Below are 121,593 nucleotides of genomic sequence, written 5' to 3'. Positions count from 1 at the left end.
GCTCAGTAAGGTCGGTGAGGTCAGCTCAAGTCCCCTTTCCTGAAAGATGTTTTTACTCTATTTTGAAAACCTCGTTTAATTTTTACTTTATTGTGATTTTTCCCATTTATTTTCACATATGAGAAAATACAGAGAGATTTGTAACAAACAGGTGGGTATCCCAGACGAAGAGGAAAATCTTTGTTGGCAGACTATATTCACTGAATGCTGAGAGAATATATTTTTGTTGTTTTATACACCAAACGTGGCAAATTTGATCTGGAATTAATTCTCAACTTCAAACGGCACTGACGCGTTGTTAAGAGTATTATTTAAATTGTTAAGTTTCTCTGCGAATTAAGTGATGTTAAGCCACAGGAAAGCCACACATAGTAGTAAGCACTAGATAACACTAAGTGAGTTTTGAAGAAAAAAAAAGATTTCCGATGCCAATGCAGCTGGTTCTTGACGTTTTTGCTTTTCTAGATTGCGACTGGTGGACTGGAAGCCATAATGTGGGAGTCTCTTGTAAATTTATGCAATTAAACCATGATGACTGGCAAAAAGAACGGAGTGTTTCTCTAGGAGGTTCTGCGGAGCCTAGAAGTTCTAGGAAAGGAACTCTCAACGCATTTGTCTTTTTGCTTCTCTATTAGTTGTTTCTATAAATCTCTTATTCTCCAATGCAACTTAGAAGGGAATGCAGGAGGCAGCGGGCTCTGAGGAGAAAAACACTCTCAATGTCTATTTGAGCCCAGAAGCCGTCAGAGCTGGTGCCAAAGCTTCGTCTTCAGAAAACTACGACTCCCAGAAGCCTTTGGGTGGCAGGATTGGAAGAAGCCTCAGAAAAGGGGTGGAGTCCAGGGGGAAGAAGTCGTTGGCCGATTCCATGGTCCTGAGTGGAGGGACCACCTGGGCGGCCGTGGACGGATCGGCGTTCTGATTGGTTGTAACTAGAAAGGGCGTCCGCCGTGGGGTTGGTACGGTCCTCGGGGGCGGGGACCCAGCGGCGGCCGCTCGAATTTCCCGGGTTGGGCGCGCGGGGACTGCCGGGAGGCTCTCGGGACGGTTACCCACCGGGCCAGCCGTGGTCGGGAGTCGGGTTTCGACATGCAGAGCACTGACCTGGGCAACAAGGAGAGCGGCAAGATATGGCACCGCAAGCCGTCGCCGGCCACTCACGACGGGTGAGGCCGCGGGGCTGCGGAGACCGGCGAGGGGGCGGGGCTGCGGGAGGCTGAGACCGGGCAGCGTGGTGGTGGGGCGCCGGCCCCGGAGTCCTGACTCCGGCCATGCGCTGCATTCCCTGGGTTGGGACCTCAGGAGGAGCAAGTAGCTCCGGAAGTCGTCGGCTGCAGATGCGTCCCAGGTTCTGGTCCCGGGTCCCAGGGAGCGGGGAGGCAAGAGGAAGGCTCTACGACCTATGCAAAAGAATTTGCAGTTCTGCCGAGTGCCAGAACTCCGCCTGCTTTGATTTATTAATGACAGCTCCGTCCGGGAAAAGACTCCATCCAGGAGGTGGAAGGAGCAAAGAGAGCAATTGCATATCCATCTCTCCAAAAGCCGCCGCCGCTCGCCATCCTTAAGTCATTGCACACATCTATGATGTTGAGAGCTAAGTTCTGCAGTTTGCACCGAGGAGTGTATATTGCTGGGGCTGTCAACGAGGCGGAGCCTTCTAGCGCTTCTTTCCATTCTGTTGAGTCTGCCGGGTTTGAGACCCGGCCTCCTGTGTGACGTCAGCTGCCGGTAGTACATTTGTTTTGGTTCACATGGTGCATGTCTAAGTGATCTTGGTGTTTCTGATTCCCTGGGCTTGCACGGACTTCATCACTTTGGGTACATGTCTCGAGGTTTGTTACTCTAAAGACTTCTGTTTATCTTTTAGTTGCTTCCCCAGAAATCAAAATAAGTGTCTTTGTAGGCTGAAAGCACAATTAAAAGTGTTGGGTCAGCCACTTACTTAACCAGCCAGCCACTTTGGTTTTTGGTGGCCACCCTTTATCAATGCTGTTGACCTACCAACCTATTAAATAAAAAAGTTTGTCAGTAGTGGAGATTCTAAAGTGTTTTCATTTCCAAATATGGAGTTTGTGTAAGTAGCACTCTCTACCTCTGGTTTCTCTAAAAGGTCTGAGAATTATAGCTAACCTACTATTTCTTGCTGTTGCAGAGTATCTAGATAGGTATGTAAGATTCAAAAAGAACAAGTTCTTTATTATGTGCTTCCACAAAAACATAGCTTTCTTTTTTGTTCATTTAAACCAGTGGTTCTCAACCTGTGAGTCAAACGACCCATTCACAGGAGTCACCTAAGACTGTTGGAAAATACGGCAGATATTTATGTTCCGATTCATAACAGTAGCAAATTTACAGTTGTGAAGTAGCAATGAAAATAATTTTATGGTTGGGGGTCACCATAACCTGAGGAACTGTGTTAAAAGGTTGCAACATTTGGAAGGCTGAGAACCACTGATTTAAACCCATGCTGGGCCAGGGAGAAGGTTAGGTAGATAAAGATGTATTCCAGTTTCCTGTCTGTTGCTGTGATAAAACACTCTGACCAAAAGCAACTAAATTAGGACAGGAAAGGATTTATTTGGCTTACATTTCCAGGTCACAATACATCATTGAATAAAGTCCGGGCAGGAACTTGAAACAGAAACTACGGAGGAACACTGCTTGCTGGCTGGCTGGCTGGCTGGGTCATGCTCAGCTAGCTTATAAAACATGCAGTTGAGGACTACCTGCCCAGGGAATGGTGCCACCCAATCAAGTCAATCCCCTGCAGTCATGCCACAGGCCAGTCTAATCTAAACCCTTCCTCAGCCGAGGCTTTGCCCACAGATGACTCTAGGCTTGTGTCACATTGACAATTAAAACTAACTAGGGTACCCACACTCCACAAAGTTGTCCTCATCCTCCACATGTGCTGCATGGCATACACATACACTACACACTGATAATTACCTTTTGGGGAGGGGGGTTCAAGATAGGGTTTCTCTATGTAGCCTTTGCTGTCCTGGAACTCACTCTGTAGACCAGCCTGGCTTTGAATTCATAGAGATCTGCCTGCCTATGCCTCCAGAGTGTTGGGATTAAAGGTGTGCTCTAAAACCACCCGGCAATAATTACATTTTTTTTTTAAATAAAAAAAAAATATTGCTGTGGGTTGAGAGAGACAAAGATGATCCAGAAGATTTGTTGAAGTAAGTGCAAGTTTACCAGGTGGATCCGTGGAGCAGATAACCGGTCACTAAGCAGGGATAGTCACATTTAGCAACACAGTTTGTTAACCTGAATACTGCCCTTTGGTGACCTAGCCAAATTCTAATCTGCCATAATCTTATTTTTGTTGTTTGGTTGAATTTGTTTGTTTTATCACATTTTTTTTATTGATTGATTGACTGGTTGGTTGATTGACTGTGCATGCCATAGTATACACGTGGAAGTCAGAGGACAACTTTGGGGAGATTCTCGCCTCCCACCTTGAATGAGGATCCTGGGGATTGAACTCGGGTCCTTAGGCTTGGCCGCAAGCACCTTTACTGGCTGAGCCATCACGACAGCCTGGCTTTGGTGTTTTGCAACAAGGTCTCACTTTTCTATCCCAGCCTGGGTAGGAACTTGTGATCCTTCTGGCTTGGGCCTCCAAAGTGCTAATATTAAAGGTCCACCTTGCCTGGCTATTTTTAATATTGTGAACAATCATCATTTGATTTTTGTCATCAAACTGTAATGTTACAGAAAAAAAGGCTGAGAGGGAAGAGTTATTTGTTGGCTCTGAGTTTAGTTGGTCGTGTGTATGTGTTTATGTGTTATTTGTGTCTGTGTTCATGTGTGTGTGTGCAGGTGTGCCTGTGAAGGCCAGAGATCAGCATCAGTTGTCCTTAATTGCTCCCCACTTTAGATTTTGAGTCATAGCCCCTCACTGAACTTGGTGCTCATCGGTTTAGCTAGACTGGCTGGCCAGTGAACTCAAGGGAGCTGTCTGTCCGCAGTTGCCCATCGCTGGGGTGATGGATGTGAGCCTCCTCACAGGCTCTTCCATGAGTGCTGAGGATCCAAACACAGGTCCCCATGCCTCTGCAGGGGGCATTTTACTGACTGAATCGTCAGCCCCAAAGATACGCTGATGTTGTTTCAGGATAATTTTTGTTTTATTATGCCCTTATTTGTTTGGGCATAGGGTCCACTGTAGCCTCTTCTGGCCTCAAACTCACCATTTTAGCTGACAGTGACCTCGATCTTGTGATCCTCTGCCTCCACAAGTGCTGGGATTGCAGATGTACAGATGCATGTGTACTACCATGATTGGCTTAATTCTTTGTTATTGTTGTTGTTTTGGTTTTTTGTTTGTTTGGTTTTTCGAGACAGGGCTTCTCTGTGTAGCCCTGGCTGTCCTGGATCTCGCTCTGTAGACCAGGCTGGCATCAAACTCAGAGATCTACCCGTCTCTGCCTCCTGAGTGCTGGGATTAAAGGCGTGTCCCACCACCGCTAATTTTTGTATGTTTAACACCATGGAACTACATAAAAATGAGGGGTTTTTTCTATCCCTAATCAATCTAAAAAGCTGTATATTTAGGTAAACATGAGGAAAAAACTGCTGAGTATTCAGCCTAGGGCCTTGTACATATTAGGCAAGTGCTGTACCAATGAGCTACATACATCTTCAGTCCTTGGAGAAAATGTTTAATCCACGTATCAATTTAGCACACTTCCGTAAGGTTTTTTTTTTTTTAAATGAGATCTTAATTGGGAATATGAAAACTCTTATACAAGGGGTTGGAGAGATGGCTCAGGGCTTAAGTGCGTCGGCTGCTCTCGCAGAGGATCCAGGTTCAATTCCCAGCACCCACTTGGTACCTCACAGCCATCTGTAACTCCAGTCCCCGGAGGATCTAGCCCCCTCTTCTGGCATCTGCCGGCAGCAGGCGTGGGCTGGGTGCACAGACATACAGTCAGCCAAAAGACCCATGCGCAGAAAACAAATAATTTTTAAAAGATTCATACACAAAAGATAACACTTTCACGATTCAATGCTGTTGTTGAAATAAAGAAGGGGTGCAGGCCAGAAGGCTCAGGAGGTAAGGGAGACTGCGGCCAAGCTGGGCCTCTTGAGCTTAATCCCCGGGGCCCATACGGTAGGAGGAGAGCACTGATTCCTGTAAGTTGTCCCGTGACCTCCGCATGCGAGGCATGTGCACACTCACGCATGTAAGCGCAGACACACACACACACACACACACACACACACACACAAATAATTTGAAACAGAATGGGATTGTACCGTTCTTTAAGACCAGAATGACTATGCCTGTTATCTTCTCTTTTTTGTTTGTTCTTGAGATATGATCTCACTGTGTGTCCCAAGTCAGGTTCATGGCCTCCTGCTTCCGCCTCCTGAGTCCTGGGGTTATAGGCGTGCATCAGTCTGCACCTCTATATTGAAGAGTCATTTTGGGCTGCAAGCTTTTTTCTGATAGTGTGTGTGTGTGTGTGTGTGTGTGTGTGTGTGTGTGTGTAGCATATATGTGGCGGTCGGGGGACAACTGTGGATGTCACTTCTCTCCTTTCGTCATGTGGGCCTAGGGGATCAAACTCAGGCCACCAAGCTTGGTGGCAAGCATCTCTGCCTGCTGAGCCATCCCACAGGCCCAGTGCTATAAGTTTTATAAACAGTTTCTCAGCAGATGCATGGCACAAGAGTCCTCAAAAAATAGTAAATTTAAACAAATATTGCTGTACATTCTTTACAAAGTTTGCCCATGAAAGTAGTATATGATTATTAACAACTACGTGTCAAATGTAGAAAAGTGGAATGGGAGAAAGTCACCCATGTTCCTGTTCTCTTCACACAGCTAACAGTATTTATATGTGTTTATAGTTTTTCCCATGTGTACACCTTTTCTTTTGCATTTTTATTTTAATTGCATGCTTGTGTTTGTATTTCTGGATGAGCGATTTAAAGACTAAGGTTAAGATGCTTGAACTTTCATGTAGCTTTATTCATGCTGCATGTTTCTATAGGGTAATATTGAAGAGTAAACTCCATTTCTTATCGTTTGAGAAGTATGATTCATGGGGGTTTGAAAGAGCAACTTAAAGCACTCCACAGACGTGGTGAGAGTGTGTCCTGTGTTGTAGGTCAGGTGCAGAAATGCAGTGATGAACAAGTAGTCCTCTCAGCACACCCCTGCTGGGGTACTGTGCAGGTCTGTTAGAGGAGGAGATACATTTAACTCATCTGGGAGCATTCTATATTACAGAAACAGACTCTTATACCCTGTTGCCTGTTTGTCATAACATGTGCTGTTCCTGGGTATCTATCTGTAAGTGACAGCAGGGTAGGAATCTTTTCTATCAGTTTGTCCTCGTGTCTGGCTTCCTCAGTTCTGACAGTAAGCGTTAGAATAATTAATGAATAAATGAATGCTAGCTTCTCTCATAATGAATGGCTTTCCGAACTATTTAGAAGTTTTCATAAGATGGTGTCTAGAGAAGAGAAGGAAGAGCACCAGAAAGAATAAGCAGGCAAAACACTGTCAGTAAAACCCTATATGTAAAAACCGCTATGTGATTTAGAATGTAACGTTTAAATCATTGTGTTTTGGCAGAATTATAGTGAACATTGTTCACAGCACTTCCGAATATCACCCGAAAGCTTTGCGGTTTTTGAATGTGGCTTTTGATGGCTCAGGCGACTCCTTCATTGCTGGGGACCACCAGGGAAACATCTATACTTTTGACTTGCATGGAAACAGGTAAGCAGATGCTTTGGGTATGGCCCTTACCATTCAGGAAGTTACTGACTGTTGACTAGTTCGTTACCTCCCGCTGATTTACAAAGTGCTGCTGAGTGCTGCTTTCAGTGCTGATGGAGATGAGGGAAGGAAGGATAAAGGACTGGTTTTACCAGGTCTCTTTACAGCCTGGGTTGGCGTCCCTGTCTCCCTGTCCCTGTCCCCAGTTGCTGGTAGCCACCATCCCGACTGCTTGTTTTTTTTTTCCTTTCATTAAAAAGAAATTACATTGCATTTTATTTATCTTATGTGTGTCTGTATGTGTGTGCATGCACATCATTTCACAGCTTGCATGTACAGGTCAAAGGATCACATTCACAAGTTGATTCTCCTTCCACCATGTGGGTCCCAGGGATTGAAATTGGGTCCTTAGGCTTTATGGCAAGCACTTTTACCACTGAGGTGTCTTGCTGGCTCTGCTTGCTTTTTCTTTTATTTAAATTTTCCATGACTGCAAATTTATTGTTAAATTCTGGCACTTCATTAGGCAATTTAGAAACTTGATTTCCAAGAACCACCAAGGATTATCACCGTCCTCCTTCCTCTTCCGTTAGTCCGGAAGCGGTTAGGTAGGCTTGATCTCTAAGTCTCCATGCCATGAGACAAGGTGGGAAGGTGGGAGGATGTCTGCACAGGGCAAGTGTCGGTGATGGGGAGTTAGCTCAGACAGTCTTGATAAATAAGACAGCACTGGGAAGATAAGAACCTGGCTTCCTACCGGAAGAGAACTCAGTGGAAAGACAAGAAAAAAGTAAAATGAACCCTTCGGCTTTAGATCAGAGTCGGATTTGTCACATGTCTGTGGGTTTGAATATCTGAGCAGAGGTAGAAATAAACACAGACGTCGGTGGGAGTATGAGCACAGTACACATGTATAGTATCGTCTTCTCAGAGCCAGAACAACATGTCAGGAGCAGTGAGTGTACCTCATGGTCAGTTCTTAGATTCCAAGAGCTATCCCTCAATAGAAGAAACCAGAGATCCTTGCAGAAATGGCCAGTTTCAGAATAGTGATGGGTGTAGTACAGGATGAGCCTGTTAACATTTCATAGATAGAAAAATTATCCAGAGAGCAGTAAGGATGTGTCAGGACACAGAAGCCAGCTTGAAGGAGTGCCCATGTGGAGATGATTCGAGCATTAAAGTAATTCCACTGTGCTCAGTTAACAGAAACGTAGCAATGGCGTCCTGTCTGCAAAAGTAGAATCCCGTCATCTCCTTAGTACAGTCCTTGAGAGGTAACTAACCATGGCATTTACACGTGACAGGAATTTACACATGATAGGAATGCCTTCCTTATCCACAGGGCGTCTCTTAGACCTTCCTGTCTATTGTTGGCCCACCATCTTCTAGGCCTCGTTTTCTCCTCTCAGGACTACACCATTGTAAAGTTTGTCATCACTGGTCAAATTTCTGATACTAATGCAGCTATTTATTTCTTACTAGGTTTACTCTTGTTCAACGAACAGCGCAAGCTTGCACAGCCCTGGCCTTTAATCTTCGTAGGAAGTCAGAGTTCCTTGTGGCATTAGCTGACTATTCCATTAAATGTTTTGATACAGGTAAGAAGTCCTCTGTCCTTGGAAGCAGAGTGAAATATAGACTAGCATACTGCAGGGCCCTTACCGTCTGTGTAGTCTCAGGAGCAGTCCGTTTAAGACTGCTCTTGCTTCAGGTTGCCACGAGCCTGGGGTCCAAGGACCATTCCTGCTTCAGGTTAGCTGCTTCTGGAGTCGGCGTTTCCAACACCTTCAATTTCAATAACCTTCTAGAAAACTCAGCAGAACTTAAGAAAGCATTGTCTTAATATAGGCTACACATTAGAGCCAGCCAGTGGGAGAGATGCATGGGATAGGATCTGGAAGGCTTCTAAAGAACACTTCCGTTGTCTGCTGTGATGAGCCCCTCCCAGCATCTCCATGCCCTGACTCTGCCGGAAGTTCACTCGAACTTTAGTGTCAAAAGTTTTAATTGAGGCTCCATCACACAGACATAATTAATTGAATTGTTGCCTGTGTGTAGATGTGAGGGCAATCTGACGGTAACATCTCTCACACCATTATCACCAGGCCTCTGTGGATGAATTCCGTTTCTAGTCCTCCTGCCTTCCTGATACTCAGTCTGTTAATGTTGCTGGTCCTTCAGTAAAGACCAGACCCAACTCTGAGTCCTTAACAGAAGCCATTTATCTGTAGCTAAGGGGCAACTGAATATTATTATAAAGATATTCCTGTCATGTGGGAAACTCCAGGAGTTCCAAGATGACTTCCTGTGAGTTTGGACAAAAACAAGACCTATCTTTCGAGGCCACATTCCCTACTGTCCAGTTATCCCCCACAAAGAATACAAACAAACCAAGTCCCATATATTTCATACCACAGTACATATGTTTTTTAAGTTGGCATTCTGGAGTATTATAGATTAAACCCCTTATTCTTCAAACCAATCGGGAGTGAAAAGAAAAAAATTTAATTGTATTTTTTGTTACTAAATAATTGATGGTATATAATATTTAAAAAGATACAAATATGATTAGTGTTAATAATAGTGACAATGAACAGTTATATTGTATTTAGTCTTCTTTAAGGACTGTTTTCTGAATTTATATGTTCTGATTTATTTTCATCCTAATATTGGATATTGTTATCATCACCATTTTGCAGAATGGGAAACTGAGGCAGTGATAACTGACCAGTGTCCTAGGTTTATATAAAGCAAAGCAACCAGAATTCAAGCTTGGAATGTCTGTGCCGCACTCCACATGCAAATAAGCAGAAATAACTATCTTTTTAGTAGTGTCTAGAAATCCAGTCAGCACTGCTGGGACAAAAATTCTTTCAGAAATTGAGTCTTTGTGTATGCCTACAGTTAGCTTCTTTGCAGGCCACCATTTTCTCCTGTCTTCACTCCATCTTTTTATAGCCTAGTCTCTCTCATTGAACCCCACACCCCAGTATGTTCCTTAGACGCTATCTCCAGTTCCCAGCTTCCTAGTGACCTTTTTCTGTCTGTCTGTGGCAAATCCTGCTTCCTCACAGCATCCATTAATAAATGATGACTCCTGTGCCTCCTACCCCATGATAACAAGACCTGAGTCGCCAAGGCCATAAAGCCCCCTGATTGTTTTGGTCTTCAACCTGCTGTCCAGCTTCTCAGTAGCACTTAAAATTTGGGATTGAGCCGGGCAGCAGTGGTACACACCTTTAATCCCAGAACTTGGGAGGCAGAGCCAGGAGGATCTCTGTGAGTTCGAGGCCAGCCTGCTCTACAGAGCAAGATCCAGGACAGGCACCAAAACTACACAGAGAAAACCCTGCCTCGAAAACCAAAACCAAACCAAAACAAAACAAAAAAAAAAAACCCTCCAAAACTTGGGATTGAAGCTGGAGAGATAGCTCAGGTACTATAGTGCCGGTTTTGTAAGTATGAGGACCTGAGTTCAATTCCCATAATCCATATTTTAAAAAATCCCAGCCCTCGGGTGGCAGAGGCAGGCAGATCTATTCAAGGCCAGCCTGGTCTACAGTGTGAGTTCCAGCACAGCCAGGGCTGTTACACAGAGAAACCTGGTCTCTAAAAACCAGCCAGTCAAACAAACAAACCTTGGGATTGACCAGGAAGTCTGAGAGGAGACCAAGTCTCCTAGAAATGACAGGGAAGCGGCTGCTCTTATGATACCTCAACAACATGGCTGCCTAAAGAAGCCTGAGCAGGGACACCAATGGCCATGCTGTCCTGGAAGGGACAGATCTCACCAGCTCCACCTCTAGACCAAGAACTACAGCGTCCTTGGCCAGCTTTTAATTTTCTACTCAATAGCAGAAAGAAAGTTGCACTTCATAAAAAAGGGGAAGTTTTCCAGCCTAGGCTGAGAGGGACGGTACTGAAAAGTGGTGGGTTAAATGTAGCTTATGAAAAGCTCACAGTGTTTCCCCCCTTCTCACATTTCACTGCAGAACAAGAGGAAGGGACGAGAGCAGTCGCGGGCATTAGGCTGGGGTTGGGAAACTGCTGTTTCCCCAAGGAACTCGTTGCTCTGTCTTCAGTTCTGACCTACTTTGTATCTTAACGTTTCCAAGATTTCTGTCTTGCTCTCTTTCTCTCCTCACTTCCACTCTTTCTGGGAGGAAGAATCTGGATCACAAAAGTGATATAATATTGACAATTTAGAAACATTCACACAAGTGTGAGGATAAAATAAAACTCAGATTTAGTTCCTCAGTGGCAATGCTATTTGCTTTACCAGACTGTTTTCTCTGCGCGCGCGTGCGCGTGCGCACACACACACACACACACACACACACACACACACACACACACGAGACAGGACTACCTCAAAGTCAAACCTTTAATTAGTATTTATTGATTTATGTATTGAAACAGTTCTGCTGTGTAGTCCCAGCTGATGTGGAATTCGCCGTGGAGCCCAGGCTTCAGACTCAGCTTCTCAGCTTTAGCCTGACGTGTGCTGAGCCAGCACGCCTGGCCCAAATTCATTTCAGTTTTGATTATCTGTGTGGCTTGATTTCTTTCTTTCTTTTGAAATAGGATCTCTCTGTGGGGTCAGAAATGGCCTCATATTCACTATGCTGTCCAAGCTGACTTGAAACTTAGAGTCAACCCCTGCCTCAACCTCCCAAGTGCTCCCAGGTGACAGGTGTATGTCACTGTGCCTGGCACACTTAGTTATTTAAATCAAGTTTGTCCTTTTCCCCACCGTGCTAAGTCTGTTCTTCTCTGTGCGTTATCACACGATGTAACAGCATCAGCAGCTGCTGATGGCTGAGCTGGAACCACCGGAGCCCGTAGCTCAGTGCGTCGATGGTATTTCTCCAGCATTGGTAGCTTTTGAATGTGATCCTTTTTCCTTTGCCAATTTCTTAGTGTAAGCTCCTGTTTCTTGTCTGGATTGTTACCCTGTCTAGTCACTTCCCCTCTTCCCATCTACAGATTATAGCCTCAAACTATTAGTAAATCGGAGACACAGATATGCTATACTGCAACATAAAGCTGTTACCATGGGACGGTACCCAGGCTCTAGTCCTCACTGCGACTACTCTTAGCCCTCAGTGCTCTCCTAGGGAGGATCCGTGATTGTGTGTTACTAACCCACCTGTGGTAAACCTTGCCCACAGGCTCCCATCGTTGGCACTGTTAAAGGAGGTGCCTTTGTGTCCCTGTCCATTAGTTAGATTAGCCACAAATAGTGTTTATGTATAGTGTTTGTTTATCAGTGAGTGATGCTTTACACGTAACAATCTCACTCTTACCACAGTCACCAAGGAGCTGGTTAGCTGGATGAGAGGACATGAATCGTCAGTGTGTTCCATCTCTGTACACGCATCCGGAAGATACGCCATCACTACTTCCTCGGACACAGCTCAGCTCTGGGACTTGGATACTTTCCAGAGGAAGAGAAAGCTGAACATCCGCCAGTCTGTGGGGATACAGAAGGTCAGCCACGGTGTCCTGCTTTGTGCTTCTCCCAATGTTTGCTTGGTCATGGGATTCAGGGGGACGGAATTGGATGATATTTTGTGTCTTCAGTAGCTGTGATCTCACAGTACAACACCGGCAGAATAGATAGTCGGGATTAACTCAGAATACTGAAATTCTTCTTTTAAATTATTGTAGCCGTGAAACTGCCACTGTCGGAAGTGACAGGTTTTAAGATGTTTTAGTTGTGAACCCTTTTCCAATTTTGCTATCAACAACCTTAAACATACAGCAGATTTATAAGAATTTCACATTGAACACGGATACCTGTCATCTAGAGTCCTTCATTAACATGTTAGTGTACTGTGCAGTTTGTTACATGTTAGGATATGATTGATCATCTCTCCCTCTGGTCGTTGATTGTTATTTGTGTATTTTAAAGTCAATTTAAATGTAAATGCAAACATCATTGTACTTAAGTACTTAAGCCTGCACTTAGTCGATCATGGTTGAATTGTTTGTTGATAGAATATTCACACATGAAATGCCTACACGTCATTTGGTGAGTGTGACAGATGTGTACGTTTGTGACCTGTGTGGGTGAGCTTCACTGTCGCCTGATAAATCTTCATCATATCCTTTCTCCCCCCACCCCCCAAAGGAGGTGTTCTTTTTATTGAGGAGTCTTTTTTGTTTGCATGGAAAACTTGGTAAAATTAGTGTGTATTGAGTTGACTCTTCCTGATGGCAGCTCACACAGCGGGAACAGCCAGAGCTGTGCAGACAGCATTGTGTCCATTTAATTAATCCAGGTTTTTCCCACTAACATTTGGGTTCACAACTGTCTCACCTTAACCAAACAGTAAGTCTTAGCTGTCTTGTGACTTTCGCTGGTAGCAGTGGCCACTGCTCCTTAAATTTAGAGGAAAAAAATTTAACATGAGAGTAAAATCCCTGCAGAGTGAAGCCAAATTATTTTAGGAGTAAGCTGACCAAAACTCACAACATACATCCTCTTAGGTGTCCAGAGGGAAAGCTAAAATAAAGCAAGGCAGTCGGCCAGTCAAGGTCCGTGAAGTCACTGTCACTAACGTTCAATCACCAGAGTGACTGCCGACCCGTGAACTGAAGGGTGGGTAGAGGAGGGTGGCGTGCTCCACACAAACCCGGATGCAGTATTGCATGCACACATACTAACTTGAAAGTCCATTTGGATATAGCCAACAATCACATGCATTGAATTCTTTTTATTTTATTACGTTCCTTCCTGTTCGTTTCTCAGTTCACAATTGCGTAGTATGTGGGAAGCCACTTGGCACTGGGCACTGGATCTTTCCCTTCACTGCTTATGCTCATAGCCTTTCACGGGTATTTCTGATAGTTTTACTACGGTTTGGTTTTTCTATTATGAAACTCATATAAATTGAACTATTTGGTAATAATTTATATAAGGCCTGTTTTATGTATTTTGTTCCTTTTAATCACTAATTAGTATCCTATATGTAAATATACTACCTTTTAAAAGAGTCATTTATTTTGCTTTCCATGTTTAGTATTTTTTTTCTCTGATTAGCTAAATACTATTTTTAGTAGTATCTGTGTCTCCTGTGAGATTAATTGCTTTACTTAGGCTGTGTTGTAATGTGGTGTTGCCTTTATTCTCTTCGTTACTAACATGAGCAGCTAACAGTGCATGTCAACCAAAAATTGATCACACGGTCTCCATGGAAGTCCCAGAGTTCTTTAGCATGCCTTTAATAATTAAAAAGGAGATGGAAGTTGTAGGCTGCATATTCACTGGGGACATGAACCAGATGTCTTAGTAGGTCTTTTCTTCTTTAATTGCTCTAGCACTGAAATTGAATTGTAATCCTACGGCGGAGAGGGGAGTGGGATTTGAGCCCTCTGGAGATGGCTGTGGAACAGTGACAGCAGCCTTCTGCTCTTAGCATGCATGCCAGTGTGAACGGTGTTTTTAACTAAACGTCTCCAGATTTTAGTGGTATGAGAATCCAGTTAGAGAGAGAGACAGTGTGTGTATGTGTGTACCGTGATGCATGCATGTAAATATATCGCAAAATAATAGAACCCCGTAGTCTATAAGTTACCAGCAAACTCTTTCTTTACAAAAGAGATAGTTGGGCAAGCAAGATGGCTGGGCAAGAAAGGGCACTTATCACTAGGCTTGACGACCTGGATTGGATCCCTGGGACCCACGGGATGGACACAGAGAACTGACTCCTGCAAACTGTCCTCTTACCACCATGTGTGTGTGGTAAACACTCACGCACAAAGATAAATATAATACGAAACCAAGATTACATAGCCCTTTAAAATGAAACTGTTTAAACATGTAAAATAGCCTGCTGTGCAGCCTGGGCCTGTAATCTGAGCACTCAGGAGGCCCCAGGATTGCCTCAAGTTAAGGCCAACCTGATCTGTGTAGCCAGTTAGAGGCCAGGCATTAAAATAAAAAAATAAAAAGAATGAATAAGTAATAAAAATAGTCTTTGCTCCTGGGCTATGCAAAATTTGGAGATGGCCAAATAGTTTCTGTTTCTGGTGTACAGTGTTGGAAATGGAAGCTAAACGTAACCCAGTCTTCAAAATAAAACTTTAATTCTGGTCGAATTTTAACTGACAGGATATTTTTATTCCAGGTTTTGATTTTGTAATTTAAATGGGACCTTTATTTATATTGATGATCCTTTCACTGTGATGTTAATTCATAATGGCACTTTTCATCTAAACAGTGTCCCGTTCTGCTTGTCTGTGTGTGATACCAGTTTTTTTTTAAGATCTGTCGCCTCGGGACAGGCTTCACAGGCTGCACTGGTCCTACCATTCCATCACTTTTTATTTCCTGTCCTCTGATATTTCTTTTTTTTTTTTTTTTTTTTTTTTTTTTTTTTTATATTTTATTTTTATGTGCATTTGTGTTTTTGCCATGGGTGTCAGGGTCCCCTGAAAATGGAGTTACAGACAGGTGTGAGCTGCCACGTGGGTGCTGGGAATTGAACTCGGGTCCTCTGGAAGAAGAGTCAGCGCTCTTAACCCCTGAGCCATCTCTCCAGCCCCCTGATATTTCTTAAAAGCAGGAACTTAGTCTCAAGGCTTGGGTAGATTCCTGGTAATCTTTTCCACGTGGTATTTTAGCCAGTGTAAGTTCAGAATAGTAGCTGTGCCTACCTCAGACTTGACTTCAGTGTTTAAGGTGATAATATATGCAGTACTTTACACTGTGCTTAGTAAAACTGGTATGTATGTATGTATGTATGTATGTATGTATGTATGTATGTATGTATGTATGTATGTGTTTGGGGCAAGTTAACCTAGCCCAGGCTGGCCTTGAACTCACTATAGCTAATGATGGCCTTGAACTTGATTTTCCTGCCTCTGCCTCCAGTGTGCAAGGATCACAGGGATGCCACCATGTACACTTTATTCAGTGTTAGAGCTCGAATCCAGGGCTTCATGCATGGTAGGTAAGCTCTCTGCCAACTGGGCTGCACCCCGAGCTTCTCTCTAGATGTTTTTTTTTTGGGGGGGGGTGGTTTCGAGACAGGGTTTCTCTGTAGTTTTTGTGCCTGTCTTAGATCTCTCTCTGTAGACCAAGCTGGCCTTGAACTCACAGAGATCCTCCTGGCTCTGCCTCCCAAGTGCTGGGATTAAAGGTGTACACCACCACCGCCCAGCTCTAGATGTATTCTTTAAAATCTAGATAGTAATGTATTTTTCTTTTGAGTTGTAAGTGCACAATTCTTTACTAATAATTTTGAAAATTAGAGGTGTTCAATTCAGTTTATATCAAAAGATGATCTGACCTTAGCTAATTGGCAGCCTGAACTGAACTGGCACAGCCCAGAGCACAAATGTATCTGAGGATGCGCTGCTGGCCAGACCACATCCTGTTGTGGTAGGTATCGTCTTACTCAAGGTGGTAGTAACTCTAAGTCTGAAACATCTGTGCTCCTAAGACGTCCAGAAAAGTGACCGTGGATCTTTGAGTCCAGCGTTCTTTGTTGTTCTTGGTGTTGTGGGCTCTTTCCTGGGGTGGGGTGGGGTGGGGTGGGGGTGAACCTAGGGCCATGTGTTAGGCCAGTGCCCTGCTGAGGGAGGAGCTGTGCCTCCGGCCAGCCTCTTGAGGTGCTTTTGAAGGACTGCCACCCCAAACTTCTTTCCACTGCATTTTGTATGTAGTATAGCAGCAATTAAAAGCCACCCTCATCTCAAATGCTCCAGAGGCTGAGGCAGGATGACTTTTTAAATATAACGCAGTATTTTTAAAATAGATTTTTGTATCCATGTATTTATTGCATGTGCATGCACATGCACAAGCCTTCATGACGTACATGTGGAGGTCAGAGAAAAATTTTCAGGAGTCAGTTTTTTCTTCCACCACATGAGTCCTGGGAATCGAACTCAGGTCATCAGGCTTGGTGGCAAGTGCCTTTTCCCATAGAACCAGTCCTCTGGGGAATTTTGAATTCAGAGCCAGCCCAGGCAGCTTAGTGAGGACCTCATCTTAAACCAAAGACAGAAACGGGTAGTAAGCGATGCCAGTTGCTGAATGCCTAGCATGCAGCTAACTCTCCCTTCCCTCCTTCCTTCCTTTCTACAACAGAATCTGGCTGTGCAGCTGAGGCTGGTCTAGAGCTGGAAGTGGGGTCCAGCTGGCCTCCAGCTCTTGACCTTCTTGCCCTAGGCTCCCGAGTGCTGAGGTTATGCAAGCAAGCTCCGCCAGGACCGGCTTATTAGCTATTTTTCATCTTAAATAATCCTAAACAGCATGCTGCTCTCCAAAAGGAAGAACTGAAATTCAGGGTCATTAAGTAACTCGTCCAGTGCCACGTAGCTTATAAAATGGTTGTGCTCGGACTACCCGACTACCGCAAAGCAGTCCATGGTACTGTACTATGATTTAGTTGGAACCTGTCACGGAAACACATAGTGGGACACGCTTTTAGATTAAAGGGGCCATTACGACACTTACGGCATAGTGAAAGGTCCAAAGTTTCTTTGAGAGTCTGTATCATCAATGTCAATGAAGGTTCTGCTTAAATTACAGATGCAAACTAGTTACACCTCTTCAGATTAGTAACTCAGGGTTCTTGTGATGCTGAGTTTCATTCAGTTCTTCAGTTAGGAGCTGGAAATATATCCTTGTATCCACGATTACTTTTGTTCAGCATATATGGGAAAACCCTTTATGACATCTGTCAGAAAATGGTTCATAACGAAGGTTCTTGTACGTCAGTCTCTACACAGGGAACACTCCTTAATATTTTTGTAAAATATTAGCCTGGCTTCCATTTTGTTACTATTACTGTCCTGAATTGTTGTGTTGTTCTGGTTTGGGTTTTGGTTTTGAAATAAGGTCTCACTATTTAGCCTAGGCTGTTCTCAACTGCTATCCTGCCTCAGCCTTGGCATGCTGGGATTACGGGAATGTACTGCCATCTTTGGCTTTGGGTCTGTCTTTTAGTTTCTCGGTGCTAGGGATCAAACACAGAGTGTTGCACATGGTAGGCAAGACTTATACCACAGAGAAGGCCGGAATTTCTTAATTTTTGATAAGCCATCATACACCTCCTCAAACTGACCAGCAAATGCTGGATTGGGTGTGCTTGTCTCCCAAAGATGTGTGCTAGAAATGTGTCCAGATGTGGTCGTGTGGGTGCCCAGCAGAACTTTTAAGATAGTCTACCCTTAGAGTGGTGGATCTTGGCCTGTGGGCCACGACCACTTCGGGAGTTGAATGACCCTTTCACATATCAGATACACTGCATACCAGATATTTACATTATGATTCATAACAGTAGCAAAATTATGATTATGAAGTAGCAATGAAAATAATTTTATGGTTGGGGGTCACCACAACATGAGGAACTGTATTAAAGGACCGCAGCATCAGGAAGGTTGGGAACCATCACCTGAGAGGATTCAGTGTTCTTAGGAACCCCGGGAGAAAGAAGGGAAGGCAGAAAGGAAGATGACAGAATTTGAGAGAAAGCCTCTGGCTTCCTGTGTGTCTCCACGATGGCTCCGTCTGCAGACACTGCCCCTGTGATGCTGTGTGGATGCAGCCAGAGACTCGCCAGAGCCCAGCAGGAGCAGCGTGCGCTCTCAGCCTCCAGAACTGTGAGCTAACTGCATTTGTTTCCTTACAAATTACCTAGCCAACAGTCTTTTGTCATGGCAACAGAAGATGGCGAACACAGAAGGCTGGAGTTTTCATATTCCACGAGGAAGCCAGTCCAGCCCCTGGAGCTCAGCTGTCCCCTCCTGTGCATTTCGTTAAGTTTTTGAAGTTTTTTCTAAGCACTTAATGTTGTCAGGAGATGACATTATCTAAATAATAATGACATGTTTCATTAGGAACAATTTTATAATCATTAAAATCTAGCAATTAAAATCACAAATCTGGTAATGAATAATCATGCTGGCAATAATCTTATCACAGCTATTCACCTAAAATAGCAGTTGATGCTCATTAGCTTTTAAGTCTTTGCTTCTCCCAGTAGGAATAAACTTTATTACTTTTCTACAAAAAAAAAAAAAAAAAAAAAAAAAGACTGCTAATTAAAATACGAATTTTCTGAAGTCACTTTTTGACACCGGTTTTGAAAGTGTCTTAATGTGTTCATTATGGATTGTAATGTATTCACTGCAGATTCTCTAAGACTGTGTTATAAATCTTCTCACATAGTGAGTCTGTATCAGAAGGTCCAGGGATGGCCTGTGGCAGTGTGAGCTGAGCACAAGTGAGGATCTGGCCCTTCCCATCGGGCTCTGTCGGCATCTGATGTACTTTAGTTAGGCTTTTGTGTGTCTTATTGACAGTGACCTTGACTGTTACGTTTCATAGTGCTTTACTCCATATGCATGTATATGTGTGGTGCACACACGCATATATGCGTTTTATGCAGATAAATTCAGAGAGTTATATTGAGGCTGTTAGTGATCAGTTTCAGTGTTTGGCTTTTTGTTTCGGGGTGCTAGGGATGGAATCAGGGGCCTCCGGCCTGTTAGACAATCACTCTGCTGTTGAGCCACACCCACACCCCTAGCCCTAGCAAAACTTTTGTATTCAAAAAGAGACTGGTTAAAGCTTATGTAACAGAACAGTGGGAAATAGATAAAAGACGCCATTTTCAGCTCTGCTATCAGTGGAATCCACCCTCAGTTGCCCAGTAAGTAAATTCCATCTCTAATAAAATGTGGTTGTATATATACTTTCATTGTACTTGTATACACAATATTTACATTTATCTTCACTTTTTCAGTTATTCCCAGAGGACTTATAAATTAGTTGGCTGGTCCAGGAGGATGCTTCTGAGGCTTTCGAGGCGTGTTGCATTATCTTGTCTAGCAGCAGACTGTGACAGAGCCTCGCCCTAGGCTTCCACTAATGTGCAGTGTTCTTTAGCGTGGTTAATGTTTTTAATAGTATTCGTCTGAATATAGGATCATAATCCCTGAACGATGTGGTTGTTTTGAGAGATGCATGTTGAACAGTTTTGTTGTGTGAACATGGGACCATACTTACACAGTCTAGGTGGTGCAGGTCGGTCACTCTGTGAGGACTCTTGATGTAGTCATGACACATGTGAGCATGAGATATCTAAAGCTGTTGCCAGCGTGAAACAGCACACTTAAAAACGTGGGAGGATTATGATCTGAAGGAGTGAGTAAGGCAGTGTGGATGTGGGAACTGGAAGCATCACTTATTATTATCATGTTAGGTCCTGACATCATGCTTCCCATTGAATACAACCGGCACTGCAGGTCTGTGACCCCGCCATCGTCACAGACATTTGAGTAGAGAATTATGCTACAGCTTTATAACATGCTGCTAGGTAACGTAAACTTCATCTTCGGCACATCTGTGGGACAATAGGCAGGCGACCGTATCGTCCTAAATACATGTGTAATTTGTGTATGTATATAAATAGGTTTACTGGTTGTAAAACATTTGATTCAGAGGCATCTAATTTTCATCAGAATTTTTAAATATAAGCTGACAAATTTTAAATTGTTATTTAGAATTTTGTGTATTTCATCATTGTAGTCAATGTTTTAGCTGAAAGGGTATGTCATTTATTTTTGTTAATTATAGCTTATGATTACTGGTATTATGCTATGATATATTAAAATGTATTTTCTCCAGTATAAGGAGAGAGAAAATGACTGTGTATAGTTTTAAATTTCAGAGGACTGTGTAGACCCAAGGTGAAAGGTGTTCTTCTCTGTCTCTAGGTTTTCTTTCTCCCATTCAGTAACACGATCCTCAGCTGTTTTAAAGACAACTCCATCTTTGCCTGGGAGTGTGATACTCTGTTTTGCAAGTACCAGTTGCCAGCTCCACCTGAAGGCTCTAGCATCCTATACAAAGTGTTTGCTGTGACCAGGTAACGGGCATTTTTAAGATTTTAGCTTCTATTAAAAAATTCTAAATTTTCATTCAGAATCTTGAGGAAAAATTCCTCCAGAATTAAATGTGATCTGCAGACTTTTTGCTTTGCTTTATTATGCAAACTTTGGTTTTCAAGACAGGTTTCTCTGTAGCTCTAGTTGTCCTAGAACTAGCTCTATAGACCACACTGGCTTACCCCTGCCTCTCGAGTGCTGGGATTAAATGTGTGCACCACTACTGCCTGGCTGCTCTGCATACTTTGAAGTATATATGAAAATGAAGGAACGTATGAACTGCTTAGGACTCACCAGCTGTGATTCTGGTCCTGTTTCTGTCTCTGTCCTTTTCTCTGTTGTATTATTCAGGAGCAAAGCTTACTGTATCATTTCATTGGCAAATATTTCCATGTGCATTTCTACCTTTGGGCAACATACCGTAATATTATTATCAAATTTTTACAACTTAACAAGCGTTCCTTGAGATTGTCATGTAGGCTTTGCCAATGTCTGTGCTTTGCCCAATAGCTGGTGCTGATGACAGCTGGGCTCCAACTAGGGGCACGGCAAGCTTCACACATCTCATTTGGTTGGTGCAGCTCAAGTGTTTTCCTTGTAGTTTTCTTGTAGAGGGGCTGGGTAAATTGCTCAATCAGTAAATATTTACAGTGACTTGGAGATTTGAATTCAATCCTTAAAACCCATGGGTTTTCGCTGTTGTTGTTTTTTAAAGCGAGATGTGATAACGTATTCTTGTAATCACACCACTGGGAAGTTGCTGACAAGCAGGTCTGTAGGGTTCATTGACCAGCCAGCCTACCTGTTGTGGTGAGTTCTAGGCTATGGAGAGCCTGTTTCAGAGAGAGAGTGTCTTTCAGCCTCCACATGTACCTATATCTACACACACACACACACACACACACACACACACACACACACACACACACACTCTGATCTTGCTCTGTGTCCATGTGCTGCTGCTCAGTGTGATCTTTGTTGTCTGTGTCCCCGGCATACTGCTTGCCCCTGTATTTCCTGAAAACGAGGCCTGACCTAGGTAAAGGGAGGAAGACGTGGCGGCGTGTGCGCTTTCATCGGGAGCAGCTTGGGCCACTGTCTCTGGGGACTCGGTGGAACCCATGTGGCTGAGGCACTAGAACAGTAATGCTGTGCGCTTCTGTTGCCCTTCCTTGGTTTAGTAGATGACCTAGCTCTTTCACTCTCGGCTTATTAATAGCTCTAGTTCTGAAACGCCCCCTCACTAACCAGTTCCTTTCCTATTGTTCCTTCACGTCTGCTTCTGGTGCTGTTCACTTACAAATTAGAAACTGTAAAAGCAAACGGCCTCGTGTTGCTGCCATTTGTACTTTGACATAGCTTACGGAAAATGGTGGAAGGGCAAATTGGTCCCCACCCCTGTTTCCCTCTGGGTTTTTTTTTTGTTGTTGTTGTTGTTGTTATTTTGGGTTTTGCTTGTTTGTAATTGTTTTTGAGACAGGATCTTACTCTGTAGTATAGGCATAACCTTAAACTCATGGCATACCGCAATCCTCCTGTCTCAGCCTCCCTAGTGTCTCTCTCTCTCTTTTTCTTTAAACCAGTTTTCAAAGTAATGCATTAGTTTATTGGCATCTTCCAAATGGCCATTGAACTCTTTTTTTCGATCATTAATCTTTTCAAACTCATGGATTTACTGTAGTTGGGAAGTCTCAAGCCGTGGTAGTTAAGAGTTTTAGTGATGCCCGGTTCTCTCAGTTCTGACCAGCGGGACCCTCTTCAGATTTGTATTAAATTCTTTTGATACTGCCTCCTCGGTCATCTGTGGTACTGCCAGAGCTCCTGGGCTCTCTGATGTGTCTAAGTGTTCCAGATTGTTCCAAGCCTACAATCAGCTATTTCTCTAAAGAGTGAGTTTAATGTGGTCAGAAATGATGGTTATAAAGAATGGCTGGTCACTCTTTATAAACCTTTCCAGGCCCAGTGGATGACTAGGAGATGGTTTATCGAATTTCCCCACTTCTTAGGCCTTAGGAAATCTCACCAACTCTACCAAACTGTGTATGGAATTAGTCATGGTTTTTGTTCACTGGCATAGAATTCTTACCCTAATCCAAGCCACCCTAGTCTCTTTTGGAGACTGTAATATACTACTGGTTGGTCTCTGTCTTTATCCTTGCTTCCTAAATGTGTCTCTGTGAAACTCCTAGGAGTGGAGTTGGCTCACCATTATGCTGGGTCACATCACTTTTCTTATTCATTCCCTTTTGGACTTTCCGCTGCCCTCAGTAAAATACACCCTCCTGCCTTGTTATCCAGAATGTCACCTGCCACACGCCTCCCTCTCTTCTTCCTTCCCTCTGCTCTCCTCATACTTGAATGGTTTCTTAGTCTCCTATCTAAGAATTGCATTCCTTCCTCTGCACTTTACTAGAGAATTTCTCCAGATCTTCCTGCATTGGTTGATCTCTTCATGTCATTCAGTGAGCAAGTCTTCTTCCCAGCTTCTGTGGTCTCTACTGAAGCTGTACAGAGTTTGTCTCTAGCTGGTGTCAAGTTCATTTCTTTGTTTGCCTTCTTCCTGGAGAGAACACAGGTTCCCAGCACCTACATGGTGATTCAGATCCATCCATAACTCCAGTTCCAGGGGAACCAGAGCCCTCTTCTGGCCTCCAAGGGCACCAGGCAGATACATGGTGCACATACAAACATTCAGGCAAAACATTCATACAAATGGTTTCTTGAGACACAGTTTCTCTTTGTAGCTTTAAAGGGCTGTCCTAGAACTCGCTTTGTAGACCAGGCTGGCCTCGAACTCACAGAGATCTGCTTGCCTCTGCCTCCCAGGTGATGGGTTTAAGGCGTGTGCTATCACCACCTAGCTAACAAATAAATCTTTTTAAAAATGTATTTAAAATGTAAATGTTCCTCAGCCCCTAATAACTCATTCAACAAATCAACAACAAACTAAGCGGATACTTCAAGGCAACAGCTAAAAGTTCTGACTCTTCAGTAAGCCTGAGCCACCCTGAATGGTCCACTGGGCACATGTAGCCTTCTGATCCTCAGTAGCATAGCCAGGTCCCCAGCGTTTGGGAGTTGTATGTGGCCAGAGGCGCCGGTGGTCAGCATGATGGTAGTTTGCTCACAGGAAGCTCTGCGGGGTACTGCTTCCTGAGCAACTCACTGCCCGTGGCCCCTCACTGTTTCGGTTCTGCTTTTTAAATGTAGAGACGGCCGGATCTTGGCTGCTGGAGGCAAATCCAACCACCTGCATTTGTGGTGCTTGGAGGCCACGCAGCTCTTCAGAATCATCCAGATGCCTACTAAGGTCCGAGCTGTTCGCCATCTGGAATTCCTTCCTGATAGCTTTGATGCTGGTTCCAATCAGGTTAGTAACGGAAATGCCAGCACCCGCTTTCAGACCCACGTTGGCTCTGTTGTTCAAGCATTTCTCTTTTTCAATAGTCCTTGTTCTTTGAAAGGTTCCACATCTATATAGTGTCTATTAGCCATGTCTACCCACACTACCTTCTTCTACCTCCCCATAATGCCCCCACCCCAACCGCATCCCAGCTCCATCTCCGTCAGCTCTTACATAACTTACAGCAGGACTGACACGATCCTAAAATGTTAAGTATTTTTTTGTGTATGTGAAGAATCTAGAGTTGAAAAAAGAACTCAGAATCTTGTGTTCTTTATTTAATATTACTGATAAATAATTGCTTTAACTTTATTTTAAATTGACAGTCACAGTCATGAATTTCAAAGTAAAATTCATATGTGTTTCATGTAGCTATACACACATGCAGTATGTTCATGGGTATCTTATCTGTTTTACTTAAGAGTTCTAAATTGTTGATTCATTCATATGGTTGGAATTGTAAAACTTCCAGAAAAGGATCGGGGGTAAGCCCATCCTGTCTCCTGTTTGTCTGGTCACTCTCTCCTGCCCTGTAACTACTATTGTTATACATGTGTATATCTAGAACATGTTTTCTCTGTCCACACAGCCGTATACCTTTTTCTGAATTTGGGAATTATTCTATATTAGTACAAAATATCTTTCTTTCATGGCTTCATAATATTTCTTGTATTTCCTTTAAACTATTCCTCCGTTATTGGGCACTTATTCTTAGTCCTTTTCATTAGAAATGATGCCTCACTGGATAACTAAGTTTTTGCAAATGTCATTTTCCATATCCTATTTGTAGGATAAAAATCTCAGAGTTGAAGTAATTTCCAAAGGCATCTGTAATTAGGACAGGGTCTTTCCAAGTTGTCGTCAAGACAGCCTGCACCTGCTGCTGCGCATGTGGAGGGCTGTGCCCTGCCCGCCAGCCAGTCAGGGAGCACGCTTTTCCTGTTGACGCCGTACAACAACATGACGCTGGAGTGTCAAAGAATTGTACGCGGTTGTAGCTTACAGCCATTGGCCATAGCCCACAGGTGTAACGTTTTCAAGCTGTATGACTTTAAATGATTTTCCCTGCGAAGACGAGCTTCCCACCTACTCCCCTTCCATAATCTAGTGTAGAACCCATAATCTCAGTCCATTCTCCAAAGAGCAGTTAGAGCAGCTGAAGACTGGTGGAGAGTGGGGAGCCTTCACCAAGAGCACATGCGCCCCTTTCCTCACTCTGACAGCCAGTGTGGGGGTGAGGGTCAGCAGCTGACCTCTGTGTCTCAGAGGAGGGGGCCTGCCTGGGGAAGCCAAAGCCTTCCGTAGTTTCTCAGGGTGTGTTCCATACCATGTGGCCGGAGTCACACACATCCACATGAGCTATCGTTAGTGGTTTCAAAATGTGTAACGACTCCCTGGAAGTTGAGCCGCCCTCTTAGAAATGATATAAAATGAACGCATTACTTTTAAAATGTACTGACATGACATGCGTGTAAGTGTACACACGTATGTAGTCCCTCTCTGTGTATACGAACTTTCAGGCGCTGGGCTTTCAAGTGTCACAGTCCCATCGTTTCTGTCTGCTCAGGTTCTTGGTGTGCTCAGTCAAGACGGGATCATGCGATTTGTCAACATACAGACTTGTAAACTTCTCTTTGAAATTGGGAGCGTCGAAGAAGGAATTAGCTCATCAGTAATTAGCCCACACGGTCGGTACATAGCATCTATTATGGAAAATGGAAGTCTGAACGTCTATTCAGTTCAGGCTTTAACACAAGAAATAAATAAGGTATGTCATCCAGGAACTGAATCTGTTCCCTGCACTGCAGTACTGCATCACCAAGAGGGAAATGTCCTTCTGAGCTGTTTTCTAACTTCTTTGGGACACATCTCTTTTTCTGGATGTATTCTCCAGCTCTGATTTCTCACTAGGCTCCTTCTCAGCTTGGTGCTAACCCCATCACTGCCGCCCTTGATCTCTTTTCCAGAAGAGGTCTTTAATCCGGAGTCTTGGTTACAAACCTTGGAGTGCTGTGGCCCTTTCTGTTCTCTTCTAATCCAGTCGCTGCTCCGTCATAGCATTTCTTAAATTTGAGATATATCTCTATCCACCTGTCATCTGTCATCTCTCTTATCTATTACCTACCTATCAATTACCTATCATGTATCTATCCGTCATCTCTGCTAGGTCTGTCTAGCATCTTATTATCTGTCTATCGTCTGTCCATTATCTTATCGTCCATCTGTTATTATCTGTCTGTCTATTGTCTGTCTTTGCTCCCTGTTCTCTATCTTGGTCTTTATTAACTAATTCCAAGTTACAATAATTTAAGCAAATTTCCTAAAATCAATCTTCAATGGCTACCCTTCCCATCAATCCATCTTCTTCTACATGACGTTTTTCTAAAATAATGTTTTCATCATCATTTTTTTTAAATGATTTAAAAAATTTTTTTGTGAGTGCACATTGGTGTTTTGCCTATGCATGTATGTCTGTGTGATGGTGTCCAATCACCTGCAACTGGAGTTACAGACAGTTGTGAGCTGCCATACATCCTGGGAATCGAACCCAGGTCCTCTGGAAGAACAGCCAGTGCTCTTAACCTCTGAGCCATCCCTCCATCCCTCCTTATCATCTCTTACTACTACTTAGTAGCTTCCTTCCTGTTGCATTCATTCCACTCATTACCACCCTAGTCCCAGCTAAGGTGGAATAGGACAAGGCTTGTATTGTTTTAGCTCTTCTCCTACAGCCAAATTATCTTTCAAAGTCTGGATAAAATCCTAGGTTTTACATTTTACAGTTTGGGTCTTTTTGTTGTGATTTTGCCATTTATACTGACCCCCAAGAATAATGCTGAAGCACAGCCTGGGTTTCTTAAGCACAAGAAAGCTGTGTCATACCTTGAGGAAAATGTATATCCTTAATTCACTTAGGCATGAGTTACAGTGCTATTAGCTTGGAAGTCAATAATGTATTTCAAGTAAGGTATCTTTAACCAGGAACACATACAAAGCAAGGTTATGCTTTACAAGTCAGTTTATGAAATATGGATGAGGCTCCCTAACTTTTTCCTGGAATCCGTGGTTCTGTTTCTACTAATTCAGTACTTGAGATATTCTATATAATTATATACTTGGAATGGCAAGACTCAGCTAACATATGTGTTCATGTATGTGTGTGTTTGTGAGTATGTATTTTCTATCATATGGGATTATAATCTTGTGTTCTTATATATAATGTATATTATATAAAATATTCCATTATAGCTGCCATAGCTCTGTGCTTTTTGTATGTTGGAACATTTAGTATATGTTATTTTTTAAATCACCAGTACATGACGTGCTCTTGCTGAGTGTCGTTAGTCTTTTCATTTTCTTCTGCTTACTCAAGAGGTGGGAGAAGACTGAGCAGAGCTGTTCTGAGTGCGTTACCCCCTTGGGCTGCTGTGTGCCTAGCACCCTGAGAGCGCAGCGAAAGAAAGCCAGCTCCAAGTCGAATCGTCTTTTACATTTAGGGCCCATTGTCTGGTGTCTCTGTGGCTGTTGTGTGAATGTGTAGCTGCCTTTCCTGTACAAACTTTGACTCACCTGTGCCCCGTTCTTCTGAGTTTTACCTCATTTCCTGTCATTAGAGAATCTCTGATATTGTTCTAATGAAGTCAGTGAATTCTTACGTATTCATGGCAGAGAGGAGCCAAGTAAGTCCAGTCACATCTCTGGCTCTGGCCTGGGGCAGATTGTGCTTGAAGCCAAGGATGAGGCCCCAGCAGGGGAAATAATTTCAGAATAGAGGCTTTAATAAGAACTTAGAATGGACTGAAATTAAAGAATGAACAGCTCAGCAATATTAAAGGATGACCATAATTTGGTCAAATTGCTTTGATCCATCCTGGGGTGAAAAATTAAATCACAGAAGTGGGTACTGTACCTTGTCTTTAGAACTCAGCCCAGGTGACCATATTTGCACATTTCCTTTGAATAAGGAAGATCATTTGATTTCAAAAGGAGTGCCATTTATGAAGAAAATGTTCTAGTGAGTCATTTCAGTTCAAGTAAGTTGATTGTTAGCTTTTCCCATTTGGTGGCCCCTAAAGATGAGCTCTTGGGTTCTGTCGCCTGAGCTGCCCTCTTGAGCAGTTGACATGGTAAGGGACTGACAGCCCTCGCTGTGCAGAACACGGTCCTCGACCTCACAGGGTTCAGGGGACCCGCCCGTTAGGCGCTGTCCTCAGCATTCTCCCAGGACATCTGTCTAGCCCTGCCTTCTCGGTGTCGCCGTCTTGTGCTGACTTCATCGTGCAAGTGGAGAGTGGTTTGCCATCATACCATTTTGAGGCACCTTTTGGGAATCAATTCTACTTTTTGCTGTTATTCATGTATATTTATTTGTTCTTTAAAGGAATTTGACAGACATATGCTGTATACAAATTAAAGCATGCTATTCAAGTAAAGTTGATGAATCCTGTGTTAAGAGGCTTACTTTCTAAGAATACTGTGGAAGATACGTATAGGTACATCAATACATGGAGCCATTTTTCTCCTCTTTTAGCCACCTCCTCCCTTGGTTAAAGTGATTGAAGATTTGCCTAACAATAAACTGCGATCCAGTAATCTTAAAATGAAAATAATGTCAGGGAGAGTACAGCGACCAGCAAGATCTAAAGAGAGCAAAATTCAAACTAGAATACTCAAGCAAGACCTGACGGGTAATTTAGAAAACAAAGAGGTAAGAATGCATTATAATTAAACTCCAGCTTGCTGTGACCCTGCTGTAGGCTCATCTCGTGATTTCTGGGCTGGTGTGTGGCTGATGATATTTGAGGTGTGGTAATCTGAATCAAGATATGCTGTAGTAGCCCATCATGGTGGCACACACCTATAATCCCAACATGCATGAGGTAGAGGCAGGATTGTGACTCTGGGATCAACCTGGATCACATAGTGAGACACTGTCTCAAAACAAAACACAACAAACCCTGACAGCAGAGTAAGAAAGCCAGCTCTGACAATTATTCTTTGATTTTCACCTGTGTTGTGGAATGTGCATGCACACTCGTACACACACACACACACACACACACACACACACTCACACTCACATGTGTACATACTAAATAAATACATATTTAAAAAAGATGCTTTAAGTGTAAAACATGTAGTAAGAAAGTAGGAAAGCCTAGACTATAAACTGTCTTATGAATTGATTTATTTTTATTTTTTTTTAATGAATTGATTTTATATTGATTGTGTTAAAGTGATATTTTGGTTATGTTGGGTTAAATAAATTATATTATGGAACTGATTTTTCCCTGTTTCTCTTGACCTTTGTTAAGGTTTTAGGTCCCATTTGTGGCTCATGTTGTATTTCTGTTAGGCCGCTGCTGTAGAGGGTTACCAGGGCAGACCGGAAGCGTGCTTTCCACTGCTCCCGCTGGAGTTTTCATTGTGCTCCTCGGAGGCAGCGATAGTAGGGTCGCCTGGAAAGAAAGAGTTCAAGAAGCTTTGTGTTTTAAAATTAAGTAATTGTGTGCATGCATGAGTACGAGCGTGCGTGCGTGCGTGCATGCGTGTGTGCGTGCGTGTGTGTGCGTGTGTACTTGTTGAGATCAGAGGACGACTTTTAAGTCAGGTCTCTCCTTCCACTGTGAGTTCCAAGGGTCAAACTCGGGGCGCCAAGCTCATGCAGCAAGCACTTTGACCAGGGCACCAGCCATCTCACTGCCCCGTGTGGTTTTCCTAATGGTTTTCCTTCTTTAAGTGTTTCTTTCTGCTTTGAAATAGAAAGAAAATGTAGATATTAATAGAAACGTCTAACATTATCTTCAAGGAACCTATTTATTGACAATAAAATACACGTGTGAAGTACACACTGAATTTTCACAAACCAAGTACACCCATGCTACCAGCACCCACATCAAAGAATGGAATGTTACCACTCCCTTTGAGACACTGCCCTTTGCCTCAGTGATAATGGGCTCTTTGCTGGGAAGAGTGAGTATTGGAGATTGAACTCCGCATTACACATATGTACTAAGTATGAACTCCACATTACACATATGTACTAAGTATGAACTCCACATTACACATATGTACTAAGTATGTGTTCTGCCTCACATCTTAGCCTCTTGATATACCGTAGGTTTGTTTAGTAAATGCTGTCGGTTTTTCCTAAACTGTTGAAGTAATTCATATTCCTAGCACAGTAAAGAGAGTTCTAGTTATTCCATAGCCTCAGCAATGGAATTTGGTATTTTTCGCATTAACTTTAATAATTTTTTTCTATAAGCATTTAAATGATAAAACTTGGGGTAGGAAAGAATGTATAAAGCCGATTCCGACTTAGTGACGGTCAGCTCCCATTGTGCTGTGTTGGAGTCTTCATGCTCGGTGCTGTTAGGAGGGTGATATGGGTGGATTCATAGCTGTGTTCATGGCTGCACTTGAGGGTAGGAGAGAGGAAGCGTGTGTGGCAGGGTCAGCGGCATGAATGTGTCTCACTGTATATTGTGTTCAGTTGTGTCCTGTTGTTGGAGACAGGATCTCCCCTGTAGTCCAGGCTGGCTTCAAACTAATGATCCTCCAGCCTGCTCTCTGAGTGCTGAGATTGCCAGCATGGGCCACTCTGTCTGTCTTGTGTGCTGTGTTCTAAAGTTTGGAAGTCACTGTGAACTAGATTACCATGTTTTCAGTTGCTTGATGGTCACTTATGATACAATCTTTTTATAGAATGAATTGTCCGAAGGAGTAAATAAAAAACGTTTGCAAATCTTATTAAAAGGCTATGGGGAATATCCGACAAAGTACAGGTAAACCTCAAATTCTCTCATTCTAAATTAGTTTCACTCAAAACAAGTTTTTTTTTCCTTTATTTCAAATCAGATTTTTATTTCAGAATGTTTATTTGGCGCTCCCTACTACAACTGCCTGAAAACCATACAGCATTTAGTAGTTTGATGGATAAGGGGACTCATGTGGCTTATCTGAACCTTCAGAAGAAATACCCCATCAAAAGTAGAAAACTACTGAGAATATTGCAGAGGTACGCTTAACACACCGCAGCAGTGTGTGGGGTGGGAACCAAGGGCTGAGTGTTTCCAAACCCCCTTCTCATGGAGGATTGCTTGGTCAGGGTTGACTCTCCTTGTCTGGTATGCAGGGCTGTTTTCTTTAATTATTTATTTATTTATTTATTTTTGAGATGGGGGTTCTCTATGTAGTTTTTGGTGCTTGTCCTGGATCTCTTTCTGTACATTAGGCTGGCCTTGAACTCACAGAGACCCACCTGCCTCTGCCTCCTGAGTGCTGGGATTAAAGGCGTGCACCACCACTGCCAGCTTGTAGGACTGTTTTAAAAAACAAAAAATACATGCATCATGTATGGATGTGAGATTGTGTTATGTTCCTGAAAATCATACTCCCTTGGATAATCCAAAGGAGCAAAGACAGTAGTGGGAAGAGCTTGGGCTTTAAGACAGAAGACCCAGTTTTGACTCTATTCCATCTGCTTTTTCTTTTGAGTTTTCAAGACAGGGTTTCTCTGTGTAGCCCTGGCTGCCCTGGAACTCACTCTGTAGACCAGGCTGGCCTCAAACTCAGAGATCGCTTGCCACTGCCTCCCAAGTGCTAGGATTAAAGGTGTGTGCCACCACCTGGCCTTGACTCTATTCCATCATTTAATAAAGGACATGTATTTCCTCCCCCATCTTTAATTTTTTGACAGGAAATGGGGTTGGAGCTGATCACCCCAACATTGTGAGATTATTGGGGTATTTGAAGACAGTGTCACTTAGAACAGTGTCTAGTTCATAGTAGACACTTGGTGAATGCTAGTCATAAGCTCGTATGTCCAACTGCAGGTATTGCAAGTGTGTCCAGCTGCAGCCCACATGCTCGCTGCATGGAGCTGAGCATGGCTATGAAGGTATCAACACAGAGCTGCAGACCTACTTAAAACATTGTGAGATTTTCTTTTTCAGTAACTGGATCGCACAGTTCTCAAGTGTGAACTTTGTAGGTGACAGCATGTCACATCACAAGGCTGAGCACAAATGTCTTCATTGTTAGGTAAATACATATTTACTTTAAGTTACAGGTAGAAAAACCAAGGCATAGAGAGGTTGGATAATGTGATCTGGTCACTTGTAAGAGCTGGAACTGCTCCTGGTCTCTAGAATCCAAGGCCTTTTTGCAGAGTTTTTATGATGAAAAACTGCAAGCTTATGTAAAAGTGGGACACGGGAAGAGCAGCCTTGTGCCCTCGCTGGCTTCAGCAGTTGGCCGGCTTGTGGACCAGCTTGTTCTGTTGCTCCACCCTCTCCACAGCAGCTTCTCTGCTGCCTCCCTAGACATGCATGCACATACCATTCTAAATGTTTACACGTGCGCCTTTAAAGCTGGAGACTCCTTTCCTCCAGCCTGTGTGTGTGTTCTGCCATTATCACACCGACAGGAAAGCTCACTCTTGTAGCCCACATACCCAGTCAGCATCCCCACTACTGATCGACTTGGGAAATTAATTTTATGGATTCCAGCAAGTTATACACACAGTATCTGATTGACACTGTCCCCCTCAAAGTCTCGTCTCTTTTTATAATTTTATTATTTGTTTTGGCTTTTATGGAACAGTGTCTGTGTAGCCCAGGCTGTCCTGGAACTTTCGCCCTCCTGCCTCTGCCGCATGAGAGCTGGGGTTCTGGGCCTGGGCCACGACCCCAGAGCCTCTTTTGGTTTCCAGCTTGTTTCCCTGCAGTGTATTTGTGGAGGAACCAGGACTCAGCCTGCAAACTCTACCACAGTCTGGGTGTGCTGGTTCACTCCCTTACTGTTGTTTGCTCCATTTCTCTTTATCCACGATGTACTCTAAACTGATCAGAGCCAGGGTATTCGTTCCTCCACCTGGTGGTGTGCTGGGTGGCATTATAGGTGGTTTTGTGTACTTCTTTAGGAGGTTTGTGGTCGCTGGTTGTTTCTCTCTTGAAGGCGTCACTGGTTATTACTGACCATCATCTAAATCCGTTCCAGTCCAGAGATTAGCAAAACACTGACAATCTACTTCTGTCATTCCTTCTCTTTATTACGTGGAAAGATTCCATAAAGAACATTTTCCAAGGGTGGGGAAATGACTCATAAAGCACTTGCCTTGCAGGCCAAAGGATCTGAGTTCAATCCCCAGAACCCACATAAAAGTCTGGGGCAGTGTGCATATTTGCAGTCTCAGGGGTGGGATGATGGAGGCGGAGACGGCAGATCCCTGGAAACTCGATGGCCAACTGGTTAGTTCAGCTCAGTCGGTGAAGTCCCAGGCCAAGAAGAGGCCCTGTCTCAAACCCAAAGGGAAGGATACCTGAGGACAACAGCCATGATTGTCTGCTGATCGGTCGCCTCACACAGACACATGGGCTCCCACACACCCATGAAAACACACACACACACACACACACACACACACACACACACACACACACACAGGAAGACAGGGTTCCCATCATCAACTTAAAATTTTACCAGTTTTCAAAGCAGTAAGTTAATTATCTTAGAATAATAAGTTTATACATTATAAACTTAAACATAGGCCTTTCTGGTGGACTGGGTGAGGAAAGAGTTTATAGTAATATTTTCTATCAAATTTAGGATTAAAACCTTTTTTTTTTTTTTTTTGCATAACTTCTTTGATTTTGTGTTTGAATCTTTTAGAGTAAAAAAAAAAATCCTGGTTCATAGTGACATTGATGTGCGTGTGTGTGTGTGTGTGTGTGTGTGTGTGTGTGTGTGTGTGTGTGTGTGTGTATCACTGGCATCAAACCTCAGGCCTTTTACATGGTCACTAAGCACTCTACTACTGGGGCACACCTATAGCCCACTTTTTCTGCATGTACACCGACTTCTGAACTCTGTACTGTATGTGTGTTAAAAACTGTATGTGTGGGAATGGGAAAGCTATATCTTACATTATTGTTTTAGGTAGGTGATTGGTGTTTTTGTTATTTTGTGTTTGAGGTGGGCTCTTACTATATAGATCTAGCTGGCCCCATACTTGGAATGTAAGCCAAGCTTGCCTTAACTCATGACAATCCTCCTGCCTCAGGTTCTCCAGGTATATATCACCATGCCTAGTTCATATTAGAATTACTGAAAATAGTTGAAGTGCTTTTTAGGTTTTTGTTTTGTTTTGTTTTGTTTGTTTGTTTTCATTCTTAAACTATAGCAGTGATGGGATCAACAGAAGGAATACGTGGTCTGTTCATCCTCGGAACACAGGCAAGTCAGTATTTCAGAGGAAGGTATGAAAATGCTCTTTTCTAAAGGAACACATTCCCATTGGTTTAAATTTCCTCCTGCATCTACAAAGACAAGGCTTCCTACCAAAGCACATGCTTTGTTTAACTCTGCATACTTGAACCAAAGAATCACAGGCAAGGCACAAGGGTATTCTGACAAATATAATGTCATTTATAACTGGAGAGATGGCTCGGCCTTTAAAGGCTAGGCTTACAACCAAAAATATAATGTCATTTTATGCAGACTTACCATGCACAGCAGGAAGCACATTAAATGTAGGGGCCAAATGAGTAAAATAAGTCTCAAAGTCAGCTGATATTTCATCGAATTCAAAGGTACATTAAAAACTTAGGTACATCGAATTTTTGTTTTGTTTTGTTTTGTTTTTGTTTTTTGAGACAGGGTTTCTTTGTGTAGCTTTGCGCCTTTCCTGGATCTCACTCTATAGCCCAGGCTAGCTTCGAACTCACAGAGATCTGCCTGGCTCTGCCTCCCGAGTGTTGGGATTAAAAGCGAATGCCACCACCCCCCCGGCGAATTTTTAAAAGTCTGTATAGGTGAAGCTAAATAACTAAACACCCCTCAAGAGCAAAGACTGGGAACAACCCAGAGGATCATTAGCAGGGACAGGTCAGTGAATCACCGTGCACGGGGCATGGGCAGCTACAGAAGCAGACGCAGAATGCCTGGTTTTGTCAATAGATACAAGCACCCGAGATGCTGACTTTTGTCTGATGATTCTGCTCAGAGAAGGAAACACACTTGTTGTATTTCTGCCTACATAATATGTGGACAGGCACTTCCCAAGGTCCAGTTTTCTAAACTCCACCTAAAGTGGCAAGAGTTTCCATAAAATGTGGTCAGTTAGATGCATAAAGCAATTCTGTGTCTACTAATCCATTTACAATTAAAATTACTATTTTAATTATAATTCTGTATACATACTTCAAATTATCCTCATTTTTTTTTTCCTTTCGTTTTTCAATTTCTGTTTTTCTAATGTCTTTTCTTTGAGACAGAATCTCACTAGCTCAGTGTAGCCTGGAACTTACTGTGTAGCTCAAGCCAGCCTTAGAGTCTCGGTCCTCCTGCATTAGACCCCACAGGCTGAGTTTATAAGTAGGAGCCATCACAGAGATGGCTCAGTGGTTAAGAGTACTGGCTGCTCTTCAGGGACCCCATCTGGCAGCTCACCGGTATGTTACTCCACTAGAACATTCTCTTCTAGTCTTTGAGGGGACCAGGCAGGCAAAGTACTTATATACATAACATCACATTTTATTTATTTATTTATTTATTTATTTATTTATTTATTTATTTATTTATTTATTTTTGGTTTTTCGAGACAGGGTTTCTCCGTGTAGTTTTGGTGCCTGTCCTGGATCTCGCTCTGTAGACCAGGCTGACCTTGAACTCATAAAGATCCGCCTGGCTCTGCCTCTCAAGTGCTGGGATTAAAGGTGTGCGCCACCGCCACTGGCTAAAAATTTTATTTTATTTTTATAGTTTATTTTATAACTTTAATTCAAAATTATAATTTAATGAAGGAGAATTGTTTTCAGCTTGATTAGTCAAGTGCAGAAAGATGAGACCTGTCTGGTTATGGATTGTACTGAAGAAACAAACCATGTTTATTTTTTAAGTACTATAACGATGTGACTATATAAGTGAAGGTTTGTTTTTTAACTAAACATTTTTAAAATTATATGTATTTCTATTTATTTATAGTGTGTGTGTGTGTGTGTGTGTGAGAGAGAGAGAGAGAGAGAGAGAGAGAGAGAGAGAGAGAGCGAGAGAGAGGGAGAGAGAGAGAGAGAGCATGTCATGTGCACACTTGTGGAGGTGAGGGGTCAGTTTGTGAGAATTCTCTCCTGTTCCTCTTGCAGGTCCCAGGAGCTGAGCTCAGCTTGCCAGGCTTACATTCAAGCTCACTTACCTGCTAAGCCATTTTACCAGCACTGCCCCCCCCCATTTTTTAAAGATGTATACCTAACTATTAACGAATAAAATGATGTGTTAAAGATTTGCTAAGCTACTGTGGTAAAGTGGTGGAGGTAGGGTAAATCCACGTACATGACAGATGACTGCTTCCTACCTCTGTATTTTGAACATTTCAAGTTCCTTCAAATGCTCTATTGTAATCTTTTAAAAAGAATGTAGTTCTTGGGTACGAGAGCTTCCTGCCCTTCCAGAGGACCAGAGTCTGATTCCTAACACCTGTGTCAGGCAGCCCACAACCTCTTCTGACTCTACCCCCGGCCGGGGATGTGTGGGACTGCTGCTTCTGCCTCCACAGACAGACAGACAGAGACACATAAAATAAAATCAACGTGTAACTGGATGAGTCCCTTGTAAGATAGATGCCGTGGTGCAGAAATCTAGGGAAGTCTGTGCTTTTCCGCCCGAAGTCGGCTTACACTGGAAGCAGCTGCTTGTTTGGGGCTGGCTTCCATAGGTATATAATGCAGACACAGGCATACTGGGTATTTTGATTTGATTGGATTTTTTCCCCTAAGTCTCCCTAAGTAGCCCAGGCTGGCCTAGAACTGGCGATCTTCCTGCCTTGGCCTCCCAAGTAGAGCATAATTGCAGGTGTACACACACACACTACGCACACAGTTAACAGAAATAGGATCTGTGCTATTTTGTCCTTTTGTTTTCCTTTAAGAGTCTCTCATTGGCCTCCTTTAGTATAGATTGCTGTGCCTGATTTTGTGTGTGCACTTGCCATGGCACATATGTGGGGTCAGAGGACAACTTGACGACCCTGGCGTGGTGGTGGCGCATGTGTTTAATCCCAGCACTAAGAGGGCAGAAGCAGGCAGATCTTTGAGTTCCAGGACAGCCAGGGCTATTCAGAGAAACCGTCTCAAAAAACCCACAAAAATAATAAAATTTTAAAAATAAAATAAGATTAAAAAAAAAAAGAAGTTTGACAGAAATGTGTATGAGTCAGGGTTCTCTGGAGGAACAGAACTGATAGAATGAATGAATACATACATACATGCATACATACATACACACACATATATATATTCAGAAAGGGGATTTGTAAGAATGGCTGACAGTCTGTGTCCATCTAGTCCAACGATGGCTGTCTACCAATTGAAGTCCAAGAATCCAACAGTTGTTCAGTCCACGAGGCTGGATGTCCTAGCTTGCCTTAGGTGTACTCCAGAATCTTGAAAAAGTAGGCTCTAATGCCTCTGAACGAATGGACTTGCCAGCAGGAGTCAGGGCAAGCAGACAGAGAGAGCAAGCTTCCTTCTTCCTTGCCCTTTCTATAGGCTGTTATCAGAAGGGGGGTCCCAGATTAAAGGTGGGTCTTCCCACCTCAGAAGATCCAGATTAAAAATGGGTCTTCCCCCTTCAAATTATTTAATTAAGAAAAAAATCCCTCCCAGGTGTACCCAGCCCAGTTTTAGTTATTTCCAGATATAGTGAAGTTGGCAACCAGGAATACCCATCACAAAATGTTGATAACACTTTGAAGAGCCTTGAGAAAACAGACATCCCTTCACAACGTCAGCGGCAACCTAAATAGATTCCGTTGAGGATTATGTGTCATACAGCTGTGCATATCTTAGTGTTTATCCAAGTCTGTTTTCCCCCTTGAGGAAAGATGCACATGTAATGATACTCAGTGCGGCATTGTTTATGAAAGCAGAAAGACCCCAAGGCCCAATGATAGGAATCTTATTTAAATAAATGAGATTCCTCAACACAAAGCTCTCATAGACACCAAGAAAACATCATGAGGGTATTTACACTCCAGATCCTGATATTAACGTTTCAAGTAATAACTGAAAACTTCAAGACACAGAACAGTATTTATGTAATACCACCATTTGTGAGGGGTTGAGTTCTTTTGTTGGTGGTGAGGGCAGATTGGGGTTGGGTTTTTTTGTTTTGTTTTGAGATGGGGTCTCACTGTGTATCCCTGGCTGGCTTGGACCTCACAATGTAGACCAGGCTGGCTTCTAATTCCCAGAGATCTGCCTGGCTCTGCCTCTCCATTGCTGAGATCAAAGGTGTGTGCTACTCCCGCCCAGTGCTTCTAAAGAGGGGAACTGTATGATAGGCATAAGACAGAAAGTCTCCACCAAATCTGAATCAGTTACTAAGACACACTGTGATAATGCTGTCCCTTTCTGGTCCTTGCTTCCAGAACCCTCTCTGCATTAGCTCACTGGTCTGCCATCTTCAGCGACACTCCATATCTTCCACTCTTGGCTTTTCCATTTGTGAAATTGTTCCAGAACAATCAGCTCATCTGTTTTGAAGTTGTTGCTACTCTCATAAGTAAGTACTGTAGAACCAAACCAAGAACGGAGTCTCATGTGTCTTCCTGGTGTCTTAGTACCTTTGCCACATATAGGGAATCTAGATCTCTTTATTTTTGAGTCAAGAAGTATGAAACAGTCAAGTTTAGAGCAAAAAGTAGACAGACACATCAATCACTTATATGTGGAGTGTAGGAATTTTTAGACAGTATTGTTGCGGGTGGTTTCGGTTAGAAAGAAGCCAGTCTTTGGACTTGCTGCTTTTCACAGAACTGCTCTAGGGTGGAGCCCTTGGCACACAGTGCCTGCTGGGTAGTGCCCAGGTACTGGCTGCTGCCCTCATCCCCACCATCTGAGGCTCATAAAATCGAGCAATTCATATGCCACATTGTTCTCGCTGTTTCACTTTGGTTTGCTCCGTTTACCTTCCTAGCCACCCTGTGCAATAGGTATGAATACCCTCTTTCTACAGGTGACCCCCAAGTTCTGAGGCTGGGTTAGGCCAGTCTGCTCCCAGTCATTTTAATAGCAGCAAGAAGTTGAGATCTTGTCGAGGTTTTACTTCTGGATTAATTATTAGCTCAGATTTGAATGGATGGTAATAAGTGAAATAACAGAGTTCTAGAATTAGAAAACCTTCTTAAACTATAGAATACTCTGCTGATGGAACTTCTGCTGCTGACCTGAGGTGAGAGGTTGTAACATCAAGGAATACAGCTTTTTTTGTTGCTGTGACAAAGGCCTGAGGAAAGTCACTTAAGGAACGTGGCTGCTGGTGCATGATGAGAGGAGAGCCATGGCAGCGCGTCACACTGCATCCACAGGCAGACAGCAGGCGCACGTGGTTGTACCGTTGCGTCACGGGCTTTCCCTGTCTGTGGAATGGAGCCACCGTATTGATGGTGGCCCTTCTCACCTCATTTAAACCTCTCTGGAAATGTCCTCACAGACGTGCCCAGAAGTCTGTCTCCTAGATGATTTTAGGTTTTATCAGGTTGACAATAAGGGTAAACCAAAACACATGGCCTTTTCTAAGAAAATCCCTTTGTTAATCAAAGACTGAAAATACAGGAGTCAGCAGGAACCAGAAGGTCCAACATGTTGGATTAGGAATGGTTTGGAAGAGTGTGTGTGTATGTGTGTGTGTACACGTATTTTTATTGACACATTTTCAAACAACTGCCTTGAAGAAACTGGCAAATTTTCTTTATGCCTGAATTACTATATTAACACCATGGAGTTTTGAATACTCATGATCTAGAAACTAAAAAGATACTATCTCTTCTTTATTCATGAGCCTATTGAAGAGCAAAAAAAAAAAAAAAAAAAAAAAATGGATTCACTGGGCCTGGTGTTAACAGGCCTGTGATCCCGGCTAATCCAGAGACTGAGGCAGGTGGACCACAAGTTCAGGGCTTGCCTTAGAACCTGTAACTAACTAACTAACTAACTAACTAACTAACAAACTAACTAACTAACTAACTAAGTGAGTAAATAGGCTGGGGGTACAGCCTAGTGATAGTGTTGCCTAGTATGTGTAAGGCTCCTGTGTCCCACCCACAGGACTAGAGATTAAGAAATCCCAGTGTGGTTGTCTATAATCCCTACATTAGATTGACTGAGACAGGAGGATTAGAAGTTTGAGACTAGCCTGGGAATATGAATATATACATACATACACTATATTGAGATATAGTGAGACTATCTCAAGAAAAAATCCTTTTATAATACATAAGAATATTTAAAGAAAAATTTTCCGATTTTTTTTTCCTTTGTAGTCAATTGGTGTCAACATTGGTTTGAGTACTTTCCTAACCCTCCCATCAATATTCTTAGCATGATAGAAAATGTTTTGGCATTTCATGACAAGGAGCTGCTACAGCACTTTATAGATCGAGATGTGACTTCCCAGGTAAGAAATAGAAGGGCTTTAGTATGCCATCATTTATTTTGAGAGCTAAGATTGACTCTGGTATGGATAAAACAGTATTTCTCCCAGTGAATAATAAAAGGTATATTCTACTTTATAATTTTTAAATTAAATTAATTCATTGTGTGTGTGTATGTATATACATTTGTGGGCGTGTGTGCAAGACTTACACTAGGTCACCCAGCACGATAGCAAACAGCTGTGCCCGCTGAGCTGTCCTGGCACACAGTCTGTATTTTTGTTTGTTTGTTTGTTTGTTTGTTTTTTGGAGATAGGGTTTCTCTGTGTAGCTTTGCGCCTTTCCTGGAACTCACTCTGTAGCCCAGGCTGGCCTTGAACTCACAGAGATCTGCCTGCCTCTGCCTCCCAAGTGCCGGGATTAAAGGCGCTGCCACCACCTCCTGGCAGAGTCTGAATTTTGCCATTCTTCTCGAAGTTACCTTCCTGAAAGTCTAGGAAGAGAGTCCAAACAGGAGCTGAGGGTTCAGTTGAGTGGTGGAGCACTTGCCGTGTGTACCCGAGGCCCTGGTTCGGTCTCTAGCCTGGGGGAAGCAGAGCATCGTCCGGATTACCACAGTTCTTTCGTAATTGTGCACTGAGTGTATTTACCGCACCGCTCCAGTTGCCAGTGGCGGTTGACGCTTAGGTTGTAGGTGTGGAACACATCCTCTCTGTTTGCTTCAGCTGTATGCCTGGCCTCTCCTGGAAACTGTGTTCTCAGAAGTGCTGACCAGAGAGGAGTGGCTCCGACTGTTCGACAACGTCTTCTCCAATCACCCTTCCTTCCTCCTGATGGCCGTGGTGGCCTACAACACCTGCTCTAGGGCCCCTTTGCTCAACTCGACTCTCAAAGATGATTTTGAGGTAAGGACCCACGCATGGAGGAGATCCTCAAGGCTGGAAGTGTAGTCAGAGGTGGAGTGCTTGCCTAGCACACGAGAGGCCTTGGGTTCCATCCCATCACCCGCCAAGTCGACAACAAACCCCAAACAAGAAGCTCTCGCATGTCAGTGTCTACACTGAGAAGTACATTTCTTGACTGAGAGCCTACTGGTCGGGCATTGGTGCCAGGTGGTAGAAACAGAATAGACAGAGAGTTGGACCACACCCCTGACCCTGTGTAGATTATTGACAAGCAGGTTGTTATGACATGGTGGTTTCTCCTTGGTAAGAGCATTGAACACTTGGTTGTTGTTTGTTCTTTGAGTGATCTCATTGTCAGCCCCCTGGGCTGTGGTAGTCTGGAAATGTGTGTAGAATAGTACTTGAGGTTTCTTTGTGCTTAGCCAGTTTTAGATTTTTGAGACAAGGCCTTGTTATGTAGCCCAGGCTAGTTTCAAACTCGCTCTATAGCACAGGCCAGCCTGGAACTCATGGTGGTCCTTCTGCCTTTGCCTCCCAAGAGCTGGAATTACAACTGTGTGACCTGGGATGACAGCAATAGGAAGGCTGAGGCAGGAGGATCACAGGTTTGAGGCCAGTCTGGGCTCTGTATCAGATTCTCGGGCTAGCTGTTACACAGTAACAAAAAAGCAAAGGCGCCCTGTGCCTGGGCCCCCAGAGCCCCTCCTTCCCTCCTCTCGCTTCAAAGCTCAGGCCTCACCATGGCCAGTGTTTCCCTACGACTTCCCTGAGGTCAGTTGCTCTGAGCCTCCTGCCCCTTGAATGTGTGTCTCTGCGTCTGATGTGTCCTCATTTTTACTTCTTCTGAGTGATGGCATGCTTTGCTGAGTAAACTGTGATTTAAACATCGAGTTTTCTTACAGTATTTTTTTCACCATCGGAATAACCTGGACATAAATGTTGTAATTAGAGAAGTTTATCATCTCATGGAGACTACACCTGCTGATATTCATCCAAGTAGCATGCTGGATGCTTTTGTTGCATTGACAAAAGGGCAATATCCCATATTTAATCAATACCCGAAGTTTATCGTGGACTATCAGACACAGGAACGAGAAAGGATCAGGAATGATGAATTGGATTTCCTGAGAGAGAGGTAATCATGTAATAATTATTATTGAGATAAATGAGACACTATAAATAAGAAAGTTTTTTTTTTCTTTTTGTTTATGTGTATGTATGTGTCCTTGCGTGGGCTTGTGTGCACTGTGTGTGTGCAGGTGCCCATTGAGAACAGAGAGACCCAGAGCTCCTAGAGTTACAAGTGGTTATGAGCTACCAGATATGGATGCTTGTAGGCAGAGTTTTCCCATCCTAGGAGCTGCTTCCAAATTACTGCACAGAGACTTATATTAATTGTAAATGCTTGGCTGATAGCTCAGGCTTATTACTAACTGGCTCTTACAGTTAAATTAACCCATTTCTATTAATCTATGTTTTGCCATGTGGCTCATGGCTTTACCTGCCCTCTAGCACGTCTTGTTCCCCCAACAGCTGGCTGGCATATCTCTGACTCTGCCCTTCTTTCCCCCAGCATCCTCAGTTAGATTGCCCTGCCTATACTTTTAGCCTGGCTATCAGCCAATCAACATTTTATTAACAGTATACATAATCCACACGGCAGGTGCTAGGAATCAAACCTGGTCCTCTGCAAGAGCAGCAAATGATCTTAACCTTTGAGCCTTTTCGGGGCTGGAGAGATGGCTCAGAGGTTAAGAACCTTTGAGCCTTTTCTCCAGCCCCAAGTAAAAGTTTTTAATGAGAAATCAGTTTGAATTCTAAAGTATGTGTATAAAATCCAAATTTGTAGGGTAGAGGTGTCTTTAAAGATGCCTAGTTTCTCCTGTATCTGAAAATAAAACCACACATTGTACTTTCAGCAGGTTCTATATTGTATATCTTGGTTGTTTTGAATTAAATTACTTCACTTCTTGTCTGCATTTTTATAATAGTAAATATTGTCGACTTCAGGCAAACAGTGGAAAATATGCAAGCTGAAGTGGATGAGCAGAGAGCTGAAGATGAGGCTTGGTACCAGAAGCAAGAGCTGCTCCGGAGAGCAGAGGAGACAAGAAGAGAGATGCTTCTGCAGGAGGAAGAGAAAATGGCCCAGCAGAGACACAGGTGCCTACCTGACCCAGCAGGGACGTGGGTGCAGTCCAGTCCACGTGACCCAGCAGGGATGCGGGTGCAGTCCAGTCCACCTGACCCAGCAGGGACGCGGGTGCAGTCCAGTCCACCTGACCCAGCAGGGACGCGGGTGCAGTCCAGTCCACGTGACCCAGCAGGGACACGGGTGCAGTCCACGTGACCCGGCAGAGACAGGGACGCGGGTGCAGTCCACGTGACCCGGCAGGGACAGGGACGTGGGTGCAGTCCGCGTGACCCGGCAGGGACAGGGACGCGGGTGCAGTCCACTGCTGTGGCAAACCTAGGACAGGAGTCAGACAGGTTGTTTCCTCCCCTTCTCTTAGGTAGAACTCTGTATGTTAAGTGACCCAGCCTAACTTCCATTAAGCAAATGTGTAAGGTAATAAAAAGTGTATATGCCTCCTAAACTTACATGTTGTAAAATTAATACTAAAGCAATGTTGAATCTGTCGTTCCCCCCCCCCCTCACATGAATCTTCAGAAGCAATGTAAGTTCTAATGTATTTTGAAAAACACTGTTTAGCAATATTCATTGTAAGCCAGGCATGATTCATGCCTGTCATCCCAACACCCTAGGAGGTTTGAGTCTAGTCTAGGCTTCATAGTGGGGTTCCACACCAGACTGGGCTACAGAGTGAGACCTGTCTATTGAAAAAAAAAATTCTATGGTAGGCAGAAATGCTTTGTAATAGAGTGTTGGAAACACTCTTGTTGGTAATTTTTTTCCCTTTTTTTTTTGTTTGTTTGTTTTACGAGACAGGGTTTCTCTGTGTTAACATCCCTGGCTGTCCTGGAACTCATTCTGTAAACCAGGCTGGCTTCGAATTCACAGAGATCCGCCTGCCTCTGCCTCCCGAGTGCTGAGATTAAAGGCGTGCACTACCACCACTGACTTGCTTTTTTTCTCTTTTGGTTTTTCAAGACAGGATAGACCAGGCTGGCCTCGAACTCACTGAGGGATCTGCCTCCCAAGTGCTGGGATTAAAGGCATGTGCCACCACTGTCCAAAACAATGTAGTTTTTAAAATTATGCTTAAACATAGCTATATGATCCAACAAATTGAAACATAAATAGTTATCTCCTTATGCATTTAGAACTTCAGCAATGCCAGGTGTGGTGGTGCATGTCTTTAATACCACCACTTGGGAGGCAGAAGCGTGTGGAACTCTTGAGTTCAAGGACAGCCCGGGTTACACAATGAGACCTTGTCTCAAAGCAAACAAACACACAAGATCTTTGACAAGAGGCTGGAGAGGTGACTCAGTGGTTCTGAGTATTTGCTGCTCTTGTATAGGACCTGGGTTTGGTTCCCAGCACCCACAAGACATCCACAACCTTTGTAACTTTAGTTCCTAGGAGTCCAATGCATCCTTATGACTTCTACAGGTTCCAGACATGCATGTGGCAAACACTTGTATACATAAGATAAATAAAGTTATAACATTTAAACATTGGCAAAGGGGGAAATCTCTTGCCTGAGCTTCCCTGGTGCTAGGGAAACAGGTGTGTGCCTCCACACTCAGCTTGAGAAACTGACTTCTCTCCATGATTATTGATTCCTATTTCTGTGAGCAGTGAAAATCAATTATAGAGCTGATGGCCTCCACTAACACCGTAAAGGATGTGGGTACCCTGCTTGGTGCCATTGTCGTGGTTTTGCGGTCATCCTCTTCAGCTGAAGAGTATCACTGTCCTGAAATGATGTGTTAGCGCCGGGCTGCAGCTCCTGGATTCCATTGGGCACTGGGAAAGGAGCTCACAGGTAGACTGTTGGAAGGTGAACCGGAAAGGATAAGGATGGCCAGTTGCACTGACCATGACCCTCTTGAGTACTGACTCTGTTTATTGTAAACACAGTTGTGTTGCAGTGGACAAAATGTATCCAAACAGCTCAAGCGACTCAGTGGAAAAAAAAAATCAAAGGTGTGTTGGAAAGTGCTTTGATATGGTTTGTTTTTCAGACTAGCTGCTGTGAAAAGAGAGCTGAAGATGAAGGAAATATGCTTACAGGATGCTGCTAGGAGGCGTCTTCTGAAGCTCCAGCAAGATCAGCGTGAAGTGGAGCTGCGCAGGCTGGAGGACGAAATTGAGAGAAAGGTCTGTCAGCTTTACTCTTAGTCAAGATCTCCGTTTATGCTCAATTAAGTAATGATGCTAGTGTCCATGATGCACACTACAACAGCCCCGTCAGTGTTATTTACTGTACCATTCAGCTGTTCTTATACCAAGAGATCAGTCAGTTTAATGACTGTTTCTCCAGAAGTGAAAGTATGTCAGGTATCAGTTGTGAGCTGGGGGAAATATTCTTCTCTACTATAAAAACGCACATGTGACCAATATAAAAAGAATTTCCAGTACAGAACATCTGGAGTTAGAGAGGGGGCCTCTCTGTGCTTCCTTGTTTCTAGAGTTGAGTGTCTAGGGTATGAGTATCTTAAGTGTGTATCTTACCCATGGTGTATTCACCAGCGAGATGCTCTATAGCCCCAGGAAAGAGAAACTGACCCATCAAAACACTATGGAAAGACAGTAAACAGTCAGTTTTTTAAACAAGGCACAAAATAGAAAGCAAATAACAATTTACATAAACGTAATAAAATACAAACATAGTTACTCTTGCACCTGTAGAGACACAGGAAAGACTGTAATTAACCCCTTTCTTTCAAAAACAAAACCCAGGTTAGTCTCCGAAGATGGAATGTCTCCAGATTAACTGACATTTCCACCCAGATAGGTGGCAGCCTGCAGTCATTTGCCTTTGCAGTTCCTTCTTGCCCAAAAGTCACACATAGTTGGTGACTGCCATGCAGTGTATGGTTGGGATAGTAACACTTGTCTGCTGTAAATATGTTCAGCTGGCTTTTACCTTTGCTTCTTAAAAATGTTAATAGTGTCGTTTGTTTGTTTGGTTTTTGGTTTTTGTTTTTTGTTTTTGTTTTTTGTTTTTTTTTGGTTTCTTTTGGTTTTTCAAGACAGGGTTTCTGTGTGTAGCTTTTGGAGCCTGTCTTGGAACTCATTTTGTGGGCCAGGCTGGCCTCGAACTCACAGAGATTCACCAGCCTCTGCCTCCTGAGTGCTGGAATTAAAGGCATGTGCCACCGCCGCCCAGCTTGTTTTCGTTTGTAATAGTATCTTAATTTTAAAATTATTGGCAAGGTGGTGGTGGTGTCAGAAACCCTGTGACCCTCAAAGCCTGAAATAGTTTCCATCTGATGCTTTTTTGCCAGCTCCGAGTGTATCTGAAGACTGACTGTAAAGAATGAGTTAGGGACCAGGCTCACCTCTTCGTAGAAGGCAGGCCAGGGTCCCAATGCCGTTTGTTGAGTGTTGTGAAGCCACTTGCTGGGTGAGGGTTATTACTGCATGGACTCTCTTGTTTGTCCCTGGCCAGCACCACGCTGGGTGACAGCGACTGTGGCTTTTTAACCTGGGCCTACTCCTCGCTCACTGTTCTTCCTTATTTGACTCAGTGTTCTCAAGTATTTACATTCCAAACAGAGAGGTTGTTCTTTCTGAATCTTCTCTCCCATCCGATTGAAATTCTTCTCATTATTATTATATTAAGTTTATGCATTAGTTTTGGAAGCTTAAAACCTAGTTTCAATAAAATACTAAATTTTTAAGTCTTGTAAAATATTGAATTTAATACTTCTTGTTTTAAGGCTAATTAATTTTAATTGGCTTTTATAATCTGCAGTTCTTTTAAATTGCCTCATCCAGTGAATCAAATTAATAGCCTTGTACTCTTAATAAAAAGTGTATGTTCTTTCCCAAAAGTGGTCCAATCTCAGAACTCTGATATCTTTATCCCAAATCCTCTTGACATACAGTGAGGCATCCTGGTTCTTCTAAGCAGCAGCGGAGAGGCCCTGCATGCCCTCTGGCTGCCTCTTCCAGTGCTGTGCTCTGACTTTGCTCCAGCTCCAGCGGGGTGTGGACATGACTGTGGCCATCTACTCACAAACTAGTGTGATCTTTTTGCACAACTCATGTGATCTGTTTGTGTCTCTGAAAACTCATACTCGAATGACTGGACCCTCCACAGAGTGTGGCGCTGTGCCCAGCCTCCCCTTCCCCTCTCCCTACTGCCAGGACTCTGGCTTCCTGCTCAGGCCTCACCTTAGCTAGTGCTTACCCCTAACTTCCTTCAGGTCAGTTGTGCAGTGTTCATTTTACCCCTTGAACGTGTGACTCTACATTCCACGGTGTCTTCATGTTTACTGCTTCTTCTCTTCTGAGTATTTAACAGCATGCGTTTTAATCGGTAGATATTGGAGAGTGACCAAGCTAATGATGCAGTCCTTAAGTGTTTACTGAATGAATGGGTGGGAATTGATAGCCGGATAGTTGGTTGGTCATAGTTTTGCTGTTTTGTTTTCCAAATATACATCATTTACTCTATCCTCACACTTAAACATAACTGGGTCTGTAGGCAGCCAGATACTTTGAAGATGCTGTAGAGAGTCCCTTACCCAACCTCTGTCTTACAGAACTACAAGCCCCAAGTAACCAGACTTGGAGACAGTGAGCTCCCAGTGGTCCACGCAGAGCACAGAGCAGTCAGACAGGTCACAGGAAACATGAACTTATGAGTTGTCAAATCAAATTTATAAAAAAGTTTAGAAGCTTAAGTTTTTAAACGGAATACATTATTTTAATACGATTGAAGATTGTTTCTCTCCACTCTAACTTGCAGTTGCTTCCTTTTCCGTAACAGGGAAGAGCTGCCACCTGCTAGTCAGTCTGTCTCCGTGGGCATATGGCAGTTGTGCATGCTTTTTAAAAACATAAGCGTAACCCAGATTAGCCCTGGATCCCATGAGTACTCTGCTTTATCCCAGTTCCTGGTGCTTGTTTTGGGAGTGAGTGCTGTTAATGGCCTACCCAGATTACAGGATTACTACATCATTAAAAACTGTGCTGTGAGTTCTTTGGGGCCTTGACAATTTGTGATTTGTCCACAGATACAAATGAGAGATCAAGAAATCACTGCCACAGCCAAAGACCTGGAAATGAGACAGCTGGAACTCGAGTCACAAAAACGACTTTATGAGCAGGTAGAAGCTGGTGTCTGCGGGGAACCGCTGTCCTTCAGCCCTGTAGACTGCTCGTTTGTGGTATAGGTTGTCCCTCTTGTTTACTCTTGAAGCAGAGTGTCATGTCATCCAGGACTGTAAGTTAGCAAATGTCGGAATGCAGTCATGTGATGCTTGGATTCCCAGCTCTCCAGCACTGCGGTCACAGATCTGTGGCACCAGCCGGAGCCCAGCTTTGGCCTCAGGATTTCTTGTTTGCCAAGCTCTCCAGCAGGCGTTTGTGTAGCAGTGACTGAAGTCACCCCATCTGCAGACCTGAGTCTGAGCTTTCCCACCGTGTACGGTGTAGGGTGCTCAGAGTCCAGGAGCCTCCCTAGTCTGAACTGATGCCTGAGGAGCATTTAGATAAGGGAGGGAGATGATCCCCTGACCTTTTGTAGAAACAGGAAGCAAGAAAGGTGAAATACTTTAAATTTAAATTGTCTAGGATTAAATCAGCAAACATATAGTTAGGGTATATATTTCAGTTTTTAAGCATTGAAAAGAGCTGTGAATGCAAGTTTTTGAGAAAACCTTTTTTTACTCATTTGGTGTTAAAACGGTATAATGCAGTTCTCTTTATGAATGGCTGTGGGTCTTCACAGTTACTGTCTGTAGTAGCTGCTGCTGGGCCATACATTATTTAAACTTAAATGTTTGGGCTGGAGAGACATTTCAGTGGGTAAGATCCCTGGCTGTTCTTCCAGAGGGCCCAGGTTCAATTCCCAGCACATTTACATGGTAGCTAAAAACCATCTATAACTCTACTTCTAGGGTGAAGGGTGGTGTAATCCAGTGCCCCCTTCTGCCTCCACAGGCATTGTGTGCACACATGTGGTGACTTAAATCCATGCAGACAAAATACCCATACACGTAAAATAAAAATAATAAATCTTAAACTTAAGTGGTTTACAGTTTTTAGCAGTTAACATCTTTGTACGTGTACCTTTTCTGTATGTAATTGAAAAATATTTTTATTTTTAGGTAATTAAGCTGCTTGTAGATCATTAGAAAAAAATCAAAGAAAGATCTCTGACTCCAGAAATACTCCTGGGGCTTGATCAATAGCACAGCAGTTAAGAGCTCCCACAGTGCGGCTCACCAACATCTATGACTCCAGCACCAGGCCTCAACGCCCTCTTCTGGCCTCCGTGGGCATTGCACACACATGGCACACATACATCCGTGCAAGCAGAACACATGGAATGATTTTTTTTTTTAAGAAAGAATTCCTGGGGACTGGAATTTCATCTTACAGTTTTAACACTGAGTAAGTTCAGTGGTTCAGAGCATGTACTGCACTTGCAGAGAAGCAGGTTTAGTTCCCAGCATCCATGTCAGGTGGCTCACAACTACCAATAACTCCAATTCCAGGACTTCTGAGGACACCTGTGCTTGACACACACACACACACACACACACACACACACACACACACACACACTCAAAGTAAATCTTAAAAGAAGAAGTAACTCCTGGGGCTGTATTCAGTGGTAGAATACTTAATAGAGCACACAGGCCCTGTGTTTAATCCCAGTACTGCAAGAAAACACTACTGTCACGCACAGTGGTCAGTGAGCCTCTTGGCACAGACCATTTGCGGTCTATCTTTTGAACTTACTCGTCATGAAGGTTGTGTGCTTCCCACATGCCCCAGCCCCGGTACCGTGAGCATCATTTCCCATTTCCCCACCCCAGCAACTTCTGGTCTGTTGTCCATCTCCGTGGATTTGTCTGTCTGGATAGTTCATGTAAATGCAGCTTATGTACAGAGTCTTCTGTGGTTGGCTCCTTTCACTTAGCACAGTGTCTTCAAGGTCATGTTGTGCATAAGTCGGTGCTTTAGTCCTTTCCATAGCTGGGTGATGATACTCTGTGTGAAACAAACGTTTCCCATCTCTGCTGAGGATCCCAGGGCAGCTATTGCGTACACCTTCAGCACTCAGCCAGGCAGCTTGCAATCCCAACTTGAGTTTCACTTTCTGATTGTGTGAAACTAGAGTGACAACCAGAGTGAGAGCGTAGGACCCTCTCAGGTCTGCGCACACGGCCCTTGACTTGTACCTTACTCGTGGTCTCCAGGGTGGCCAGCCAAGGCTGCTGTGCTTCACGGGCCGATGGGGGCTGTGGGTGGGCTGGGAATGGATCCCTTCATCCTGAGCCGTGTTCCCCAGCGTGCCGCACACTGTTAACGTCTAGAATTCGGAAGTTGATTCTGAGCATGCTCGCCGTTGTCAGTGCATTCGTGGAGAAGTTTTCCAGGGTCCCTGCAGTTGGTAGCACGTCGCCCGTTTCCTTATTACTTTGATAATGAGACCATGACGGTTGTCCTTGAGGCCTGAACAAAGCAAAGTCCCTTTGTGTTCCCCAGGATCTTACTAGAAGTCAAGACACTATTGCAAAGGAAATCCAAAAAGATGCAGCTGCCCATAGGCAGAAAGTGGCTCTGGAAGACCACATGTTCCAGAAGCTGCTAGAAACCAGCCAGATGGGGAGCAGAAGGACTCAGAAGGTGAGAGCCTCCTGAACCTGGGGCCCACAGCGGGAGCCGAGAGCTGGCCTTCTGAGAGCACACATTTGGAAGGTTTGAAGTCACAGTAGTCCAGTTGTTGATTTTGTCTGCCTTGGTCCTTAGAAACTCCAGGCTTTGTGTTTATGGGTTGTTGACTGCATTGGCCACATGCATCTGACATGCCCTTTGAGAGACCATTAAGACATGGAAGAAAGCATAGGAGAACTAATCACTTACACATTATTCAATCCTGCTGTGTTCTCAAGAATTGTCCCTAAGAGCACAAGGTCACAGAACCTCAGGGCTCTGCCTGGTGTACAAGCCAGACTTTCTAAAGCATCCTCTGTGGGAAATTCGTAACTCTTATCCAGTAACATGGGATGGTCAAGTCAGGATGGGGACACTGGTGTAAAATGAGGGGCTTGTGCCAGAGTTGAGGATACAGTATATTGATGAAGCCTTAAGAAAAAAATTTCCAATTATTTTATAGCATTTTTTATGAAGTGCCCTTTCAGAAATGCTAGCTTAAGTGAATTGAGATAGGACTTGAGATGTTCAGAAAGAACTTTCTGAGGTCCCTTTAACATAATGCTAAGTGCGTGTGTCCCAGGCTGGCCCTATTTGAAAAATCAGGAACGGGGCAAGCTAAGAGGAGTCTTGTGCCCCAGTCTCACAGCTGGTTCCTCTGCAGTACCGGACTGTTCCGTTTCTCTTACAGGTGTTTGTACATCTGAAAAGGGACTTTTCTCGCTGCTTTTCAGCATGTTAAAACAGAAGTTGTTGAATCTTACCTTTTCCCTGACCTCGAAGTTCTCAATGCTGGCTGGAAAAGCAGTCACTTCAGGAGTTTAGGGTTGCTTTGAGAGAGGGTCTTACTACCTAACCTTGAGCTGGCCTTGAACTCAATCCCACCCCCTACCCCATCCATGTCTGCTCTAAAAGAGAGCTTTTAAACTCCCTGAGCTGGCCTGGTGATGGATTTAATTGGTTTATGATGGGGCCTGGAAGTCAGTTTGTTTAAACACCCTGATGATGACTGTACCACATCACACAACCTAGCAGACTCTGGGATCCAGTGAGTGGACATCCATATTTATATGATTTCACCTTGTCTCCGAAATTTACTTTTTTTTAGGTAATTGAGGACAATTTGGCAAAAGCTGAACAAGCCTGCCTGAATGCTGACTGGCAGATCGAGGCTTTACATAAACAGAAATGTGACGATCTGCTGCGCAGCGAGGGCTACCAAGAGGTCGCCACCCTCCTCCGGAAGAACAGACGGAGAGAAAGAGCGCTCTTAAACGCAATGATGCGGGAGGAGGCGAAGAAGGTGAGGGGACCTGGGACGTCTGGTTAGCGGGGTCAGCTCATCTCGTGCCTTGCCGGCTGAGGACTGGGCCCTCCTCTACCACTGAGTTATTCCCCTGACCTGTTAGATGATCAAGATACAATGGGCGGTGTCTTGTTACGTTATTCAGGATCAGCATCTATACTGATGCTACGTGAAAGTGATCGATGGCTTTCTGGTTCTTGTTGTCTCAGCTCATCCACTCCTGGGTTTGTTCTCGCTGATTTGATAGTGTTACTGCCTTAGTTTACCTAACTCTTACACTTGAAATGTAAAGCGAATTTAAATGGTAGACACTAGCCAGAAGTAGCAGAACCCAGAGCACTGTATCTATCAGGAGGACGGAAGTACCTTCCTTTTCAGGAGGAGGTGGGCAGCCTGAAGTCAGTTCCGCAGCTCCGCCGTCTCAGACTCTCATCTTCCTGCTCCGCTCCCTCCTGTACGGCTTTCATTCTTTGTCCCTCATTCACAGTGATGCGGAGTCACAGCTGCGCATCCTTCGGCTGGCCCTGCCAACCACCCCGGGACCTTAGGAAAGTGGCCTTTCTGAGGACCCTGCTGGCCTGGGAGGCTCAGGCTTTGGGTAGCGATTTAAGTGGCTAGCATCCGTGCCTTCCTGTCCTGCTGATGCCCTGTGATATGTTTTTCTGAAAGCTAGCCCCTCGCTGCCCTGTCCCAGGTTCCCTTCCCACCTCACTCCAGTGAGGAAAAGAAGCTGTCTTACAGCCCTTTCTTTCCAGGACAGGAAGGAAGGATGGGGTGGGGGCAGTACCCAAAGTCCCGAGAGTGTTGGCCGTAGGAACATTGTGGTGGGAGCCCTGTCTCCTCGAGGCGAGGATTGCCGGCACCATCTCAGCAGACTGAAAACTCGGTGTAATTCGCTTGAGGTCAGATACTGTGTTGGAGAGGAGACTGCGAGTCCGTGTGCGGGCGTCTGCTGCACAGTCCTTTGTGACCAGCATCCTGGGTTTAAAGTTACCTTTACTGTAGTGTGGTCTTGGGAAAGCAGGCAGACTCTGTGCCCTGATCAGCAAGGGGGAATGATCTCTGCTGCCTTTCTGGCCTCAGAATTTGAGGTCCTTTAAAGTTTATATTTAATGAATTGGTATTTTAATCACAAAAATTGTATGTGTGTGTCCATGTAAAGGCTGTAGCATTTGGGGATGTTTTAAATTCACTGTTTGGTCATCCTCTGAACTCATTTTAAGATGAATTTCCTCATTTTTTAGGGGAAGAGCTGGAGCTAGTAGAAATCACTAGACTTTTATGATCAGTGTGTTCCAGAGCTGAGCAAATAATCGATTCTCTGAATTTTGTAGTCTTTGTAACTTAGGCATAGTATTCACATTAAAGGAATCTAATTCCCATTGGTGGGAATCAATCACTAGCTTAGTCTGATAAGGCCTGGAACCTGTGAAAAGGAGTTGCTACTTCACTGCTAGCAAGACCTGCCTCTGCTCTGGGGGTTCTTCCATAGCCATAGGCCACCCCAGACACCCCGAGTCCCACAGTACCACACAGGTCCTGTGTGTTTGTCAACTATGAAGGAGAGAGGTAGAGGAACCGAAGGGGCTCTTTCTGGAAGCTCAAGTGTCTGTTTCCGGTCCTAATCGTCTTTTTGCCCTGTTGTGTGCAGTGGAAGGAAGCTGAAGGAAAGGAATTTCACTTGCGATCAGAAAAGAAAGCCGCTGCCCTTTCCGATGCCTCTAGGAAGTGGTTTTTAAGGCAGGAGACGAGTGCGGCGTTGGAGCACGGTGGAGAGCCCCTGAGTGAAGGTGAGTGGGTGTGGGATCTGCACTGTTGCGGCCTCCTCAACACGGTCTCCTTCCAGGAATACATTCTGCAGGTCTGCTTCGTTGCTTTCATTCAAATCATGCTCGGCCAAAAGGTGGTGGTGCCCTTTTTGGGAGGAGGGGTACAAGGGAGGGTAGACCAGGGGATAGAACTGATAAAAAACAGAGTTCCTATCGAGAAAACAACCTTGAGCACGGGACAGAACTTGGCAATAGAGGCTTGCTTCACGTCCAAGAAGCCCTGAGTTCAGTTCCAGCCCAGGGCCCGATAAACCAAACAAAGAAGGAAGGAAAGTCAGCTGCCCTGGAAAACTGTTTTACTCCAGAGCTTTGTGCTCTTCGGTATGCTCCTCATCTTCTGGAATCTGGTTTGTTCCCAAAGAACTATTTCTAATTTTAGGAAGGACGTGTGCTTCCCCAAACAGTTGGCTCCAGCATGTCGAAGCACCACGGGGGTCTTCTAGGGCCTGACCCTCAGGCTGTAGGATAAGCTTGCAACTGTGTCAACTGAAAAACCAAAACTCGATTGGGCTGTGAGATGACTCAGCGGGGAAGACCTGGTGCTGTGCTGACAGCCTGAGCTGGGTCCCGGGATCCACACGATAGAAGAAGAGAGCCCACTCCACTGTTGACCTCTGACCTCCACACGTGACTGCAGCACACGGGTATACACACATGCACAGGATAAATGTAATTTTAGGTGAGAATTATAACGGAACGGTCTAAAGCAGAGTGCAGATAGGAGTTTCCTTTTACTGCATTTTCTGCCGTCGGTAAGTGGAAGATTATCCCTTTGGAAACAGCAGCTTCACTGGTCCATGGTTCCGTTGGGGTTCAGTTTGCCCGCTTACAGTACACAGTCAGAGCACGTGGTCAAGCTTGGTGGTCAAGCTTGGTGCTGGACGTGTGCCTGTAACCCAAGCACTGAGGAAGATGAGGCTGTCGTGAGTTTCAGGTCTGTCTGAGCTACGTAGTGGATTTTAGGGGAGAGAGAACAATTATATCCATAGAGTGAAATCTCATTCTGCTATCAAAAGGAATGTTCGCGATTCAGAATGGTTGACCTTGAAAACCTTGTGTCTAGTTAAAGAAGCCAGACATGAAAGGCTGCATGCCCACTCTGAGAGCACATCCATAGAAGCAGTCAGGATGGCCGGTCTCTACAGCTAGGAGTAGACGAGAGGGAGCCAGGAAGGGCTGAGGAGTGACTGCTGAAGGACATGCGCGGGGACGATGGAAGGGTTCTCAAATTAGGGCTGATGGGGATGATTACAATGTGAATATAAGTTATTATATGGTATAAATATTATACCAGACTATTCACTTTAAAAGATGAACTGTCCGAGTGGGGTGGCACATTACTATAACCCCAGCACTTGGGAGGTAGAGGCAGAAGGGTCAGAAGTTCAAGGCCAGCCTGCACTACATGAGAATCTGTCTCAAATAAACAGGAGTATATGAGATATAAATTATATATTAATAAGACAGCTCCTCAAAAATAGAAGTCACTGGGAGTCAACAAGCCTGATGAGCTGAGTTTAATCCTCTGAACTGATGGTAGGAGAGGAGCCGCTCCTGGAGGTTGTGTGCTGACCCCTACCAAGTGATGGTGAACAATAAAACGACACTGAGAAGAAATACTGTGGCCAGGTAGGGCCCTGGGGCCAGGTTTCAAAGTACTCGGTGTTGAGGAAGAACAGGGAGGGTTAGAAGAAAGAAGGTGACATGGGACAGATGAGCGTGCAGGGGACCCAGTGCAGGACAGGGCCCTAGGACCCTGGCTGAGTTCATGGGGATGAGTAGAGCCACAGCCACTGAGCTGTGTGCCTTCGGTTTTCTAGTCTCCAGTTTCCTGTTTGTAAAATGAGAAGATTCTAGTCTGGGAATGTTGAATTTTATTACAGTTCTAGCATTATATTATACTGTTTTTCCAACCACCTGTCGTTTCTGGGCCTGTTTGATAAACAAGCACATACATATATACTGACAACATTTTCTCTAAGAATTTTTGTGGATTTATCACCCATTCTTCCTCATAAAATGTGAGGAGCATAACTCAGCAATGGTAGGCAGTTGCTGACCCTGGTGGTCCTTTTAAGGTAGCTACAGCAGATAGTCCATGCCTATGGATGACTGTACATGTCTTGGGCCAGGAAAACATGTGGCCAACTTCAGGAGTCTCAACTACAGAACAGATGCACTGGGGGATGGACACAGCCACGGATGGTAGAGTGTCTTGTGCTAGGCTGGGGAGTGGGGCCCCGGCCTGTCACCAGGCTACTCAGCCAGCTACATGGTACAGCCTCCTACATGGTACAAGCTCCAGGCCAGTGCTCAGAGTCAGGAGAAACAAGAGACCTGGTGATACCAACTCATTAGATGAATATTAATTCTTGAAAATGAAGAGTCAGGGGCTGTGTAGATGGCTCAGTGAGTGAGCGTTTGCTGAGCCACCATGAAGACTGGAATTCAGATTCCCCAGCATCACGGTGAGTGTTAGGAGGGCATGGCAGACCGCCTGCAATCCCAGTGAGCCAGAGCCAGAGGACCCCTGGAGCAAGCTGCTGACTGCATGTATTGGGCAACTTCTGGTTGCAGTGAGACTGTCTCAGCGTGGAGAGTGATAGAAAGTGGAGAGCAGTGAAGGAAGACTCCTGACATCAGTGTCCTGTCCTCCATTTACACACGAACGCACGTGCCTGCACATCCACATACCCATGCACCCACACATGAAAAAAATGAACCACCGCTGGAGCCAGAAAGAGCATGCTTTGAAGGAAGAAAAGCAGCAGACTGCAACCCAGAAAGTGTATTTATTTTTATTCCTTGAATGTTCAGGTTTCCTATGATGAGCATCTTTTAATACACTGCAGATTGTTTTAAATCCACATATATCGAACCACATTGTGAAGCTCTGGCTCATATGTGCAGAACCGCATTGGTGGGGATGCTGTGGCTCATATGTGCAGAACCGCATTGGTGGGGATGCTGTGGCTCAGTGACTGGTGCAGTAGCTGGTGAGCAGAGTAGGGCTGAAGTGGCGTGGCTAACTCAGCTTCACAGGTGAGTCGGCTGAGCCAGTGCTGGGGATCCTGCTGCAGGCAGAGGAACGCCAGTACGTGTTTGAGCAGGAGAGCATCCCCGAACAGCTTCTAGAGATGGCGAACTAGACGGCAGTGGGCAGCATGGGCTTCTGGGGCAGGCAGATCTCAGCTCTGGAGGGGTGAGTGAGAGGAGCCAGAGCCTGGCCTGTGGCGCTCTGCTGCATGGCAGTGGTGGCATCACCTACACTGGGATGTTTGGAAGCTGGCCGGCTTGTTGCATGGCTCCCTTTTCCTCCCTTATGTAAAGCTTTTCCAATGATTTCTTTCTAGAAGTTTTTCCTTGGAGCAATGCAGATACTAGCTGCCTCTGTTATAAGACAGCCCTATTTTGATAGTGGCCTTTATATCCCATTCCGCCACACCAGTTCAACGTAGTAACCTGGCAGTTGCTTTGTCTTAATGACTCCTTGAGGTCAAACACTTGACTTAACTCTCCCTAGATCAGGTGTGAGGTGGGCATCGCAGTGAGTCGGTGAGACCCCGTCCTTGTAAGCCTAGACCTTGGATGGGAGTTAGAACAGATGATGGTGATGATGACGTAGGTGAGACAGATTCTAAGGCCTTGCTATCAGATGTGGGGCAGTGGGGGTTAGAGCAGACAGAGGTGAAAAGCTGAAAGGCCAGCGTGGTTTGTTGATGTTTTATGCTGGCTGCGTGTGTATGGCCATGAGGGTTCTCCTTCCACTGCATTGTCCTGGGGATTGACTCTGGTGGTGAGGCTTGGCAGCAAGTGCCTTGACCTGCCGAGCCTCCGTCAGCCCTGTGTGAGGAGAGCAGTTAATGACCCGCACTGTCCTGGAGTTTACTGCTGCGCTCACTGCTCCGATCAGGTTTGCTGTCGCTGATGCTCACAGCCGTTCTCGGGGACCATTTGCTGACACAGTCCATAATCTCTTTATTAGTATTCGGGATCGCCACCATGACATCTCTTACCAGGAAGGGAATCTGGAGCCTGCGCGTGCTGGGCCAGTGCTCTACCGCCAAGCCGCGCTCTTAGCTCCCGGTGCCTGTTTCTTAGCTGTTCCTTGCCTTTTGTTTTAGTTAAGCTGTTCCTAGAAGCCATTAGCAGGGCTTCGGTGCCGCTCTCCATGTCTGCAGCCGCGTTTCCGCTGGCGTTTCCGCAGCCGTGTTCTTCCCAGAAAGGACGGGGATGGCGGCCACTCCTGCGAGTGAGTTTGCCAAGCACTGTCTGTCTTAGGAAAGGTCTCTGCTCACTCTCACACATCTTTTCCTCTCCTCCCCTTTCTAGCGGAAGCGGAAGTGCCCTGGTTGCAAAGGGAACACATGGCCTCAAGCTGTTTGCCCCCAACCTCACAACTAGATGACATTTCTGAAGTGGACTCCTCCACACAGAGTAAGTTGATAAATAAGGAAGACTGCCATGTTACATTCCACAGCGTAGAGCATGGGGTGTGTCCGGGGCACTGACAACAGGAAGCCCAGAGCGGGACAGCTCTGCTGGGAAGACAGAGTGAGGAGCAGCCCAGACAGAGATCATGGGACTCTATGTCTTAAGCCCAGCACTGCTGCCCCAGAACAGCCAGGGCGACACTGACTGGATGTGTAACCTGGATCCAACATCCCAGCCACAGCCACAGCCGCAGCCACATCCCCACCACCCCTGGTCTAGTAGACTTTTAACTGGCTTTTCAATAAAGCTGTGGTATAGATGAAGGCAAAGTTTGATTTTTTGAGGCCTTTTGAGCTCTCTTAGAAGACGAGCTTTATCAGAACTATTGCTAATGACAAGTCATGAAATTCCAGTACCCATGAAGTACTTTTGCTGAGTCCTGTTGTGAGGATCCAGAAGTTCTGTACCAGAGTAAGAAGTAAGCCAAGGATCCTGTGGGAGGCCACTGTAATGTAAGAGGTTCACAACTGGTCTCTACCCTGACACCCCAGAATTAAACCTTTTCTTTTTCTCGGACCTGAATGTTTTGTTTTGTGGACGAGGTTCACTGTCTTCCCCAAGCAGCTGGAGCAGCCCTGGCTGGCAGAGCAGCCAGGACCACACACACACACACACACACACACAGAGCCCTGCTGGAGTTTAGACTTAGACCGAATAACCTGCACTTCAGAGTAGCGGGGGGGAGCCAGCTGAGCTCGGGTTATTTGGCACGAAATGAAAGCTGCCTTCCTTTGGGGGATGAAAATCATTTTCAGACACTGAAGCTATTTAAATATGTAAAGGGTGCTCCCTCGATTCTGATTCCGTTGTTCCCAGCCCCTCCATCAGGATGGAGCGCTATTTTAGGCTGCGTGGTGTTACATTAGTCTCGGTCTGGACTCCCCTGCCGTTAGCTACTGCTGGAACAGCCTGCTTTGGGGAAGGTTGCTGTGGGGTGCATTTCAGCTCATGTCTTGGAGTCTTGAGCATCATATCATGGCAGGATGTGTGCTGTCCTGAAGAGCTCAGCTTCCCAGTCAAGCTTTGTACCTAATTTACATATATGACGCATGCTCAGTAGCCAAAAGCTCTGAGTTCTCTGCTGACATTCATTCAGTTCAACAACAGAAAAGCTGGGAAACGAAACCACATAGAGCTGGGTATTATTGCTGGCTTTTTGTTCCAGAAATGTTTTTAGGATATTGGTTGTGTTATTGATTTTTATAACGTAATTCCACTGACGGTAAATACTATATTAGTACATCAGGAAACTCAGCTGATAGTAACTGTAAATTTCGTATTCAAGTTTTCTCAAGTAGGAAAACAACAGAATGGAACCACATGGAACATGATCTTCTCAAGAAAGTGCGGAATCTTCGCCAGAGACTCACAGCCCAAGCTCGGAACCGCTGTCAGTCCCCTCATCTTTTGGTGACATAGAAGGCATTTCACCTTGAAACAATCAGAGAGGTATCTTTTGTAAATCAATGGCACTGATTTTTCAATTATTTATTCTAAATTTTTATAAAGGTTATCCTTTTGTATAGAGAAAGATGTCTATAAAATTATGTTTTCTATTGAATTATAATGCTTTGGGCCTGTAAAGGGCCTCTGGAATACTTCACAATAAAGGTGTTTAGAAACTGTTAAAGCCGGGTTGTCTTCTTTGTTTACAAAGCCAGCACAGACTTCAGAGCCTTTAGCTGATGAGATGGGTTGATTTCAAAGATAAAGACTAAATAAAGAGCAGGGCTCCATGGTCAGGGCGGCTGCAGAGTGAGTTCTGGCGCATGTCCCAAGCCTGATGGCCCGAGTTCAAACCCCTGGCCACGCCGGGTGGAAGGAGAGAACCAAGTTGTCCTCCGACCACCACACGCTCATGTGCCCATCATAAGTAAAAAAATACATGTAATTTCAAACTAACAGGAAAACTGGGTTTGCTCCAGCAGCAAACAGGATCGGGCTAGAACCCTGCAGTTGTGGGATTGGCTGCCTGGCTGCCTCCTGCTTTGCACTTCCGGGACTGTGAGGCCTGTGGGGCCTCTGTGTGACCCCACCCATCACTGTGACCCCACCCATCACAGCACTGTCTCTGGCTCAGCTCCTCCAGCTTCTCCTGCCCTCTGCTGGCGGTAGGCAGAACTGCACTGTCACCGCTGCAGCGGGCCTCCCAGGCCGCCCTTTCATCATCTCCCCCCCCCCCCCCCCCAGGGCCGTGTGAGAATTCATCAACAAGTATCTGAAGTTCCTGATGCAGTACTACATACACATAGAGTAACTGTGTGGTGCACTGCTGTGACTCGGTTTTCCGGGGTCACTAGGAGTAACCTTACTGCAAACCAAATGCATCTGGCAAATGATCTCCTTTGTCCACAAATACCACCTGTCTTTGTGCAAACAGTGGTTTCCCAGGAGCACTCCCTAAGACTGCACCTTTTCGGTGCTTACAGTAGAGGCATGTGGTGGTGGTCTGCCACAGAAACAGGATGTGGAATGTAGAACATGGCGGACGCTTTAGTGAAGGAGCCTGCTGACCCAAAAGCACTCAAGTTCTAAAATGCCGTGGGTCTGTCTGCCACAGTCAGGTGTGTGTGTGTGTGTGTGTGTGTGTGCCTGTGTGAGTTTGTGTGCACTACATACCTGCAGGAGCCGAGAGCTCAGAAGGCATCGAGTCCCCTGGAACAGGAGTCACAGGTGATCATGAGCCATCACATAAGTGCTGGCAACCAAACCCAGGTCTTTTGCAAGATTAAGGGTTTTAACTGCCAGACCATCCCTTTTAGGTTCTTTTGGACTAGAATTCAGACCTAGTCAACTTATCTTTGTGTGTGTGTCCTTGGACATAGAATTGTAACACCTCATGTTTTAATGTTTCCATCCTTGTAGCAAAAGGCATTTAGGACTTCTCTTGCCCGAGTAGTTTGGGCATGCCAGTTTTCTGTTGCATTATCGTGTTTTCTGAATCCTGCAGTAATCTTGAGGCTTTAGCAGCCTTCAGACCCTAGCAGAGTCTGAAGCCACAGGCTCTGAGTTGGCATTTCAAAGTTTATCACATTTAGTTAAATATATAAAAGACATTTCCAATGATCTCTTCCTGCTTCTTAACACCAAGTCCAGAGTCTTACCCAGAGTTTTTCATTTGTTTTCTTAACTTTTTTTGGACTTTAAATAATAATGTAAATTCTCTGCAATTGAATAGACATTGAACTGGACCAAAATGTTTCACATTCTGATTGCAACCAAAGAGTTTTTAAGGTGCATTCTTGAGTGTCTGAAATGGCTTCTGCATAATTACTGTTTGTAAGAATTCTCTTTGGCACAAACTGTATAATATTGGGCTTCAGCTAAGTCCACATCTGGCTATACTCCAACATGATTGGGGGGCTGTACATATATACATGTGTGTGTGCACGTGGAGACCAGAGGACAGCACAGGGCTGTACATACATACATGTACATATGTACATGTGTGTGTGTGCACGTGGAGACCAGAGGACAGCACTGAGCATCATTTCCCAGGTTCCATCCACCTTGTTTTCTGACAGGGCCTCTCACGAGAGTGAAACTTAGCAAATAGGCTAGGCTGGCTGGCCAGTGACCCACAGATCCCCCTGCCTCCACCTCTCCATCTGGAAATACAACTGTGCATGCCATGACCAGACTTTTTTTTTTTTTTATGTAGGTTCTGGGGATTGAACTCAGACCCTCACGTTGGGACTTTAGCAGCTGAGCTTTACCAGGCGGCCCCTGTGGTGTGAACTGATGGGTGTTGAATCAGTTGCTACTTGACCAGAGGCCTTTTCCTGTCTTTCCATTCATTCATTCATTCATTCACAAGACTTCTCTCGGGTACTGAACGAGATGTGAGCATTTTGGTAAAGGCCTTTCCCCCAGTGACTGCGGGAGCAGTTGACATGGACAAGGACTGTGCATAGCTTGATTTATGAACATGGGTGCACTTAGCAGAGATGCTGAATTTGACCCTTAATCTCATTGTACCAGTCTGGGTCCAATCCACACAACTAAGCAGGGCAAGTGTACCAAAAGACATCACAAACTCGGAGGGAAACAAGTATAGATGAGAAGAACACTGAAGTATGGTGAATAAAATATTATTTTATTTGTACTGAAAGGTGATTTGTATGTTAATAAATAAAGTTGCCTGGGGGTCAGAGCTAATAGCAAGCCATAGCAGAGCTGGGTGGTGGTGGTGCACGCCTTTAATCCCAGCACTTTCGAGGCAGAGCTAGGCAGATCTCTGTGTGTTCAGGATACAGCCAGCATGGAGACACAAGCCTTTAATCTCAATACCAACCATAGAAGACCTGGAGGTCTGTACAGACAGGCAGTGACAAGGAGGTCATGTGGTTGTGTTTACAACCAATGAGAAGGCAGAACAGAAAGTCTATATAAAGACAGACACACAGGAAGTAGCGCACTTGCTGAGGAGGACAGCAGCAGCAGTGAAGGGTAAGGTTTTTAGTGCTTAGCTATTATTCTGACCTCTTGGGCTTTCATCTCTGCATTGGCTCTGTGTTTCTTATTTAACAAGATGGTTACATCTACACTGAAGGATACCAAAGGCCCAAGAAGAATATACCAGAAGGACAGACTTACAAGGGTCACCTTTCTTCCTGAGCTAGTCTCTGTCCCCAGGCAGCAGGAAAGAAACAGTGTCACAGTGTCAGGGATCCACACTGTTCCAAACTGACAGCTGAGCATGCACAAAGATTCAGGGTGGGCAGACCCACATCCTGGGCCTTAGGTTGGCCCACCCTAACATCTACCCCATCTATGACCTACTAGAGTGTGTAAAGGGACTGGTCCTGTGGAACGATACGCACAGGATCTCCATGACTCAGCAACAGCAGGGTATCTGAGAGGAGTTTCAGTGAGGGTCCAGTGATGATGTTGTACCAGAGACCTTGAACCAGGCCAATGACTCATTGCAATGGACATTTTGCAGATGGGCCTGATTGGACAAAAGGGTATACACTGTGTGACATACTGCAGCTCCCAATGCCGCTAGGATGAATGAAGAGGTGCTGGAAAGATGGAGGAGCAAGGTAGGTTGGTTGGTTGGTTTTGTTTTTAATTAATTGGGGGAGCATGCTGCAGGGGTGACGGGCAGATATGGAGGGACTGGGAGGTGAGTGGGATTGGGGTGCATGGTGTGAAAATCCCAAAGAATCAATAAAGATTTATGTTTAAAAAAAAAAAGATTCAGGGTGGGATGGCCATACCAGAGGACCATGGGAAACAAACTTCATGCACAGACAAACCAAAGCTGGTGATTATGCTAAGTGCACCTGGTAGCTGAGACCTGGAACCTGCCCATGCTGGGTTGGGCCTGCAGAGAAGTACTCATCGGTCAGGAGGCAGGTGCACTCTCCTCCAGGATGCCCCTGAATCTCCATCCATCCGTCTCTGTCTCTGTCACACACACACACACGCACACGCACACGCACACGCACGCATGCACGCATGCATGCACGCACACACACACACTTTGCTGAGACAGAAGCGAGAGTAAGCAGAAGCACACAGCTAGATGGCAGCTTCACAGAACACAGAGGCCTCCAGGGCACCGCTGCAGAGCAGGGTAGGCAGGAACACCAAACACAACGGTACCGCTCAAGCTCTCTTGGATGGTTGACAACGTAGACTCAATATTGGCCTCTATTTGGTAAAACTGACATGCCAACATTTGCCCGGCTTGATATAGAGCCTAACTCCTTAAACTGTAGGTCATGACCCTATATGGAATCCTGTCGCTGAATGTAGGGGATCATGAAACTTCGACAACAGGAAGAAGTTTCTGAACATGAGCAAGCAAAAATGAGTCTAATATCAAGTGCACGATGATGCTGGTGCTGATCCATATTGCGACATCACACAGCATCACTGTATCCAGTGCATGATGCTGCTGGTGCTGATCCGTATTGCGACATCACACAGCATCACTGTAGCCTCCGTTCTGAACACGCATGCACACTTTGCACTGTGCATTATTGTCAATGACCACTGCTTAAAACATCTGGGCTGTGGTTCAAGATTATTGTATATTATAACTTCCAAGGCTTTTAACTGCACGTAAGTTTTTTGTTCTTGTAGAAAAATAATGGTTTAATTACAGAAACAAACTTTTTGTTTGTTTGTTTCTTTGTTTTTCGAGACAGGGTTTCTCTGTGTAACTTTGCGCCTTTCCTGGATCTCACTCTGTAGACCAGGCTGGCCTCGAACTCACAAAGATCTGCCTGCCTCTGCCTCCCGAGTGCTGGGATTAAAGGTGTCCGCTGCCGCCGCCGCCACCACCACCCGGCGAAACAAACTTTTAATATATTCCTACCATCATCCCTCAGCGTGCAAGCATCAAATTGGTGTATTTTAAGATTGTATCATAGTTAAAATATTTGATTTGAAAAATGGCTGCAGATATGGTTCAATGGTAGTGTTTGGAATCTTCCCAGCAATGTCAAAATTACTGTTTGAGTTTTAAAAAACAAAAAACCACTAAGCAAATTTTGGCTAGAGATTAAGTCAGAGTTTCCAGCAATTTCTGAAATGGACCAGAACATACTTTGGCCACTTTGTACTACATATTTATGCAAAGCAGGGTTCTCAACACTGATAATTATAAAATCAAAATGTCAACTTTGTGAGGTGTCTTGGGTGTGTTCCTGCTTTCTTGAGACAGAACTTGACAGCCCAGGCTTGCCTCAAACTTGCTGTGTGTCTGAGAATGACCTTGAACTGATCTTCGTGGCCCCACCTGCCAAGTGCCGTGGTGACAGGCACACGCTCCGCTTCCCAACAAAATATCAGTCAACTCTGAAGAAGGCTGAAGATAATCTACACATTACAGTATCAAATTCTCAGCCAGGATTTAATTCACTGTATAAAATTCAAAAGTGCTTCCATCATACCGGCATGCCAGTTTGCTTTTATCTTTAATAAATGGTTAAATTATATATGTATACACAGAATTGGTGTTAAAAACTAGTTTTAAAATAAAAATACCTCCCTCGGTCTACCAGGAAAATGGTGGACATTCAAAGCATTCTTATGATCTTTCAACTCCCCCAAACACAATCAAGTTATTTTTCAACTTAAAAAAAAAAACTAAAATAAAATTGTAGTTTCTTCTCAGTAAATTTTATTCTTATTTATTATTTATATACTTATAAACCCAGGGTCATGCAAAAATTTTCTCAAGCCAAAAGGGAAGGGATCATGAGTGGAAAAATCTTAGAAATCCCCTGTGTGGACAACGATCTTCAACGACATGACCCCACACACCACCCAACTCCAGGCTCTGAGCCCAAAAGACGGCCTTCATTCAGTAAGGCATCCAATGGCGAAATCATCCGCAAAGCTGAGAAACTCCGTGGTGGCTCTGCTGGCCACCAGTGACCATAAGAAATGCCACCACCTAGAGTCGTAGTCTGTGGTAGCAGGGACCCAGTGAGCTTTTCAATCCCCCAAGTCAGCAAGGTGCAGCAAGCCAGTAATAGTCGGGGCTCTTTGGCTGTTGACTGTGTGTCTCTAAGAACCAAGCAGACAGGCAGACTTCGAAATGCAGCTTGGTGTGTGTCAGAGGAAGACTCCAGACCAATGGCCCAGAGCCCCACTTGAGTCACACAGGGGACCTGAGGCTCAGTTTCCACTTACCCTAATTCCCGTATCCCAGCCCCAAACCTCTTGACTGAAGGGGAGGCAGAGTCTTCCTAAGGAAGGACTTGCTGTAGACCCGTGCTAAGTGTTCTCTGAGCCACCCCCACTCCCCCCCAGGACTCTTTATGGAATGAAAAGAAGGAAAAGAAAACCCCAAGCTGTCAGGGATTCCTAGACTACGAGCTGACTTACCTGCCGACCACTAAAGCTGGGGCTGGGTGGCGATCCAGGGGGTCTTCCGGGGAAGCGGAGAGAGCCAGAAAAGCAACCTGTGCCTGTCTTCCGAGTACCTGGATCGGCCACTGAACTAAAAACGACACCCCGGGAAAGGACAGACTCCCCACACTGCCCCCACGACCCACGGAGGAAGGGCTGTTACTCCGGGAAGAGTCCTCCCTGCCGCAGTTATCCCGGGCAGGGTTGCAGTTTGGAAGGTGGGGTGGGTTACTCCCGACACATGCCCACCTAACGAGCGGCACGACCTGTAGGTGGCCCGGCAGCCGGCTGCCTGCAGGAGTGGCCGAGGCCCCTGGAGTCCTCTCGCCTGGCGGGTCCCCACCCGGCTCCGCGCTGCGAGCCCCGCACGGCTCGCAGTACCCATCTCTGTACACCCTCAGCAGTTCACCCTCCCAACCCCGGGCCGTCCTGGTCCCCAGCGATCGCCAGTTCATAAGGGCAAGGTCAGGACAGGGGCAGGGGCAGGGCCACCTAGAACGTACCAGCCACGGCGGGCCAATGCAAGGCACTCTGTTCTGCCACCGCTTGTCACCTGGTAAAAGGGCACCAAAAGTATTGTGCCCCGTGTGAGGATCGAACTCACGACCTTCAGATTATGAGACTGACGCGCTACCTACTGCGCTAACGAGGCACCTAGGCGCTGCTTCCGGCCTGGTTCTGAAGACTCCGCTGGAAATGCCCAGTGCGCATGCTCAGAGCCTGGCGTTTGATTTAGCTGTGTTCTCCTTCCAGAACCCCAGAGGTCCCTGCCCCTTAGGGACCCGCGGACCTTCGCTCGTGTCCCTCTGTCCATCACCCAACACGATGGGTTTGCTAGCTAACGTTGTCCTGGTAAGGGGGAGCAAGGGAGAGAGAGGCTGTGGTGAACTCACTTTTGTATAGCGTTTACACACTCGTGATCTTAGGAAACACGTTATTAGGCACCTACTGTGTTCCCGGCCTCGTTCCGGATGCTGGGTTCTCAGGGACACTCTTAGCCCGGAGCAGCTGAGCGGAAGGAGCCTACGGTAATAATTTGCAAGCATGCGCGTGCCCGTGCACACTGTTCTGCGCCCCATCCCCACCCCCCACCCTCCTCAATCTCCCCGTGCAGATACCACAGGGCTTTCTCCTGAGGTCACCAGGAGCTTGGGTGGTCCAGCTCCAGAAAGGGTACAAGCCCCACCCCACCCCATCCCACCCCATCCCACCCCACGGCTCTTTACAAAAGCTCATTTAAATGCACTCTATGAAAAACAAACAAACAAACAAACAAAAAAACTGCTTGTTGCTGGGAAACGGCTGGGGTTCTTGTTCTCACTGGCGTTATCACCAACACACAACTACTACAAGAAAAAGAAAACCAGCCAGACTGAGGCTAGGGATTTGCCAATTTGGCCACTATTCTGTTGGTGTTTGGGTGAGTGGGCTGGCTGAGTGTGTGGGATTAATCGAGACAGGGTTTCCTATATCCCAGGTTGGCCCAGGTTGGGTGGCTGTGGACGGCCTTGAGTTTCTGAGTTTCTGCCTCCACCTTCCAAGCGTTGGGAGGTGTGCGGCGCTTGGCTAACTTTTAAATGGGAGTAGGAAGTGAGCCTCGGTCGTGGGCAGACGCGCTGGCAAGGGGCTGTCCTGGAGTTCACAGCGCTGAAGGATGAGACTGGCTGCGGCAGTTTAGAGACTGGCTGACCGGACTGGGGCGGAGGGATCCCGGCCCCAGGGAGCCCCGGAGGCTTTCAGGGGACCTCGCTGAGGAGCCTGAGGACATTCACTGCCCAGTTCTGTTAAGGGCACCCAGACTAGGAAAGCATAGTAGGTTGGGATGCGGAGGGGACGCCTGACTCTAAGGAGGCGCAGGCATTCCATGCGACTGCAGACACTGGAGTTGGTGAGAGGGGGAATCTCACCAATTTAGGGGAAGCCCCCATGCCGCGTGGTGGCGGGGGATGGTCAGGGACTCACCAGACCTAAGGGAGTGAAGCTGGGACAAGCATGGAGGAGAGCTGTCCAGACTCTAGGAAACTCTCCAGGCCTGGGAAATCTCGCACCCACAACTAGCCGTGGGAAGCCCTCAAACTAGACCATCCTTGGGAATCCCATAGGAGGATTCTGCTCGGGTTGGGCTTCTGGAGGAAACCCTGCTGGCTGCGGACTCCAGATCCCAGGCAAGTGGAGGTGTGCATTGCATGCCAGCAAACAGACCCGCTCACGGGCCTGGCAGTCCCCGGACAGAAAAACCACCCGCGCAGACAGCACACCATGTCTACCTTGGTTCCGTGATGTGTTGAATAGCAGAGAACTGGAAAGCGCCCAAGTGTCCTCCGAAGGGTCAAGACATCAGCAGGCAATCGGGGCGGTGGTGGCACATGCCTTTAATCCCAGCACCTGGGAGGCAGAGGCAGGCGGATCTCTGTGAGCTCAAGGCCAGCCTGGGCTAGAGAGTGAGTTCCAGGACAGGCACTAAAACTACACAGAGAAACCCTGTCTCGAAAAATCAAAAAAAAAAAAAAAAAAGGGGGGGGGGGACAACCAGCAAAGACGGCCAATACAGGTCTGAGTATGGGCGACGTCCTCTGTAAAATAAATGGTAGCGAGGGTGGCTCCTTCATGTGTTAATGTTTGCTCACTAAATCTCAAAACAAAACCTACAATACTAAAGTCAATGAGTGAATCGTGGAGGGGTGGAAAACGTGTAATTCAGGGCAGTTTGAACGAGAATGGCCCCCAGAGACTCCTGTGCTTGAATGCTTGGTCCCCACTGGTGAACTGTTTAGGAAAGTTTGGGAGGTGAGGGGTTGTTGGAGGAGGTGACCATGCCCAGCCCAGTCTCGAAATCTCTGCCTCCGAGATGCAGGTAAGATGGAAGCTCTCAGCTACTGCACCATGCCTGCCTGCTGCCATGCCCTTCACCGTGATGGTCATGGATTAATCCTCTGCAACTGTAAGCAAGCCTCCAATTAAATGCTTTGGTAAGTTGCCTTGGTTAAGATGTCTTTTCACAGCAATACAGCAGTAACTAAGACAGAGTCCCACTCACTAGCAAAGACTGTAAGGGAGCTTTGGGTATGTGAGTGCATGCCCAGCAGCACTCCACACATGCTCCAGATGGAGCCTCTTGCTCTCTCTCTCTCTCTCTCTCTCTCTCTCTCTCTCTCTCTCTCTCTCTCTCTCTGTGTGTGTGTGTGTGTGTGTGTGTGCGCGTGCATTGAGTTCAGAATACAGGGTGGACAGTGTCTCACAGCCCACAGGATCCTAGGATTGGCTGGAAGTAAGTGAGCCACGTCTCAAGAGCCATAGGCTGACAAGGCTTTCTAGGCTATACCTTGTGGGATTCCAGAAACAAGCTTTTCCCACCTCCCACCTGTGTGCTGACTCCATCTGAGAATACCTGATTTCTCAATGGAGACTCTAAAGCCAGAAGGGCATGGACAGATGTGCTACAGACTCTAAGAGACCACAGATGCCACCAGCCCAGACTACCATATCCAGAAAAATATTCGGTAACAACAGATGGGAAAAGAAAGACATTCCACAATAAAACCAAATTTAAGAAGTATCAACCTACAAATTCAGCCCTACAGAAGGCACGAGAAGGAAAACTTCAATCTGAAGAGACCAACCATACCCGGGAAAACACAAGGAATAAATAATATCAGACCAGCAAATGAAAAGAAGAAGGGAGAAATCCACACCACAGTAGCAAAATGATGGGAATCAGTCCACATTGCTCATTGCTAACTCTCAACATCAATGGTATCAGTTCTCCAATAAAAAGACACAAACTCCCAGAACCCATTCAAAAACAGAATGCATCCTTTTGCTGCATCCAAGAAACACACTTTAATATCAAGGATAGACATCACATCAGGGAAAATGATGGAAAACGATATCCCAAGCAACTGGACCTAAGAAGCAAGTGGGTGTAAGTCTGACAAAATAGAGTTCAAACCGAAACTAATCAGAACAGGTAAGGAAGGACACATACTCCTCTAAGGAAAAATTCACCAAGGGGCTATTGCAATTCTTCTGGAAATGAAAATGAAAACAGCATACCCAAGCTTACGAGACCCCATGAAGATAGGTCTAGGAGGCAAGTTCTAAGTGCCTACATAAAAAAATTGGAGAAAGTTCATACTAGTTCATCTAGAACAAAAAGAAGAAACCATACCCCCAAAGGAGTAGATGGCAAGAAATAATTAAACTCAGTGCTGAAATAAATAAACTAGAAACAAGCAAAACAACACCAAGAATCAATGAAACAAAGAGTTGGTTCTTTGAGAAAATCAATAACATTGACAAACTCTTAGTCAAATGAACTAAAGGATGGAGAGAGAAGATCCAAATTAACAAAATTAGAGATGAAAAGGGGGGCATAAAAACAGCTACTCAGGCTGGAGAGATGGCTCAGCCGTTAAAGACTAGGCTCACAACCAAAAATATGAGAGTTCGGTTCCCAGCACCCACGGATGTCTCTCCAGCCAATTAAAATAAAATAAACAACAACAATAAAAACAGCTACTGAGAGCTGGGCAGTGGTGACGCACGCCTTTAATCCTAGCACTCGAGAGGCAGAGCCAGGTGGATCTCTGTGAGTTCGAGGCCAGCCTGGGCTACAGAGTGAGTTCCAGCACAGGCACCAAAACTACACAGAGAAACCCTGTCTCAACAAACAAACAAACAAACAAACAAACAAACAAACAAACAAAAACAGCTACTGAGGAAATCTAGAGAATGATAACAGCACAAACTGTTAAAAGCTGTATGCCAGCAAACTGGAAAAATCTAAAAGAAATGGATAATTTTCTCAATATATATCACCAAAGTTAAATAAATACCAGGAAACAATTTAAACAGACCTATACTCCTAGTGAAAAACAAACAATAATTCAAAGTCTCCCAACCAAAACCAAAACAAAACAATCTCCCAGGGCCAGGTGGTTTTGGAGCAGAAATCTATCAGATTTGCAAAGAAGAGTTCATGCCAATACTCCTCCAATTACTCCACAAAATAGAAACAGAAGGAACATTGCCCAGTTTGTTCGTTTCACAAGGCCACAGTTACCCTAATACCCAGACCACACAAAGACCAAACAAAGAAAGAATTGTAGATAAATTTCCCTTATGAACATAGACAAAAATATTCAATAAAATACTTGCAAACCTAACCCAAGAACACATCAAAATGATCATCCACCGTGCTCAAGTAAGTTTCATCCCTAGAGATGCAGGGATGGTTCAACATATGTAAATCGATAAATGTAGTCCATTATATAAACAGACTGAAAGATAAAAACCTTCCACAAAATCCAACACCCCTTCATGATAAAAGTCCTGGAGAGATTATGGATACTAGGAACACACCTTAACATAATAAAGGCAATTTACACCAAAGCCATGCCAACATTAACTTAAATGGAAAGAAACTCAACAGATTTAGCTGTACCACTCTTGGGTATATACCCAAAGGATGCTTCATCCTACTACAGAGACATTTGCTCAACTATGCTCATTCATGTTCAGCCATGTTCTATTCAAAATAGCCAGAAATTGGAAACAACCTAGATGTCTGTCAGTGGATGAATGGATAAAGAATATGTGGTACATTTACACAATGGAACACTACTCAGCCATTAAAATAATGAAATCATGAGGTTTACAGGTAAATGGATGTAACTAGGGAAAAAAACTCACCCTGAGTTATGTACTCAGATCCAGAAAAACAAATACAGTATGTATCTGCTTACATGTGAATGTTAGCTTTTAGGTCATTAATAAGCAAGCTACAAACCATATAACCACAGAGGTCAGTAGAGAATAAGGGACCGGGAGGTGGGGAAGGGTGGATCGCCCTAGGATGGAGAAATTGAATAGCTATGGATGGACTGGGGAGATAGGGCTGAATTGGGAGGATCAGACAGAGAAGAGGAGAGCAAGGGAAGGAAAATTCAAGGGACAGCTGATGCTAAGGGCCGTTTGGAGGGTCATATAGAAACCTCATATAGTAGAGTCTTCCTGTGATATATACATGCACCATCTACATGAAAGCCACCAGATAACACGGGAGACAGAGCCCCAACTGCAGGTCTTTTGTCATCAAATGAAGTTTGCAGTACCCAGATTGGGTTCCATCCAATCGAGTTGTTGTCCAAAGGGGTCCTATGGGAACCTGCAAACAACCCAGGCTATTTCCAAGGATATTGGTGGCTCTCCACACATTGATAGTCAAGCCCTGCTACTGAAGACAACACCTGCACACTTCATTGAACATGGAGAAATCGAGTTGGCCCTACCTAGAGCCTTCACCCCTACAGACTACTATTCACGGTACTAGAAGGTCCTCTGCATGCTACCCAAGGAGAAAGGCAAACACTAACCAAGCTACAGACCCTTCACTCTACAATGGTGACCTGCCTGCAAGGTATGCCAGGGCAGTGGTGCCATGAGGCTTATAGGAGCAACCAACCAATATATGATCTAAGTCCCACTCTATAAGATGGAATCCATACCAGTGCTGCTTGTGTGGACCAGAACCTGAGACTAGATAGGCTAGGGACTAGGGACAATAGGGGAAATTCAATTACCACTGTTCTGCTAAAGGAATTTAGCAGTAAAATGACTCCTAACAATATTTTGCTATACTCATAGACCTGGGCCTTGCTCAGCCATCATCAGAGAAGCCTCTTCCTGCAGCAGATGGGAACAAATACAGAGACCCACAGCCAAAAAATATGCAGAGTGAGAGACCTTAGAACACTAAGCCCTAAAAGGGATGTCTCCATTAAATCCCTCCCATCACAGCTTAGGGAAGCCTGCAGAAGGAGAGATGGAAAGAGCGTAAGAGCCAGAGAGGGTGGAGGATGCCAAGGAATCAAGGGTATATAGTCATATGAACTCAAAGAGACTGGGGCAGCGTGCATAGGGCCTGTATAGGTCTGCACCAGATGGGATCCAAGAGCTCGAATGAACACACACCTTCATTCCTAACCTAGAAACTATCTCCAATTGATAACCTAGCAAATGAAGTTAGTTTTCTCCAAGAGAGTCTCACTGGGGGAACAAAGCACTTTGTATTATTATTATTATTATTATTATTATTATTATTATTATTATTTTGGTTTTTGGAGACAGGATTTCTCAGCGTAGTTTTGGTGCATATCCTGGATCTCGCTCTGTAGATGAGGCTGGCCTCAAACTCATAGAGATCTGCCTGGCTTTGCCTTGTGAGTGATGGGATTAAAGGCATGTACCACCACCACCCGGTAAAAATTAAGCATTATTTTTTTTATTTATTTCCTTATTATATACAGTGTTCCACCTACATGTATGTCTACATGCCAGAACAGGGCACCAGATCCCATTAGAGATGGTTGTGAGCCACCATGTGGTTGCTGGGAATTGAACTCAGGACCTTTGACAGAGCAGCCTATGCTCTTAACTTCTGAGCCCTCTCTCTAGCCCAAAGCACTCTTAAGGTCAGGCCCCACGCTCAGCAGTGGTTGGGCCAACAGGAAAGGAACTCAACAGCATCTTTGTAGGTTCTCTGTCACACAATGTTAAGTCATGTAGGGGTCCACAGAGGCTCCCTAGTAAGGCCTTACTCAAGGTCAGAAAGTCTGAGCTTTCTGACTGGGGTTCTGACAGGGCTGCATAATAGGATGATTTGGCCAAAGATGTTGTTACCAAGTGTTTTGAAGGGTCTACACTTATTGTTACTATATACCTAGACCTTGAAGGGGGGGTGTCTTTTGCCCCTCCTCTTGCTGATGTATAAAAAGCCCATCATGAATAAACTCGGGGTGACGGGTTATTGACCCAGGGCCCTCCCGAAGCTATCCTGTGTCTCTGTCTCTGTCAATATTTCTTCCTATTATTTCTCAGTTCTTCACTCCTCCCTCTAAGAACCCTTTGACAGGTTAGGGCTGGACCCCAAGGAAGTCAAGCATTTTTATTTTTATTTTATTTTATTTTGCCATACAGGTCCTTTGTGTCTATATTATAGCTTTCAGTTTTGTGTTTTTATGTGCTTCTTCTGTGTACTCACACAAGCATCTCTGCATCTATATGTGTTTCTTGTGCTTTTTCTGCCTCTCTTTTTCTTGTTTGGTTATTTTATCCTATTCCAATTTGTTCTTGTTTTATCTTACTGTATTTTATTATTATTCCTTAGATGCCTGTTTGTTTTCTAAGGGGAGACAAAAAAAGTGTGGATCTGAGTGGGAGGGGAGGTAGGGAAGAACTGAAAGGGGTAGGGGGTCAGAATCAGAATAGATTGTATGAAAAAAATGTTTTCAATAAAAGAAAACAAAAACAAAAATAAATTTTATTTATTTGTTTAATGTTGGTTTTTTTTTTTAGACAAGCTCTGTGTTACAGCTCTGGCTATCCTGGAACTTGCTTAGTCAACCAGACTGGCCTTGAACTCACCAGGATCCTCCTGCCTCTGCCTCCTGAGTGCTGGGATTAAAAGCATGCACCACCACTGCCCGGCAATAAAATTTTTTGTTAACACATTTTTATTTATTATGCAAAAGTTGTGTTTCATTGTGGCATTTTCATTGTCATTATATATAAATGCATCATCAAAATTTGTAAATACATTTATAGATTTAAAGAATGAATATTAAATGAACAACAAAAAATGAATCAGAAACAAATATCTGTGAGACAAATGTGTCTTCTTAACTCCCATTTAATTGGATGTCTGACCAGCTCTGGGAGGATGGGGTCTGCACGGCTCTATTCCTGCTTCTCAGATTTACATATGTACAAGATGGGAAACTTTGTGCCCACGAAGAAGTCACAAAGGACAGAGAGAATTCTGTCTCCATCTAAAACTGAAACTCTACCCTAACTACACAGTCAGTCCCCAGAGTCACTAACGGAGCCTTACTTTCCCCAATCCACCAGCTCAGACGGGTCCTTGTTCAGTTTGGAACTGCAGTCTGTAATAATGAATCACTTTCTCCACCAGTGCTTTCCAGATGCTGTTTATTTGTAGTTTTGGAGATTTCACAGCCGCAGTGTGGGAGGTGGTGGGGTGAAAGGGCAGGTCAGTGTAGATGTAACCAACTGTCTTATTAAATAAGAAACACAGAGCCAATACAGAGATGAAAGCCAAGAGGTCAGAGCAATAGCTAAGAGCTAAAAACCTTACCCTTCACTGTCGCTGTTGTCCTACCTCTCTGAAAGAGACCTACTTCCTGTGTCTGTCTTTTTTTTTTTTTTTTATCGAGTTTCTGTTCTGCCTCCTCATTGGTTGTAAACCCAACCACATGACCTCCTCATCACTGCCTGTCTGTATAGACCTCCAGGTCTTCTATGGTTGGTATTGAGATTAAAGGCGAGTGTCTCCAATGCTGGCTGTGCCAGATCTACCTAGCTCTGCCTACCAAGTGCTGGGATTAAAGGCGTGCACCACCACCCCACAGCTTTCGCTATGGCTTGCTAATAGCTCTGACCCCAGGGCAACTTTATTTATTAACATACAAATCACATTTCAGTACAAATAAAATATCACTATAGGTCAGAACGAGTACTTACTTATCTGATGCCCCTTACCCAGCATCTGTCTCCAGCTGGTCAGATTTAGGAATGTTATATCCCTGGGAGGGCCAACAAATGTCCCATCCATGTGGCATTTGATGGAATTTAGATTTGATCTGACGAATAGCAGACTGTTGTCAGCCCATTTCACTGTGTGTGTGTGTGTGTGTGTGTGTGTGTGTGTATCTGTGTGTGTCTGTGTCTCTATGTGTGTGTGTGTGTGCGTGTGTATATGTGTGTGTCTCTCTCTGTGTGTGTATGTGTATGTGTCTGTGTGTGCATGTGTGTCTGTGTGTCTCTTTTTCTGTGTGTGTGTGTGTGTGTGTGGCTGTGTGTGTGTGTGTGTGTGTGTGTGTGTCTGTGTCTGTGTCTGTGTGTCTGTGTGTGCTGGGATGAGTTGGGCCCAAGGCTGGCTAGGCAGGGTAACTTAATGGAAAGCTATTAATGATTCCTCGATAGACCCACGCAGGGAGACCATCTGAGAAACACAGGCAACATCCCAATGAGATAATAAAAACACACTGGAAGTTGACTGCAGAGATGAAGAGGAAGAACTAAGTGGAGACACAGTCCACAGGATCCTCCAGCCCTGGGCTCTGGCTCATCGTCAAGAGATGCCAAGAGTCATTGCAGACAGAATGAGCCCAGAAATGTCCTGGCATCCTCTCTGAGGAGAATAGGGAAGAAAGACCTGTTTGTTCTGGTCTTGTATATTTTGTATTACACAGATGAAATGTACTAATTATGAGGGACTGAAGAGATGGCTCAGTGGTTAAGAGCACTGACAGCTCTTCTAGAGGACCCAGGTTTGGTTCCCAGCACCCACATGGCAGCTCACAGCTGTCTGTAATTCCAAGATCTGAAATACATGCAGACAAGACACGAATGCACATAAAATAAAAATTATAAAGGCCGGGCAGTGGTGGTACATGCCTTTAATCCCATCACTGGGAAGGCAGAGGCAGGCGGATCTCTGTGAGTTCGAGGCCAGCCTGATCTACAAAGCGAGTTCCAGGACAGGCTCCAAAGCTACACAGAGAAACCTTGTCCCCCAAAAAAAGGACTAATTATGAAATAGATACATACATACAAACTGTATGAGTCAGCTGTGACCACACACTGCCACTTAATGAATCACCCCAACTTCGGCAAGCTTGATGTTTTCTAAAAACAGTTGCACTGAGATACAGTTTCCACACACAATTCACCTAAAGTATACAGTTCAATGAGTGTTGCACAAGTCGAGATAGAAAGACAAGAGAGGATGGATACATAGAGTGAAAAGCATGGAATCTTACCTGCCTTTTCCTGCTCACAGAGCCAGGAGTCTTTGCTAAAACCAAAACTTCCCACAGAGACAGTGCAAGATGCCTCCGGGATGTCAGAGACAACAGGTATGTGCTTCCTTCTGCCCAAACGATCTATGACCTTGAGTCTTAAGCCCCTCCCACTCCTAATGTACACAATGCCTCTCATAAATATACCTCATAGTTTTGTTTACCAAAGGAAGTTCTTACAATTTTAAACCTTGATGTCAATTTCACCCCGTTAACAATGTCATTTAAAAAGCCACAGGATCACATAGACGGCCATTGTAAAGCCAATCCCAGAAGTGACTGTCCCTCGGAAGCCCATGCCCTCATGTGGGTATGTCTTCTCTTTCCCTAAGTTAAAATATTGTTGAAAAATTCCAACTCTGCTTTATACCGCTTTCCCTGAAATTATCTTTTGCTGTGAAACCGAGAGTCCTGATTTTACCCAAGTCCAGATCTCTAAGGAGGAAGGGAACTTCTCAGGCCAGGGGTGGCAGAGTGAAGCTATGTCCCCGTCTCTTACATTACATATTATGTAGGTGTCACAAATCCATGTCACAAGATTTACCATCTTAACCACTTCACATGTAAAATTCAGTAGCATGAAGTACGTTCACCATGTTGTGAAACCAACATTGCTGTTCTTGTTCATTTTGAGGCAAAGTGTCATGTAGCCCAGGCTGGCCTTGAATTTGTTAGGTAGCCAAGGATGACCTTGAACTTCTGATCCCCCTGCCTCCACCCCCAACTACTGGGATTACAGGCCTGTAACAATGTGCCCCATTTTATGTGGTGCCTCAGATCAAACCTAGGGCTTTGAGTATATTAGGCAGGTGCTCTACCAACTTAGGTATGTCCCCGGTCAGTCCCTGTGTTTCCAAAACTTTCATCATCTCAAACAGAAGCCCTGTCCTTTAAGCAATATCTCCCCATTCCCACTTTTCAGTCCCGAATGTCCTTTCTACCTCTATGAACTCACCTGGGTCTTTGGTACGCAGAGACAGGTGGTAGGTGTCCCGTGCCTGATTTAGTCACTGAACACCAGCAGGCAAGCAGTCTTTTCTTGCTTACAGGTCTGTGGTGCTACCCAGCTCCAGGCTGAGGCTGGGTCTCTCCATGGACCAGCTGTTTTCTAAGCAGGTGTGTCCAACCCATGGCCCCTGGCTTGAAGAGGCAAGGATCGCTATGCAAGTGGCCCAACACAAATTTGTAAACTTACTTAAAGCATGAAATGCCTGTGCATTTTTTCCCTTGTAATTTAGTTGTGTAGTTCTCAAATGTGAACTTTGTAGATGACAACATAGTGTCCCAAAGTCAAAAGGGCTGCTGGTTCACAAATAATGACACAGAGACTCTTTTGTTTGTTTGTTTGTTTGTTTGTTTGTTTGTTTTTCAAGATAGGGCTTCTCTGTGTAGCTTTGGAGCCTGTCCTGGATCTCGCTCTATAGCCCAGGCTAGCCTCAAACTCACAGAAATCTGCCTGCCTCTGCCTCTGGAGTGCTAGGATTAAAGAAGTGGGCCACCACTACCCGGCCCGAGACTTATTAATTATGAAAGCTCAGCTTTAGTTTAGGCTTGTCCTATTAGCTCTTATAACTTAAATTAGCCCATATTTTTATTAATCGACATTCTACCATGTGGCTGTTACCTCTCTCCCATTCTGTGTGTCTGACTTGTTCCATAGCATCTCCTCTGCACCCCGATTATCTCCTCCTACTTCTTCTTTCTGCCTGAAAGTCCCACCTATACCTCCTGCCTAGCTATTGGCCATTCAGCTCTTTATTAAACCAACCATAGGCAATATATTTTCACAGCGTACAAATAATCCCACAACAGGGCATATTCTTCTTAAACAGTAGCAGGAGCCCAAGAGACCATATCATGCTAGGTAAGTGCACAGAAAACCTGTGCTCCTAGCTTGTCCAGTAAAATTCCACTGGCCTAGTAGGGCCCGGTGGAACAGGCTTATAAGTCTCAGGTACATTGGAAACTGAAGGAGGAAGGTTGTAGAGGTAACTGCCTTATTAAATAATAGAAACATAGAGCCAAATGCAGAGTTAAAAGCCCAAGAGGTCAGAGCAGTAATAAGAGCTAAGACTTAAAACCGCCTTCTCACCCTTCCTGCCACTGCTGTCCTTCCCCTCAGCAAGAGAGCTACTTCCTGTGTATCTGTCTTTTTATTGACTTTCTGTAGATGTAACCAACCATCTTATTAAATAAGAAACACAGAACTAATGGATTGTTGTCACGTTGGGCGCCAGATGTAGATGTAACCAACCGTCTTATTAAATAAGAAACACAGAACCAATGTAAAAGAGAAAGCCGAGAGGTCAGAGCTCAGAGCTAAAATCTTACCCTTCCTCCTTCGAGCTCCTAGCTTCCCGAAAGAGACCTATTTCCTGTGTGTAAGTCTTTTCATAGTCTTTTGTTCTGCCTTCTCATTGGTTGTAAACCCAAGCACGTGACTGCCTCGTCACTGTATGTACAGCCCCCCAGGTCTTAAAGGCATATGTCTCCAATGCTGGCTATATTCCTGAACACACAGAGATCTACCTAGCTCTTCTACCAAGTGCTGGGATTAAAGGTGTGTGCCACCACTGCCACACTCTTGCTATGGCTCTAATAGCTCTGACCCCAGGGCAACTTTATTTATTAACATACAATCAAAATCACATTTCAGTACAATTAGAATACCACCACAACTTTCTGTTCTGCCTTCTCATTAGTTGTAAACCCAACCACATGACCTCCTCGTCACTGCCTATCTATACAGACCACCAAGTCTTCTATGGTTGGTATTGAGATTAAAGGCTTGTGTCTCCATGCTGGCTGTATCCTTGAACACACAGAGATCTGCCTGTCATGTGATGAGGATTAAAGGTATGTGCCACCACAACCTGGCTTCTGCTATGGCTTGCTATTAGCTCTGACCCCCAGGCAACTTTATTTATTAACATACAAATAAAATCACATTTCAGTACAAATAAAATATCACCATAGAAGGTCACAGGTTCAAGGCCTGCCTGGGTTACAAAGTGAGTTTAAGGTTATCTTGGGTAATTTAGTGAGCCCTGTCTCAAAATAGAAAATGTTTTTTTTTTTTTTTGGTTTTTTTTTTTTTTTTTTTTTTTGGTTTTTTCGAGACAGGGTTTCTCTGCGTAGTTTTGCGCCTTTCCTGGAGCTCACTTGGTAGCCCAGGCTGGCCTCGAACTCACAGCGATCCGCCTGCCTCTGCCTCCCGAGTGCTGGGATTAAAGGCGTGCGCCACCACCGCCCGGCTCAAAATAGAAAATGTAAAGAAGACTAGGGATATAACTCAGTGGTAGAGCATCTACCTGTCTACCAAATATGAACGAGGTCCTGGGTTCAAGCAAATCACATGACCAAGTTCAAAGCCATTGAGTCAGGGAACCACATTCAATCTGAGAGAGAGGGTGGGAGAGGAACTCTGGAGACATAGTTCCAAGACAAGAGAAGGAGGAAGGACGTGAGAATAGCAGGGTCACCTAACCTGCACATCCATATGTGAGTGAATAGTTCCCTCTGTCCATCCTTATGAATGGAAGCAGAGTCCTCCCACAAAAGTGGAAATTAACACGTGGGGTTTAGGTACTATTCTTATTTCCACTTAACAGTAAGCTGGGACTCCTTCTTTGGTGTCTTAGTCAGGGATCTCTAGAGGATAAAGGGGATTTGCTAGAGTGGCTTACAGGCTGTGGTCCAGCTAATCCAATGATGGCTGTCTACCACGGAAGATCCAAGAATCCAGTAATTCAGTCTATGAGGCTGGACGTCTCAGCTGGTCTTCAGTACACGCTAAAATCCCGAAGAAGTAGGCTCTAATGCCAGTGAAGGAATGGGCTTGCCAGTGAGACTGAGAGCAAGCAGGCCAAAGAGTGAAAGCTCCCTTCTCCCGTGCCTTTTATATAGGCTGCTAGAAGCAAAATGTGGGGCCCAGATGAAAGGTGTATTTTCCCACCTCAAAAGATCTGGATTAAAGGCATGTCTTCTGACTTCAAATGATTTAATTAGGAAACAATCCCACAGGTGCACCCAGCCACTTGGGTTTTTGTTAATTCCGGATGCAGTCAAGTTGACAACCAATAACAGCCAGCTCACCTGGTGGCACACGCAGCTCTCACTTGATCTTTGTAACTGCCTCGAGTGTCTATAAGAGACCAGGACGACCTTGGCACACACAGAGGAAGACCCAGTGAGGATGGAGGAGGAGGAAGACAGCCATCTGTCCACATCCCATAAGAGGGACCCAGGAAGAAACAAACTCCAAAGATACTTTAATCTGGGCCATTCAGCCTCCAACTCAGTGAGAGAATAAGCTTCAGTTGTTCATGCTACCCTCTCTGGGGGCCTTTGTGACGGTGGCTCTAGGGCCACAGGAAGGTCTTCTAATTCCAGAAGATCTCATTTTCATTAGCAACAAACACAGCAGAAATGTGGATGCTCTTGGGCATATGCATTGATGTGCTGGACAATGGGAGAACGTGTGGGCAGATTAAAATACAAATTGGTTCTTTCCTATCCTCTCACCCCTAGGAGGATTTTTTATCTACTCAAAGGCTGAGACCAGGAGCTCAGATGGTATGAGCCACTGAGACATTTAACCCCTCACCTCTCTCTGTACCTCTGTCCCACCCACAGCTCGTTGTCTCCAGCTTTTTGATGGGGATCCTGACTAGCTTAAGAGCCACCTCTAGCCTGGCCTTGGTCTTTCCTCATATAGTTCCCGGTAGCGACTGCTCGGCTGGAGCGAAGACAGGGACATTGGCTCCCGCCCTCTGCTCACTAGGACTCCCGCCTCTTTCCCAGTGACCTCTGTTTAATCTAAGACTAAACAGAGGGCCGAAGATGGAGGAAGGGGCTGAAATTGTGCTATGGTCCTCTGAGATACATAAAGGTCCCACGGCCGGTGTCTTACAGCGAGGGGGGGGGGTGCACCCTCCTGGCTAGCCTTGGGTAGGCTCCCATGAGTCTCTCTCATCTTATTGGTCTGGCTGTAACAGGACCAAGGGAAGGGGGCAGCCATGTATGCAAGAAGGAGCAGAGGCTTGGAGACAAGGCCGTGAGGAGGCAGACTGCCCGGAAACAGACAGCAGTTCCTCTGCCATGTGTCCAGGGCATCAGAAGGTCACAGTCCTCCCAGTCCGGGTTCTGCTTGATGAATGGACAGCCAGGCGGGAGGCAGCATGCTGTTACCTGCAGAGTCCAACAGTCGTCAGCCTGACAGAGGAGGAGGCAGCCTCACCCCTGCTGTCAGCCAGATGTCCCCAAAGGCGCTCCACAGGCTCCACATGGCTAGAGTAGCCATGACTAAGGCTCCATTGATTTTGACCACGTCCTGCCAAAGCCTCAGGGCTCCACCGCCCATGGGTGGAGCCACATTCTCAGGGACCTCAGGTCTGCCCTCCATGGCTCATCTCACCTCACCCCACAGCCAGACATCCTCCCTTATCCCCACTGGCCACTCCTGAGGCTTCTGCCCTTGAGCTAGGTGGAGTCACTCTGTGCTCTCACAGACCCTGTCCTCCCCTGACCTTGACATTCACCCTGACTTTCAGACCTCCAGGCTTGGCTGCAAAGATATCTTTGCTTTCTTACATTCTTTTATACCTATCCTCTGTCTCTCTGTCTGTCTCTCTGTCTCTCTGTGTGTCTCTCTCTTTGTTTCTCTCTCTCTCTCTCTCTCTCTCTCTCTCTCTCTCTCTCTCTCTCTCTCTCTCTCTCTCTCTCTCTGTGTGTGTGTGAAGAAGTCATACTTCTTTCACCTTGAGAATCCAAGCGATGAACTCAGGTCATCCAGCTTTGTGACAATTGTCTTTTACCATATGCGTGATCCATCCTGCTGCCTGGTTTCAGGTTTTCGTTTTCTTTTTCTTCCTTCCTTTCTTCTTCTTTTTTTTTTTTTCAAGACAAGGTTTCTCAGTGTAGCCTTGGTTGTCATGAAACTCCCTTTGTAGACCAGGTTTGCCCTCGAACTCACAGAGATCCGCCTGCCTCTGCCTCTCAAGTGCTGGGATTAAAGGCACGCACCACCACCACCCGGCTCTTCATGGTTTCTTAACTACTGTCTTTGCTGGCAGTGGAGCATGCTGTGCCTCTGTGGGGACTGGGAACACTTGAGGGGTTGAGGATTGACTGCAAGAGACATTTCCTTGCTGCAGAGACAGGCCTTCCTGGAAGTCAGGGCACGTTCATTTCCCTGCCTACAAGTTCCTGTGATTGAAGATGTACAAGGTTGCACCCTGGGACTTTTTTATCCAACTGGACCTTTCCACTAATTATCCGGGAGCAGACTCATATTCCCTGTCTATTCTCCATGTACCGGATGGGCAGACAGTAAGGACTCCTAGCCAGAGAAGAAAGGGTTACAGGCTCACCTGGCGGGACCCTCCCACTCCACACCCACTGCCAGGTGAGACAGGTGGGGGTGAGGGTGGGTGTAGCAGCCCTGGGGCCCAAAGCTGAGCCTGCTCCTTCCAAACTCAGACCCAGAACAAAGTAGAAGTTCTGCTCCAGGTCCAGCCCATATAACAGCAGTGGCGGAGGGCAGTGTCTCCCACACAGAGGGCAGTGTCTCCCACACAGAGCCACGGGGGGCCCCAGTTCCCAGAGCTAATGGGTGTGTGGCTTTGACATGCCAGCTCACAGGGCTGGGCTGCCCAAGCCCCGTTCCTTTTCATTCTTATCAGCGAAATCGGCTCCCCGACCTTCCTTCAAATGTAATGTTGTGCCTGAATTGCACAACTCTCCTTGACAGAGTTGCCTCCTCTGGCTTAGCGGCCTTCCATTAACTTACTCAACAGTCAGAGAGAAAGTCTATTCACAGAGTGCCTCTTACTAGAAGGTGGGGGACCCAGCGGACATTTATTCTCCTTTGCCTTTCCCAGAACCACAGCACACTGGCATCCCACACCTGCAGCAGGCGTTCGTGGAAGGACTAACATGATGCTTACAACCCTGAGCCTGTAAGTCCTACTGCGTAACTAGATCTTTATTTCTGCTCAGCACACACACACACACACACACACACACACACACACACACACACACACACACACACCACGGAACCCAGTAAAACATCAAAAAGCACATTTAAAAAGCAAAAACAAACAACCCACGAGGGGCCAAGAGAAAGACCACAGAAGAATGGCAAGGGCCACTAGCTCGGTATCTTCGATGGTATTTTCTTTCCTTCTGTTGTGGACAAAGGAATCCATGTTTGTATTTTGTTGTGTCTGCAAACTGTATAACTGTGCTCACCAGCAACACAAGATGCTATTCTTAACATGTATACACTGGAACAGGGGAGGTGACTCACTGGGTGAAATGTTTTCTGTGCATGCCCGAGGACCCGAGTTCAGACCTCCAGTGTCATGTAAAAAGCCAATTGTGGTGGCATGCATCTATAGGCCTTGCGCCGGGGGAGTGGAGGCCGGCAGATCTCAGGGGCTTGATGACCAGCCAGGATGGCTGAATCAGAGAGTTCCAAGCTCAGAGAGACCTTGAAGAAAAGATGGAGAAGAAATTGAGGAATCTATCCTGTCATTAATCTCTGGCCCCCACACACTCAGCAAGTGTGCACAGACTTGAATATCTACACCCCTGCACACACACACACACACACACACACACATACACACACACAAGCTGATGCCTGAGTAACATGGTGCAACCAAAGTCTCATTCATTGCCAATGGGCATACAGAATAGTTCAGACTTTACAAGACAGCAGTTTTTTTACAAAGTTATAAGAATATCTACCGGGGAACTTAGAAATATTGTCCTAGATAGTTACCTGGTTTATATAAGCTTTGTTTATATGAAAATCTGCTTATGATTATTTATAGCAACTTTCTTCTTAAACACTTTCTCATGACAAATAACCCAATGTCCTTTCACTAGGAAGTGGATAAACACACTATGGTATATCTACACAATGAAATACTATACAGCAATAAAAATTAGCTAGTTTACTGATGCACAGAATGGGCGAACCACAGTGCCTTTTGCTAAGCAAGAAAAAAAAAGCCAGAAGCCAGATTCAGAAGTCTAAGCCTGGGTGCTTCTATTTATGAGACATTCAAGGACAAGCAAAGTGTTTTAGGGACAGATCCCTGATTGGTGGTTTCCCAGGGCTGAGGGAGGGGTCAGCTCTGATGTTGGAAGGACACCCAGAGGTTTTAGTGGTGACGAGAATGTTGTTTGGTTATGGTGGTGGTTACATGGCGGTGGGTCTCAGAACTGAGAGCGGCGCATTCACGAAGATGCATTTTAGTGCATGTAAGTGATAGCTTAATTTTTAAAAAGCTCCTTGGTATTTGCTAAGGAAAAGTAGGGGCTTCTGTGGTCTTTAGTCATGTCAGAAATCTCAAGCAATGGATCTGAAGTCAAAGGTGGGAAACAAACAGCCACTTACCTTGCAGTGGGGGCTCTGGAAATGGCTCTGGGATTTTGTAAGGTGCTAAAGATGGGACCAGTGGGGACCAACCTGGAGGGAGGTCTCCCTGAAAAGCAAATGGAGAAGGTTCTGTGGGTAAGTGGGGTTTGGGGCACCTGGCAGGACCCACCCCACCCCCTGAGACACTTCTCTTTCCCACCCACTGCCTTGGCCTCCAGCAGACACAGCTTGGAGAACACCTCACCCTGCCCTGCCTTCGCTGATCTGATTTTATGCAGAAAGCATTGATAGGTGTTGACAGGGAACGATTTGCCTGTCTAATTAATACGCCAACTAATTTTCAATTTAACTGCACATCTCGGGTCACTGGGTAACAAGACTGTATGATTCTCTCACTGCAGCAGACCTTGATGAGAAGTGGCAGGGAAGGTACTGCTCCCCCAGAACCCAGCCCCAGCTCTAGATCTTCCCATCGGGTACACAAGCCCGCCCTGGACCCCAGGAGACCCTATCCACACCAGCCACCTTCTCAATCGGGGTCTCTTAACCATTTACTGTTCCTGATAGACTTAATGCCTACTTTGTGCTAATCCCTAACCGGTGGGGGTGGGGGGTGCCAAGAAGCCAAGACATGTTTTGCCTGCCACCACTGCCACCACAAATTTCTCAGGCTCCCAGGGAGGATTCTCACTTGAACGGGTAATTACAAAAACAGGTGTGGTTAAAATTACGCCTGTAACCTCAGCATTCCGGCGGCTGTCACAGGAGGGTCACTACGGGTTTAAACCAGCATGAACTGCATCCTGAGTTCCAGGCCAGCCTGGACTAGAGAGTGAGTGAGACCTTGTCTCCAACACACACACACACACACACACACACATACACACACACACACACACACACACACTCTAACAATTACAGAATCTGGTCTCAGGGAGGAACGAGAGCTTCAGAGAGAAACACAGTCCGGATTCTGCTACTGGGGCTTAAGGAACTTAATCTCCCCATGCCTCGGTTTCTCGGTTTCTTTCTCTGGAAAACATTTCGTCTACTGTCCTGTTACCCAGTTGTCATGTAGATTAACTCATATTTTGGGGCTGGGAGGGAGGAGTCTGTCCCAATGAATTCCCTGGTCCCCTATAAACTACACTGGGAAATTAGTTCCCAGCTCAATCAGGAAAGAGCTCTGTGATCAACTAGTGATGTCTGCCAAGGGTACAGGGATGGGGGCGTGAGTGATGGGTACCAATATTCATGTCTGCTGACTCTTCTGGTGGATTTCACTTGAATCTCTGGGATCTGTGAAGATCAGGAGAAGCTGTCTTGGGGACTGGAGAAGGGCTCTGAAGAGGTTAGGTTCCAGTCAAAGATTCTTCTCATCATTTTTTTTAAGAGCTTCTTTGTGGGGAAATAGGGGAAAAAATGGTGCCTATAGGTCATAAAGATCTCTCTCAAGGGAGGCACTCAATCATTTATCAAGCTAAAACAGAGTTGAGTCCAGATGAGAGGACACCCACATACTGTTGTTGGTTGTTTTTGTCTTTGATCTTTTGGAGGCACCCACCACCCAGATCCCAAGTAAATCACGGCACGGAGGCTTATTATTACTTATGAAGGCCCGACCTTAGCTTGGTTTGTTTCTAGCCAGCACTTCTTAACTTAATTTAGCCTGTCTACCTTTTGCCTCTGGTCTTTTTCCTTTTCTTACTTCTGTATACCTTACTTTCTTTCTTACTTACTCCGTGGCTGGTGGGGTGGCTGAGTGCCTGGCCCCTAGGGTCCTCATCTCCTTTTCTTGCTCTTTCTCCTGCCTCGCTATTGATAGTTCAGCTCTTTATTAGACCATCAGGTGTTTTAGACAGGCAATGTAACGCAGCTTCACAGACTTAAACAAACACAACATAAACAAATGCAACACATCTTTGCATCATTAATCAAATGTTCCACAGCATAAACAAAAGGAACACACCTTAAACTAATATTCTACAACAACATACTTCTTTCTTTCTGCCCTTCTCGCCCTCCGGGGATGATGAGAGAATCTGCAGAGCCACCTCTTCACTGGGCTCTGTCACCTCTTCACTGGGCTCTGCCACCTCTTAGCTGCACGATCTTGGGCCAGCTACTCAGCCTTTCTGGTCCTTGGTTTCCTCTTCTGTGTTCTGAAGCCCAGCCACTTGTCTGGCCCTCAACATTAGATGGCCGGCTTGCCTAAGTACTCCGTGATTACCAAGGATGGAAGAGGCCCCGTGGGGTCATTTTAGACAGTCTCCAGTTGAAGGGGTGCACATAATACCCCTTGGCACGAATGGCAAATTCCAAGGGCTCATGCCCTCTGCCCTGGGTCTGTCTCACTAGAAGGGGGACTCAGATAATGGCGGGAGAGGGTACAAGTGGGACCCGGGAACCAGAAAGAGGGAGGAGGCTGTGGGAGCGGGAAGCAGTCCACTTCCAGGAGCAGGAAGGGAGAGGGCAGAAAGCCAAGGAGGGATTAGTGGCTTTGTCCTGCGGGAACAGGGACTTCGGGAGGAGGGAAGATGAGACAAAGGGAGACGTGTCTGAAACTGTGAATTGGATTCTTTCGTTGTCGGTCCTAAGAGGGAAGAAATCCCTTTTAAAGATCGCTTCTCTTGTCTTTGGATCGGACTTTAAACATGTGACTGTCCTACTGGATCAAGCCACCTGGGCCACTTTTCTCAGGGCCTGGAAGCCTGGGTCTGTCTTCCCCCTGAGAATAGCAATGCCCCAGAGGTATCAGCTCTTCCCGGGTTCTGGCTCCTGGACAAACGCACGGTTGCAGTTTCCTGGCACAGGTCCTGAGCAGGCATTGCCAGAGCCTGGCTCTAGTCCTCTGGTGCCACCCTCCCACAGTTACATTTTCCTGTGACACACCTGCCACTTTGTCGCCACGGGGCTGCCCTGAGTGCGCTCTCAGGCAGGCCAGGTGCTGGGGTAAACCCCGGCATGGGAGGCCCTCCATCACTGCTAGATGATGGGCTGCCAGCTAAAACACCTCAGAGCTCTCAGCCTCCAGGTAGGAAAGCTGAGGTGTGACCCTATCTTCACACAGAGAGAACTGAGCCCCTGAGGTGTTCTGTCGTGTCCCCGAACCCCAGATGGCCGCCACAGTGGCCTACAAGTTAGCCTGCCCAGGACAAGTGTCCTTCCCCGCTGCTCAGCTCCCCATGTCCCTCCCGACATTTGCTCTCTGGAGTCCCCTTCCAAGACACCTGTGCTCAAGCCCTCATCCCAGCCTATTTCCTGTAGAACCCAATCCAAGCCAGTCAGGCTTCCAGATGTTGCATCCCACAGCTGGCCTGGATCTGGTCTGGAGAGAAAGCACAGGTTACTTCCACAGAGGTCACGGAGTTCATTCGCAAGTGGTGCCCCTCCTCCAGCCCCCAGATGGATCCCGTGGGTCCCCAGGTCAGGAAGTAGTAGCCTGACCAGCAACCATACTTCCCAGAGGTCGGCTTGAGCCCCGGCTCTGGGAACTCTTCATAGACTGAGAAAACAGGACAATGGCAAATAGTAGACGGAGAGACAAGAAGGGAGCATGCGTGGAAAGGAGGGGCTCTTGGGAGAAGTTTTTGTTAGCGTCATATGAACTCATCAGAGTTTGAGCCAGGGAGCACAGAGGGGACCAGAGTACGGTCGTCCTTCGTCCTGTCTATCCCTTGAGCTGGTGGTGTTGGGGAGGGGGGCCTCCGCACGGTAACAGAGGCCCCAGGGGCTTGAGGCCCTCAGTGTTGTGCAACTAAGTGGGAAAGCCTGTTCAGCCTGCGGCTGAAGCAGAGGAAATATCCCATGGTTGACTGTGCCAGGGCCGTGACTGATCTAGCCTGCGGGCAGGGTGGTGCCCGGCAGAGATAAGCCAATCCCTGGGCTGCAGGTGAGGATCCCTGAGAAGCATTGTTGGGGCAGTGGGAATCTTCTCTCCAAATAGTCGAGAGGAGAGGAAAGAACACGGGCCAGTATGAGAAGCCCATAGCTTCCTAGGAATACCTGGCGCTCCGTTCCTCCCTGGTACTGTCTGCCTTCTCCCTACGTCTGGAAGAGCTCCAGGGCTGCCCCACCCCCACCCCCAACGACTGAGGGACACGCAGCATGAGCCGGTCAAGGCATGTGGGCAAGATTCGGAAACGTCTGGAAGATGTTAAGAACCAGTGGATCCGGCCAGCCAGAGCTGACTTTAGCGACAATGAGAGCGCCCGGCTGGCCACAGATGCCCTCTTGGATGGGGGTCCTGAGGCTTATTGGCACGCTCTCAGCCAGGAAGGAGAGGTAGACTTCCTGTCCTCAGTGGAGGCCCAGTACATACAGGCTCAGGCCAAGGAGCCCCCCAGTGGCCCAGACCCTGCAGGAGGGGCCGAGGCAGGGTCCAAAGGACTCGACTCATGCTCTCTACAGTCGGGTACCTACTTCCCTGTGGCTTCAGAAGGCAGCGAGCCAGCCCTTCTGCACAACTGGACCTTGGCTGAGAAGCCCTACCTGAAGGAGAAGTCCAGCGCCACTGTGTACTTCCAGATGGACAAGCACAACAACATCAGAGATTTGGTCCGCCGCTGCATCTCCCGGGCCAGCCAGGTACCCACGCAGAGCTGATGGCTGCTTGGCCGCGGGCGGGGAGCTGGGCTGGTAGAACAGGGCGAGCGAGGGGCTGCATCCTGTTCTCGCAGGTTTGCCCTGGAGCACAGACCCCTGGATGCCCGTTACAACCTGGATCCTAGGCCACGGACACTTATCCCTGGCACCACCATCCTCTGTGTGGGAAGAATACGTTTCTTTTGCGTGTTCTCCAGCCCCTGTCCCATTGTCTGCCGCTCAACCCTGAGTCCCCTGCAGAATCTCCTGTCCCCGGCCCCTGGCTTCAGGGCTTTGTACACTCTGCCTGGCCCCCTCGATCTCCCCACTTCTCATTTGGTTCATGCTGCACGTTACTTCCGTGCTTCCACATGAAGGGTGGAGGTACTTCATTAGGGGATACGACTGTCCTCTCGGCCCCTGTTTAGACCTGGCTGCCCACAAGTGACCCTGCGACACCCCCCCCCCTTTTTTTTTCTTTTGTTTTGCTTTGTCTTTTTTTTTTTTTTTTTAAGGCAGGGCTTCACTGTGGCCCCATGGTCCCTGTCCCATGCCTTAGGCAGCTCTAAGCATTAAAATAAAATAAATGGTGTGGGAAGGGAGGTCAAGGAAAGTTCCCTTTTGCCAGAGTGCTGCTGTTGTTTTAACAAGACAGTGAGGCAGACTCTGAAAATTCCTTCAGAACAAGGACTCAGCGGAGAGGACCCCAGGCACCATGGTAGCAGGGGTAGGAGTTCCCAGTGCCCCCTGGTACTTAGGCCTGTCAGCCGGGGGCTGGATAGAAGGGCTTTTTGATGTTTCTTCTTTCCCATGGGATTGTGGGTGCCCACCCCTCCTCCCCGAAGCAGAAAATCTGTCATCAGGTGTTGGGGGTGTGGCTCTGTGGTAGAGCGCTTGTTTAGTGAATAGGAGGCCCTGAGTTCAGTCGATCCCCAGTACCACTGGTGTGTGTGAGGAGGAGTACATCTAGAAAATATTCCTCCTCTCTCTCACCCCCTTCCTCCCTCCCTTCCCACCCTCCCCCTCCCACACACCATGTTGGTCTCTGTCTCATAAAGCATACACTGGTATATACTTGTGTCTACGGTCCTGGGCTCATGCCAGGATCCCCTCCCAGGGTCAACACTGTGTGAAATCTTAAAGTTCTGGGGAAAGCCACCAGGGCTGGGGACCTGGAGGGTTGTGAGGGAGCAGAGAGCTGGGAAACTAAATAGAAGGTGTCAGTGTGTGGGACCGCTGTGTGGCTACTTGGGAACTGTATTTCGCGCCATGGTGGCATCGGCAGTGGACAGATGGGCCCAGGCAGGCTGTTAGGAGCCTGGGAGGCCTGGGGCTGCCCCGTGACACCTCGGACAAGTGCCTTGACCTCTGGAGGCTCAGCTGCCATGCTGGACTGAGATTCCTTTTGGCCTGTTGCTGAGTGCCCTGGCTCTGGTTTCTTGGGTGACTGCTGGTGCTCTCCTAAGGGTGGGACTTGTGTGCAGAGAATGAATCCTCGGCCACAGCACCAGCTTTAGGGACAGTGCAACACCCTGGAGAGAAGCCAAGGCTGGCTGTGAAACCCAGCTCTCTGTCTGAGTCTCCCGGCTTTCCTTCTCCCCACCTGGCAGAGTATCTGCCCTCTGAGGCCCAAGCCTCACTCCTGTTCTTTGTATAACATAGCATGGTATGGATCTTAGGACCCTTGAAAATCAGAAAGGTTCATCCAGAAGGGTGGACTTCCAGGTCCACTTAGCAGGTAGGAAGACCTGGATCCTCTGGAATGAGTTGCGATGACCTCTTTGGCTGGGTTCCCCATCTCCACAGTTCCCTAAATGTCCCGAGGCTTTTTATTGCCTACCTGACATCTGCAGGCAGGCTGACGTGATATCCTTCACACATGCAAAGCTCATATGAGTGCACGAGCACACATTCCAATACAGAGAGAGAGAGAGAGACAGAGATATAGAGACAGAAAGACACACACACACACACACACAGACAGACAGACAGACAGACAGACACATACATGCTGTGTCATGCACACATGCACACGCACGCACACGCGCACACACAGACACACACACACACACACAGACACACACACACAGACACACACACATACACACACACACACACACACACACAAGAAGGCTCAGGGGTGGTCTCTTCCCACAGATATGGTGGCAGAGATGGATAGGTGATAGATAAGCTACCCTAGAAGCAGGTGATAAGAAGAGGGGGAAAAGTTGGGCTTGAGCTCCCCATCTCCTGTAACTGCAGCCCCTGAGAGGAAAGGGAGACAGGCTGAGGAGCAGCCTGCCTGTCCACTCTAGAGCATTCCCCACCCTAAGAAGCAGGATCCGCCCTCCTTTCCTCCCTTCAAGCTGAATTTCTTCACTCCACCCGGCCCAGAGCAGCAAAGCAAAACTGCGGTCTCCCTGCCTTGGGGAAGCCCCTGTCAGCTGTCTCCCCCTGTGAGAGAGGATTGGAGTGTGCCATGCCATGGGTCACCCTGCAGGTGGGGCAAAGCTCAGCACCCGGAGACGGTGACTAAGGCAGGGTGCTGAGAAGAGGTGGCCTCTGAGAGTCAAAGACTGAGTAAGAGTTTTCCAGGCAGAGAAGGAAGGGAGAAATCCAGGTAGAGAGAAGTCAGGTGCAAAGGTCAGAAGGGTCGTGTCGAGGCCGGGGGGCTGGGGGGGGTCCTGGAGGTGGGAAGATACCACCATCTACCCAGTCGGACCCCAAGGAGTCGGGACGGGATGGGATGGAGGCTGAAAGGCCAGCAACTGTGTTGTGCCTTGTTGGGCAGAAGAGTGAGAACAGCACTTCCCAAGTTGGGTCACAAGACCCCGAGGGTCCCTGAGGACTTGGCCGTGCTTCTATGATGCTCTGTTCTAAGTACTTATCTGTGTGAAAACAAATAATTTGATTTCCCTCCCTGATGTAGAATCTGATGTAGCTTCTGATGGTCCTGTCTCCACCTCCCAAGCACTGGGGTTACAGGCATGCACCACCACACCCAGTCTATGCACTGCTAGGAATTGAACATGGAGCTTCATGCAGGCTAGGCACTCACTCTACCCATGGAGCTATGACTTAGTCCGTCCGTCCGTGTCCCTCCCCCACCCCCCACCAAAGATTATTTCCCACTCACAGTGACACACAGCAGGCTGAGGCAGGGGATAGGAGAAGCTACAGTCATAGGTTAGCAAAAATGTAAAGCATCAGGGCTGGGGTCTGTTACACACATTCGAAGTCCTGGCTTTGGTCCCCGGCTCTGCACACAAACATACAACATATGCGGAGCAAGGTCATGCTGCTCACCACAGCTTTCGAAAATAGTCATTTCTGAAACCTGTTATATATTTTATAATGGGTCTGATGGCCGATACTTTAAAGTAGCCGAAGCAACTTCTTCAGGTTTAGTTTCTCATCTCAATAGGTGTGATACACATAAGCAAAAGTTCTTGAAGACCATTAATCATTGTTAAGAGTGCAAGAAGATGCTCTGTGTAAATTTGGGGCCAGTAGGTAAACTGAGGCAGAGATAAAGTAGGGTTGTATTCCTGACAGGAAGACAGAACTGGAATGTTACTTTTAATTCTAGAATATTCCTTCCTTATCCTCCTTCCCTCAGTCTGTCGCTGATGTACACAGACAGACAGATGGACAAAAGGGTAATCCGAATCCTTGCGGGTGTGGAGCAGAATGATGAGGACATGGGTTTCCGGGATGGGGTGTGGGGAGCTCTGACCACATCCCAGCTCTGTGGCTGTGGAAAGCTGTCTGCGCCCCTGGTTCCTCCCTGGGAAGCTGGGGGACTGGTGTTGAGGAAGTCCCATGAGACAAACTTGTGGCTAATAATATATGCTCAGCGAACCTCTGCATGACTGATCTGTCAAAGGCATGTTCACAAAAAGAGCCTGGGACACAGAAGACAGAGAAAAGCCAGGGCGGTGCTGAGGGTCTCCGGTGTCTAACTGCAGCACCAGCTCTGACCCCACCACCTCATCTCAGTCCCCTGCCGCCCCTGCCCTTCCATGGCAGGGTTTCCAGCCTGAGGACCTCCCAAGGGCCAGGATTTGGGGTCCACACAACATGTAGCAGGAGCGGCACTGCCCCATCTGACTCACATCCATTCCATGTCTTCAAAGCTGCGGGTTTCTGGAGCCAGCCTGCAGTGAGGCTTGGCTTGTAAAAATACCTTCCTTCTTCAGAGTGGGGCTACACAGGGGGGCTTCCTTCTCTCTTCTGCTCACCTCTTGTCACCATAGTGGTCCATCTGGTTGGTCCTAACGGGAACACAGCCCACCTGTTCCTGTTCCTATGGCTTATGCCTTAGATGAGCGGGCATGGGTTTTAATCCTCTTCTCTAACCTTGATTAAAGCAGCGTTCTTGCACGAGGCTTTTCTAGTATCACCTATACCTCCTTGCCAACTGTACATAGGAAAGGAGAATGATACTTTAATTTAGCCTCATGTTAAAATACCCATCCTTCTCCTTGCTATTGCTGGGATCTTCATTACTGGGCTTGTTAGACCCACCTTGCATAGTAACTATTTTTCTTGATTGAGCTGTGTTTTGTGGGTAAGGAACTGAGGTCCAGAAAGACTGAGTGGCTTGTTCAGGCTGTGTATATGATGATATGACCACTCCGAGGTATGGGGAGATTTTATCATGGAAGTGAGAAGGAGAACGGCCAGAGGCATCCAGAAGAACCCAGAGCCGAGGGAGAACGTAGACTGAACATGGCCATGACTGGACATGGAGAGAGGAGACTAGCAGGCCATAGAGAATAGAGGGAGTGTAGCGAGTCTAGCAAGATCAGGAGCTGTCCACAGTGAGAGAAGCTGGGATTGAGAAGGATGAGCAGCTTGGGAGTGAGAAGGGCCAGGAGACTGGTGAGGAGGGGCCTTTTAAATGAACAGCAAGTACATGTGAGTAGGGACTGAGGGAGCCTGGAGGCCAGCGGTGGACTTGATGTACAGAAAGTACCAGGAGGCATATGCTAATTGGAGAGCCATAGTCCCTTTTGCTGGCGGTAAGGGAAATGACTCCTTTGGGTAGACAGGAGCTGGCTTCCCAAGGTCCTGAGGAATGCTGGCTTTTAACTGACCACCAGGAATCCTCCCATAGTCCAGTTTAAGCTCCTTTCTGGATATTTGGACTACCTTGGGGAGTTTGGGGAGTTGGACCTGACAGACTAACTCTGCTAGTTCCCAGCAGGTCCTCTCAATGGTGTGGGGACCTTCTGTTGATTTCCAGGGCCACCAAAACATCTCGCCGCTGAGAACAACGGGAATTTATTCTCGAGCAGTTCTGGAGGCCGAGAGGATGGAATGGTGGCACCTGCTGGGCCATGCTCTCTCCAAACTCCAGGAAGAATCCTTGCTCACGTCGCCCAGCCTCGGGAGACTCCAGGCCTCTTAGCTACCCAACTCACATCTCGGCCTCCGTCTTCACACAGCCTGTCCCTCCTCCTGCATCTCTCCTCTGCTTTCTTTCACTTGGTCACAGGGTCTAGGTAGCCCAGGCTGTCCAGGCTCTGTGATCTTCTAGCCTCAGCTAAAACTCCAGTCTTGCACCATGAAACCTCACTTCCTCCATTACCTCTTGTCATCAGATCCAGGGCCCGCTGAGTAATCTGGGAAGAACTCACCTTGGCATTTCTCACTTAATTCCATCTGCAAAGACTTCTCCCCAAATAAGGTCTCATTCACAGGTCCCAGTGATTAGGCTATGACCATGTATTTTTAGCGGGGAGGAACCACAGTTCAATCCACTACACCTTCTAAGGTGACACCTTACCCCCCACCCCCCAGCCACCATGTAGGGAGTTTAAGAATAGCAATTCAAGCCAGGCAGTGGTGGCGCATGCCTTTAATCCCAGCACTCAGGAGGCAGAGCCAGGGGGATCTCTATGAATTTGAGGCCAGCCTGGTCTACAGAGCGAGATCCAGGACAGGCTCCAAAACAACACAGAGAAACTCTGTCTGAGGGGAAAAAAGGAATAGCAATTCAAGCCAGTTACTGGCCTCAAATGAATCTAGCTGGAAGCCTACCCCAACAGGAAGCAAAGAAGATAAACCCAGATACTGTGCAGCCATCCTTAACCTAAATGCCTTGTTTTATAAATCTGTCCCGTCTGTCACTTTCTCACCAACCCTGTCTCAGAGGAACACCTCTGCTACCCTGGACGGGATGTGCTTGCTCTCTTCTGTCTATGCCTTGGAAGGGCAGTGTTTATCTCACAGCAGAGAGAGAAGGCCCTGGCCGTTTGGGCTCCTCTACATTTACCTTACAGACTTTCAGCCACGTGACCCCAGCTGTGGTTTTAGTGGATTATGGGCCTCACTGCTCAAGAGCAAGTTCCTCCATTGTCCCCTCCCTTGCACAGACACCCACATCAGCTAAGCAGCCATCCCCACACAGGTCCCGGCTGCCTCCTTGAGGTGTTCTCTTTCCTTGCTAACTCCCAATTCTTTGGTGCTTTAACAACAAGCAAAACAAAAACCATCGTCACGGGGCCTTTTGACACAGGTTCGGAATCCCAGCACTTGGAAGCTGAAGTGGGAAGAATGCAAGTCACTGCTTGCCTGGGCCGCACAGTGAGGCTCAGAGCAAAATGAAACGAAGAAAACACACACACACACACACACACACACACACACACACACACATCGTATTGTTGGTAAGACGATAAAACAATATTGTTGTAGCTATGTTAGCCACTTGTCTCGGAGCTATAACAAGACATCTGACAGAAACAAGTCCCAAAAGTTCTGCAAACCCCGCCCCCCCCCCGACTCCCCTCAATCTGGTGACCAAGTGTTCAAGCACATGAACCTGTGGAGGACAGTTCACTGGCAAACAGTAACATCTAATGTTGAAGAAGAAACTCTCCACGCCCCTGCTGTCATAGCTACTAGTTTGGCTTAATCTGTCTGTGATGTTCTACTCACGGTCATGGTGGAAGATGACGATTGGGGTTATTATGCTGTTTTTCACTTTATTCATGACTAACACGCATTTGTTGAGCACTTATTCAACAAGCCTTACTTCAGACCACAAAGTTGCCACTGTGCCTTGCAATTTTAACACAATCGTAATTCCTAATAATGGAATTGTAACCATACCACCACTTGGGTATTAGGAAGGGAATAAATAAATCCAACAAACTAAGGGAGAAGATTTGTTGACATCCTTTGTGGAAAGGTCAGAAGTAGCTTGGCACAGTTACACCCCTGTAATCCCAACACCCAAGGGGCTGAGACAAGAGGATGGATTTGGCTTCAGGTATGGCTGGAACCAGTGTTCAGGTGCTGCTGAGGATCCATGGCCACTGCCTGGCCTTGCTTCCTCCAGGCTGCCTTCCTGTCTGTGCCTGCTTTCCACAAGGGGCAGTACACTGGAGAGCAGGGTCTCGCACACCAACTACGGTCAGTGGAGGAACAAACAAACAAACAAAACCCTTCCTTTTCTCAAGAGCTCCAACAAATGACCTAGTCCAGTGTTCATTAGAACAACGTGGATGGCGTGACCATCTCTGAACCGGTCTCTGTGGTCGGGAAGGGATATGGTACTCTCATGGCTCTTGGCCTTGGTCTCCCATTCTGCCCGTGACCAGTGGTTACCAGCAGCTCCATCCAGATCGAATTGGTAGAGAGCAGAGAGAAAAGACCATCCCTTCAAGTCTAATCTGCTGTTGACAGAAGGAGGAGCAATAGGAATTTGGCAGGCAGGAACACTTCCATCACATCTTTTGTGGGACGTCTCAGCAAAGTTCTAAGGTGACTGACAATGCAGAGGCTTCTGGGAGATCAAGGTTTCTCCATCCCCCTTGGGTAGCCCTCTCCAATCTAGTTTGAATATGGTTCTTCCATGCCGGCTTTTGTTGTATATGAAGTGAGGACTCTGAGGGAGGGGCGCACTTAGGGGCCCGTGAGATGGCTCAGCAGGTAAAGAGGGTCGCTGCCAAGCCAAGAATTTGGGAACCACACGACAGAAGGAGAGAACCAGCTCGGCAAGTTGTCCTCTGACCTCTACATGCACACAGTGGCGTGCTCGCGCATGTGCACATACACACACACACACACACAGAGAGAGAGAGAGAGAGAGAGAGAGAGAGAGAGAGAGAGAGAGAGAGAGAGAGAGAGAGAGAGAGCACAGAAGGGAGGGAGAAGAGAGAGAAGGGAGGAGAAACATAAATAAATGAAATTTTAAAGAGATTGAGGACATTTGGAAAGCAGTGGTCACGTGTGCCTTCTACCTCCAAACAGCTGAGACTACGGGCGTTTTTTTCCTTCTCTCTTCTGAGCCGGTTTGCCTTTCTGTCACCTCCTTACTCTTCTCAGCTTTTCCCCTCAGTGCTTCTCAACACAGAGACATGTGCCTAGGCTGGCACCGTGGGACCATGACAGGTGCAGGACCTCCCCCTCGGCTCTTCTTTCCCTTCCTCTAATCCCGCCCAGTGGGACCCTCTCCTATCTCACTCTCTCCCTTCTGGCTCCCCCAGACCAACTGGGATTTAGGATGTTTGGCTGAGATCTTGTAGCGCTGCCCTGACTTCTCTGGTAACGGAGCTCTCTCTCCTGGCCCAGGTCCTGGCCATCCTGATGGATGTGTTCACAGATGTGGAGATCTTTTGTGACATCCTGGAGGCAGCCAACAAGCGGGGGGTATTCGTCTGTGTGCTTCTGGACCAGGGAGGTGTGAAGCTCTTCCAGGAGATGTGCGACAAAGTCCAGGTCTCTGATATTCATCTCAAGGTGAGGGGCCCAGGAACAGTTCTAAGGGTACCCGGTATCCATCAGATAGGACAGCGGCAGCCCATGCCCCATCTCAATATCTCAAGAAGGCTTATTTTGTCGGGCGGTGGTGGCGGCGCACTCCTTTAATCCCAGCACTCGGGAGGCGGAGGCAGGCGGATCTCTGTGAGTTCGAAGCCAGCCTGGTCTACAGAACGAGATCCAGGAAAGCTACACAGAGAAACCCTGTCTTGAAAAACCAAAATAAAAAAAAAAAAAAAAAAAGAAGGCTTATTTCTTGCTCAACTTTCTATATAGGTCAATCAGACCTCTTCCAACTTATGCTATACGCCAAGGTGTATGTAGTTGGGAAAGAGGACTGGAGAATTCTGAAGGCTATTGTCGGGCCCTGACCTGGATGAGATGTCCATCATTCCCACCTGTAACCCTTTGACTTTGAAGGAATGGAAATCTAGGGCCTGAGAAGTTTCAGGGCACCATGAATACCCAGTAAGCAGCTACAGTTTTCTCTCCTCCTCTCAGCTTCGGAAACAAGGTTGTTACACCTCACCGCACAGGGCAACCCTGATGACCAGGAGGATATGTGTCTTGAACTCCCTGAACCTAACATAAAGTTGATGCTCTTAGTTAAATCTTCCCCTAGACACACACATACACACTTCCCTCTCCTGGCAGGAAGGAAAGAAACCTGGAGATAGGAATTTAATTAGTCTTGCAACCTTGAGAGCATTGAGTCCAAGTCAAAAGGAAAACCAGCCATAACTTTGACGAATAGGCCTAGCTTAACAGCTGATGGATGGTCCTTTTATATTCCCCCTCCAGCTCAAACGCAACATCTGTCTCCAAAATACTCCCCCTCAACACACACACACACACACACACACACACACACACACACACACACACACACACACACTGCCTGGGAGGGAGCTAAGTTCAGAGATCCCTCCTGATGCCACTGTCTACAACCAGTCACTCAGGGTCTGCCTGGTGTTCCCTGGGTCTCTACCCCTTGACAAAAGGTCAATATAATAGATCGAAAGAGTTGATGGAGGCCTTGCCTTCACAGACCACACCTACAGAGCAGTGGATATGACCTCTTTTCACTGAGATGCTGGAAGGAGCTTCTGGAGGCACTGGAGTGCCCTTCCTAGAGATCGGTGGCCATGGACAGGCATCGGTGGGGGTCCTGGCAGTATTCCACAACCCTTGGCCAGAAGCCTGCAGTAAATCCCCACACATCCTCCTGCTTTGTCCTTTCAAAAGTCTTCCATGGGGTCCAGCTGAGGCATGGGCACCAGATGCTGTCAGGGAGACAAGATACAAACAGAGTTAGGATTGGAATTGTGAACAAATCTTTTCTCCAAATGGTCCAGGGTCTGTGGTGGCTGTCACAATACTGCCTACTCTTGTTATACTGGGTCAGTTCTCTGACCAGCTTAGGGTAAGGAACTCATGCCATTAAGGCCACCTATGGACTTGCGTTTTGACAGTGCAAGCCTTTTGTGGCCTATGAAGGCCTAGACTAGGGCTCCTTAGTCGTTCAGCCCTTGTCTTTCTTTTATTTGACTTATTTTTATTGGAATTCTACTCTTTTGTTCCCCATTACCATCTATTGCCAGAGCAATGGGGGAAAAAAAAAACTTAGAAAACTAGGCCAACAAAAAATGTAAATAATACAAAATCTCTCCAAGCTTCGATAAAATCTTGGTGAACATCCTTCCAATTTCCTATGCAAATTGTCTCGGTGTGTTTAGGCTGCTATAGCAGACTGTCATAGACTGGGTGGTTTATAAACAACTGAGATTTATTTCTCACAGTTCTGGAGGCAGGGAAATCCAAGATCAAGATGTCTGCAAATTCAGTGTTTGGTGAGGCTCTCTGCCTTGTTTATAAATGACTGTCGCGCCGTGTCTTCTTCATATGGCGTACAGAGTGAGGGAGCTTGCCAGTCTCTGACACAGGACACTAATCCCCTTTATGAGGCTCCACCCCGATGAGCCAATTACCTCCCAAAGGCCACGGAACCACTGCATTGGAGATTAGGTTTCAACACGGAATCGGGGGGGACATGTTCAGTCATAGCCCACGTGTTTATCGAGAACCACACAGTTAGTAAATGACACCTTCGCTTTGCTTCCAACAGAACATTTCCATCCGGAGTGTGGAAGGGGAAGTGTATTGTGCCAAGTCAGGCAGGAAATTCGCCGGCCAAATCCAAGAGAAATTCATCATATCAGACTGGAGGTTTGTCTTATCCGGATCATACAGGTGAGTACTGGCTTCAGCTGCTGTCAAGGCTTCCTGTCAGTGAAGGGCTGAGGGGGGTGCCAGCTGGACCCCAGCTGTTCCCAGGGCACATCGCTTCTTTCTGTCCACATCAAATAAGTGGGGCAAGAGGCAAGAAATGTGGCCCCTTCCTGGTACTGAAATCAGACACAGAATTCTCTTTTCACCCTCTCAAGTCTCTTGGGAATTGTTATAAAGCAGTGGATTTGTTTTGCTGTGTGAGGCATGATCCATTTGTTTTATGTATTTCTTTTTATTTTGTATGTGTGAGTGCACATGCATGTGTCTGGTGTGGGGGACTGTGTATGGAGGCCAGGGGTGGTTTTGTCGTCTTCCTGGCTCTCCACCTTATCTTTTGAGACAGGGTTTCTCACTGAACCTGGTATTCACCAATGGTTCCATTGGCTGGGATCTTCCTGACTCCACCTACCCTGAGTTGGTTTACCGACACATGTGACTACACTTGGCTTTTCACATGGATGGGGAAAGGGATCCTATGTGAGGTCCTCATTGCTTGCATAGTAGGCTGTTAACTAACTGAGCCACCTCCCTGCCCTCTAAAGTTTTATTGTTTTAATACAACCGATTTATTGATCCACGCACAGTTCACCTACTTAAATATGCAGTTTGGTTCTCCTCAGCTTATTTACAGTGTTGCTTAACCTCATCACCCCAGTCAGTTATCATCATAAGATGCCCCATTCCTACTGGCCATGGCTGCCCTGTTCCTCCAGCGCAATTAGGAACTTACTCACTAGGCAACCACAAATCTACTTCCTGTAGATTTAATGACTTGGCCTCGTAGACTTCTTGTATGAGTAGAACCATATATGTGGCCACCTGTGGTTGGCTTCTTTCACTCAGCGTAGTGCTTTAATGTAGTGCTGTTGGGGGCTTACCACGTTTCATTCATCCACTCTGCAGTGAATGGGCATTCATTCATTGTGCTGTTTCCACTTTTCAAACTTAGTAATTCGGGTAAGAATTCTCATGTACCATTTGTGTGTGTGTGGAGTTATTTTTAATCCTCGTGAGTGTATTCCTAGTGGTGGAATTGCTGGGTATTATTAACTCTGTGTTTCCATTTGTGATGAACTGATGGAGATTTATTCCAAAGTAGCTATGTCATGTGTGCTTCTACCAGTAATGTCTGAAGGCTCCAACTGTGGTAGAATATTATTTTAGGGTGTGTAACTTTTGTTTATGTTGCATTTTGTTTAACTATATGAAGCTGTGTTACTGTGCCTGTGTAAAACACCTGATGGTCTAGTAAAGAATGCAACGGCTGCCGGGCGGTGGTGGCACACACCTTTAATCCCAGCACTTGGGAGGCAGAGGCAGGCGGATCTCTGTGAGTTCGAGGCCAGCCTGGGCTGCCAAGTGAGTTCCAGGAAAGGCGCAAAGCTACACAGAGAAACCCTGTCTCGAAAAACCAAAAAAAAAAAAAAAAAAAAGAATGCAACGGCCAATAGCAAGGCAGGAGAAAGGATAGGTGGGGCTGGCAGGCAGAGAGAACATATAGAAGGAGAAATCTGGAAGGAAGAGGGATTGGAGAGCTAGGGGCCAGAGAAGGAAGAGGACTCCAGGGGTCTGCCACCCAACTACACAACAAGCCACAGAGTAAGAGTAAGATTTACAGAAGTAAGAGAACAGGAAAAGCACAGAGGCAAAAGGTAGACAGGATAAGTTAACAAAAGCTGGCAAGAAACAAGCCAAGCTAAGGCTGAACATTTATAATTAAGAATAAGCCTGTGTGTGTGGTTTATTTGGGAGCTGGGTGGCAGGCCCCTCAAAAGAGCAGAAACAACAAACAAGAACATCCAACCTCTCTGACCTTGAGTGGTGTTTGTTACTGACTGTCTATTACTTGTGTCCCAGCCATCCTGGACAGACACATGCTCTTTCTTTGTGGGTTTGCATTGCATTTCCCTGAGGACTAAGGATGTTGAGGCCTTGTTGTTTTGGCCCTTTGCATGTCTTCTTTAGAGGTTCCATTTGTCTTCAAACACGTCAAGACTTGGACATGAAATGTCTGACTCTCCACTTAATGCAACAGTGCTGCCGAATCAGAGACACCACTCTGCAGCCAGGCGGAGGCAGCCACTGAGCTTCTAGCCAAGGAGAAGTGAGCATAAAGGAAAGAGAACTGGTGGGAGAAAACATAAAAAAAATTGGCTTTCTTCTGCTCATTTTAGTACATCATGCTTTTTACGACATTGATATCACTAATATGTATAGTGTCTCAATCTACTTGTGTAGCTATACCAAAAATACTGTACATTGGGTAGCTTATGAATAATATAGATGTACGTCTCACAGTCCCGAAGGCTGTGAAGTCCAGGGTAAAACGGGCAACCAACCCAGTGGCTAGCAAAGGCCTATTTCCTGGCTCTCAGTCACTGTCTTTTTATAAGTAGCCCTTGATACCTATCTTCTAGGTAAAACTCCAAAAAGTCAGAAACTGAATCTTTACTGGGAAGACCTTGGATTCCCACCCCAAAGATCTGTCTTCCATCTCATCTTCAGCCAGCAGATTACAGAGAAAAGAGGAACAAAATCTGTCACTCAAAATTAGTTTTGCCCCTCTGGTCAGGTGGTCTACCTCTCTGGTCAGGTGGTCTACCTTGTCTCTGAAGTTCTGCTTCTTCTCATTAGGATCTCTCTTTATAGTGGGAGGGAAGGCTCCCCTACATCAGGGCCACTTAGATTTTCATTCAACTTGGGCCTGGTGTTGGATATATAGATTGAAGGTCAACTGGGAAATCAAGTATTAACAGGGTTTGGTGCTAAGGTACAGATGTGATTTTGTAATACTTGCTATGAGATGCCCATAGATAGCATTTTTACTTAGAAAAGCTGTGTCCACACTGCCCCACACACAGCAAAAGGGATGAGGGAACTCTCTGTAGTCGTTTTTTTGGTAAGGGCATGCCTCTATTGGTTACTTTCCTTGGTGGCCTAACACCTGACAGGAACAATTTCAGGGAGGAAGGATTTGCTTGGGCTCACAAATCAAGGGGCTACAGTTCATCATGAGGGGAGGGCACGGTGGCTGGGCTTCACCTATGGCAGTGGAAACTTACAGCAAAACCTTTTACATCTTGATGGGTACGTTAATCAACGCTCTTGTTGCTGGGATCAAATACCCGACACAAAGAATGAAGCTTAAAGGAGCAAAGGTTTGTTTTGGCTCATGGTCAAAGGGGAAGTCCCTCATGGCAGGGAAGATTCAACTGCTGGGGCTTGAGGCACCCGGTCCGTTGCAGGACGGTCCGGAAGCAGGGAGTTAGGGATGCTGATGTTCAGCTTGCTTTCTCCCATTATGTTACCACCACAGTTATGGTAGATCTTCCCACCTTGATTAACCTGATTGAGCTAATACTTCCCAGGCTTGCCCGTAGTCTTGTCTCTTGTGTGAGTGTGTCTCCATCCTATCAAGCTGACAACATTAACCTCCCCAGTGGATCAGGAAGGAGATGGATTCACGGGGTCAATGCAGGGCTGGGCTGTCATCCTGACCCCCAGTGCTCCCCTTTCTAGCTTGGCCCCACTTTCTAAAGGCTGTGGACAGCCTACCAAAACAATGCCACCATTGGGGACCAGAATTCCAACAGACAGTCCCTGGAAGGCATTTCAGATTCAAACCATGACAGGCACTTAATCTCATGAGGGCTCCACCTTCGAGACCTAATCACTGTCTGAAGCACCCCGCCCCAATATCATCTCATTAAGGATTAGGATTTTCAACTTGTGGATTTGGGGGAGACATTAACACTGAGTCCTAATACAAACCTCCCTTTTCCGAGACCATTTGTATTAGTCAGCATTTTCACAGCAAACTACCAGAGGCTACTGTGAAACCAAATCAGGAACCACATTGTTCTACATTGTTATTAAGTCTGTATCCCTTACAAGAATAAGTTTCTATTTCCTAAACCTAAAGTCTCCTGCAAACCATGTTTTTCAACCTACCCTGAACTTGTGACCCCATGATGTATGCCCACCCCTTTGCCTTGCTAAACTCCTGAACCTGGGAGATTGACCTTTTGCCTAACGAAAATGTATCTTCCCTAATTCCTTGAGGACTCGCCTTCCATGGGATGCATTCTTGCTCTTATCCACTCCACAGGCAGCAGCCCTGCGCTCTGAGTCCCCCACTCTTCTGTCCAGGTGCTAACAGCCAATTATCCCAGGCGCTATTTTCTATCAACCCTGACCCTTCCCGGTAAAAGGGAGCTCAAAAGCCAGTGAGCGGCTGCTTTCTGAAATCCCGACTTTGAGAGAGGCAGCTGGCCGGCCAGTTCTAAATATAACTTGCTTTAATCAGACAGTCATGAATTATTTTTTTTCCAGGTCCAACACAACTAACTTTATACAGAGAAAAGTTGTATTTGGTTTACAGCTTGGGAAGATTAGCCTGGCCTCTGGTGAAGGTGGTACATTATTAGGACGGGAGTGTGGGTAGAAGCCCACGCTCACATTAAAAACCAGGGCGAGAAACATAGGAAAGGCAGGGTCACACTGCTTTTTTTTTTAATCGTTATTTTTATTCGTGTATCCATATAATGGTGTTTTGTTTGTATGCATGTCTGTGTACCATGTGGTGCCTGGAGAGGCCAAAGAGGGCATCGGATCCCCTGAACTGGAGTTAAAGATGGGTGGGGCCATTCTCCAGACCTCTGGAAAAGCATCCCATGCCATTTCTCCAGCCTGCCCACAGTGCCTCCTTAGGGCATACCCCCCACTTACCTAAGGCTCGCTCCTTAAGGCCCACTCCTGGGGTTTGCTGTCCTCCCTATACTACCAATCTAGGGAGCAAGTCCTTAATGAATGGGTCTTCGGCAGATACTACCTGTATCCAAACTACAGCACCATTATCTGCAAATTTTCTGTTCTATTTTGACAGTTGCCCTTGATACAAAAAAAATTATGCCTAAAGTAAGGCATCTGTAGTTGGGCTCTTTATTCCTAACTCTATTATTACTACATTAAAATTCATATAACATGAAATTAATCATTTCAAAATGTTTGACTCAGTGGCAGTTATTAGATCCACAACATTGTACCATCATCACCATTTAGTTGTGAAATGTTTTCATCACCCCAAAAAGACACTCCATACCCATTAAGAAGTCTCTCTCCTCTTCTCCCCTTCTCCACTATCCCTCATGACCACTGGTCTGTATTTTGTATGAGTTTGCTTCTCTAGGCATTATATAAATGTGTCATGGTTGGGGTTGGGGATTTAGCTCAGTGGTAGAGTGCTTGCCTAGCAAACACAAGGCCCTGGGTTCAGTCCTCAGCTCTGGGAAAAAAAAAAATGTGTCATGCTTTACGTGGTATTTTGTGACTGGTTCCTTTTACTTAACATAGTGTTTGGGAGGATTCTATCAGCTGTGACATGCATTCCTCAGTATTTTATCCCTTTTAGAGTCCCACAGTATTCTGCTGTATGGCTGCACTACAGCTTGCTCAACTGTTCACCCGCTCACAAGGATGTTCCCTGTCCCCAGCATCTAACAACATAAGGTCTGGAAGTCTCACCCAGATACTTCCCTTTCGAATTGGGGCGTGGCTCCTGTGGAGAGAGAAGAGGCAGTTTAGCCAATGACCTGAGAGCTGACAGTTACGCTAACCTGAGAAACAGAGTGCACAAATAAAGTGTGCCTTTCAGAACCCATCAGCTGCCTTCCTTCCACATGACCACAGCGTAGTTATTACAAGGATGGTAAAGAAGATGGACCCCAAGGCATCATATCCCCACAGGGGTCCCACGCTGGGGGAGAGACCACTGAAGCTAAGGTGCCAGAGAGGGTCTCATCTCCCAGGAAGTTCTGATTATTATCTCTCTATTGAATTGTCTGCATAAGCAAGGGCACCATGAAACCATTAAACAAGACCACTCTGTGGGTAGAAAGAAGGGTTTATTGGGGATCAAACTGCCAACTCTGTCTCTCAGTGTGTGTGTGTGTGTGTGTGTGTGTGTGTGTGTGTGTGTGTGTGTGTGTGTGTGTGTGTGTGTGTGTGTGTGCAGGAACAGCCTGGGAGTTAGAAGAACAGGATGTGGGGCTGCAGGACAGAGCAGCCTGGGAAGTGGCATGGGGACTTGGATCTGTTTGAGTTCATCTGGAGCTGGATGTTCATGTCTGGAGGTCATTGTCTGTAGGGCACAGACAAGGGAAGTAATGGCTTTTCCTGACTGACAGACACCAGCTTCACACGGTTTCTGGGAAATGCTGAGTCTAGGTTTTTTTGTTTGTTTGTTTTCGAGACAGAGTTTCTCTGTTTTGGTGCCTTTCCTGGATCTCACTCTGTAGACCAGGCTGGCCTCGAACTCACAGAGATCCACATGGCTCTGCCTCCCAGGTGCTGGGATTAAAGGTGTGTACCACCACCACCACCACCACCACCACCACCACCACCACCCGGCTCCTGGTTTTCTTTTGCTATGACCACAAGGCACAGATCTCAGATTCCAGACTCTGCTAAGCAGGTTGGGGAGAGCCAGTCAGGAGTGTGAATTCCAGACTGGTCAGTCAACCCTGCAGTTGGAATGCTGGGGAACTCCAGCAGCTACTGGGATGCTGGAATTTTTCCGATTTCTCAGCGCAGTGTTGGCTAGGCATGTAAGTGTCTCATTGATATACTGGTTAAGGGAAAGGCTTTCCTATTTATTTATTTATTTATTTATTTATTTATTTATTTATTTATTTATTTATTTATTTATTTATTTATCTTTTTGACTTGCTCTTCATTTGAAAAATTTCTCTGGTTTTGTAAACTCTCACAGTCTGCAGTTTCTCTGTGCAGTAGGCACTCACTTGTAAAGAGGTTTGAGAGAACCAAGGTACGTTGGAATTCTTATCATTTAGGGGCCTCTTTTGTTTCATTTGATACTTTACTATGGAGTAAAGATTGTATGCCTGGACCTTTGTTTGCAGACATTTGGTTCTACTTACACTTTACCTGTTCTTGTGGAATAAAGAGTCCATACCCAGGACTTAACTAGCAGTGTGGACAGTCACCCTTGGATTATAGGGTATTAATTTGAGCTATTTTCTGTTTCGAGTCTATAAACTTTGCATTAGTACCTGGCTGGGGAAGGATCTGGACGGGCAGTTAGTTCTGGGTTGCATACATATATCTGTTGACAAAAGCTTGACCTGACCTTCAAATTCCCAAGAGTCACTTAACATCCTGAGGACACTTCCTTCCTTTTTTCCTTCCTTCCTTTCTTCTTATTTCTTTTTTTAATTAATTCAATTTTTTCTTTTTCTTTTTTTTAATTTAATGCCAAATGCTGTTTATTGAAGGAGGGAAGAGGTCTTAAATACAGGCTTACAGCACAATGGGAGAACCCCGGAGGGCAGAAGTTCACTACCTAAATTTTACAATCTTGCATCTAAGCTGTTAACGCCCATTATGCAGGATACACAGACAAGGAACTTCCCTTAAGCATTCAGGAGGGTGGAACCTGGCAGGGAATTAGCATAGGGAGGATATCAAGGTCAAGGTCAGCAAGCAAGGCAACAGTTACCCAAAACAGGGGCCAGGATCTTACAGGTCCCCCTTTTACTAAAAAATGAGCTTCTGACTTAGGTTGCCTGGAACATCAGCAGGTCACCTTACCCGTCATGGAGACGCCTGCCCAGGCCACACAGGCGCTCTGTCTTAGGTTGGTGATCGCCCCCCAGGCATTACCCATCTCTGAATACTCATTATCATACAGGCTCAATCATGTGTGAGCTGCAGAGTTAACTGCTGCCAAAGATCTCAAAGTGGCACTGGGCTTGCAATCTGTGTGTTCGACACAGAAAAGAACAACAGAGATCCTATCCCACCCATAGCCAGGAGGCTAAAGGCAACTGAGCCATTCCCTTCCTTAGTGAGCCTTACTGCAAACTGGAGTCCTTGTAAGATGGTACCCAAAAGCAAATGAAACTTGAGCTTATAAATTTATAATTTTCAAAGCCAATCGAAATGTATATAACTATTGAATTAAATTTATCATGCCCAGTAGAATGAAATATTAACTAACTGTGGTAGCTACTTTTGCTGCCAGGGTCTCCACTGTGCTAGCTGTAGCAAGCAATTATGAAAATTTTTTTCATTTATTTTGCATCCCAATCACAGTTTCCCCTCCTTCCTCTTCTCCCATGCCCTCCTCTGCACACCGCCCCCCCCCCTGCCCCATCCACTCTTCCTCTGTTTCTGTTCAGAAAGGGGCAGGCCTCCCATGGGCATCAACAAAGCATGATATATCAAGTTGAGGTAGGACTAAGCTCCTCCCCTTGTATTAATGCTGGGTAAAGCAACCCAGTATGAGGACTAGGTTCTCCAAAGTCAGCTCAAGCATTTGGGGACAGGTTCCACTCCCACCTTTAGGAGTTCCAGGAATAGGCCAAGCTACACAACTGTCACACATCTGCAGAGGGCCGAGGTCTGTCCCGTGCAGGCTCCCTAGCTGATTGGTCCAGACTCTGTGAGCATTAGCTGTTTCTGTGGGAATCTCTTGGAGGATGCTTTCTTTTTATATTTCTTTTTTGAGCTCATCCTTGGCATGCTGAATTTATGTAATTTTATGTGTTATTTTGAGTGTTGATCTGATACGCTTTTCTCTATGATGATGGGCTTGAGAAAGACAAAAGTACTGGTGTTTTCGAAGTAGTCTTGTTAGAAGGCACAATTGGTAAATGCTCTCTGCCTGCTCTGGGTGACTCTGGATGACTAGAGAGGTGTTAGGATGTCTGACCCCAGACATACAGTAGCCTCATAAGGAATCACATCAGGAGAGTGTGTCTTGGTTCTGGATGGAAGGGGCTTCAGTATCTTGTTACACACAAGGGCCTCGTCGCCCTGTGCCTTCAGCTACTCTACACCCTTGGGTGTGAGGATTTCGGGAGACACTTAAAGGGGAGTATTCAGCCTATTAGTGACACTCTGGGAAGAAGTCCCCATCAAGAAGCATAATTACTGATTGAAAACACTTCCTTACCACTGACTGCTACAGCCATCCTGAGACCCTAACCGAACGAGTCTTAAGACAGCGAAACTTAATCTAATGCATAATTACTGGACACACTAAACAGCCTCTTCCAGATGCTGTTTGCATTTCTTTAGTCTTAATCTCACTAAAGTTGCTATTCCTGGTATATCCTATTTAAAATGTTTTTGCATCATTTGTAGGCATTTTTGCATAACTTTTAGATTGCAGTTGGAGTGTTAATTAATGGCACAAGCTGTTCCCTCAGAATGTCTGTCTTCCTGTTTCTGTTTCTTCTGCCCTCTCTTCTAAACGCCAGTTATTCAGGGGCCTGTTAGAGTTCCCACAAGGATGAGAGAGGGTCCAGGAGCGATGTCCTTAGGAAATGTGCTCAGGTGCTGGATGGAGAGATTAAAGAGCAAACAAAAATGGAGGCTGTTGCTGAAGGAGCTGAGGGAATCTTAGCCAAAGGACTGTGGCAGGGAGATCAGAGCTGGGCCTGTGCCGTCCTGTGCCATCCTGTACCGTCCCCTTCGGCGTCAAGGGAAACGCAATCTCCGTTGATCTTTAACTGCTCAAAGTGTGGACCGTTTCACTGTCTAATCCCCAAGTTGGCACCGTGTTCACTTCTGAACTAAGTCAAGATAATCTTCTGTGTCACATCATCCCTGAAAATCCTAAGAACTTGAGCTTGTGGGCTCATGTCCACACCCAGTGCACGCCTCTCTCAGCCTGCTTCCTCCTCCACACGAAATGGACTAATGCTCCATTCGGCTGTCGGGAAGATCAAGTAAATGACAAGTGCAGATACTTAACTGCCTGGCGTGAGCTGCACCAAAAGGTTTGTTTGTGTAAGACGTTGGTATTAGGACTGGTGTGATGGCTCAGCGGGTAAAGGCACGTCTCACATAAGCCTGATGACCTCAGTTCTATTCCTGGAAGCCACAGTGGAAGGAGAGAACGGACCTCAGAGAGTTGTCCTCTGACCTCCATACATACAGTGCTGTGACTGTAGACACATGCATAGACACACACACACACACACACACACACACACACACACACACATCATCATCATCATCATCATCATCTCAACACACACACATAAACAAACACACATCTCAACACACACATCTCAACATACACACATACATACATATCTCAACACACACACACACAATTTTTTTTATTTAAATGACACTGATGTTAGATATAATGGCTCATGTATGCTGTAATCCCAGCACCCAGAGTGCTGAGGCAGGAGAATTGCTGTGAGTTCTGGGCAGTCTGGGCTACAGAGTGAGACCCTGTCTCAAAACAAAAACAAATTGACATGTACATTCTCCTGTATTGTGCTAGCTATAACTAGAACTCCAGGCAGGGTTTGTTGAATAGTGAGTTTGTTTCCTCGACCCAACACCTAGGTCTCTTATACAGAGTGATCTGCCCTCTCTAACGGGTTCCGGTGAACAGGAAAAAGCTGTGATTATTATGAACATATTAATCAATGACTTGTGGAGAATTATTCCAGGAGATGAGGCCGCTTCCTGTGCCTCACCCCTTCTGTGAGGCTTAGTGGAGGAAAGCACCAGAGAGCATGGCCAGGTTTCCTGAGACGGTGTGTGCCCAACAAGGCAGCAGGGCCAGGCAGCACTGGACACATGTCCACTGCACCTAACGCTAACAGCTCTTTCTCAGTGACAGTCTGGGGAAGGGAAGGGTCAAGCTCTTTACCCTGAACCCATTTGGGCTGTAGAGAAGAGGGTGGGGTGAGAATCGGGGCGATTGCGGAGTTCCACAGCAGTGGACGGGAACCAGGCTTAGTGCTCCGCATTGGTTGGGGCTGTAGGCATGATGGGGTGTGCAGGGTCAGGTGAGAATCCAGGTAGGGTTATTTTGGTTTGGGGCACTGGGGATTGAACCCAGGGTATCATGCATGCTAGGCAAATGCACTACCACTGAGCTACATCTCCAGCCCTCTTTTTACTTTTGATTTTGATATGAAGTCAAAATGAATTGCGCAGTCTGGCCTTGACCATTTTACCTTCCTCCCTCGGCCTCCCAAGGGGCTGAGATTATAGGGCTGGGACACCAGGTAAGGTTTTAACAAACACTGAAAATTGTGAAACACTTTTGTTTTAGAGAATGGCTTTGGAAGGTGTTTGGGATTTTCTCCTCCAGGTGAACATACACTGCTTCTAGCCCAACATTTGAACTCCTAGGTCTATATCAAGAGAAGCTGGTTCACATGTATGTGGGAGACAGGTATGTTAAGACAGTAGTGTTGATAACGGGAGCTACCCAGAGCCCACCTAGTCAGTGAAGTTGTCAATGGAATAGTATGTAACCGTCAAAAAGGTGCAGCAAGAAGCAAAAACCGGACACATCTTAGCAATGTCATATTAAAAGGAAAATCCTAAATATTGCATGCATGTTTAAAAAAAACAACAAAAATTGAAATATTTACTTTTAAGAATAAATGGAAGTATAAGGCATTATTTCTATCTATGGCCTAGGAAAGCAGAGCTTGGCGGTATGGTTTGAATCTAAACTGTCCCCGCAGGCTTGTGCTTCAGACGTTGATTCTCTATGGCAGTGTTGCTGTTTGGGAGGGCCGTGGAACCTGTAGGTGGTGGGGCCTCGAAGGTGGAACTAGGCTAAATGGGGTGTGCCTTTGGAGGTTACGGCCTGGCCCTGGCTCTCTCTGCTCCATCACCTTATGAACATCTCCGCCACAAGTCCCGGCCTCCACGAACCCACTGCCATGCCTTCCCTGGGACAAACTCAAATCCTAGACACCGCGACCAAAACCAAAGCTGTTGTCCCCGGAGCTGTTTCTCACAGTTTTGGTCACCGTGATGTAACTGGCACAGGCACACATCACACTGACGTGTTCCTAGCTCGGGACCCTAGGACGAGGCCGCTGGGAGGACCAGGCCACTAGGTGTGGGCTGTGACCCAGAGTCCAGGCTGCTGAGATGGCTCAGTGGGTACAGTCGCTTGTTGTGCCAGCCTAATGACCTGAGTGCTGGCCCCAGAACCAACCAGTGGAAGGAGATTCCTGGAAGGTGTCCTGTGACGGCCACATAGGCACCGTAGCAGGACTCTGCCTGCACTCATGCATGTATCATACACAGCATGCACAGTAATAAATAGACAAGATTTTAAAGGCAGCTAGCTTTCATTTCCGGCCGTGCTAATGCCATTATGTAGAAGAGGAAAATAAATAGATGCATGAATTAAATAAGCCATCGATAGGCTTATTTATCCAGGGAGGAGAGTGGGTTACAAGACAAAGCTTGTGACGCTTTGCCTTCAGGGCCCAAACTCGGCACACAGAAAAAGTCATTCCCTCCCCAGGGTTTAGTGAAAGAAGCATATGAGCCCAGTAATACATAAATGCAGAGTGAATAGGGGGCACCCAGGGGCTGGAAGGGCCCAAGACCATGGTTCTCAACCTGTGGGTCGCGACCCCATGGGAATTGTACAGCCCTTTCACGGGGGTCATATATCAGATATCCCGTATATCAGATATTTACATTATGATTCATAACAGCAGCAAAATCACAGTTACAAAGTAGCAATGGGAATAATTTTATGGCCGGGGGTCACCACAGCCTGAGGAACTGTATGTTAAAGGGTCACTGCATTCGGAGGAAGGTTGAGAACCACCGGCCTAAGGCGTTCCTAGGGCGTCATTGGGCTTGTTTTGGGGAACAAAGTACACACCTATGTGTCTTGATCTTGTCTGATTCCAAACAACGCTGCGAGATTGGTTTCCCAGTCCAAGCCAAGCCTGATTGTTCACCCCGCTCCCCGCCTCCTGGCCGGCCTGCCTGAGCTCAGCCTCCGAGGCTGCCAGGCTGCCGCCATCTCCAGCTGTGGGTGTCCTGGGTGGGAGGAGAAGCTTGAACAAAGCATCCCAATTGTTCCGGGGATTAGCCTGGCTTGTGTGAGCCTGTCCACAGTACAGGGAACCCAGCCGGGGTCTGGGGCCAGGGCGGGATGGCAAGGCTGACAGGCAGGGGGCTAGGAGCAGAGGCCCTTCCTTGGAGGCCCGGCTCTCATCGGCTCTGGCACGACCCACACCTTGAGGACTCCGGCTTGTTCTGGCTATCCCTCTGCACCAACCATTCCCTACTCTAGGGATGGCCTGTTTGAGTAGGGAGCCTGGCATCCCTCGCCTTCTCTTGGCGAGGCATCTCTTCTGTCCTCAGCTTCTCCGGAAATCGAGAAGGTTTTCTATCCAAGATCCAAAAGCCTTTGCTAAAATAAGAGAATCATAAAAATAAGGCATAAATGCCTCAGAGAGTATTTTGTTTTCAAGGAGAAAAATGAGCTAAATCCTCATTCAATAGCACTATTTGTGTTTGTTTGTTTGTTTGTTTATTCATTCATTCATTCATTCATTTATTTATTTGGCGGGGTCCTGTTGTATAGCCCGGCTAGCCTGGAACTCACAGTCATCCTCCTTCCTCAACTTCCTGAGCCCTGAGACAAAAGGCCAGTGCCACCTCTCTGAGCCTGAAGGGCAGATTTTCATGGAAAACAGCAGGGCCATCCAGCACTCTCAGTCCCAACCCTTTTGTCTGTTTGGGGAGCAATTTTCCTAACTGATAAATGTTGGCAGGAGGCAGGTGCCCCATCTTTCAGGTGGGAACACTGAAGGCCCCCAATACTAGCGCCATCAGATGACTCCTGAATGGAGGTAGAGACGATTCAGCTCACACAGCCATTTTCTGAGCCTTGGGGGGTGTCTGTCTGTCTCTGTGTCTGTGTGTGCAGGCAAAGTGAGTGGGTGGATGCATTGGGGATGTTAGGAACCTTGAAGCCAAAGACTTATTCCGACACCTCAGTGACTCATCTGCGAGCGTGTCCTGGTCTCTGGGCCTCTGCGCTGCCGTTTGCAGAAAGGGAGACGAAGCTATGCAGGGTTCACATAACCAGTTATCAGGGCTTCTGCTCAGATGGCGCAGAGGACCAGTGGCCCGGGTGAGCGGCTCTGAGGGTCGCACAAACCCAAGACTGATGCTGTGACTCTTCACTGTCTCCTCTCCCCTCCAGCTTCTCTTGGCTCTGTGGACACGTGCACAGGAACATCCTCTCCAAGTTCACCGGCCAGGCTGTGGAGCTGTTTGATGAGGAGTTTCGACGCCTCTACGCCTCCTCCAAGCCAGTGATGGGCCTGAAGTCCCCGAGGCTAGTGGCCCCACTCCGGCCCAGCAAGAGTCCAGGAGCCCCCAATGGCCACCTCAGTGGGAGCAGCGGCTCTGCCAGTGACCGCGCCTCCTCCAACCCTTTCAGCAACTTGTCGACCGGCAGCCATACCCTCAACCAGAGTGTGTCCACATCCTCAGGGCCGGGCAGTCCGCTGGCCCCCATCCCACCCGCGGTCCCAAGGCTTCAGCCCTATCACAGCCCCCGGAGAGCCGTGGCCCCACAGGCCCTGTTGGTACCCATGAGGCCCCATGAGGGAGCATCTGCTCCCTACAGCAGCTTCATGGCCTACAGGCCCACGCGGCTGCAGCTACAGCAGCTCGGCCTGGTGCCCAGGGTGACTCACCCCTGGAGGCCTTTCCTACAGGCCTTGCCTCATTTTTGAAGGGTCCTTCCCCCTCACTGCTTTCCTTCCGGGGTGAGGACTAGGCACTTCTGAATTTTCTGACTCAAAGGCCATGCCTTAATGGCCAAAAGAATCGAGCCTGATTCCCCGAAAGCTAAAAGCACCAGAGGTCCGGGAGGGGGTTGGATTGCTGCCTGCCTCTGAATGTTCCCAGGCCTGAGACCATCCACTTGACAAACTGTATGAGTTCCTTGGTTTTCCTCAGTAGGCCTGGCTAGCCCATTCTGGAAGATTCCGGGGAGGCAGCAGAGAGCCCTCAATGACAAAATGTGACTGAGAATCCCTGTCGTCCAAAGGCCATCCTGGACTTTGATATTGATGTCTACAAAATGGAAAAATGGGTAGATGTTTTATTAACAGTATCCACTTCCCAAAGACTCAGCAAGGGAAGATTCAGTAACAAGGGTGAGAACATTCTGGATGTTTTTGGTAGGAAATGCCCCTCCCCTGTTCAGCGTCTTAAAACTGGAGTTCCCCGGACCTGATGGATTAGTAATGAGACCCCAGAAACTGTGAGTATGTGGGGTCACCTGAAGCTGCCGCCAGCGGGGATTCGACAACCTGATTCCACAAGGCATTTTCACAGCCTCTGGAAGGCCTTGAACTCTGGGCTGGCTGCAGGGATGTGAGTTGTCTCGGCTGGAAATGAATGGCCTTCAGCAAGGCCCAAGACGGCCTTGGACAACTTTTCAAAGGTTCAGCTGGCCCCAGGCGGCCACCTGCCTCCAGGCCTGAGGTCTCTGCTTGTCCTGCTGATGCCCTGAGAAATAAATGTGGAACCTTCACAAGACCATCATTAGTTCATTCCTGAAGAATGCGACAGCTACCCCTCTATGGGGACAGCTGGGGGGTCACAAGATAAGCTCCAGCCTAGTCCAGCCAAAAGAAGGCAAGTGCCTGGGACCTGGAACACACACACACACACACACACACACACACACACACACACACACACACACCCCTCCTGCTAGCCATAACCCATCACAACAAAACCCTGGGCTTTGCTGAGGAGGGCTTAGCAGCCCTGAGGAGTAGAGGAAGCCCTTCCTCCTGTTCCCTGTTTCTGATGGCGGACAGCATACTCAGTTTCCAACCCATCCATCCCTCTGCCTTATTCATCTGACACTCCTGGCACAGGCAGGGCTGCTCTGGTTTCCATTCGTTTCTTTTAAAGTCTGTTTCCCTCCTCCCTTTACTTTGCTCTCTCTCTTAGTTCCGACAATTTTAAAAACACTCGTATTTGGATTCTGATTTTTAAAAAATTATGTATCGTGAGTGTGTGTGTGTGTGTGTGTGTGTGTGTGTGTGTGGTGTGCGTGTGTGTGTGCTGCAGTGCATGTGTGGAGGCCAGAGGACAATGTGTGTGGCACTCAGGTCTCTTCCTCCACCTTGTGGTGCCCAGGGCCCAGGGATCAAAGTCAGGCCTTCGGGGTTGGTGGCAAATCCCCTCCCTCTCTGAGCCACCGTACCAGGCGGCCCCAAGGCTGCTGTTGCACCCTGACACCAGGATAGGATGAAGGTGCAATTACCAGGCCTGGCTGAGTTCTAAACTGGATCTCACAGTTGGCTGAGAAAGTTGAAAGCAGAGAGAGCTCACGGGGTAACAAAAACTCCCCAAGTCTTCGCTCTGAGGCCTACCTACTCCTGCTGGAATGAACTCAGCCCTGGAGGAGGAAGACTCGGCCAGGTCCTGGCTATTCCCAGCCAGCAGCTTCCCCTGTGCCCTGTCATATGTTGGGCTATTCAAAATATACAATGTCTGCTCGACTGAACCCTCACAGTTTGGTGACAGCCTGCTGGCTGGGAGGCAGGCCAGCATTGCTCTGATTAGCGACATGTCAGGCTCACCTCCAGGCAGAGCCTGTGGTTTGCAACCAGCGGGAGCTGGCAAGTTGAAGCTCTCCTCCACCAACTACATTTCTGCAGCAACCACAAGCCACAGAATCCCCCTTCCCACCGCCTGCCTTGCAATGGATACATAGCATCAAGGAACAAGCCTATGCCATTTAAGCTACTGGGATGTGGGGAGTTTCTCTTTTACATCATGGCTCCAGCTTAACCTGACTGATACGACCTCTGAGACCCACTGGCTTGATATAGTGACATCCTTTGGGGTGGCTTGAGCTCCCTTCTAGAGACCCGGCTCCCACCGCAGACCAGGCCAAGTTTTCAGCGGCTGGCAGTGGGTGGTGGAAAAATCAGATCCAGACTACATCCAAATCTCAAGTCTTGCCAAGCCTGGGTCTTGAAAGTGGGATACCAGAGCTCCCACTCTTGGCCACAAGGAGCACAGGAGGAGATGAATCCTCAGGCTGAGCTCTATTCAGAGAGCCTGAGATCTGAGTCGGCAGGAAAATGGCAACCTTCGCATACCAACTCCCACCAGCAGGCTTTACCAGGAAGCTGGGACAAAGGCAGTCAGTTATTCAGGAAATCAGTCTTGTCTCTCTGGCCAAGTGGTCAGCCATATTGTGTAAAGAATATTTTTAGTTATTCCTTGACAACTTCAAACATGTAAACAATGCAACTCCATCGTACACACCCTAGTGATCAGCTCCCAGGAACCACCAAGTCCGCTTCCACCTGGTGCTGCTGGTTGGAATGTTGACTGCTCTTGCTGGCTTGGTCTTGTGCAAGCAATCATAGCAACGGTGAGTTTGAGGGTGAAACTGGTCATGCTATGTCTGGAAGACAGCATTCCACAACACTCCACCCTATCCTCTGGCTCTTACATTCTTTCTGCCTCCTCTTCCATGATGTCCCCTGAGCCATGGAGAGAGAGAGAGAGAGAGAGAGAGAGAGAGAGAGAGAGAGAGAGAGAGAGAGAGAGAGGGAGGGAGGGAGGGAGGGAGGGAGGGAGGGAGAGAGAGAGAGAGAGAGAGAGAGAGAGAGAGAGAGAGAGAGAGAGAGAGAGGTGGTGGTGGTGGTGGTGGTGGTGTAAATGTCTCATTTAAGGCTGGGCACTCAATAGTAATTTATTCTCAGCACTTTGAGAAGTTATAAGTCTCTGCATTTACAAAGAGAAGTTTCTCTGGCCAAGATGGAGGGCAGCACTAATTTGGGAATATAAACATCAACAGTCAGAATGCAGTCTGACAACATAGCCCAACAGTAGTAGACTCCCCCTAAGGTCTATGATCTCTCCAGTCATGGGCTTGTGACAGTTTATGGCACCAGGCATGAATTCCCTCCTACGGAGCAGGCTTCAGATCCTGACGGACAAAAGCAGTTGGTTACCCCATAAACCTTTGTGCCACCACTGTACCAGTGGGCACCTCTCTCCTGGCAGGTTGATGTGACAGGATTCAGGGCTGTCCAAAGGTGTAGCACTGATGTCTCTTCTCCCCCACCCCTCACCCCCTCCAACCTTCACACCACCTTTCGGCTAGCCAGCAGGGAGGAAGTCTCCAGGTCAGTTTGGGCTTGATTCCTCTATGTCCTAAAACCAAAGTGTGTTTGTTGTGTCTTCACCCATAAGGTCTTACCGTCTAGTTCTGGTAGGCAGCCAAGAGCAACAGCAATAAATCTATACTTTGGGGGAGGCTCTGGGGCCTCTCTGGCCGACAGCTTCTAGGGAAGTATCCCACTTCCTGGCACTGAGATTTTCTCAGACACGTTTCTGAGACTTGTCCCCGAATTCCTCTCATTATGATCCCTTGCACTCCTTTATTCTCCAAGTGTCTGGACACAGGCACTTAGTGGAACCCTGAGTAAAGTCAGTGTTTGCTGGTCTAAACCCTGTCTGGACTCCTCTAGAAGTTGAGTTAATGCTGAACATGCAGGCTATTGACAGTATATACATGCTAAGGTATTAATAATGTGCATGTGGAGCTTCCATACTATTATACGGAATACAAGCGTGGTCTTATAGTGTGGAATACAAAGGTGCACATACCCATCCATCCCTAGTGTTTTCATGCTATCTTTGGTTCCACTTGGGGTTATAATCCCTTCTGGGTCTCCCTCACTAGGGGCTGCTTGCTGGAGCAGTCCTTAACTGACAGAGTGAAGTTCAACAATGGTACCTGGACATCCTCCATGGGCACAGCTCTCTGCCCTGAGGACCCAGGACTGGTAGGAAAGACCTACCCATGAAAGCACCAGAGGGACCAGAAGAAAATGAAAGAAATGGCAGGGCTCTTAGGTTGTAGAGGCTCCCATGGAAGGCAGTGCTTCACCCATGAGAAGACCTTCACTGACTGACCGTATTGGCTGCTAATGACCACATGCTTCTAGAATCTTCTTGACAGTCTGTTGCAATCACTGATCTTCATAAACACTGACCTTACATTGCTCCATCTGCACTGTAAGAGCCCAGAGACCAACACTGTCTCTGCAGGCCCGGACAGGCTGGCAGGGATGCCATGGCTAGTCCCACGTGTATTCATTATCAAGCCTCCTCAGCTGAGTGCTGGTGAGACGGTTTCCTCCAGCAGGGCAGATGGCCACTGTGACACCCCAAGACTGCCTCCCCAGGGCGGGGGAAAAAGGAGCTCCCACCTTCGCGTGGCTTCGCAGCTTGCCCTGCTGGCCTGTCGCCCAAGTGCCAAGGCAGCTTCTTCAAATGCTTCGCTTTCTGGCCTTGGTCCAAGACGTTGTTGGACACGGAGAAACTGTCAGTCACTTTCTCGGCTTCCTCCTCAAGAGTGTCTGTGTGTCAGAAAAACTGTCATTAGGAATGTAAACACTGCAGGCACATACAGACGAGCGGAGATGCAGGCCCTCCTCACGGTGGTTCAATGCATTCTGAGGTAGATCGTGCTCCTCAGAGCCGGTGAAGATGGCCGGCGATCCTGAGTAGTGTGCCGGACGGAAGTCCTGCACAGATGGCTATAGCCCAGTGGTTCCTTGTGTGCGCAGAGCTGAGGGCGGCCCCTTCACTGTCATCCCCAAGACAGGAGAGGGAGTCCCTGCCTTCTAGATGAGTGACCTTGGCTTGGGAACAGATTCCTAGATGTTCCCGCTGATACAGGTACTTGTGAAGAAGCCCAGGCTCCCTGAGACCCAGTCTCCTGTCTCTCTGAGCAGCACTGTCCTGGCCTCTCCCTTGACTTCTCAGGAATGTAGAGAGAGAAAGTGAACATTGCAGGTAAGTGAGGTGCTACAGGCCACGCTAAAAAGGCGCGTGAGGAGCCAAGGGGCGATGACTGTGTCCTCTTGAGGGACAAGACATGCCTCGAACCACTGTGCCGTAAATACCACGGACCAGGCAGCCTCAACAGCAAGCGATTTGTTTTCTTACGGTTCTGAAGTCTGAGCTCAAGTGCCACCTGAGTCGGTCCCTCAGTGGCCTCTCTCCTTTGCAGAAGGCACCTATCCTACTGCAAACAGCCGCGGTGGTGAGTCTTGATCGTCAACTTGGATTGAAAGACACCAAGGAGACTGATAAAGGCTGCCT

At 46.4% G+C, this 121,593-nt stretch overlaps 2 protein-coding genes, 1 long non-coding RNA gene and 1 other non-coding gene across 7 annotated transcripts; 2 read left to right on the top strand and 2 right to left on the bottom strand.

Moving 5' to 3' along the window:
* Positions 1 to 975: 975 nt before the first annotated feature.
* Tbc1d31 (TBC1 domain family member 31) lies at positions 976 to 60,454 on the top strand. Of its 3 annotated transcripts, XM_006990678.4 has the most exons (22): positions 976 to 1,166; positions 6,599 to 6,745; positions 8,231 to 8,346; positions 12,060 to 12,238; positions 20,480 to 20,631; positions 23,861 to 24,020; positions 25,621 to 25,821; positions 28,585 to 28,761; positions 30,762 to 30,841; positions 30,928 to 31,074; positions 38,482 to 38,615; positions 40,375 to 40,508; positions 41,211 to 41,390; positions 42,293 to 42,525; positions 43,401 to 43,553; positions 45,543 to 45,678; positions 48,546 to 48,638; positions 51,028 to 51,168; positions 52,304 to 52,498; positions 54,153 to 54,291; positions 58,663 to 58,767; positions 60,110 to 60,454. In XM_006990678.4, exons 1-22 carry the CDS (start codon positions 1,090 to 1,092, stop codon positions 60,241 to 60,243), a joined length of 3,213 nt encoding a protein of 1,070 aa, XP_006990740.1. In that variant the 5' UTR covers positions 976 to 1,089; the 3' UTR covers positions 60,244 to 60,454. The 3 variants fall into 3 exon arrangements, with proteins under 3 accessions (XP_006990740.1, XP_076411868.1, XP_076411867.1); XM_076555752.1 differs by lacking the exons at positions 58,663 to 58,767; positions 60,110 to 60,454 and having other exon boundaries at positions 979 to 1,166; positions 54,153 to 54,674; XM_076555753.1 differs by lacking the exons at positions 25,621 to 25,821; positions 58,663 to 58,767; positions 60,110 to 60,454 and having other exon boundaries at positions 978 to 1,166; positions 54,153 to 54,676.
* Positions 60,455 to 65,942: 5,488 nt separating this feature from the next.
* LOC107402913 (uncharacterized) lies at positions 65,943 to 67,873 on the bottom strand. 2 transcript variants are annotated; one of them, XR_006066368.2, is made up of 5 exons: positions 67,812 to 67,873; positions 67,643 to 67,716; positions 67,197 to 67,542; positions 66,670 to 66,784; positions 65,943 to 66,348 (listed from the first exon to the last, which is right to left on the bottom strand). It is a non-coding gene; the product is annotated as an uncharacterized LOC107402913 (long non-coding RNA). The 2 variants fall into 2 exon arrangements; XR_013046308.1 differs by lacking the exons at positions 67,197 to 67,542; positions 67,643 to 67,716; positions 67,812 to 67,873 and having other exon boundaries at positions 65,943 to 66,346; positions 66,670 to 67,190.
* On the bottom strand, positions 67,273 to 67,345 carry Trnam-cau (transfer RNA methionine (anticodon CAU)). The gene has a single exon. It is a non-coding gene; the product is annotated as a tRNA-Met (tRNA).
* A 22,034-nt stretch (positions 67,874 to 89,907) lies between the features above and the next one.
* Fam83a (family with sequence similarity 83 member A) lies at positions 89,908 to 116,986 on the top strand. Its single transcript, XM_006990677.3, has 4 exons — positions 89,908 to 90,552; positions 99,133 to 99,300; positions 101,447 to 101,571; positions 115,637 to 116,986. The coding sequence occupies exons 1-4, from the start codon at positions 90,073 to 90,075 to the stop codon at positions 116,172 to 116,174; spliced, it is 1,311 nt and encodes a 436-aa protein (XP_006990739.1). The 5' UTR covers positions 89,908 to 90,072; the 3' UTR covers positions 116,175 to 116,986.
* Positions 116,987 to 121,593: the final 4,607 nt, after the last annotated feature.

This window comes from Peromyscus maniculatus, chromosome 20, assembly GCF_049852395.1.
Source record: "Peromyscus maniculatus bairdii isolate BWxNUB_F1_BW_parent chromosome 20, HU_Pman_BW_mat_3.1, whole genome shotgun sequence".
Taxonomy (NCBI): Eukaryota; Metazoa; Chordata; class Mammalia; order Rodentia; family Cricetidae; genus Peromyscus; species Peromyscus maniculatus.
Note: the sequence above shows the minus strand (reverse complement) of the source record. Positions and strands in the feature narration are given on the sequence as shown.

Coding starts and splice junctions, on each gene's coding strand:
- Fam83a (XM_006990677.3), top strand. CDS start 90,073: ATGAGCCGGTCAAGGCATGTGGGCAAGATTCGGAAACGTCTGGAAGAT. Junction 99,301..101,446: donor TCTCTGATATTCATCTCAAG/GTGAGGGGCCCA, acceptor TGCTTCCAACAG/AACATTTCCATCCGGAGTGT. Junction 101,572..115,636: donor GTCTTATCCGGATCATACAG/GTGAGTACTGGC, acceptor TCTCCCCTCCAG/CTTCTCTTGGCTCTGTGGAC.
- Tbc1d31 (XM_076555752.1), top strand. CDS start 1,090: ATGCAGAGCACTGACCTGGGCAACAAGGAGAGCGGCAAGATATGGCAC. Junction 30,842..30,927: donor GAATATCCGACAAAGTACAG/GTAAACCTCAAA, acceptor TTTTTATTTCAG/AATGTTTATTTGGCGCTCCC. Junction 52,499..54,152: donor TGCGGGAGGAGGCGAAGAAG/GTGAGGGGACCT, acceptor TGTTGTGTGCAG/TGGAAGGAAGCTGAAGGAAA.